This window comes from Akebia trifoliata, chromosome 15 (genome assembly GCF_017979445.1).
Source record: "Akebia trifoliata isolate Shusen 1 chromosome 15, ASM1797944v1, whole genome shotgun sequence".
In the NCBI taxonomy this organism is placed as follows: domain Eukaryota; kingdom Viridiplantae; phylum Streptophyta; class Magnoliopsida; order Ranunculales; family Lardizabalaceae; genus Akebia; species Akebia trifoliata.
The window spans coordinates 24,098,970-24,243,148 of record NC_141389.1 but is presented as its reverse complement, the minus strand read 5'-3'; the positions used below and the strand labels follow the sequence as shown (position 1 = coordinate 24,243,148).

At 34.6% G+C, this 144,179-nt stretch overlaps 12 protein-coding genes and 1 pseudogene across 29 annotated transcripts; 5 read left to right on the top strand and 8 right to left on the bottom strand.

Annotated features, from left to right (window-relative positions):
- Positions 1 to 7,253: 7,253 nt before the first annotated feature.
- Positions 7,254 to 7,694, top strand: LOC147384710 (Low temperature and salt responsive protein family). The gene is made up of 2 exons (XM_086425848.1): positions 7,254 to 7,403; positions 7,531 to 7,694. The coding sequence occupies exons 1-2, from the start codon at positions 7,323 to 7,325 to the stop codon at positions 7,612 to 7,614; spliced, it is 165 nt and encodes a 54-aa protein (XP_086281974.1). The 5' UTR covers positions 7,254 to 7,322; the 3' UTR covers positions 7,615 to 7,694.
- A 12,050-nt stretch (positions 7,695 to 19,744) lies between these two features.
- On the top strand, positions 19,745 to 25,467 carry LOC147384709 (interactor of constitutive active ROPs 2, chloroplastic-like). Of its 4 annotated transcripts, none has more exons than XM_086426076.1 (6): positions 19,745 to 19,908; positions 20,407 to 20,432; positions 21,119 to 21,205; positions 22,880 to 23,057; positions 23,471 to 25,115; positions 25,208 to 25,467. In XM_086426076.1, exons 3-5 carry the CDS (start codon positions 21,186 to 21,188, stop codon positions 25,097 to 25,099), a joined length of 1,827 nt encoding a protein of 608 aa, XP_086282202.1. In that variant the 5' UTR covers positions 19,745 to 19,908; positions 20,407 to 20,432; positions 21,119 to 21,185; the 3' UTR covers positions 25,100 to 25,115; positions 25,208 to 25,467. The 4 variants fall into 4 exon arrangements, with proteins under 4 accessions (XP_086282202.1, XP_086282203.1, XP_086282200.1 ...); XM_086426077.1 differs by having other exon boundaries at positions 20,370 to 20,432; positions 23,477 to 25,115; XM_086426074.1 differs by having other exon boundaries at positions 20,370 to 20,432.
- Positions 25,468 to 27,644: 2,177 nt separating this feature from the next.
- On the bottom strand, positions 27,645 to 28,736 carry LOC147384708 (uncharacterized). Its single transcript, XM_086424975.1, has one exon. It carries the CDS (start codon positions 28,734 to 28,736, stop codon positions 27,645 to 27,647), a length of 1,092 nt encoding a protein of 363 aa, XP_086281101.1.
- Positions 28,737 to 30,287: 1,551 nt separating this feature from the next.
- Positions 30,288 to 33,161, top strand: LOC147384707 (small ribosomal subunit protein uS12). Its single transcript, XM_086426697.1, has 4 exons — positions 30,288 to 30,443; positions 32,358 to 32,513; positions 32,592 to 32,718; positions 32,830 to 33,161. The coding sequence occupies exons 1-4, from the start codon at positions 30,439 to 30,441 to the stop codon at positions 32,968 to 32,970; spliced, it is 429 nt and encodes a 142-aa protein (XP_086282823.1). The 5' UTR covers positions 30,288 to 30,438; the 3' UTR covers positions 32,971 to 33,161.
- Positions 33,162 to 44,580: 11,419 nt separating this feature from the next.
- Positions 44,581 to 46,714, bottom strand: LOC147384706 (dof zinc finger protein DOF2.1-like). Its single transcript, XM_086426657.1, has 2 exons — positions 46,555 to 46,714; positions 44,581 to 45,670 (listed from the first exon to the last, which is right to left on the bottom strand). Exons 1-2 carry the CDS (start codon positions 46,627 to 46,629, stop codon positions 44,822 to 44,824), a joined length of 924 nt encoding a protein of 307 aa, XP_086282783.1. The 5' UTR covers positions 46,630 to 46,714; the 3' UTR covers positions 44,581 to 44,821.
- A 16,130-nt stretch (positions 46,715 to 62,844) lies between these two features.
- Positions 62,845 to 74,705, top strand: LOC147384705 (arogenate dehydratase/prephenate dehydratase 2, chloroplastic-like). 8 transcript variants are annotated; one of them, XR_015172517.1, is made up of 14 exons: positions 62,847 to 63,223; positions 63,323 to 63,390; positions 63,482 to 63,574; positions 65,521 to 65,721; positions 65,799 to 65,879; positions 66,518 to 66,613; positions 66,709 to 66,786; positions 67,296 to 67,397; positions 67,498 to 67,565; positions 67,719 to 67,800; positions 67,884 to 67,955; positions 73,693 to 73,767; positions 74,119 to 74,212; positions 74,460 to 74,705. XR_015172517.1 is itself a non-coding variant. In XM_086425221.1 (12 exons), exons 1-11 carry the CDS (start codon positions 62,983 to 62,985, stop codon positions 67,941 to 67,943), a joined length of 1,170 nt encoding a protein of 389 aa, XP_086281347.1. In that variant the 5' UTR covers positions 62,847 to 62,982; the 3' UTR covers positions 67,944 to 67,955; positions 70,195 to 71,504. The 8 variants fall into 8 exon arrangements, 5 of the variants coding, with proteins under 5 accessions (XP_086281350.1, XP_086281347.1, XP_086281348.1 ...); XR_015172516.1 differs by lacking the exon at positions 74,460 to 74,705 and having other exon boundaries at positions 74,119 to 74,455; XR_015172515.1 differs by lacking the exon at positions 73,693 to 73,767 and having other exon boundaries at positions 62,848 to 63,223.
- Positions 74,706 to 80,147: 5,442 nt separating this feature from the next.
- LOC147384704 (V-type proton ATPase subunit a1-like) lies at positions 80,148 to 95,461 on the top strand. 5 transcript variants are annotated; one of them, XM_086426846.1, is made up of 18 exons: positions 80,149 to 80,415; positions 82,423 to 82,467; positions 83,128 to 83,250; positions 83,455 to 83,562; positions 86,429 to 86,542; positions 86,686 to 86,859; positions 87,205 to 87,342; positions 87,675 to 87,782; positions 87,979 to 88,086; positions 88,238 to 88,386; positions 88,957 to 89,110; positions 89,748 to 89,908; positions 90,898 to 91,104; positions 91,411 to 91,594; positions 91,685 to 91,768; positions 93,224 to 93,417; positions 93,495 to 93,554; positions 94,757 to 95,461. In XM_086426846.1, exons 1-18 carry the CDS (start codon positions 80,275 to 80,277, stop codon positions 94,959 to 94,961), a joined length of 2,457 nt encoding a protein of 818 aa, XP_086282972.1. In that variant the 5' UTR covers positions 80,149 to 80,274; the 3' UTR covers positions 94,962 to 95,461. The 5 variants fall into 5 exon arrangements, with proteins under 5 accessions (XP_086282973.1, XP_086282972.1, XP_086282975.1 ...); XM_086426848.1 differs by having other exon boundaries at positions 80,321 to 80,415; positions 83,101 to 83,250; XM_086426847.1 differs by lacking the exon at positions 82,423 to 82,467 and having other exon boundaries at positions 80,148 to 80,415.
- A 1,851-nt stretch (positions 95,462 to 97,312) lies between these two features.
- LOC147384703 (POLLEN-EXPRESSED TRANSCRIPTION FACTOR 2) lies at positions 97,313 to 100,736 on the bottom strand. 3 transcript variants are annotated; one of them, XM_086426851.1, is made up of 3 exons: positions 100,665 to 100,736; positions 100,242 to 100,455; positions 97,313 to 99,168 (listed from the first exon to the last, which is right to left on the bottom strand). In XM_086426851.1, the coding sequence occupies exon 3, from the start codon at positions 99,058 to 99,060 to the stop codon at positions 97,420 to 97,422; it is 1,641 nt and encodes a 546-aa protein (XP_086282977.1). In that variant the 5' UTR covers positions 99,061 to 99,168; positions 100,242 to 100,455; positions 100,665 to 100,736; the 3' UTR covers positions 97,313 to 97,419. The 3 variants fall into 3 exon arrangements, with proteins under 3 accessions (XP_086282977.1, XP_086282978.1, XP_086282979.1); XM_086426852.1 differs by having other exon boundaries at positions 100,288 to 100,455; XM_086426853.1 differs by having other exon boundaries at positions 100,340 to 100,455.
- Positions 100,737 to 104,079: 3,343 nt separating this feature from the next.
- Positions 104,080 to 106,269, bottom strand: LOC147384702 (senescence-specific cysteine protease SAG39-like; annotated as a pseudogene). The gene is made up of 2 exons (XR_015172708.1): positions 105,795 to 106,269; positions 104,080 to 104,885 (listed from the first exon to the last, which is right to left on the bottom strand). The product of XR_015172708.1 is annotated as a senescence-specific cysteine protease SAG39-like (transcript).
- A 2,956-nt stretch (positions 106,270 to 109,225) lies between these two features.
- LOC147384701 (non-specific lipid-transfer protein A-like) lies at positions 109,226 to 110,356 on the bottom strand. The gene is made up of 2 exons (XM_086424759.1): positions 109,935 to 110,356; positions 109,226 to 109,409 (listed from the first exon to the last, which is right to left on the bottom strand). Exons 1-2 carry the CDS (start codon positions 110,273 to 110,275, stop codon positions 109,400 to 109,402), a joined length of 351 nt encoding a protein of 116 aa, XP_086280885.1. The 5' UTR covers positions 110,276 to 110,356; the 3' UTR covers positions 109,226 to 109,399.
- Positions 110,357 to 122,851: 12,495 nt separating this feature from the next.
- LOC147384700 (non-specific lipid-transfer protein A-like) lies at positions 122,852 to 123,988 on the bottom strand. Its single transcript, XM_086425942.1, has 2 exons — positions 123,648 to 123,988; positions 122,852 to 123,010 (listed from the first exon to the last, which is right to left on the bottom strand). The coding sequence occupies exons 1-2, from the start codon at positions 123,986 to 123,988 to the stop codon at positions 123,001 to 123,003; spliced, it is 351 nt and encodes a 116-aa protein (XP_086282068.1). The 3' UTR covers positions 122,852 to 123,000.
- A 5,124-nt stretch (positions 123,989 to 129,112) lies between these two features.
- LOC147384699 (non-specific lipid-transfer protein A-like) lies at positions 129,113 to 130,408 on the bottom strand. The gene is made up of 2 exons (XM_086425940.1): positions 129,983 to 130,408; positions 129,113 to 129,332 (listed from the first exon to the last, which is right to left on the bottom strand). The coding sequence occupies exons 1-2, from the start codon at positions 130,324 to 130,326 to the stop codon at positions 129,323 to 129,325; spliced, it is 354 nt and encodes a 117-aa protein (XP_086282066.1). The 5' UTR covers positions 130,327 to 130,408; the 3' UTR covers positions 129,113 to 129,322.
- Positions 130,409 to 136,360: 5,952 nt separating this feature from the next.
- On the bottom strand, positions 136,361 to 141,967 carry LOC147384698 (non-specific lipid-transfer protein A-like). Its single transcript, XM_086426655.1, has 2 exons — positions 141,551 to 141,967; positions 136,361 to 136,569 (listed from the first exon to the last, which is right to left on the bottom strand). The coding sequence occupies exons 1-2, from the start codon at positions 141,889 to 141,891 to the stop codon at positions 136,560 to 136,562; spliced, it is 351 nt and encodes a 116-aa protein (XP_086282781.1). The 5' UTR covers positions 141,892 to 141,967; the 3' UTR covers positions 136,361 to 136,559.
- Between the last annotated feature and the right edge of the window lie 2,212 nt (positions 141,968 to 144,179).

Below are 144,179 nucleotides of genomic sequence, written 5' to 3'. Positions count from 1 at the left end.
ATTTTTAATAGATAAATTAATGAGTTTTTTAATGCATAGATTAATAATTTATTAGGAATGGGAATCAATTTATTTTGTCATTTCTCTTTATACTATAGACTATTTAAGGAATTATTTTATTTCAAATCAATGCATGTTATATAAAATTTTTCAATTTTTTAATTTATTTCATCATTTCTCTTTCTAGTAAAGACTATTTAATGAATTGTCTCTTCTAATGATTTATTAGTTTTAAAGAGGATAATTTTTTATTTTAAAAAAATCATTAATTTATATCTTTAGCATAACAAATTATAACTAAGTTAATAATTTTGTAGATAATATATTAATTTTTTGAAAAGAATTTTTTTATTATTATAATGATTTGAAATAATTTATTTCTCATTTGATTCTTGAGAATCGAAACTGATGGGTACTTGTATTTTTTTATGGTTACAGTTCTATTTATTTTGGGATTAGAATCAAAACCGACAAAACTAAAACAGAAAAAATATAATGGTTATGATTCTAACTTAATACCTTAGGCCCCAAATTGGAACTAATCCATTAACACCCCTACTTCCAAGTAGGTTTATAGGATATTAGGAATCCATAGAATCAAATCGAACCAAATCGACATTAGTTCGATTTGATTTGGTTCTACTGGTATTTCAATTTGGTTCTAATTCTTATATAGTGGAATCGATTATGATTTGGACCCAGACCAAACCAAGTTGTGCCCCGAGGTATATCTACTATACCACATGTCATTATTGAGATTGGATCCCCTATAATTAGGGCTTTAAGACTCATGTAGAGTCCTTAACTCATAAAGTTTACAAAATGAGTTTCTCCATGGACAACACTTAACGTGAGGTTTTGAGCCTCGACTCGTGAAGCACAAGAGAAGGTAAATCAATATTAGATTCTTTACGCCCCTTTCAACTCTCTTTAAGATTCGTTTGTATTTCACTCATTTTTGTATTTTGAACCAAACAACCATGAATTAATAAGAAGTAAGTGTCCGGTGACATTCTTAGTTCAAAGTGGCACCGAACCTGTATCTATACTATAAAAAATCAAAGAGATGAAAGAGAGAGGGAATCCCAATATGGATTTTTTTTCTTAAGAAGAGTTACTTTATTTTGATTCCTTTCTAGTGTTAGATGTTTTTATCAAGTGTGATGATTTTCTAACTTACCCAGATAAGATATCTCAAAAACTCACCGACATGGCATGTGCAAAGAATCATAGTTTTTCTAATATGTGCAGTTGTGTATCCTGAGGCAAAAAAATCTACGACTCTTTACAGATGCCACGTCGATGAGTTTTTGAGTTATTTTGCCAAGTTGAGTTATAAAATCAGCATTATTTTATCTATTTGAAAGAATGTATTATACCATTGTAAGAGTAATCTAAGAAAATGGTGGTTGGGAAAGAGGAAGGATTCCTAGGGAAACTAGTGACGTAGTCTTTGGAGTCAACAAACCTCATAAAATCTCTTTTGTTACCTTCTTCTCTATATTGTATGTGTTTACGATTGATTGGTGAAGGTATATGTGGCACTTCTTGAGGAGTTCATCCGTCAAATTTTATTTCCCCGAGATGGATCACGAAGCACCCACAATACCCCAAGTTTGAGTTCTACAATTATTTGGTGAAGATTAGAGTTGATTGATTCAAATGAGTTTTTTGAAAATTTCATAAAAAATTCAAATTTTATTTTGGAAATTAAACAAATAATGATTTTGGGTTTCTAATTTATCATCTTTAACCTCCCTAAGATACGTATCTTATTCTTGAAATTTGATTGTTGAAGAAAAAAATATTTGAGAATGAAGTATACAAATTTTACATATAATAAAACACAAATGTAGGTTCTACCATTGCTACACTTATGAGATATAAACAGCTCATTCTCACCCTTGCATCTTCACCCTTTCAACTTTATTGATTTTTTTCTCCTTTCCTCCTCCTCACTTTTTTCAATAATATCCCTCCAAATTTACCTTTTTTTTTCAATTATACCCTCCCCAATTTTATTATATTTCGTCTTTTACCCCTTTAATTCATTTTATTTTATTATATTTCTTAATAATATATTTTAAATTTTATTATTTATCATCTTTTTCCCTCTTTAACATCAAAGATTTTTAATAATATCCGTCCAACTTTATTTATTTTTACTTTTACTCTCTCAACCCCAAAGAGAATGTTCGTGTCAGAGTCACGGACGAACTCTAGTTAATCTATAAATTACCAACTAATTTGTCATCAACTATTTAATTGGAGAATTTTTCAAAAGTTAGGAAAAAAATCCAAAAATTTATGTGACCATGTTGACAACCATAAGATTTGGGACATTTGTTTCATATAAAATAATAAGATAAGCACAGAAAGAAAAGAAGCTAACCACCACATACACATCACTATAGGTGGATAAACTTGTGTAAGGTCGGTTTCATGCTTTTTTTCAAAAGAGAGATCAGATGTTGACACGTATTAGGATCTTTAGAAAGCAAACAAACCCCAAAAAAAGTGGATTCTCTCTTCTCCAGGCTTTTTGTCCAACTTTCTACGTTCCATTCGAAGAACTTTTCTTCTCATAAAAAAAAAAAAAAGCCTCCAAAAGATTCTGACTACTTTTTTTATATAATTTTCTCCATGAAAATTATGAGAGGAGGAAAGTGGGTGCCACGTCTCTCTCTCTCAGAAATTTTTTTTTTTTTTAAGTGTTTCAAGAAAATAATTTATAAATCAATTATCTTTTTTATTATTTTTATAGAATATTAATGCTAGAACGACTTCAGTGAGGACATCTTGACGTGATGGCGTGCACATATTCATAAATACATTTTAAAACATATTTATGGACATGTGCGAGCCACCACATCAAGATGTCTCCCGTGTGTCTTCATTGAGGTCACTTCAGCATTAATTTTTTTTATACTTATAATTAAACATTTGTAATTTTTTTATTTTATTTAAAAAAAATTATATATCTTTTATGCAGGAATTCATTTTTCCTAAAAAAAATTCTCATCAATCAAAGAAAACTCTTAAGTTATGTTTGGATTGAGAGAAGTGGAGAGAAGAGAAGAGAGACTCAATTTCTCTCCATCACGTTTGGATTGACAAGAGAAAACTTGAGATAATTTTAGAATTTTAAAAGAGATCTAGGGGCGGAGTTGGAAATATAAAACATTTATAAGGGGTTCTCTCCATTTTTGGAGAGAAAGAAAACTCACCTTTTTTTTCTCTCATCTTCTCTCCCCACTTAACAATCCAAACAGGAGAAATAGAGAGAAACACATTTATTTTCTCTTCTCTTCTCTTCACTTCTGTCACTCCAAACACAACCTTAAAGAAAGGTTAAAAGTTGGCATGAAGTATAAGCTTATTTAATCAATAAAAAATTAAAATAAAATAAAAAATAAAGTATATGCTTCCTTCAATGTAAATGTATAATTTAATTGCATGTGGTGTATATTCGAAGAATCGGGGCTCACACCACGTGAAAATTGAAAATTTTGATAGAAAAAATTGACGGGCCAAGGCCCACGAATTTTAGAAATTGAATTTTGATGGTCTTAGGACCATCAAAATTCTTGATGTTTCCAGATATGATGGCTTAGAACTGTCGAATTTCTCCTATCCTTCATTGTTAATCTCGATTTAATTGTATATTCTATTGATTTGATCCATGTTCTTATTATTTGATATCAGAGTTTTTTATTTTTTTTAGGTGGGGTGGGGTGGGGTTATAGAAAATTTTTAAAGATAAATCTGGGATAATGTTGACAAATCGTTGAATAATTCATCAATTTAATAAGTTGGATTTTTAATTAGTGAATTTTTTGAATTTTAAAAAATAGGGAGAATTTTGTGGAGATTTACGAAAATGTGACTAACTTTTGATGGAATTACGATTTCAACTCCTTTATTCATTTTCATTAACAAAATATGCATGATAACTATATCAGAGGTTTTAAAGTGATAATTTCAAAAATAAGTCATAAACTCTGAGGTTTCAAGTGACTATCTTACAAGTTTCACTACTTTTAATGAGATCGTCACTTTACAAATCACTGAGATTGTCACTTTAAACCTACAATCTCATCACTTGAAACACCTGTGATTTCTCATGTTCACGTTTTGGAAATTAAAATGAATAGTTATCTGGAATTGTAATTTCATCAAATTTGACTCACAAAATAATAATTTCCGAATATAGGACAAAGTGAGTATCAAAGAACCCATATTTTTTAAGAGGGGTCTTTTTGTACATAAATTTAAAATTTTGATCTTTCCCGCTATTCTCCCAAACAATAAATACAAGTACAAAGTTTGTCGTTGAGCCAAGGTACACAGTACAGCACTTCATATTCCTCATAATAAGTCAATAAGTCTGACACTGTTGACACAACAATTAAAGGGCCATTTTTCTCTACTTGAAGGGTCATTTATCACAATTAATTAATATACTAATATTTAAAAATATTTTTTAAATAATAAAATATTTATTTTTTTCCTTCATAATTATCACATATAATCTAATAACTCGGTCAAATTTTGTACCTAAGTTGATGTATTTTTTATCTAACTTGAATAAGTTGAATTGGTAAGTAAATTTCATCAAATTTGGGGTCAAGTCATTATAAAATTCAATCGAATCGATTGTAATATGCAAAAATTGATTTTTTAAGTTGACTCAATTAGATTTGAAGATGACTTGGCCCAAACTTGAGTGAACTAACTTCTTGAGTAAACTTGGTCGAGTAACATAAAAAATACACTGAATTAGGTCAAAATTTTGATCAAATTATTTGATCATTAATATTTTTATAAAAAATAAATATAGAAATATTTTATTTATTAAAAATTATTTTTGAAATATTCATATATTTAATATAATTTTATTTGACTCATTTGAGTGGAGTTAAGTTTTTAAACCTAAGAGTACCTCAAATATTCATCAAAACATAGAGGGATAAGTTCTCAAACAAATAGTTTTTTTTTTTAACCTAGTTGAAAGGAGGGTTGTATTTTATCTTCAAAAAGTACTTGTTAGACTAATTTTCAACAAAATGAGTACTAAAGAGTCCGTATTTTCAAAACTTTGGCCTTTATCGTTATTGTCCCTTATTGTTTTTAAGTCGATGAAGTGGGTCCTGACCTACCAACAATCAAGACACGAAGCACTAAAGAATTTACATAATCATTGTAGAGATATTAATCGTACCGAATACAAGAATATCCAAATCTTTTTAATTTAATCTTTATACCCAAATTTAATTTTGAAATTTGAAAAATATTTTAAACATATATCCAAATTCCATTATCTTATTAGATATTTTATAATATCAATTCAAATTATATATATAATAAATACATTTAAAAAGGGCATAATAAATATATTTATATAAAAGACTAACATAACTCTATCTTTTTTTATTAAAAGACAAAATAAATAAAAATATTATTGAAAAAAGAATGTGTTGGAAAATATAAACGTCCCATGAGGTCTTAGATGTTAGCATTCCCCATAGAATTGTGATAATCTGACTACCCCATGTGGCACATTCAATCGACTCTCTTGACATGACAAGTTTGGAAACCATAGATATGTATGCCTCGAGATACAAAATTAAATTTCCCATAAAAATGTGTATCTCAAGACATACAAATCTACAGTTCTCAAACTTGTTACGTCAGGAGAGTCGATTGAGTGTGCCACGTGGGGTAGTGATTATCATGACTCTTTCCCATATATATATATATATATATATATATATATATATATATATATATATATATATATATATATATATATATATACTCGCTAGAGTGACCTTGGGATTGTACCTCATATCGCAGTTTCCTGAGGTGGAAGTATGTAAGGAACCGAAATGTTATTTCACTTGTATCTCGATGAAAAGCATTTATAGTACCTACACACTTCCAAGTCAAGAAAATGCGATATGAGGTACAATCTTGCAATCACTTCTGCATTATTCTATTTCCATACTAAAAACTGCCTAGTTTGTGGGATACGGGCTGGAGTCCTTACTTGGTACTAAAGAGGTGGTTTGCAACCTAAACCATTCCTCTTTCCGTATTAGACCTAATTCGATCGAGTCCTAATTCAAAACTAATGGGCTCAATTCAAATTAAGGATGTATATATAAGTGGTATTTTTTGAGAACTTCTATTGCCACACTAACTTTTGCTAACTCCACCTCAAAATATGTATTAATTCTTCGAGATACACAAGGAAAAAGATCTGCAATTCTGTGCATTTGCCACATCAACCGAGTGAAAAATTTTGAATCAGATTATCATTAGTAAAAAAAAATTCAATAAATGATAATTTTGTATTTACGTTTTAGAAAATAGCCATAAGAGAATCATAACATTTAAAAAGTATATAAATATTAAAATTTAAGATTCACAGAAGGTGATACTGTAAATTGGTGAAAATAAAAAGACCATAATAGAGGATTATCGATCAATATCTAAAGATCAAAAACGAAAGTGGATCTAATTGTTTAGAGCATCAATAGGGTTTGGATGGGCAAATAGGAACAATAAGATTCTTATATGAAGGGTTCCATAATTCATGGGTTTTGGTCAGTATCTCTCCGTAAGATCAAATAGTCCCCATCGTCACTAAAGCTTTCTCCGCTACAAGATTTTATCTTGAATAACGAAGAATGCACGCGATCTTGGTATGTGATTGGGCATGCGACTAACATGGTAAGGGCACATAACTGCACATCTTTTTTCTGTATATCCTGATGAAAATTATCTATGATTCTATGCCCTCAACAGACTCCGGTAGATAGGATTTTTATCAGATCTCAATATTAAGATTCAAAACCAAATTGGATCCGATCTGGATCACGTCCTTATTGAATTAGGACATAGTTGGTCCAAATCTAATCCAATGAGATATCGGATCGGATCCTATCGGAATCGAAAACACCAATCTAGATCCAAAGCTATCAGATTGAAATGGATGATCAGATTTTGGGTCTGATCCGATCCATTGACAGCCTTAACCTAAATGATCGGAAAAATATACGTGCGTGTTCCGAATGTTTGACACATATCGGCACGTGTACCGGTTCGAGCGGATCATGACTTCGGAGGTGAGAGTTAAAAATAACCGACAAAGACCAAGTGATCCCAATTACATTAAAATTAGTAAACACGTTTCACAATAAGATAACACGTGTCGGAGAGGTTACACTACGTGGCCTCCTTATGCACATCTTTTCCGTCACCATCACCGCATATTAATCTCTTTTAAGTCTCTTTCTTGTTCAAAGTTTGATTTGAAAATGGGCTCAGAAACGTTTGTAGAAGTGATATTAGCCATCCTATTACCACCCGTTGGTGTCTTTCTTCGCTATGGCTGTGGAGTAATTCTCAACTTAATTTTTTTTTTAATTTTCTTTTTATTATTATATTTTTCTTTAATTATTTTTTAAATATTCTGATAATTATTTTTATTTTAATTTTATATGATGGGTTTTAATGAAATTGCAGGTGGAGTTTTGGATTGCTTTGCTGCTGACAATACTAGGATATATTCCGGGAATTATATATGCGATTTATGTATTGGTTGGGTAATAAATGATAGTTTTTTTTTTTTTTTTTTAAGATTTAAGGATATATTTCTTATCTTGTTAAAGTAAAATAATTTGATTTAATTCTGTTCTTATTTAAATGGTTTATAATTAAAAAAAATTAAAATATTATACTAAGATGTTGGATTAGGATGTTACGATCGTTAGGTTAAGACTTGAATTTTCTGCTCCATAGACGCATAGGTTTGGGTCTTTAACATTTGGTATTAGAGTCAACCCTAGGTCTAAGGTTCGAGTCATGGGGAGACGATTACGGAGAAAAAAAGAAGAAGAAAAGGCTCTTTTGTAGTATGGGATATAGAAGAATTCATCATGGTAGACCACTGTGATTAGTCTAAGAAAAGGCGTCTAATGGAAAAAATAAAAGGGGTACTTGGTACTTAAAAAGAAGACTCGCCATAAAGTGGGTTAATAAGATCGTCGGACTTGAAGTGTGGGGGTATGTTACGATCCCTAATTTAAGACCTAACTTTTCAATCCATTGACGCCTATCTAACAAGGACCCGATTTGATGGCTCATGGGTTTAGTTTTTGATCAAGTGATGGAGCAATGACTTATTAAGAGGGGGCTTGTTAATGTGTGCCCAAGGGTACACATTAAAGTGCAATAAATACACTTTGATAATTGGATTTTATATTGGAAAGGCCCTTTAAAAATGTTTTTTTTACCTGAATACCTTTGGATTTCAATTTCAAAAGTGTAAGGGCACACGTTAACAAAACCCTAGGGTCAATGAGGGCACTTGCTCCTATAAGTATTATGAGTTATTGTGACAGATAATAACGGCGGATAAAAAAATTTACTATTATTGTCTCTACAAAATAATTTTACACACTTAGTTGCCCCCCACAAAATTTTTCACTCTTATATTACTGCCACAAATTCTTTCACACTCTTAGTTGCCCCCACAAAAAAGTTTCCACTCTTATGTTGTCCTCACAAAAAAAATTACAATCTTAGTCATCCTAATAATTTTTTCTGACTCTTACGTTGTCCTCCCATGGGAAAAATCTTGGCTCCACCTTTGCCTATTAAGGACATACGAACTAATATTATACACTTTACCTTGGTCTACTCTACAAGATTAATGAAAAATGACAAAATTTTCATCTTCTTTCCACACTAGTAATATGATATTTGATTTCTCTCATTTCTAAATTCAATCTCCTACATTGTTTCTTGAGAAAGGTTGATCTAGGTAAAAAATTTCTCACTAGATTTTGCAGATGAAGGTATCCAAATATTTTCCACCAAGATTTTTAATTTTTTTTAGCCTCCCTGAAAGTATGTACGAATTCAATCGAAGAGAAAAGAGGGATTATATAGAGGTTTAAAAATGGCAATTAGCTTATTTGTTCTTAATTTACAATAGAAGACTTAAGTCAAATGTCATCAGTTTAAGAACGTATGCTATCTCAAAATATTCACCAAAACACATACAAGCCCTTGACCTCGGTCTCTATGTAGGTATTGGGCACGTGTAAAGGTAATCTAGGTCTAATCTCTCATAAGAAAATGGCTAAAGATAACATGTAACAAGTCAAGCCTACAAGCAAGCAAGCACCCCGAGCCCATTCGGGTATTTTAGTGCCGCATGTAAGCGTGTTGGTAGGTTATCAATTACAAGAGTCGTGATGAATGCACACGGCTGACATAGCAAGGGCATAGAATCATAGATCATTTTCATTGGGATACACAAGAAAAAGACTCTTGCCACATCAGCCATGTACCCAACCGCGTATTAAGACCACGTGCATTCATCATTATACCAATTACAAATGCCACAAGGTTTGAATGATGATTTTCATTCAAAATGCATGCGACTATGACATCTTGTTTGGGCTAATGAGTACTAGCTAGGGTTTCTTCAACAACAAGGAATATTGCTAAGTTTGGATAGGGGTGAGAGCCATAGTATAATTTAAATTTTTTTACTCAATCAGTTGCACGTAAGACTTTTCGAGGGGGTGGTGCATGTGACCATGGGCATAATCTCAACCAAAGGGTGGGATACCTCAATAAGTCAAATAATAATAATAATTTAGGATTTTCATTAAAAAAAATCCCTTTGTAGTAAAAAAATTAATAATAATAATAATAATAATAATAATAATAATAAAAATGAAAAAAAAGAAGAAGAGTCATTCTAAACTAACTTTCTTCAACACTACGATGACGTGGGTAGAAAATCATAGATTTGTTTCCTCAAGACACTACCACGTCAGCGCAGTGTTATAGGAAATCGATTAAGCATTTTTCAAAAGAAAAATGTTGGACAGATTTCCTAGGGCATTGCGTTGATGTGGTGGTGTGCACAAAGCCATAGATGTTAGTACTCGACTCTCAAGGAAAAATGTATGGTTTTGTGCACATAGCCATGTCAGCAGAGTGCTAAACCCAGTGCTTTAGGAAGTCAGTTTAGAACAGCTAGCTTAGTTGGTAAAGTTCTTCAATGATGAAACTAGAGACTTGGGTTCGATCCTCGTCATCACCAAGCTACTAAACTCGTTGAAAACATGGGTCTCATGAATACTGCCATTTTTTTCAATTAGACCTAAATTTTTTGAATAATTCATTTTTGAACAAGAAGGTTGTGTTGAAATGTTTCCTAAAAAGAAATCGGTAACATAATTATATTTTTAAGCATTTTACGAGAAATTGATCGGAACAAATAACCCAATAACCCCTCATACATAGGGAATTAGTAACTGGAGCTAAGTTAGGCCAAGAGAATTCCAACCCAATCTTTATCCATGATGGAGCTTAGGATCATTCTTCCTCTAATTAGACCTGCCAAGGTTCTCATCAAGCCTAACTGGTTTTTAAAAAAAAAAAAAAAATTGATCCAACTAATTAGTTTGACCGGTTGGGTAACCAGTTAAACTGGTTTCATTTAAAATCATCTTAAACTTTGACTACCACATTAAGATCATGTTGAACAATCCAAACAGTCTATTTATTATTTCCTTATCATGTTCAAACTTGTTACGTCTTTTTCTTATGCAAATGTGTGATTCCCATGTTGGCCCTGTGAGAATACCATATGGGAGTATTTTCTTTTAACCAAACTCAACCAATTTATGAGTATGGGGTGCCGTACGTTTGAATTGGGCGTAACATATGAAAAGCTTAAAAAACAAAAACAAAAAAAGATATCCGAGGGTACACCACCCTCTTTGGGATGGAATTAGTCCCTAAGGTCGCATCCCTCAACACCACGGACCCACACCTTTTGAGATGGAATTAGTCCCTGAAGTCACATGCCCTGATCCTATGGAAGTTCTCCAATGTGCAACGAAGTAAGTCAGGAGGCTATAATGCAACCAGTTTCCATATTAAAAGGCTAATACCAAGATAAAATAATTGTATTATTTTTGTGTGATAAAATGTCAAACTTTTAGAGGAATTTTAGAATTTTTTATAACATTGTAGACAAAAATGTTATAGTTAGGCATTTTATAAAAGGTTTGAATTTTTTCTCCGATGAAATATTTATTTAAAAGGAAATTTGTATTGTTCTATAATTTTAAAGTTTCAATTTTTTTTTTTTTTGAATTGTAAAGATCTTAACAAGAGGTTTTTATTGTTCATTTATTATTTTATACATATTTGTATTATGATGTATGTATAGTAGAGAAATAATTGGTATGGGCCTCCCAAGCCCAGCCCTAAAAACGATCTAGGCCCAACACAATCTAACCTGATAACTAAACAGGCCTAGTTACAGAACCCAAACCTGTTCCATACCGGGCCAAACCAAAACCCAACGTTGACAGCCCAAACTCTATTGAGCAAAATTAGCTAGTTAATTACCTTTGATAACGCTATTACAATAAACTTGTTTGGCAATATTGTAAATATAGACAAGAAAAGACAAGTCATGCTGGATTGACTTCAAGATTGGACCTCATATCGCACATCTAGACATGAAAGTGGATAAGAACCATAGATGCTTTTTCACTTGTATCTTGAGGAAAAGCATCTATGGTTCCCATACACATTCACTTCAGGGTGTGCGATGTTAGGTCCAATCTTGAGGTCACTTCAGCATTATTCTTCCAATAAAAAACAAATTTGGGATTTTTTTTTATATTTATAAAAATGCCATTACACATCATGATAATAAAAAATAAATTAATTAATTAAAAGATGAAATAATAATTCTTTTTTAAAAAATTAAAGAAAATTAAGGATTGTGGATATTGCTAATGTCCCCATATGGGCATGAATGTTAACGCTCATCTATATTTGAGGACTCCAAAAAAAAATTGACTTATATAAAACAAGTAATCCTAACGACAAGATACATCACCTTACAAGCTGTTTTTGTGAGGATGAGTTAGGTTCATGGACTTCTACATGGTATCAGAGAGCACAGGTAACCACATGAATGTAGGAGACACGTTACACGTGAGGGAGAATGTAAGCGATAGTCCCACGTTGTCTAGGTATCATGACCTTGGACTATATATAAACTTTAGGCAATCCTCACCTTACAAGCCATTTTTGTGAGGATGAGTTAGGTTCATGGCTCCTACATGGTATCAGAGCGCACGGATAACCACAGGAATGTAGGAGACACGTTACACATGAGGGGGAGTGTGAGCGATAGTCCCACATCGTCTAGGTATCATGACCTCCTCACCTTACAAACTGGTTTTATGAGGATGAGTTAGGCCCATGGGCTACTACACATATCTATTGGACCAAGATGGGATTGATTTAGAACAGATTTAACAAGAAATCAGATCAGGTCCTTATTGGATTCCAAATCCTTAATTGATCAACAAACTTATTATAGGTACCATTTTGAAACTACGAGATACGGTGCACCCGAAAATTGAGTTATAAGTTATAACCATGTGATCCATTTACATTTATAGTACAAATTGCCCTCCTTTTTTTTTTTTTTTTTCTTTTTTTCCCAACATAACTGATCAATGTTGAACTCTCACCCTCTTTAGGTCTAAGTTTCCTCTTAGGTTTGCTCAAGAAATTGGATACCAAAAGCTCTAATAAAATTACTTAATAAGGTGTGTTAGTTAGTGTAGAAGCTACTCAAGAAGACAAAGCAATCAACAATATCACCTCTTTTTAATTTTTTTTTTAATTTTTTTTAAAATTGTTTGGTATTATTGAGTTTTTTAGTTATTTCTTTCAATCTAAGTTATTTGAGTCTTAAAATAGAAGACATAGAAGACTACCCTTGTCTCTCTTTTAAAAGAAAAGCTTGTTGCTTCTAACTTTGGCCATGGTGTGCCAACCATAATTTTAAATCTCATTGAGTCGACTCAATTTGAACTCGTGGTGACTTGCCCCCGAAACTCAATGGAATTAATCAATTTGTAAATTGAAAATGCATCGAGTCAAGTCAGAAACTCAACCGAGTTATATACAATTTTTATTTAAAATTACTAAAAATCTTTGTAATCTTTATTTTTATTTACCTAATTTGAGCCGACTTGCAAGTTTTCGAATATTGTTATTTTAATTCCCGATGTTTACCCATTGATGTAATTATTTTTTGTAAATTAACCAATTAAGTTAATTTTTTTATTTATAAATTTACTTATAGATAATATGAATATAGCTGGTGGCCCAAATGTGAAACAATCGAATTGATTGGGGTTAAAAAATTTACCCCAAAATCTCTGGTATCAGAGTACGATGGTCTTGAATTCGCAAATCAATTTATAATTATAAATCGTGATTTATCTTTGATTAGCGTTAAAATACTAAAAGATTTTCATCTTTCCTTACATCCAATCGTGTTCATCGATGTGACCCTTGATTACCAACTCTAAGATCACCAAATGTCAATTTAAGATAATATAACCCATAAAGTGGTCAAGGGTGTTGGTCATAGGGAAAAAGCTCATCTCCTTAAAAGAAGTTAAGCATATTTTCCTAAATATGAGGTCAATCATATTAAATATTCGTTAATGATATTTTGACTCGAAAATATTCACTTGGTTTGTACTTGACTGACGTGGCAAGGGCATAGAACCATTGAACATTTCCTTGCGTATCCCGAATAAAAGGATCTATGGTCCTGTGCCCTTGCCATGTTAGACGAGTACAGACCAAGTGAAAATTTTTGAGTAAAAAAATCACGACTTTTAGATATTTTTTTTATAATATCCTTCATACATTATTTATCAATATGGTCTCCAATCTTTAAGGCCCCGTTTGGGGTCGTGTCTTTTTTCCTTAAGTTAAGGAGAGCTTGTAATTCATGAGGAGAGATCATTAAGCTGTCTAATTTATAATAATGTCAAACTATTTTATTATAATTAATTATATTTTTCAGCCTATCCCCCTTTCCCTTCGTTTCTCAAAAATAGTTTTATTTTGTTAAAAAATTTAAAACATCATAATTTTTAATCAATTAGTTAGTTTGTGGTGAAAATTATTACATTAGAAAGCTTTCATTGAAATCTTATAACAATAACTGTATTTGATATTTTAATTAAATATATATATTATTGATTAATCTTCTATAACATCCTTAAAATCTTGATATTTTATAATCTATATATAATAACAAATACAAAAGCAATATAATTATTCCACCCACCCTGAAATCTCCTTTTAATAAATTTCCTATTTACTTTTCTTAAAAGTCCTTATTTTTCAAATAATATCTCTTAATTTAGAAAATCTCGTGATTCTATCAAAAAAAGCATGTAAAAACGAATCGACAAAGAGGATAAAAAATCACACACAAAACACAAGGATTTATGTAGTTCGACAGTCTATCTATGTTCACGAATCATATAAAAAATCTGATCACTATATTTTTTCAAGTTTTACAATCCTAGAGATCTCTAGTGAAAAAAATAAAAGGTATCTCTCCCAAAAATCGAATATCATTGAGAAAATTTTACATAATTACCCTTTATATAACCCTAAAAAATTTGGTCCAGGGCTCTGCCCCTTCAACTCAGTGGGTTTGGCATTTATATTGTACCCGAAATATAATACAAGACATTTACATAACAAAAATCACAAAATCCAATGGTTGGATTTTATTAGTGGGATCAAGGGCAGTTGATTGTCCCTCTACAAATTAACATTATTTGAGGTACCCATATTTTCTAACTATTTGAGATACCCTCCAGAAATTTACCTCACACTCCCCTCAATTTATTTCCCCCTACCCAATTTTTTGGGTGATTTAAAAATCCCTATAATTTGAAGAATGTTTGAGATGCCCCTGTGTTTTCAAAACATGCCCTCTATGACCCCCCCCCCTTCTAATTTTGGGTGATTTAGACACTCATCACATTTTGACTAATATTTGAGATCGCCCTATTTTTTCAAATTGATAACATGCCCCTTTTACTCCTTTTTTTTTTCCTAGAATTTTCATAAAAATTCTTTAATTTTTCTCCTATAAACTAATCACCTTTAAGAACTTCATCCTCTGTAGTACATTAATTTTAATCTATTTAACCTCGTCTTCAATCCATCATTTTGAACCTTGACTCAATCCCTTATATCATCTTTCACTTCAAAAGTCCTATCTTATTTTTTTAGATTCAAAGGTTCGAATAATCTTAGGGTTGAAAATTAGGGTAAACAATTTTTCTCAAAAGGTTAAAAAATAACTGGTTATTTTAGCTTTCAGTTGAAGAGAAGACGAGGATAATGAGATCATTTTGCTTTCATCTATGAGAGAACATTCGTTTTGATGAATATTTGGGATACACTATGTTTTTAAACGGATGACATTGCTCTTTGACTTAGGTCTTCTCAAATAACCTAATGAAAAATGACCTAAATGCCCTTTTCTTAAACTTCTAACAAAAAAAAAAAAAAAAACCCTTGAAAAATAGATAACATCTGTTAAAGAAAAAAAATTCCAATTTTTTTCTTTCTAAAATACCATACAAGGCCTTTTCTTTTGCTTGAAATTCTGAGTAAAGAGCAATATCATCATGTCCCTTTTATTTTTTAGGAAAATACAAGACATTTGAGGCTCTCCTTCAAATGAATGGCTGAGATAGGAATATTTCATAGAGAATCCCCAATGAATTATATCCCTAGGAAATAAATGTTAATCTCTGGGAAACTTATGTTCTATTCTTCCATCTCGGACTTATTTGTGATATTGGGGTTTGATTGTGATTCAAAAAGTCCTTACTTTTAGTCTAATTTTGATGTCAAACATTAAACAAAAAGGCAAAGATGAGAAAAAATAAAAATAAAAAAGGCTTCCTTGGGATTTGTTTTAAGGAATCCCTAGTTTCTTTGTTTGATAATAAGAAACTACAAATTTCCTAGCGTACTTCATAGTCTGTTTGTTTGTTTTTCAAGAAAAATTATGGAAAGGACTCTAGAGGAGGGATTTATTTCTAAATAATCCCTAAGTTTTGCGCGATAGTTTGATAGGACATTGTTACTGGCAAACTCACCTCTTTTATTTATTGTTGAATTCACCACTTTTTAAATAAAAAGTAGTGAACTCGACTATGGTAAAATCCACTCATTTTCTATTTTTGAGTTTTTTTAACTAAAAACTTGAGCTAATGAAGTGTTTAGAATATTTCTACCCAAAAGAATCATTCTTGATCGATTTTCATCTAAAAACTAAGAAAAAAAGTTAAAAAATTCTAATTTTTACATCTTCAAAATATTTGAAAAAAATTCTTGAAAATAGCTTCTTCTTCCTTCTTAAATCTTTTCTGACAGAATGGAGTCTCCAAAACTCAATTGAGATGTCAAAAATTCAATTTTTTTTATATGAAAACTATGAGTTTAAACAGTTAGGATTTTCAATCGTGAAAAATGTGAGATGAGTTCTAGGGACCCTTAAGAAAAGAAAATTTTTACTAAATAGATTATTAAAAATTCACCCAAAACTTATGGACTATTAAGAAAAAAGTCCCTTTGCAAGGTCCTCTAAGTAATTGTCCTTTTTTTTAAAAGACTTTTGGCTCAAACATTGTGGACCATGGTAGCAATGTCACACCACACTCCACTATTTCAGGTGCCATGTTACCACACATCACACTCTCTTTGAAGGAGCTATTGTGACATTAGTGGACCCTGCAATCAAAATCATTATGTGGGGTGCACTATAGTTTACATGATAGGATTATAGCATTCTCTACATGATTTGGTTTAAAGTAAGCAAATGAAATCTAAGAGGTGATTGTAGATATTTAAATTGTGCAAAATTATAAACATATTCTTGCATTCTTAAGTACATTAAAAAAAAATATATATATATATATATATATATATATATATATATATATATATATATATATATATATATATATAAATCATATATAAATGGACCCCACATGTCCAAATTCGATTCAACGAATAGGAATGAGCTTCCCATGATTTGGATTTCAAGAGGTAAAATCTATGACCCAAACATAGCTTATCACTGATCACTTTATCATCGTGTTTTTTATATCTCGAGGAGCACATGGATTCGTTGTTAACGATCATCTTAAGCAATCAGATGACTTTAAGTCCATCTAGATGTAGCATTGTGAGGATGATAATCAACATCTATGCTTTATATATATATATATATAGTTCCCAATTTATGATAATTTTATAATTTTATGAAGGGTTATTTTTTGAAGTGCCCAAATTTACAAGCAATAGGCATACTAAAAAATTGGATTTTATTATTTTAAAAATGTAATTAAAATATAAAAAATAAGTTTAAAACATAAGAATGATTTTATTTTTTTTATTGTTTTAATCGTTGAAGTTTCAAAACACATTTTAAACGAGACTTTTTAACAAATAAACAAAAATCCAAGGAGCTTTTGTTACCATGTATATTCCCCCACCCCAAAAATGTGTCTACGAGGGTGCACAAAATGTAAATAGTTGTTGTGAATACAAAATGTAAATAGTTGGTGCAAATAGAATGACCTATAAATATATTAGAACCTAGAGAGAAGGGAAATTTATTGATCGGCTCGAATCTAGATAATTCAAATTTTGATTGTGAAGTAAAACACCAATGATTTACACCAACGCTTTCCTTATTAACTTAGTAAGTTTTTAAGTCTTGCTAAGGGTTATTTTGCTTAAAAGAATTACCAGTTATCACATTGGCAATCCAACACTACAACTCTCTAGATTTCATGAAAAATTCAAATCCAAAAAAAATCTTTTGGACTTGATCCAAGGTTTTGAAAATGAACCTTCTATTGAACTTCCATCAAATTTTCAAAATTAAAATTCAATGGTAAAAAATAAATTTTTTTTAAAGATTTTTTTTTCTTCAAAAGTTCATAGAATTTTGTCCTCTACAAGTCTAAAGCATCGAATCATGGTTTTAGATGCCACAAATTGAGCCCAAGGACCCTTTGCAAGGGTGAAATTCTTACTAACTTATTAAGGCTAGTCGGACTCAATGATTTGATATTGGTATATACTTACAATAATGCCATTATAAAAACCTGCCCACGCTCATAAGAGTTTGCTCCCTTGGGTAGTGTGTTTGAAGTTGGGTGGTCTCCTGACTTATTCTATTGCATGTTGGGAAACTTTCGTGAGATCAAAGTGAGCAACAATATGGATCAATCCCACTCAAAAGGTGAATGAAATACCGTACGTTACAATAACTAATTAAAAAAAAAACCTTCATGGACAACCCTTAAACAAAAGAGACAAGAACAAATATCAAATCCTACTTTACTCATAGTAATGACTTCATTTTCCATTTTATGTGGAGAAAACTCAACATCCAAACACATCTCTTGGTTTTTTTGTAGCCTACTATGTAATTTGGTCACCGAGAACTCATGTACTCATGTAAGGGATTTCAATTTCACTCACGAATAAAGTTTTTTATATTGTTGACAATATATATAAAATAACACTTACAAAACTAGGCGGTTCGGTAAAAAACTATATTACAAAAATGGCAAATTACTAGAGTTACTTTAAAATTCACATTGATTCACACTGCTGACGTGGATGTGTGTACGGAACCATAAATGTTTTTCATATAAATACAATGAAAAACATCTATGATTCTGTACACACCTCCATGTCAACAAAATGTGAATCGATGTCAATTTTATAATCTCCCCAGCACGACTCTTACAAAATGGGTTGATCTGGTTTTTAAAACACTATTCTTTAACATGCCCCAATCCTCAAAAGAAAAAATATCTATTGGTGAATCCTTTTGAGATATAACCATTATGGTGAATCCTCATTTCGTGTGTTTGAATATGACAAAATTCCAAGTTTGGTACACTGTTTATTTTTATTCTCAAAGACATACATTCGTCATATTTATAACCTAAGAACTCGTGAATTCGTCACTTTTAATATCTATTAATTCATAGATATACAAACGAATTCATTGATTATAAAAGTGATGATTTACTCAAAATGTATGTTTTGAGAATTAAAATGAATAATATACTATTGGAATTTGAACATAAGTTGTGCATATTTTGAAAAAAACTGATACTACGTGACATTGGATTTATTGTGATTCTCACATTTCTGTCGTGGAGGTGCACACATTACCATAGATGCTTTTTACTCATATCTTGAAGAAATACATCTATGCTTATTTATGCACCCCACGTTAAAAATGTGAGAATCGTAGTAAATCCCATTGTCGTCGGGAAAAATCCCAAATCATTATTCAAGTGTAGATTGATCTGTTATAAATAAAATTGAGTCATGATAATCTGACTTAGGCACGTGGCATACTCAATCGATTTATCTGATGTAACAAGCTTGGAAATCGTAGATGTGTTCTCCTTGGGATACAAACTACACTTTTTTATGGAACCATAGTTCTATATCACGAGGACAGCACATCTACGATTCTCAAGTTGGTCACATCAGCTAAGTTGATTGAGTTGCCACGTGGTTAAGTCAGATTATCACTACTCAATAAAATTTGGTGTGACAATAAAAGCTATTATAAAAACCTGGTCTGCTCCACGTCACGCAAGCCCATTGGTTTCATATAGAGAATGAGCTGACCCTAGATTCTACAATGTAAATCTCGAGGACCATCAATGGGCTATGACATAGAATAACTGAATACTGCCCTTAATCCACTTGGACGAGAAAGTAAAAAAGGACAAAATCTTACTCTATTGTTTTCTCTCTCTCTCTCTCTCTCAACACACCTGCAAAGAGAGAGAGAACTTCGAGTGCTTCTGGAAGAAAGCTTCGCAACTCTCCGTTTCCATCAAAACCCTACGGTTTCTAGGGTTTTGCAAAACGTAGTTCAGAACTTCAGGACGAACTCCATCTCTCGATCTTCCTGTAAGAAACAAATGTAGAAACTTTTTCTCTTGATTCTCCCTTCTTTTCGAAATCTTTTCACAGGAGAGGTTTTTTCCTAGATTTTCTGGTTTGAATGCGATGAAAGCTGATGAATCTGTGCTTCAGAGGGTTTAAAATATGTTTTCTTTTTTGTTTCAAAAACCACTTATTTCTGGACTGACTTGCTTTTTGGTTGTTATGATGTTTCTTTTTTGAGTTCTTTCTGGAAAAAAAAAATCAGATTTTTTGAAAATTTCTTGTTTAGAATGATAATGCCTGATCATATTCGAGCTTGAGAGCTCGGAAATTGCAGGGTTTTTTTTTTTGAATTTTTATTTATTTATTTGATCTTAATGTGTTTTTTTTTTTTTTTGTTCTTTAAGACCGAATACTTGTTAAAGTTCGATCTGAGCTTTTACTTATGTTGAATCTATTAATTTTTAGCTGCTTTTCTGCTTCAGATCGGTGAATTTAATCCGATTTCGATCTCTTCGACAGATTACTGAAGATTGAAAGACTCAAAGGTACATTTCCTACTTCTGTTCATGGCTAAGAAATCGTTCGAGACCGAGATGACTCGCCCGTATCATCTCTGTATCGTTTACGAACGAGTGAAATTCCAACGTGAATAGCCCTTCCCATTGACTCGTCCAAGATCCGATATAACTCGTCCAGTATTTCGAAACTCGCTATAATATCGTGTCAGACGAGCTGACTCGGGAGAGTCAACTTGGTAGACGAGTTGGAATACTGACTTTGTCCTTTGTTCATGGCGCAAATGAAGGATACTTAGATTTTTAGACCAGTAAAGTACACGTCCTACAGTTCCACGACTCTTGTGGGTACGCGAAATTACGCAAATGCCCCTGTTTTTATCCAACTAACCTATGAACTAAACCAAGGGCGTTTGGGCAATTTCTTAGAGAGACCATGGTATAATTATTTTCACCTACTGATAAAGTCAAACTAACATTTTACTTTTTTATTTTTTTATTTTTTAAATAATTTTATTCAATGTAGTTTGGTGGAAGTGGTGGTAGTTCTTGTGAGTTTCTTTGAAGGGATGTTGTTTGTTTGTTTGTTTGGCTTTGTATTGATGAGAGGAGTTCAAGTCGTTATCAGTTCTTTATTTGCTCATGTATAATATACATTGCTTCCTATGTTGTCTCCCTTTCAATCTGTCCCTTTTATGAAGTCTGAATTGTTGCAGGTGTTGTGGGTCAGGGAAGGTTTGAGATATTAAAGTTTGGGTTTCTCACCTTTTATACTCACTAGAAATGCAGACACCAAAAGCAAGGTGATCTATACTTGTCCTCTATGTTCTCTAATTAGTTTTTTTTTTTTTGCTCTTGTAATGCTCTTTGGGTAATTTGCTTGATCGAATCTAAGGGGTTTTTTTTTCTTGTCTTTAAGAACATGAATAAGATCAATTGGTTCTGTGTGATTTAATATGTTCGAGCACAGAAGTTTTTGGGAATTCAGAGTGACCCAATTGTTGTGGGGCTCATCTTTGTTATATTCTTTTTCTCAATGAATTACTTTATGTACTTCGCTGAAAATTGATGACTTAAATTATTTTGTTTCATTATGATTGTCATGTCTCTATTTGCATTTTTATCTTTCTCGTTTTCAATTTTGGGTTCTGAATGTCTAGTTGGCATTATTTTGTAAGATATTAATGAACAACCCAAAGAGATTTTTAAGAGAAACTATACTTGAGAACCTAGTTGCGATGATATTCTCAATTGGAATGTCCTTTGTTGTTGCAATCTAAAAACACCGAGAGATTTGGAATTTCTTGTCTTCAGTCTTTAGGCAGTCAGATTCCATGCCTAGCAAATTGCAAGTTAAACTTGTTATGTATTGTTGACTTTTAACAGAATCTTTGTAAGCTCTGGTAGATCTTCTGGTCTGCTTACAAATTCTCAATCTACACGGAGTTTCCATGAAGATATTGAGTGTTAAAAGTGTCTCTTGGGCTTTGAAACTTGACCTTACGTATAAGTTACGTTATATCAGATGGTTTTGACACTTTTTTTTTCTTTGTACCAAAAATATATACTGGTGCTGAGGAATTTGCACAACACTATAAAGGTAGCCAAGTATATAATCTTTCTGATTCAATTAGTGAGCCATGTATTGGATGAACCCTTGTTCGAAAAGAATGCCAATTATACATTTTTTTTTCTGCCCAATAGACTGATCTAAAGTCATTCATGGTGTTTTCGACTAAACAGTTTGATATGTATCTTTTTGGCATGGATTGATGGATTGATGGGTGTTATTATGTATTGCTGTGCCATACTCATCATCGTCATCGTCAAATTCTCATTGCAAAATTTTAGTATCGGCTGAATGAATCCTATACCTTCATTCAATTTTACTCATTATTATTATTATTATTATTATTTTAATAAAAAAACCATGTATTCTATTTATTCAGTTGTGTTCATATTCGTTCTCACTACCAAAATTCACTTATTCTTTGTTATTCCGTCCTCTCTTTTAAGACTTTCTACTTGCATGTTCATATTATCTGTAGCTGTTACTGGTCTTTATTATTTATTATCAAACAATCACAATTGACTTTTCCTTAGTTTATCAGCTATTGGGGTTACCCCTACATTTTTCTGAATGTGTACATTTCTGTATTATATTTCATAGTCTCTCTCCTAATCCATCCATATTACACTCAATCTATGAACATGTCATTTCTTGATTGCCTAACATTGAGATCCATAAAAAATAATGTCTGAATTGATGCATATATTGCAGAATAGCAATATCTGGCCTTCGCCAACCTCCCTATTCTATCTTTACTTTGCCTCAAGATTACTTTTGTTGAAACTAAATAATACTGAAATTTGTTTCAAGTCCCCTTGATGGTTGAATCTGTCATTGTTGGAAGTCTTGTTAATCTGTAGGTGTATCTTTTCTATTTCTGATCTCATTTCACTGACTTTGAGAGCAGAATTGTCTCTTTGGAGGTGCCTCAAAGGACTTCACCTACGACATCCCGAAATGCTCGCCAACTCAAGATGAATGCGTCAGAATCTGATTCAGCCTCTTCACATCCAGCTGGCAGGATGCCAAAAGATAAAAGCCCAAAAGTCATCGAGCGTAGATCACCCAGAAGCCTTGCATCTGAGGTATTTTCTATAATCAATACTTCTGAACTTGTAACATGTCTGAAAGCTTGGGAATCAATCCTGAGCTGTTGAGTGTCTAATATATATTGAAGTAGAAGTCTTAGATTACAGATGAAATAATGTCCAAGAACAAAGTAATTAAAAAAGTCATTTTTATCAAAGCAGTGCCTCTGTCCTTTTTCCCCCTCTTTTGTATTTCTAGAAATATTTCAAGTAGTTGGGGTAGCATGTCATTGCCATTTTTACAGGTTTCTCGTGTTTTGTGGCCATTTTGATATCTAATGAGAGCATACTTGCCATTCAATGAGCCATGTCGATCCTTTTTTTCATTTTAAACTTTTTTTTAATGAAAGCAAGCTTTATTTCTTTAGTTCAACATTTCATCATACCATGAACTGTTCTTCTATTGGAAGCTTCAGAAGAAGCGCACAACTAAAATTTCTGAAATGGAATCCACTCTTGCCCAACTCCAAGAAGATGTGAAGAAATCGAAGGACCAGTTGGCTTCGTCTGAGTCATGGAAGAGGCGTGCGCAGCAGGAAGCTGAAGAAACCAAGAAACAACTCATAGCCATGAGTGCAAAATTCGAAGAATCTCAACGCCAGCTTTTGGAGTTGTCTACTTCAGAGGATTCTCGGCTCCAAGAGCTTCGTAAGATCTCTCAAGATCGTGATCGTGTATGGCAATCCGAGCTTGAGTCTGTTCAGAAGCAACATTCGGTTGATTCTGCTGCTTTGGTCTCTGCAATGAATGAAATTCAGAGGCTCAAGGCCCAGTTGGAAAGAGTGGCTGAGTCTGAGAATTCTGAACTTCAGAGCTTGAAATTAGAACTTGTCGAAACTCTTTCATTTGCCGAGAACCTGAAAACCCAACTCAGGGACTGTAAAGAATCTGAAGCTCAGGCCAAAGCTTTGGTTAATGAAACTCTACAACAATTGGAGATAGCCAAGAGAACGGTGGATACAGTTCGGTCTGACAGCATCAAAGCGATGGGGGCTTATAGTCCGTTGATTTCAGAGTTGGAGCAGTCAAGATTACGAGCAAACTCACTTGAGGAACTTGTGAGCAAACTTCGGGCAGATCTTGTTAATGCTGGCAACAACAGATCAGTAGATTCTTCGTATGATGTTATAGTTCAAAATAAAATTGGAGAAAATGGGGAGATCGAGGAATTGAACGAGTTAAAAGTGGATCTCGATTCGATGAAATTGGAGGTCGGACAATTAAGATCTGCATTACAAACAGCTGAGAGCCAATACCGAGACGAACATATTCGAAACACAGTGCTATTGGAACAAGCAAAGTCAGAGTCAACTTTGAAGGAATCTAAATTGGAGGCAGCATTAAAGAAAGCCAAAGCAGTTGTTGAAGAGTTGAAGGCGAACCTGATGGATAAGGAGACTGAATTGCAGAGCATTACAGAGGAAAATGAGGGGTTGTGCCGGAAGATTGAGAACCTTTCAATGCAGAGAGAGTCTGAACTTGAAATTGAACTACAGAAGTCGAAGGTCAAAATTGCGGATTTGAAGGAAAACTTGGTGGATAAAGAAACCGAATTGCAAACTATATCTGAAGAGAATGAGGTGCTGAAGTTAGAAATCAAGGATAGAGAAATTGAGAAAGCTAAAGTGAACGAAGCTGTGGCTGAGGCCGAGGCAGCGAGGGCTGCGGAGCGAGAGGCTTTGATGAGGCTTGACTATGTGAGTGAAGAGGCAGAGAAGAGTACTAAAAGGGCTGTTTGGGTGTCTGAGCAACTCGAAGCAGCACAAGCGACAAATTCAAAGATGGAATCGGAGTTAAGGAGGTTAAAGGTGCAGTCAGATCAGTGGAGGAAGGCCGCTGAAGCAGCAACCGCTGTTCTTACGGCCGAAGATAATGGAAAATTTATGGAGAGATCGGGATCAGTGGACAGCAATTACTATCCGATTACTGGGAAGATAGGTTCACCTTTTTCGGACGACATGGATGATGAGTCACCCAAGAAGAGGAACAACAACATGTTGAAGAAGATTGGAGTATTGTGGAAGAAGGGGCAGAAGTAGATGGACCACATGCAAGGTTGAACATTATTTGCTATAACTTATTTTAGCTTATATTTATTTCTTCATTGATGTTATTTTAGCTTACGATGTTGTTTCTCCTTTTGTCAGGTTTTCAAATTGGCCAAGCAGCAAAGTTTTGTGCAAATCTTTATGTAGGTAAGGTTGAAAGCTTCCCTCTGATCTCTCTATCCTTTCAAGTTCTTGTGTTTTACAATCTACTGGATGTATGCCATCTATATACTCACATATTACAGTCTTTCATTTGTATGAAACAATTGGCCTTCATTTGCCTTTCCACTACAGAGTAGCAAAGTATATTTTATACGAACTAGCGATGTTTAATCCATTATTAGATATATCTGGCTTTATTTTGGTGGTATCGAACATGTTTGGTGACTTTGGCACACGTGCCATTTTGTTGGCTATGCTTGTTGGAGGCACTGCATGAAAAATTAAATATGAACTGTAAGACAAGTAGATGAATTGGCTCCTATGATGCTCTCCAAAATGAAATTATGCTCTTATGTTACAACCTTGAGCGACACAGGTTAAGATTCCACACTATGATTGCCTAGGTGCAAAAAGCTCGAATTTACTGCGTGATATGTGCTGCCAACTGAGGGTAATTTTGTAAATGTGGGGATGCCCTTAATGCACGCGGGCTAATGTGATTGGTCAAACCCAATTTTTTTTTTACATGAAATCACTGTTGTTCTAGTGACTTTTATAAGAATTGTGATTGTGACATCGATTGTTTGTAACAGTGTTTAAGGGGGTTTTTAGGGTTTAGATGTGCTTCTAGTAGATGTGGGGCATTAGCTATCCCACTTTTTGCAAAAGCAAGAAGCTATAGGTACATCAAGACAATTTCAACCAATGATCCCTTTCGGTATTTTACTTTTATTGAAAAACTAAGAGCCCGTTTGGATACACACAGAAACGTAACTTTTTGACTTGTGAAAGTTAAAAAGTCTGTTTGGACTCATTTAAAAAAAATAAAAATACTTATTTATTAAAAAAAAAAAAAAAATTACATTCTAATTTCTAAAAGTTACTTTCTATCAAAATGGATTCTAAACATGTTTTCGACTTTGAAAAGTATTTTTAAAGTGAAACTCAAGACTACTCCCGAAATGCAAAGCAAAGCCTTAAACTATGCATCCAAAATCAATTTGGGTAATTGAGCCAATTCTTCTTGTGTAGCTCCATCTACAACCACTAAAAATTGACCTGATGTGCTATAAGAGTGTTGTTGTCTTTGAAAGATAGACTCATAGGAAAATTCAAACTTTTGTCTTCTTTGTTAATTTTTTTTTTACTGATTCCAATATTGCATGATTGCATTATTCAAGAGATTGGATTTCTCATAACAAATTTGAGATGTTTTAGTTTACTTCGATATCTTAATTAATAGCATTTGTGATCGAAAACTTATCTCAAACAAAAAGTAAAATCTATATGATTTGAATATGAACATTATATAACTTCTATTAATGAAACTTTCATACAAAATATGTTGTAAAATCAACTACAAATGAGACTTTCGGCATTTGTGAGATCTTTATTTTGGAGTCGAACCACTTCTACTTCGCTTTCTCACACTATAATACTGAAGATGTACAAAAGGCCTATTTGTAATTTAAAAGATTTAATAAAGGGTTTTTGAAGATTAAATATTAAGAGGGTATTTTTATAATTTTAAAATGGATTATTGTGATGCAATTTCTCACCCTTAATATTTTTTATTGTTTATTAGTGTAAAATAATAATAATAATAATAATAATGTTAAATTAAATTTATTCATTCTTTTCATTTTCCTATGCTCTTGTAAATAAATTCAAAACTTTTAGAATTTTTCCTATATTTTTTTCTCTTATTGTTTTTTTCAAAAAAAAAAAAAATAAAAAATAAAATAATATCATTTAGGTCCGACTGACCCAAAGCCTGCATTATGGTCGGGTTTGGAGTTAGGCTCGGGTTGGCCCAGTTACTATAATGACCCAGTCCGACCGAATGCAGCCTGATTTACACATATATCGAGTTTGTACACACAAAATGGTATCGTTGGTAATGGATCATGCACACCGAAAATGATTTATTCCTATAGCATACTTTGGATTTAGATCGAGGATTTGTGTTCCGATAAGGAACCAATTTGATAAAACCATTGGATCGATTATGAATCAACCATGTCTTTTTTTTTTTTTGGAAGGTAATGGGGGGTATTTAGCGGACCCCCAGCCGACTAAAGAAGGTTACAATCTCACATAGGATTTGCCCACGGCATCCTCATTTACAATGGAACTTAGCTGTGTTGGAAATTCAAAAGGATACAAAGTTGAACTTTGAAAGGACCTATACCACGACGCCAAAAAATCTACAGCCTTATTTGTTTCTCTATAGATAAACGAGAATCTGACCTCTTGAAAAGACCTCGAAAGCTCCTTGATAGAGTTGATCATCCTCCTTGCATACCAAGGCATAACAGCTTGACCCGAGAGAAATTGGACAGCAAGCTTAGAATCAGAGTCCACACACAGCTTGTTAACGAGAGATAGCCAACTTCAACCCTTCTTTAATAGCTCGGAGTTCATGCATTAGAACATTGTCTCCCATAATACAGCTGGCATGAGCTGCTAGAGGTGATCCTTGATCATCCCTTATAATGGCCCCTTGGCCCCCATAAAGTCCTCTAAGAGATCCATCCGTATTAAGAGCGTGCCATCCCCAAGGAGGTTTTTTCCACTGGCATCTAATATACTCCTTGTGGTAAAAAGTCACATTAATCGCCCAAGAGTCAAAAAACTGTCTAGAATAAGGCATGTCTTCAACTTTTAGCCTTAAGTAAGAGAATCTCAATCGAACATCATTAGTGATTAGTCTTTCGATCTGAGAAGCTGGCAGGTATTCATTTTGGAAAATTCTCCGGCATCTTTCTGTCCAAACATGGTAGATGAAAGCACAAAAGCTGCTTCTTTTGACCTCAGTGGCCGGTTCATTACCCTTCCAATTTCTTGTGATCCACTCGATTTCGGATTCCCATGAGGAAAGCGCTCTCGTAGTAAGGGATCTTTTGAGAACATTGATCCATATCTGTTTGGTGAAGGGACATGAGCAGAAAAGATGGTCTCTATTTTCTTCATTTGGGCGACAAAACACACAACAAGCCTGATTAAGCTTACCTCTCATGACTAACCAATCTTGGGTTTTAAGGCTGCCACTAAAGCATATCCAGGATATAAACCGATGCTTAGGGACCACTTTGTTGCTCCACACAATCTTGGCCCAGTCCTTGTTGGTAGCTTCCTGACAAAGAAAAGAATAAGCCGAAGAGGTGGTGAAAATCCCAGTGGAATCAGCAGTCCACACTACCCTATCTTCTTCGGTCTCCACTCTCTCCATCTGAGCAATCTCCTGCCAAACTGAGTTTAGAGCCTCTACTCCTGATCGGGGCATCACCCAATCTCCATTCCTAATAAGAGCTCTCACCTTAGTCTTTGCATTAATCCTTGAGTCATTAGTTAGCTCTATTGGGAAGTTGTCGAACAAGATCCCATTCGAAGTCCATAGGTCATGCCATAGATTTGTGTTAGCCCCATTTCCTATAACATATTTGAAGGCATTTAGCATCTCCATCCTAGTTTTAAGAAGTTTTCTCCATACCCAAGAAGCTCCTGCAGTTGGTGTGGAAGTCCATAAGTACTTCCCTTTAAGCTTGTTTGCATGCACCAATTGCGCCCATAGGTTCTCTTTGTCTGCCGCTAGGGTCCATAGATGCCTTGAGGTCGCAGCTCTATTCCAAGTTTCCTTGAATCAACCATGTCTTGTTGTGATGATAAGGGCTCAATCCGATAAAATGTGAGAAAATTTGTAAGTTATATATGTGTATAAAGTTTATTTAGATTTGAATATCAAATCATATTTAATCCAATTCTTATTGGGTTTATTTCAGGTTCAATGCATTCCAATCCATATTGGACCGATCCCAGATCGAACCGATCCATTAACAGTTCTACTGCTTTATTACAGTTGCAAAATATTTGCAAATGTGCAAGGTTTTTTAGTGCAAAATTTTGCACTACTTCATTTTTTTTTTAGTTGTGAAACTTTTCGAAGTTTTACGGGAATTTTTAATCCCACAAAATTATGCAAAAACCAAAGAGGATTTTCTAATTAATGATGAAAACAAGGGCTGAAGTTATGTAAATCAAAAGTATTCCAAACGAAATGATGATCCAACTAAGGGTGCAACTTGGTTTGATTCAAATTGAAAACCGAACCAAATTAATAGCTTTGGACTGATTTGATTCGTTTCGATTTCGAACAAGTTGTGATTTGGTTCTAGGTTAAGAAAATGTAGAACTAATCAATTTGATTCAAGTCTTGGTTCAAGGCTTGTATAGAACTAAATCAAATAAAGTACTGAAGTCTTATAAAATAAATATATATTAATTTATTATAGATAGGACATAGATTAATGACTTATTATATAAAATATTTCATGTTTATTATTGTGGTTTCTATAAAATATTGTAAATCGATGTAGGTTGGATATCGATTTATCCCTAAACCGAACCAAACTGCAACCCAAATCCAACACCCCAATCTTTTTTCCGTGTGCCATGTTTCACATGGAATTAAACGATAAAAATAAGGGCTAAAGTTATGTCAATCAAAACTATTCTGAACGTAATGATGATCCAACGAGGGGTGCAACTTGATTCGATTCAAACTGAAAATCGAACCAAACTAATTGCTTTGGAATAAGTTACGATTTGATTTTGAGTTAAGAAAATGTAGAACTAATCAATTCGGTTCGATTTCTCAGTTCAAGGTCTGTGAAAAATCAAACCAAACCAAGAATCGAACCCTTATATAATAAATAAATAATATTTAGAATCTACTGGAGTGACCTCAAACTGGAACTTATATTGCACTTCTTGACATGAAAGTAGATAGGAACCATAGATGCTTTTCATCGAGATACAAGTGAAAAAGCATCTATGGTTCCTTTACACTTTCATGTCAAGAAGCGCGATATGAGGTTCGAGTCTGAAGTCACTTTAGCATTATTTTATTATTTATTATAATTGAATCAAATTGCAACCAACACCCATCAACCCAATCCTTTTTCCGTGCGACACGTTTCATATGGAATTATATCAATTATTTAAGGGTAGTATCGGTAATTTAAATTAAAAGAGCAGCAGCTTATAATAATATATAAGAACAGTTAGAATTAGGGTTTTATCTTTTTTGCGGTTTAGGGTTGTTCTTCGTCTTCCCAACATTCCAACACTGTTGTTGCTGTCGAGGAGTTTCTCTTCTTACAGTCATCATGGGGTGAGAAAATTTTCTGTCTCTTTGATTCTCTCTGATCTTTCTTTCTAATATCTCAATTATATCTCCATTTTATTTCATTTTTTTTCGATTGAACTATAGGATTTTAGTACTTGAGATTTGGTGCTTTTTGCGAATTTCATTGTTAGATTCAAATCTAGGGTTTTGAACACATGGAATTTTTTATATTTTTTTTTTGTAAATCTTTAGATTCAAATTTAGGGTTCTTGAAAACAGTTTGTGTGTGTGTGTGAAGGATTGCTTTTCGTTTAAGAGTAAAAGAGTTGTCGGATTATCGAATCATGGGTGCGCAAAGTAGTACTGTATACTTGTTTAAGTTTTTCTGATTTTGATAGTTAAAAGTGTAGAAATAATTGGAAAGATTGCTTATTTCACCATCTATTCAATTCTTCTTGATTTGGATCCTCTATACAAGATAACTTTGATGTTGGGAAATTTTTATTCTAAAAATGGATTATTTGGAGATGATGAGATTGTTGATTTCTAGAGATTTCAGTAATTTAAGACAGGAAAAAGGAACACAAGGGGATCTAATAACTGATAAAGAATGAAGCTATATATATATAATCCTTTTGATATAAAGAAACCTAATTTAAGGAACAATCCTAAGCAGAAACAAACTCTAGATAAAGAAACCTAATTTAGTCTAATCACATAAAAAATCTATCCTACTCTTCTTGAAATTTGATATGGTGTATCACTATACAACTTATGACAATGCATCACTATATAACACCCTTATACTCTCTCTCTCTCTCAAACTCCTGGCAATCATCAATGATAAATGTGAATGATAGAATCTAAATTCTTTTAATCAGTTGTCTCTATTTCTTAAGATATGAACTTGATTTTGCCAAATTTATTTTATAGAAAGATGAATAGTTGCAAATTATTGTTTTCTTGGGAGAAGTGATAACTGATGTGCCTAGGTGTGTAGAAGAGGATGAGGAAATCCCACTAACTTTGACGTGCCTTTGTTGGTCCATGATCCTTGTAGTTCAAAGTCTGATGGATTTTAATCCGAAAATGTAGTGGCCTCTTTGGGTGAAGATGAGCTTAATCATTTAGGATTCGAAGACTCAAAATAATGATTTTGATCACTATGGATTCAAAGGGTCTTTGGGCTATATACGAGACCCATAAGCAATGAATTTTTTTTTTGGTTTTCTTACACATGCATAGTTAGATAAGGAATGTTTTAGAAAAAGGTCAAACACAGGAGAGTCAATGGTGATTAGTATTATCAATGGAAAGAAAATGACTAAAAAATCCTAATTTTGCATCTTCAAGCAATGGTGGATTGGAGGGCATTGGGATAATTGGCAAAGCATGATCTACCATGATGGAAATCAATATTGATGGTGGTGTGTTTAGTGGGGCTTTGACATGGTGATGATTGCAATGCTAAATTGTGTGGATTGTTGGGGAACTAAATGGTTGATTTAGTATTGTTGATGGGAAGTTAATTGTTGCATAGGTAGTGTTCATATGATCTTTTAGATGGACTAATGCACTCAATTTACATTGAATTCTAGTAAGATTTTTATAGAAAATAAAGAGCAATCTAATGCTCTAGTAGGAACTAACCCATTGAAGCTATTGGCATGGTAGTTAAGGGTTTCTTTGACGGGTTTTAGTGTCTTCTACACTTAGAAATATGAAAAAGGATTCTGGTCTTTTTCAACTCTGGAATTGCATGCCGGAAGTTGAAGTTTTATCCACTCCATAACTTTTTAAGTGAATCTTACTTGCTTCCTAATATGGATTTTCTTTGCCAAAATTGTTTGAATTCAACTTAGAATGGGCATATACGCCTCCTTTCCTTGTTTAATTATTTCTGCTACTGGTGTTGTTTTTCATTACGTGTAGATGACCAAAGTTGTAATTGTTATGCAGGAAGACACGTGGAATGGGAGCTGGTCGAAAGCTCAAGTCCCACCGTAGAAGGCAAAGGTGGGCTGACAAATCATACAAAAAGTCCCACCTTGGCAACGAGTGGAAGAAGCCATTTGCTGGTTCTTCTCATGCAAAAGGCATTGTTCTCGAGAAGATGTGAGGCTGATATTACTTTTATGTTTCTTTTTTCCTTCTTTTTGACATTGAAACCTAACAACGAACTACTTTCCACAGAGGGATTGAGGCTAAGCAGCCTAACTCTGCTATTCGGAAATGTGCTAGAGTTCAGTTGATTAAGAATGGGAAGAAGATTGCTGCTTTTGTACCCAATGATGGTTGCTTAAACTACATAGAAGAAAATGTAAGTGTTGTACAAAAATTTCAGCGTTTGTGAGTAATGAACACATGCCCTTTTTTCTTTTTGTTTTTTAAAAAAAGAACATTTTATGGATATTTTTTTTCTTTTTTGCAGGATGAGGTGTTGATTGCAGGGTTCGGACGTAAAGGGCATGCCGTTGGAGATATTCCTGGAGTCAGGTTCAAGGTTGTGAAGGTTTCGGGTGTGTCTCTCTTGGCTCTCTTTAAAGAGAAGAAGGAGAAGCCAAGATCTTAAATTTTGTGGCAAGGTTGCCCTCCCCTGCTCCTCCTTTCCTTAATGTCTTTTTAGATGCTTTATTTGAGGATTCTTGCAGACCTACAGCAAAGACTGAATTTTGTGAACTAGTTTAAAATTTGAAATTATTATATTGAACCTTGGGTTTATTATTATTTTCTATGCAAAAACAAGGCTACTATTTCCTCTTATCCAAATATTAGATTCTGTTTTAACTGTTAAAAAGGGATTGTTTTTTTCTCCCTTTTATAATTTAAGAATCAATTATGAAATTTATGATGTGGTCATTGGCTTGCCCCTCAAGACAAAGGACTTATCTAAGATTTGTAGACATCTGTTTGAATGTTCATACCTCTGTGCCTTCTATGGAACTTTGCTTTGAACTTTCTTTCTTACATTGTTTACTTAGAAATTACGATTAGCATGAATGCGCTTCCACACAGCATTTCTCACCAGTAGATGATACTTGTTGAAATATTAAAGAAGAGTAACAATGACAAACACCAATACCAACTGCTTTAACTTAAGACCCATCAAGGGAAGACTTTGCATTGTAATCTCAATGGGTAAGTGCTCGTGTATCAAAGGCTTATTAGAGACGTGTTGATAATTTCTAATATATGTTTTCACCATTTTAAGATCAGGGTGGAATAGGGTGGATTAGGTATCTGGAAATTCTCTGCATGTCTTCCTAAACCATCAACTTGGTTCTTGAAACAGATTGAATTTTGCTTTAATGATGCGAAACGCAAACTATACAGGATTTTCGCCGAATTTATATGTTGGGTTTACTTCCTAATTATAATCAAATCATAACTTGCTTTCCTAGACCTCTGATGTGTATCTTTGGTGGGAGTGATCTTGAATATTCCCTGTATAAGGGCCTGCCAGCTCCTAGAGTTCTGTACCTATTTTTTTCTTGAGAGTATCTTGGACACTATTCACCTCTGCACTCAACAGAACCCAAACCTCCTCTCTCGGTATTAGTTTTAGTGCCATTTCTTCTGTTGGTGATAACTTTGTGTTGGCATAGCGATTGCACACCAAGTAGCACTGATGCATTGTCCCTCTACATGAATGTGGGGATGAAGCCCCCACCCCTGCATGAACCGGCTCAAATTTTTTTTTCAAGCTCTAGTTTTTCTCAATTTCATGACTTTTGCCCTAGTGACAATTGTGTCTTTGTACTAACTATAAATTCAAGCCAATTCGTTTTAGGGTTTTTTTATTTATATGGGACAATTTAGTCACCTTTCCCTCTATTTGCTAACAAATGGAAATGCCTAAAACATGTGGAATAAAAAAAATTGGTGCCAAAAATAACACCAGCACAATGTGGTTACAAGGATTTTCTCTTGAAAAATCGAGAGGATTCAAAACACTAAGAGAAGGATACTCTTGGATTGAATGTCTTCACCAAATCAAAAAGTGGATTCTAATCTACAAGAAAAAGAACTTCTTTCCTGGAATAAGATTGCAGACAACTTTTAAAACTTGACCTTTTGGGATGCTAGAAGATGCCTTGAATTTGTGAATTAACTATACAAATCCAGTAACACTATTTTAAAATTGCAATTGAATCAGTAGGAATCAAGCTTGAAACAACTCCAAAATGGGATTGATTTTCCAACTTTTCATATATGTGTATGTTATTGTGTTTAATGTAGAAAACCCAAGAGAAAAAAAAATCCTTTTCTTTTGCAACCAAATACTACCACATAAACATCGTTCTGGATCCCGATCTTTTCGATATAGGTGGGACTCACATCGTGAGGAGTGATACCCAACATTTTTATGCTGGATTTTTCTTTTTCTTTTTTTCCGGGTAAAGTGACCAAATGAGATTGAGAGCTTTAACCTTAGTTTTCAAGGAAATATTAAAAGGATATCATCATCATCATCATCCGTGGATGTAGGCAATCTTGCTGTTTCATGTAAATTTTGTGTCATGTTCTCTATCTTTTTTTTTTTTTTGTTTTGCTTAAATTTTGTAAATGAAACACTGCATAACATGTTGAGAATCAAGCCCTCGTGACAGCATCGAAGGCCCGAGGATTTAAAGCTTCTAGAAGCATCTATATGTGGTGAATGAGAAAGTGACCCTAAAGAAGCTTTGTTGGCAAATTGACTTGGGGATATCGTCCTCAGACTTCACATTTGACATATAGTGAATGGGGACTTGATTGAGGAGTTGAGTCATTTCATGCATGAGAACTTCTCTAACACCATGGATTCTCCACTCTACATCACTAATAATAGCTGAAACTTTAGAATTCAGGCCAACTTTTAGCTCCTTTAAAAATTATAAATTCAGAATCCCCTATAGGGTGACAATGATCATCTCAAAGCTTAGTAGATCTACCATTACCAATCAAGTGGGTGGTGTTTATCAATCACAAAGATGGGGTGACACATCGGCATATGATTTTATTTTATTTTTAAGTTCACGCCTACACCTTACCTTCTTCTATTAGCCAGCGTACAACACTAAGGATAGATTCGAAAGAGGAACTGGTCAATTCTACTTAGAAGCCAGTGGAGTCAAGTTCCGAAGGCTCCAAAAGGCTCGTGTAGTAGACTCCACTTGCCTGGCCTTCCACCCGAACGTTTCTACTAGCCACCTAGCCATTCGATCCTTAAAAGTGTCCATCGGCTACTTCCAATGTTGTGGTTCCCTACCCGGTGGATCAAAGCTTTCCGATGCTCCTTCAATCCCTTCCATCCGTGCCTTCCGTGAACCGCCTCTATTCCAATAACTTTCAATGTCGGTCGGCGGATAGGTTCCCATTGACTGAGTGCGGGGTAGGATTCAATCCCATTCCGGCAACCTTCCACCCCTAAAAGCCAGCTTCATCTTTTATCCCCGCGAAACAAGAAGTTTATCTTCTCTCGAGATCGGGCAGCACATATGTTGTTGAATTTCCACAAGTGAACTTCTGTCAAGTTAATCTATAAAATGCCAAATAACATTAACTCAATAATCATGAAACACATGACATGGGGTACTTGATCTTTTGAGAAATTTGTTCATCGACTCTTTACTTAAAGAGCTCTTAATCCTTCCCCATCCCCAGGATACAACAACCATATTACTTGCCAATCCACTCAAACAAATTTATCGTTATCTTGTTATAATATGTTTTTAACATCTTGGCCTATTCATAAAATCACTTCTGAAAATAGTGCCCCATGCATCACTATATTCTAGGTATAGATCTTACGTCCATTGTATTATGAGAAAATTTGACCACGAATTTTAGAAATCGAATTCGATGTCCCATCCTCCATTAATTGGATGGTTTCGGCCTGTCGAAAAAAAAAAATAAAATAAAATAAAATTCAACAATAAGAAATTTGACATCTTGATCTGTCGATTTTTATGAAATTTGAGGCCTTGCGCCACCGAATATAACATTTTTTAATGTTTTGTTGAATTTTGACTTGGTTCTATGCATTTTCAAGCTAACTTGTTTGGGAATTTGGAGACACCTATTCAATATGAATACAAAGAAAATAAACATTAGAAAAGAGAACCCCAAAATTTACATGGCTCGACAACGATGCGTGTGTCTACAAATGGATTCCACTTTCTTCACTAAGAAAACCAAATTAGAGTACAATACAAAAACAAATATTCTAGTTTCAATCCCAAATCCAAGTCTTGAAACACTTGTACATACCTCTACATGTCTGTCTCAAATCGCTGAAGAAGAAAATCCTAATCTCTATAAAACATCCAATAACATTAGTATGTATAGGGTTCCAACAAAAGAAACTTATCCTAGCTGTGGATTTAGATCCCATCTAACGGACTGGGATAAGAGACACAAATAAACAATAAACAAAAAAACAACTTGACCGATTCAACGAGTTGACCCGTTTAAGTTACGAAATTCTTTTGGCGAGTTGATTCCATATGAAGGTCGAATCAACTCAAAATCCAAACAAGTTGAGTCAACTCGGTGAATTTTTAAAATTATTCCAATAAATACACTTGGGAGCTGAGATGGGTAAGATATATGCTTATAATCCGTATAGAATCTACCTAAAATCAGGAGGCAATCATGACAAGAGAATATGTTGGAAACACCAAACACAGTCACTCAAATCCAAATGCCTTACAATTCAGATTTATCAGACTTCAACAAGACAACACCCTCGATATGTCACTCTCAGAAACTCTTTCCTTAAATAGAAAAATACAATTCACTGAACTCAGCACATTCCTTACTTTGGTTACAAAACAAATCTGAAAATGTCATGAGTCTGTCAATCAAATTAAGGAGAAAAAACAAAAGACTAAGAGAAATGATAAAATAAGACACCACAGATTATTTATTTCAACTCTCAAGGTAAAAAATTGAGATTTTGAATTTTATTTTGGATAATGCTAAAGTAACATTAAAATGTATATCGATTGTACATTCCGATGTGGTAGTGCACACGTAACCATATATGCTTTTCATCGAGCATTTATGGTTATGCCTGCACCACCACATCAGAATGCCAGAATCGATGTATATTTCGATGTTATTCCTCGACGACTCTTCAAGGGTGGAGCTAGGATTTTGCCCATGTGGGAGCAAATTGAGATTTTGAATTTTATTTTAGGATGATGCTGAAGTAACATTAAAATGTACATTGATTGTACATTTCGATGAAAAGTATATATGATCATGTGTGCACCACCACATCAGAATGCCAGAATCGATGTCTAGTTTGATGTTATTCCAGCACGACTCTTCAAGGGCGGAGATAGGATTTTACCCATGTGGGGGCAATCAAGAGAAGAAATTTTTTTGTGGGGACAACTAAGAGTGAAAAAAATAGTTGTGGGGGCAAGTAGGATTGTAAAAAAAATAATAATTGTGGAAGCAATAGTGTCAGATTTTTTTTATCCGCCGGTAAAATCTGTTGCAATATCTCACTAATTCATAGACTTTGAAAATTCTTGTGGGGGCAAGTGCCCTCACAACTCCCACTCTAAATCCACCCCCCTGCGACTCTTTATTTTAATATTGAAAAATATTTAATGCATCTAATTTAGGATTTTTCTTTAAATGCCCTTAAATATTTTGACAATAAACTCAATTAGCAAAGGCAAATGTGCAAAGGACTTTTCTAGCACATTGAGGCTCTCCGTAAAAAAAAAAAACATGGTTAAAATAAGAGTAAAAACACAGATTTTCTAGAGATTAGTACTTGCCTTCTAAGGCTTAGAGCAACTTTTTCAAGGGATACATTTTCTTAAGAATACCTAACATATTAACTATTTATCCGATGGAGAATCTCAACCATTGGTTGAGGTCCCTATCTATCTATCTATATATATATATATAGATAGATAGATAGATAGATAGATAGATAGAGAGAGAGAGAGAGAGAGAGAGAGAGAGAGAGAGAGAGAGAGAGAGAGAGAGAGAGAGAGCCAATAATGTAGCCGATGTTTTTTATCCTATATGGGCTTTGAAGTTTTGGAATGTGCTGGTCTTTTGTGAGGACGATCTCTAAGGTGAGAAGATTATCCTCGCAAAAAAATCAGCCCATTCCGAAATCTCTAGCCCCATCAATAATGATTTACAAATTAATGATAAAAGGTGACGGTCCACGATTCTTCAACTTGTAAATTGGGTTAGAAGTTTCAAAGTGAACTGATATTTTGTGAGGATGAGTCCTCTTTAGAGAGATCATCATTATAAAAAATCAGTCAAATTCCAAAACTTCTAGCCCATATAGGACAAATCACTATGTTATTGGGTCTTGAACCCGACCACATTGGTCTATTTTATCTTACAAAAGAATTTTAATTGACGAGGAACGACAAATCACTTTGAAGATGTTATCATCCACGATGAAGCATGGTGTCTCATGCTTTAAAGAGGTCAATATTTATTAAAATTTTAAATTGTCAAATATTTGTTTTAAAACTGCTTGATGTTTATTACTGGCTTCAATGAAAAGAAGCGATTTGACTTCCATCTTCATTGTCAAGCAATGAATTCATAGTTTTACAAAAGCAATAGATTCATTACTTCATAAAATCAAGGGATACATTGCTTTCAAAAATAGAACATTCACTGCTTTATTTATTTTAAAATACGATGAAATTATTATTATATTTTGTTATTAGGAGTGATTTTACTATTTTATTTATTTATTTTTTTGATTGGTAACTATCAAAGAAAAAAAAATTTATTTTATGTTTGAGAATGATTACAACCCTTCATTATAAAAATGGGGGTTCTGCAATCGAAAACCTAAAAAATTCAAATTTTCCCTAAAATTAAGATTGGGACCTCCAAGTAGGTTTTTGATGAATAATACCCACCACAGTCTTAATTTAGGATATTTAACCCAAAAATCTATAAAAGATAAGGTACTCTCATCCAAGTCCTGAGTTTGTAAATTGTTATGATTGTTTCTAAAGAATATATGCATCAGATGCTTGGCAATGGGGCTGAGTAGTGGCACCTCACCTAGTACCAATTGCACTCCAACCTAATTTTTTTTTCTATTAAAAAAAACTCATTCTAACCCTACTTGTTACACACCACAAACAAATTTTAGACCAGTACTGAAAATAAAGAATCAATCATTAGCAAGAGCTCCTGAAAATTTTACCCCAAACTACCAGTGACATGAGCTCCTACATATATTTACCGTACTTGTAGATCATGAAACTTTGAAAACTAAATTTAGAGTATAGACACCCCAATTTGTCTGGATCGAGCCGAAAAGCTCTTGAAGTCCAACAAGAGAAGCCCCATTTAAGAATTTTCAATTTAACCAAATGGGGTCCATTTCAGTGAAGCCCAACTCTCCCAAAAGCATTTTTCAGAGCTTAAAGCAGGCTAGGCCATGGGGTACCCGTGGCCTAAAGAAATTTTCCTTGTGGCCATGAATCACCCATGGCCCTGGCTATTTTTCATTTGGACCTTGGGTAGGTCATCATCACAGCTAAATTTGCATATCAGAACACCTACCCAAGGCTCATTCAGTTCAGGTTGTTAGTGCACATGAGTACCTAAGATTTGTTTAGGGAAAAGACTCCCTAATCCCTCTCTTAATGACCTATTCCTCAAGAAAATTCCACTATTTCCCTTCTATGCCCTTGCATTTAACCCCTGATAATTTTCTTACATAGATTTTTTAGTTTTTCTCCCCTCTATTATAATCTTGACTCCTAATCAAGTTTTGGTCCCCACATAAATTAAATTATCCTCCTAACCCCATCCTGTTAAGATTCAATTAAGGTGATTTACTCTTGTGCACATCAACCTTGCCAGTTATTCAAGAGGTCATCATGCAATTCATTTTAAATTGACTATATTATAGGAACTATGACCCTTTTGCCCATCCCTTAGAACTCTCTAGAATCCCTAGGCTTTTTACACTTCTATCCTTAAGTTGTTATAATCCTAACTATGAGTAATGGCATAAAAGTGTAAAATAACAACCCCAAATTACATGCCATTAAAACTAGTTCTCTAGAGGTTGACCCAAAGTCAAGGAGCTTGGACAACTTTATTTCTCTTCTAGAATTCTTTAAAACCTTCCTACCCCTTGATAATCATGATTACTAAGACTCATAGAGAAGTAAATGGTTATCAAGGACAAAATGTTGGAGGACAATTGAAGTCATTTTTTGAGAATATTGGGAACTTAAAGAAATTGGACAAGTATATCCCGAAGAGTCTCCTTAGAGCCTATAAATAAAAGACTCGTCCAAGGAAAAATGGAGGAGAGGTCTAGCATACTCAAACTATCATCTTTGCTTCCTAAAACTTTTCCAAGTCCCAAAATTTTGTCAAAGTGAACTCTCATACCTTTTTGAAGCTTTTAAGCAAGAAAAACAAAGACAAGGGGAAGACTATGGTGGGGAGAAACATAATTATCTATTTTGCTACTTTTACACCCCATATCCCCCTTCTATCTCCCATATATCTTAATTTTTAATTCATTTAAATTTATATTAATATAATTTATAATTTTAAGGAAGGTGTTTGGCTCCTTGTCTCACCCACCAAAGTGGTGGTTACCAAAACATAGCCAAAATGAAGCTGAAAACTGATTTATTTTTAGAGATTTTTGAGAAGTTAGAGGATACGGGAGAAGTTAAAAGTCAAATTAACATCAGAGTGGTGCAAGGATCTATAGACCCTACCTAAATGGGTCTACAAATTTAAAGCCCCTAAGAAGAAGTTGAAGAGTTTGTTTCAGACCAAGATTTTGGGGATAACTTTGTCATTAAAACTATTATTACTCACAACACCAAACGAAGCAACCCATATATGGTTGGAAAGGTCTCTGAGTATATTTTCCAATGCCTCAAACGGTGCGTCATTTGGAAAGAAGAAGTTATAGGCAAAATATTCAAGGGTGTCTGAGCTAGCAGCAAAAATGAAATTTTAGAAGTTTAAATTCTTTTTGACTTTTGGTCCAACACATTTTCTTAGGCTTCTGACTTGGGTGGTTGTAGTTGTTTAGAGTTTAATTAAGTACCTTTCAAGGCCCTAAGTATCCTCTTTCTTGGATGTTAAGTTATAAATATAGTTAGTGAAATATTTAAACTCTTAAATTGTAAAAATAGGGGAGTTTTTGGAGAGAATTTAAAACAAGTTCAGCACTTTGTTTCAAAGAAGAAAGAGTTCTTCTTTGTGTCTTGCTCTTATCCCTTGGTGGATTTACAATGGATGGCGAGCTAAATTAATTCAAGTTACTCACTTGTATTTCCTTTTTATTTCTCTACTTTCCGATATCACAAATGGACTATAGTTCAGCTTGTAAAATCGCAAGAAGGGATCAAGGAGCAAGCTAAAAATGAAAAGTTGTACTTGTTGAATTTTTTGTGGGCTCAAGACTTGAGTGCAATTCCACTTAGATTTCACTCTTTTGAGTCTTTAAGCACTTCCATATATTCATGTACTCATTTAGAAGTTGTTTTCTATTGGTTTAGTCCTTAGGACATATTCACAAATGGTTACACCCTTGGTGGGACTTAACACCTTATGCATAAAGATGTGTCCCCATGAAACTATTTATGGTTGGCTTAGAGAATTAGATGTAGATTTAGGAAGACTTTGACTCTTAGCCCTTTTGAAATATAAAGAAAGATGGTGTGTGTTCATTGTGAATGAATCAATTGCCCCCAAAGGAACTATAGAAGGAAATATCACTTCATAAGAGGGATTATTCTCTTCCTTCTTAACCATGAGAAGAAAAGAAGGCTAACTAAGAAATATAAATGTATTAGAAATTTAAAAGAAATTGAAATAATAATTAATTGAAATTAAATATTCACTTGGAGCTTATTATGGACTTATAGGGGGGAGATTGCCTCATATGGAGAGATTACTTTTTACCACCTAAGCCACAAAACAAGGAAATTCTTGTCTCTCAGTCGAACCTCCTTACCCATGACCTCTAATAGTTGGATCAGTTGTGAGTCACTATAAACTAAAAAATCAATTTTTAAAACTCATTTTCATGGTGTCCATTCACACCTAAACTCTATGAATGGTGGCAACTCCTAAATCCAAGTAGATTGATGTTTAAAATCCTTTTAATCCTCATAAACTCATATCTACGAAGAGTTTATGAAGCTCTGGCACCATGGTTCCTCTCTGATTTTCAAGAAGAAGAAGAAGAAAAGCAATGCAAATGTTTATTCTTAGAGTGCAATTATAACAATGGAGTGTATGTGATTTATTCCAACTGATGGGTTGTAGTTGGTACTAGGTGACGTGCAACTAGTGGGTCCCCCCTTGATAATTTTGATTCAGACTTGCTCTGTTTGGAAAAACTGTATGTAAAGTTGCTGATGCTGAATTAAGTTACTGAAGCTGAGAGAAAGTTGTTGTTGCTGTTGCTGAAGCAACTTGTTGAATTGAATATATTGTTTGGTAACATGCTGTTTAATTGTGCTGTTAAGATGCTGAACTGTTTGTTAACCTGTTATCTAAAAATTATTGGATGAAATTAAAAATAATATTAAAAAAAATTTATTTATCTGATATAAGTATTAATATGTTAACAATAAGTATTTTATTTTACTTTCTCTAATATGTGCCAACTTGTAGGTGCCTTTCTCACATTTCTAGCTTTCTTTTTTAATAGATAATGTGATTAAAATTTAATTAAGCTCGCACCTTTACCATCGGAGGACCGCAATGGTGGATCAACAATGCGTCTAAAATTATCTCAAAGATCCAAGAAGCTCTGCCTAACAACCAATGCACTTTGTTTCGACTCTTCAAACTCCGTTATAATCCCCATCTGTAATCCCTCCCCCAAAACCGCATTTAAATCATCCTCATTGCACCACCACAAAATCTATATATATATATATATATATATATATATATATTCAAGAAAAATAACATAAGAAAAAATTTAAAAATAATGGAACCGAATATTTAATAAGATAAGATATACACAAAGATTTTTTTTTATTATTTAAAAAAAAGACTGATTTTTGTGAAAATCTCATTTCAGCTTAATATTCATCTACCATTTTCAGAATTCAAACATTTTACATAAGTGGGAGAAATTTTGATGTGTATAAAGTGTAATTTTTTGGAATAAAAAATAAAAAACAATATATTTTTTTTCTAATAAGGTAAAATTTAAAGTTAAATACGTAATGGGAATTTCACCTAAAAACCAATAATACAAAATAAAAAAAGAAAAATAGAGAATTTAATAAGACAGAGAGATAGAGAGAGATAACACAAAATTAAAAAGAAAAATAGGGAATTTAATAAGAGAGAGAGAGTTGAAATGAATGTTAAGTGCAGGTATCTCTTTTGGTGAGTCGAGAGACAGATTGGGTGGTGGTGAAGAGAGGTCGACCATTGGTCCGAGATCAAGAGATTTGTTGTTAATTTCTCTGGCAAGACTACAAATGTGAGATTCTTCATCAAGGAGATCAGAGTCTGTGCTGGGTTCATCTGCGGTTGGGGTTTCTTCGGTTTGGGAAGAAGAAGCAGACTGAGATTTTGATTTGGGTTTCGATTATATTTTGAACTTTCTAATCTATTTTTTGTGGAACCATGGATTTTGCGGAGGCTCGTTGAAGCGTGGGTAGTTGAGAGATTCGGCTGAATTTTTATAAACGAATCAGCAACTAAAAATACTTGTTAACGATGCCAAACATTGAAATTCCAAAAAAAAGGAACGTGTTCAGTGAATTTAGCCTTCCAACGGCTTTCCCAAACACAGCCTAAATTGATTCTTATTAGTAGCTTTGACCTAAAAATAAATCCTATCAACTAACATTATTTTAATTTGTTTCTTTTGTTGGAAAACTTAGCTAGCTGGGTTAACTAATTGCCATCCAAAAATTAAGGGACATTTAATGGATAAACCATGTGTTAAGAAGTTTTTCATTTTAACATAAAAGGAAATGGCTGTCCTGACTTCTGACTACTGTAGTTGGAGTTAGCTAGAGTTTTTCAAAAAAGAAAAACTCACTCAAATCCAAGTGCCTGCTTACTGCGAATGTAGTACTACTTAGAGGGTAATCAGACTCCAAAACTCTTCAAGTGGCACTCTCTTACTCTTTCCTAAAATAGAATAGAAAGATATGATCCATCAACCTCTAATCATTCCTTGGTCAGAAAACAAATCTAAAAATTTCATTAGTTTATCAAATAATAGGAGGGAAAGAAAACAAACAAAAGAGGTAAGAAAGAGAACTCAAATCATTTATTACACAACTCTCAAGCCATGGACTCGAGATTGAGTGCTCTCTCTCTCTCTCTCTCTCTCTCTCTCTCTCAATATGGAGACTACATCAAAGCATCAAGATCTAAATCAGAGGACTATTAATTTCATCAAAGCATCAAGAGATCTAAATCAGAGGGCTGTTAACAAGTCCATGCCAAGAAGACCCAAGTCCATTCCAGCATTCTCTACCTGAATCAACACCACCCATACTGCCTTCTCCACCATACTGCCATGGAAAATTCCAAAACATCCTATTCTCTCCATCTTTGCCATTGTTATTAAACTCTTGCTTTGGTGGTATTGCTGTTGCTGTTGCTGTTGTTGTAGCTGCACCTCTCATTTCCTCATAAGGCAATACCACCTCTTCACCACCACTACTTTCCACCTCTCCCATGTTTTGATTCCCAAAACCATAAGTGAAATTATGAAAACCACTTGGGACATCAAGAAAACCACTCCTAAGTGAATTAAGAAAACCAGGAGTAGTGCTAGTAGTGGTCCTATTAGGGTTTCCAAAAATATCACAATGGGTGTTATTAAAGTTTCCCAAAATGGGGGTATCATGATCATGAAACCCTAATTGCCTAGTGGGTTGTTTGGGGAGTCCACCAAATGAAAGGCTGAGATCATTTGAATCATAATTTAAGGGTGAGAAGAGAGGGAATGGGTTGGAGTTGTTGGAGGGATGTTGTTGGTCTTGGGTTCTTTTTGATGATGAGGATCTTTTGTTCTTTCTACACCCTCCACCCACTGGTACATTTCTTAGGGACCCACCTTTGGTCCAATACCTCCTACATGCCTTACAGAAGTACCTTGGCTGTGTTAGGCTGTAGTTGTTGTAGTAACAGAACTTAGTGTTTGTGGAATCACATCTTGGACACCTTAGAGATTGTTCTGGTTGTGGTCTTGGTCTCGTCTCTTGCTGTGATTTTGGGCAAGCTAGCACATCTTCTAGTGAGTGGGTGTTCATGGCCTGGAAAAATCATAAAGGAAACAAAAGGAAATATGTTAAATCAATGGACTTGAGAGTGGAATTTCATGAAAAAAATATTTAATGGGTAATTGGGAATTTAGTGAGGGGGAGAATGAATTTGTTAAAGCATGTTAAGGTTCCATTCTCTATTTTCTCAATTACGCATAAAAATACTATAAGTAAAATAAAAGGAAAAAAAAAAAAAACATGGGAAACTATGTGGGGTAGAGGAGCAGAAGACTCATGAATTATTGGGGTTTTCAAGAGGGGATTGAAGGGTTTGGGATGATGTTCAAGATTGCACTGGAGGATAACTTTACAAATGGCTTCTATTGAGAACCCTAATCTTTGTACAGTTGAAAATTTTCTCATTTTCTTCTTCTTTTTTCTTTTCTTTTTTTCTTAGTGAGAATCAAAGGGAAGCTTGATTTTATGTTTGTAAAACCAGCTGAAAAGGGAAAAGAGGGTGAAAAAAGAAGAAAAAGAAAAGAAAATTAAAGGAATAGTTCATTATAGTTGAGAAGATTTGAAATTTGACATTGTTTACAAATGATGAACATTTTCTTTCCTTTTTTCTCCTCTTTTTCAGTTTTCATCTTTAGATCAAGGTTTATAGAAACTTTTGTTGATTTGTGACTCAAAAAAATAAACCAAGCCCACAAACACTAAAACCCACCTCATAAAAAACACAAGTGAGAGGGAAAAACAATCAAATATCAAGTTGTTTTTTTAACATTTGATGCCCCAAATCAACTAACAAACTGAATTTTATTAGTGTCTTAGATATTAAGTGAACATAAAGATATAAATTGATGAAATTAAAGTACAAATAAAACAAGAAAAAATATATATTTTGTGCTGTAGAGAGAGCTAGCTCTTCTCACCTGGTGTTGTCCATTTGAAGGATCCATCCATGCAAGACAAAGGTTGGGAAAGATGGTAGAAGGAGAAACAGTCATGCAAAGGAAGGAGAGAATGTGTCCTATAAATAAATAAAGCTAAGGAAAGAGAGAGAGAGAGAGAGAGAGAGAGATATTACTTTCCGTACGAGATGATCGATCCTTGAAATGAAAAATTCGAGTTGATCTGCAAGTATTCAAGAAGGGAGAGTGGCCCCATTTTGTGTGGATGCAACCCAGATGTGTAGAGCCCACCACCCGACATTAAATTAATCGTCAATAACTCGTTGGAGAATTGTTACTGTCAATCATGAAACCAAACAGATGATTGGACGAAACATTTATCGAATTTGTCTGATTCTGGTTGAATTTGGTTGGATCGATTTATATTTACTAAATAAAAATAAAAATTATGTATATTTCTTTTTAATTTACCTTCGTATATATACTTTTTTAATTGAAAGATAATATTCACATAAAACATTATTATAAAATCTAATTGGACTGTTTGATGCGATTTTAAACGTTACTTCATGATTTGTTTGGAATTAATTTTCAAAAAACTTGGCTGAACCACTCGAGATTAGTGGTTTCTTATTTTTTATTTTATTTGATTTGCTTGTTTGCTATACAAACAAGAGTTAATAGTCAGAGTACCGATGGGTTCAATGAGTTTTGAACTTAGGTTGTCGTGGGAACAACACTCCCTCACTTTACCAAACATAGCTAAGTAGGCACCTTCTTTATCTAAATATAAATAACATAGTTATCCGTGATCAATTTAAAATAAGATTTTATATTTGTGGCAATAAAGGAAGCAACTACTTGCACATCATGTAAAATCGATTACACCCCCATCTCTTAAAAAATTCCCCCTTGCACTGCAAAAAAAAAAAAAAAAAATTACAACTCATTGCACTCTCTCTCTCCCTCCAATTAAGGTGAAGAAGAACAAGAAGTTGGAGTGCTTGGGAATTATTACTTGCAAATCATTGGTGCCTCATGCACCCCAACAAAAATATGTATTTTTTTGAGATTAGGGTTCGATGTTTATACTCGTGATCTACATGTTATTGCTCTATTAATAAATTCAAGGAAAATCAATTAATTTTTAAATATTAAACTATTTGTAAAAATTGTTTGAACGATTTAGGGGGGCTTGATTCTAGTGAGTCAACTTAGGCTGGATAAGTATCAATTTGATCAATAAAACCAATTTTTCAAGCAGTTGTATATCCTATTAATAGAAAAAACTTTAAGCCAACATTTTTTAGTCTCTCACCCTGACTAATACTTTTAGGCATGATTGTGAAGGGAAAATCAGCTATACTCGAAATATCCCATGTAGGAAGTAATGATCGGTTACAGAGGATTCTTTGTCCCCCTCTCCCAAGCAGCATACTCAGAAACGATAATTAGGGTTAAAGCCTCACTACATTAATTAGGCTAGCCGGACTCATATTAAAAATTGCCTAGGTTTTGTTAACATGCATCATAAGGGCACATGTTAAAGTGTAGTGCATTAAATATACCTTGAAAATTCATTTTTCTATTGAAAATGGCCTTAAAAAAATTTCTTACGAAAAATGCCTTTAAATGCTTATTTCCCATGTGTATTTAATGCACCCAACATTTATTTTATGACCTGTGACTTAACATACCATTGTTAAATTTAAGAGTTGTGATTTTATGACACACCCTTGACACACACCCCCGACATGACATGAGTTAGAATCATAGATTTTTTTTTTCCTAACTACACAAATGTACATCCTCATAAATATGTGCAATTGTGTATCCTGACAAAAACAAAAAACCTATGATTCTATCATATGCCACATCACGATGTGTGTGTCACAGGCGTGTTAGAAAATCATTACCCTAAATTTAATCACAAAGTACACTTAAAAAACACATTCTATATGATGTGAGCATAACACTTAACTAACACGACCACACTCCCAAATCCCATGCTCTTACTAACATGAGATTTCACACGTGTACTGCATGCGTGGTAGTAAACGATTCATATATGAAATTTCAAAGCAACTCAATTAAGTAATATAAGATTCAGATCCAACGGCTAGGAAAAAATTTTCGTTTTTTTAGTTGTATTTGTCTGCTTATGACGGCTTAGAATCTGGCAATGGTTGTTTTTCTCGAGGTAGAAGAATTAATGAACAAGCAATCATTGATTCCACTCAAATATCCAATTTTAAAATTCTATAGAAATCTGAGTGCACCCCATGTGATGGACCACATTAACTCAAAGGCCCACTGCAGCTATCATTGGATCAGTCAAACTTATTGACTGGTCAAAGAAGACCTCTTCGTGAGAAAAAGCTAAAGTAGTAGCAATCATGTGGCCGACATATATTGTATCCGTGAAGAAAGGAATCTTGCGTTCCCAACATATATGTGTACCAAAGTAAGCATTGGATACTCTAAGTACTACAATACTTAAAATATTACAGTTACATTATTTCATGGACTTTAAATAAACATATATATAGTCCCAAAATTCTTCAAGTTTTTCAAAAATTAGGTAAATTTTTTTTAATTAAGGGTCGGCTAATTATATTAGCAAATTGACAAATTAACCAATAATTCCTCAATTAATTGTGAAACGTAGTAACATTTTTGCACTTCATCTTCAAATTTTTTTTTTTTTTTTCAACATTCAATCCTCAAGAAGACCATTAGGACTGTTAGAAAGGTTGAAGCCGATAGATTAAAAATCCCAAAAATATGTTATGCACGATCTCTGGAATGTTTTTGATTTTTTTAAGATTTTTTTTAATTCATCTGAATTAACCCAAAATAAACCTCCACTAAATAATTACCGCATCCAAACTTTGCTACTATGCAAGTACGTGTTTGGATTAGATTCGAAAGTTCTTCTTAGTTCTGCCCCCTAAATTATTAATTTGTATACTAACTTTCAACTTTCGGTTTATGTTTGAAGCTCATTCTTTGATATGGTCTTAAGGGTGCTCCAAGTTCTCAACTATTACGAGAAACTATTTTTATTGTGTAAATTTTTTTTTTTTACCATTTCTCGGAATTGGTTCCCAAACACATAACATTTCTTTTAAGTTATCTTTAGCTTTTCTTCAAAGCAAAATCTCATAATTGATCCAAACAAGATTCTTCGTTGGTTAATAAGATGTCAAATGGTCCTATTTCTTGCGTTAGGATTTGCCTAAAAGTAAGGTTGTCAATTTATCCCAATAACCTAGATCGCCCAAAAAATGGTTCTAAGGCATTAATCTTGATTTTCATTGAATTAAATCTGAATTGTGATAGGCCTAAGAATGCCAACTGTGACCTGATCCGATCTAATATGTGTATATATATAATAAAATGTATCATTTACAATAAAAACAAAATCAAACATATGAAAAAATAGAAGGTCCACTTTTATCTTTAATCATTTTTCGATTAAGATGGAACTTGATCCCATATTTTGATGAAAAGTAGTATCAAACGACTTTAAAAAAAATTTGAAAGGTACATGATTTTATGTTTTTATAAAATCCAAAAATCATCCAAACCCAATTTAAGTCTTTTAGAAGATCATGCTTGAGCTTAGCCAAATTAGGCTTGATGGAGTTCTGACCGGTATAAAACATAATAACAAAAAAAATCCATTTTATTTTTAAAAAGTCGTTTACGCATTTTGTACCTCTGACAATTAAAATAATAAAAAAAGAGAAGTTTTTTCAAAAAATAAAACAAAATAAGAAAAAGATGAATTTTAGGCTTTACGATTAATTTCTATGTTCATATGGTTGTTTGTGATTTAGTTTATGTTGTTTAATATGAGATTTTATAATAATATCTTGATGTTATGATTTTTCATTTTTTTTTTTTTTCCAGTATGTTATTTTTCTCAAAAGTTACATTGATGTGTTGGTTAGACTTGTTTTCATTATAGAATCTATCAATAAAACACAACAATGGGACCTACTTATGTGGAAAAAACATCACATCCAACCATAGTGACTCCACTTTACTGCTTTCCTCTTCTTCTTCAACCTTATTGTTTTTACTCTCCTCCTCCCCCACTCCCTCTTTCCTTTTCAATAATACCCAACTAACTTTATTATATTTTGTCCTTTATCCCTATTATCTCAAAGATTTTTCCTCTTTTACCACCTTACCTTAAAAGTGGGAGTCTGCGCTGTAGGCACGGGTGAACTCTAGTGGATAACCAGAGGCAAATTTACAATGGAGGCACTTGCCCCCATAAGAATTTTCAAATCTATTAAAAAATAATGAACTATCATGACAGATAACAACAATGAATAAAGAAATATGTTACTATTATTCCTACAAAAAAAAAAAAAAATTCACTCTTAATTACCCTTACGTGAGCAAAGTACTAATTCCGCTCATGTGGATAATTATGTGTGGAAATATGTTACCATGTACCGATAGTCAATAATATACTTCTTTATTAAAAACACATATTGAAAATATAGACTAAATGTCTAATATATTTATAAATTTTTTTTTTTAATTTGTATATTTACCATTTTTTCCTATATACCCTTTTATTCAGAGCTTTCTTAGGCACTTTTTAACCCATATTCCAACTTGGTGAGTATGATTAACAACAAAGAAAATTTTCCTTCTCGAATCTACAAAGAGAGACGAGGAGATGTCGCGAGGTGAAGCTAAAAAACTTGGGGGCGGCCTAGTGATTTGTCGGTGTACGGTGGAGCCCACACTAGATGCATGATGTTGGAATGTATACGTGTCATTCTATTAGAATGAGAGCGCGAATATTTCGGTAGAAGAGAAAAGACTACAAAAGTGATTAAGGCTGGCTGTGGGACCCATATCTTACTCTCTTCTGAAGTAAGGGATAATCCGTTTCATCCGCCGTAAATAGTGGATGATAATTTGACACGTGGGTTATAGTACGCCGTCACTAGAGACACGTGTTAGAAAGTGATTGGATTTATCTATTAAGGCGTTCGTATCCGTTATGAAACACGAAAGGAAGAATCCAAATTCCTGTTTGGTAACGTACGAGGTGTCCAGCTGAGAGTGCTGCGCAGATTGTTATATATTATTCTCTCATTAGAGGGCTTGGTATGTGTTCATCGTATCCTCGAGATTGGTGACACATGTAGCTTGAAGAATATTAATGGTCCAGATAGACGTGTAGATATTTGTTGTTAACAAATTATAGCGCTAAACTCTTACATGAACAAATAATTTTTTTGCTTCTTAATGTACGCTTTGGTGAATTACCGTTTATTTAACAGCTTATTAATAAGAATCGTGATAATCTAACTATCCCACGTGGTAAACTCAATAGATTATCCTAACGTGACAAATTCGAGAATTGTAGATCTACGCTCCTCAAAATACACGATTATATTTCCTCATAAAAAGTGTATCTCGAGGGAATCGTATATCTTGAGGAGTGCATATCTACAATTTTAAACTTGTCACGTCAAATATTTGATTGAGTTTGTTACGTGGGGTAGTCAGATTATCATGACTCTATTAACAACTCTTGTTAACATGTACCATTAAGGTACATGTTAGAATGCATGAATTACACCTTGGGAACAATGGGAACAAACAAACAAATTTTTTGAGAACAATTTCGGTACGAAAATCAGTTCTCAAGGTGTAGTTAATGTACTTTAATGTGTGTCTTTAAGGTACACATTAACAAAATCCGTTATTAACATCATCATTTTTTAATGAGTATCTACTTTAGATGTGTTAACCAACCATCTACTCCAACATATTGATCTATTGGAGAGGGGGAGAAGAGAACCATGAATATAAGAGCGTTACATGGCTTAATTGGGGTATGACACATCAAAAGTGAAAGAAATTATATACTCAAAACTCTCCTTCACCCTTAGGGGTGGATAGAATTGAACCCGTGATTCGTACGAATCTAGCGCTTTGACACCAAATGTTAAGATCCAAACCAATATTCTAAAAATTAACTAGACATTAATGGAGTGGAAAGTTGAAGTCTTAACAAAAGGTTCGTAAGACACCCCCATGCTTTAAAGCTAATGTCCCCATTGGCCCACTTTATGGTGAGCCCCCTCAGTCCCTTGGCCTTATTTCTAATTACTATACCCATATTGTTTTTTTCTATAAGTCGCCCCTTCCCAAACTATTCACGATGGCTTACTATGGTGCCCCCTCCCCTCCCCCTCCCTTTTCGAAACCCCTTCCATATCCCATACTATAGAGAAGCCCTTTTTCTTCCATAATCACCCCCTCTATGACTTGAATCGTAGACAAAGAGTTGACTCTCATACTAAATCTTGTCCACCAACTATTCCAAAAGATCGATCTATTGGTAGGGGGTGGGGGTGGGGCTATGAATATAAGAGGGTCACATGGCTTAACTAGAGTTTGATACACCTGACAATGGAGAAAAATATTCACTTTACAAGATGGACTGATGTTATTATGGCTTTAGACTAATATTATCATTTTAGTAACTTCTAAAAGAAGTTACGATCAACTGACTCCCAATAATGATAGGCTTGGTCTTTGGAAATAGTAGAATGAAGGAACAAGATTCATTGAACTCATCCAAAACCTTTGGGATAAGATTTTGTTATTATTAATATTATTATATTTGGAGGTAAATCAAATGTGATGCTTTTTAATATATCACGTCTATAGAAAATAAGACATATTTAAAGGTAAATGATTTGATTGAAGGCTAATAATGCAAAAAAAAAAAAGTCAAGTTATCAAGTTGGGACTGAGCAAATGAAGGATCAAAGGAAGTTGGCCCCTTCAAATTTGTGTGTGATTTACATGACCCTCATACTTTCATGATTATTTAATATGTTGATGAATGGCCCTTTCACCTTCCTCCCACCTCCTTCCCCTCAATCTTTTGGGTAATGAGGAAATCATTCTACCTTCGGTGAATGTTTAAGATAGTCATTTTCTACGATGATGAAGTTGTGAATAAGTTCGTGAAGAACGAACGAATGACGAAAAGCAACAAGCACATTGAGATCAAGTATTTGCTTGTATGTGAGAATGTTAGAGAAGGAATCATTGAGATCCCTCGTCTGGATACTAGTTTGATGGTCGTAGATCCTCTCACAAAAGGTCTTTTTCCTAAAGTTTTTAAGTAGCACATGAGTCGCATGGGTGTAATTGAGTCTTTGGACTATGTAGTATAATTGGGTGTCACCCCATTGTCTTAATTGATGTTTTGATTATTTTTATAGTTTTTCGTTAGCAATAAAATTAATACAGTACTCTTATTGTTATATATTAGATATCTATTCATCTGTGCATATGTTACAAGTTTAAAACTGGCCTGGGAATACGGTTTAGTATTCATGAGGTATGCTTGGATTAGATGTGTATAGGCAACACATTTATGAGCCTTCATTCTGATAAGAGGGTAATAGTTTTTCACAAGGCAGTTTGCCGTTATATATCAATATGACATACTATAAATATGAAGCAAGACGTATATGGGAATGCACAAATTGATTACATAAGGTATGTGTGTTATCCTTATATTACTCTATCAAAATCACATAAAGTTAAACATCCGACACCATTAATAATACTGACTTCGAGACCATGGAATTGTCTTCGTGTCACTAGGAGAATATCATGTACATTCATGATCCACAATTAGTGTCATTTATGGGATTGGGTGAAAGTTAAAATTAACCTTAAATATTTTAAGCAATGGCTTTTCAAAGCAAAGAGTAGTCACTCAATCTTAAAGATTTCAACCCATGTGTGTCGTTTTCTAAAACTTGCAAGTATATGTGTGAACCAAGTGGGAGATTATTGGAATATTTTCAAAATTAATAAGTTTTTACTAATATTTTATTTTAAACATGCAATTTCTAAATTAACGACATTATTGTCTTTTGAACTTATTTTGGTTCGATAAATACTGTTGTTCGTAATGGGTTAATTAATTGCTTAACTTATTAACTAAGGTTAAAAATGGAAACCGTCATGCAATCTAATGGTTTCCAATTTGGAATGTGGGTCGTGGTTTCCCCATAATGCAACAGTAATGATCTATACATTCCCCCACTTTATAATGGGCATAAGTATAGGGAATAAAGAAATCCTATAAATAGGTAGTCGTCCCCCTCCCATAGGTAGTGTGGTGAATTTTCATCAATTTGACTATCTAATAGGGATTTGGGTAGAGCTATCTGTACGACTTTGCCTTTGTGATTGTTGTAGATTGGTGTTAGAGGCATCAAGAAGATTACCTCATTGATTGTCGTATTATTATTCATGATTCAACGGTATGTAGATTTAGTTTCGTGAATCACATTAATTTAATTGTTAATTTGATTGGAACATAACGCGTAGATCCTAACAAAGTGGATTGGAAAATCCATCATACGTATTCCTCTATTAAATTGATGAATATATGTTATCAAACTAATGACATGCCTCCTTTAACCTTTTTTTTCTAGACTAACAAAAAACACCTAAATACCCTCAAAATCTAGTCATCTTAAAGCTCTTCAACCTCTATGAAATTAATTTTAATCTATTAATTTTATCTTAATTCCGTCAATTTGAACATTGCCTTAATCCTTGTAGAACCCCTCATCATCTTTTACTTCAAAAATCTCATCTTGTTCTTTAGTTTTGAAAGTTAGAGTGATTAGTCTGAAAGGTGAAAACTACGGTAAATTTTTTTTTTTTTTTTACCCAAGACATTGAAGATGACTTGTTTTGTGAACAAAAATCAATGGATTTTGGTTTTAGGTTGAAGATGAGTGTAATTTTGTCATTTTGCATTAATCTATTAGATAAGGCTGAGGTCAAGGAGACATATAGGCATTTTGGTGAATTTTTGAGATACCCAATATTTTTAAAGTGATGTCATTACCCCTTTGAGTTGGGTCTTCTCTCATAGACTAACCAAAAATACTTGAATTTTCTCCCCAAAACATGCCATCTTCAATCTCCTCAACCTTATCATTAACTATAATTCCCCCCTTTGCCAAAAAAAATCTTAGCTCCGCCCTGTCATCAAGCCTATATATTTGAAACGTATCGTGAAACAATAATAGACTATTAAAATCTAGAATCCACCAGAAAATAACTCTTAAAGAGAAATTTTATTAAATTGAAGATCGTCTTTGCATTGTAATTACAAGTCCTTTTATAGAAAAGAACTTCTAATCCTAGTAAAACACGAAATTTGCACAGACTTTTGATGAACTTTTGATGATCCAAACGTTCCATAAATTCTTCAGTAACTTGCCCTACATCAATTTGTGTGTTTGTGTGTGTGTGTGTGTGTTAGATTGAAAATAAAAAATAAGTTTAAATCGGTTATTCCCACACTTTATGCTAGTAAACTCACTAAATTTTACAATCAAATGGATACTTGAGAGATTTTATACAGTAAAATTCAAATAGCAAAGTGATCTTGACCCTCCAAATTATTTTGTACTTCCATATTCTCTTGATTATTAAACTTATTTTGACTTAATTTATGACAGATTAATTGAGGTGGCAAAAATTTTATGCGATTGCATCTCTGGGCATGGAGGTGGGCCGAATTTTACCTCTATGTGGGCCACTTTGCAATTTTGGATGAATTAATACACCAAAAATCAGCCCAATTGGTGATACACGGTGTGGTCTTGGAGTCCACCCACAACTCTACTCAAAAAGACTAAAATGAAATTAAAAACGCTCTTGAATCCAATGGTCACAAATTGCCAATCAAACTGATCTTTTGCATGTAGATCTTCAAAATGGAAGGCTAAAAATCATGGATCAATGGATTCTATTGATGTCATATTTTAGTTCATATTCAAATATAAACAAAACCCTTGTTCACAAGGCCCATGGTTTGGTCCAATATCTTGGGCTTTAAGTGAGAAATTGGCCCAATAAAAAAGATTGCTAAGTACCCAAATTGGGTTTGAGAATGTTAGAAAAAAGAGCAGTGAAGCTGAGGCATGTATTAATCACTGTTTGTATGATTGGTGAGAAAATTCATGGAATAATCAAATTTCCAGGAAATTTTAGAGAGTTACTATTGCCACACTAACTTTTACTAATGCCACACAAATTCCTATATCCAGTTGGTGTGGCATTAGCAAAAAAATTGGTGTGGCAATAGCAACCCTCAAATCTTATTTGTCCAAGTTTGTTTTGCCATGTCGTGAGAAATTGTTTTGTCATAAAATTTTTGATTCGTTCGTGATGGCAGGAAAATCATTTATATTCACCCGGGAAAGGGATCTTCGAGTATGAGACTGTCAATTCGACTACGCCCAATCATGATCAATTTTTAATCTGAATCTAATTGTTCATTTTCAGTCAAACGTTGATGAATGATTTGTTGTGAAAATTGATTCATCAACAAACATTTTTCCACACGGATTTTCTCAACAAACAACATTTGATGTACAAGTACAATACATCTTGGTATGAGAGTGTGTCCTCAACGTTAATGATAGTTATAGGACCCTGTCGAATCATAAAATCAGACCTGAAATCTTCATCAATTTTGATATGATGATTAAGGGTCTAGATCTAGCATTTGGAGTCAATCTGATTATTTAACTGATCAGTTTTGGATTGACCACGTCATGAAATCGAGAGTTGATCCGATCCAATAAGTATTGGATTAGTTTTTAATTTTTTTGGACATAAAATGTTTGACGTCCTCTCCTAAAAATAAATTTTTTAGGAGTGCAACTTGGGCCAGTTCAAACTGAGAATCAAACCAAATCAATAGTTTTGGGGAGGTTTGGAACAAGTTGCGATTCTATTCTGGGTTAAAAAAAATAAAAACTGATCAATTTGGTTTGGTTTCCAATTCAAGACTTGTATGGAATCAGACCGAGAATTGAACCTCTGTATAATATATATATATATATGTTAATGTATTTTTTTTAAGAATCGGTTAATGATTTTTTTATGAAAAAATTAGTGACTTGTCATATGAATTACGAAATTTCATTTATTTTTCATTAAAAATATATTGCTTCCAAGCAATTTTATAGGATATTAGCGACCTAGAATGGAACAAAACCAAACCGATCTTAGTTCAGTTGGTTCAGTTCTAATGGCAATTCGGTTCGATTCTAATTCTAATATAATGGAACCGACTTATTTTGGTTCGGTTTCAATTTGGCCAAGAATCATCCTAAACCAAACCAAGTTGCACGGCTAGTTTAATATTGATTAAAACAATGACCACGATAATTAAATGTCAATATATGTAACAACCAATTATTAGAAACATAATTTAATATAGAAAGAATGGTCTGTATTTGGATTTGTAGAACAAAAATCTGTCTATCAGGTTGGTGGGTCGAAAAGTATCTAAGCTTTTTGTGTCAGAAAATAGTAAATTTTATTTTTATAATACATGTGTTTATCAAGATCATTCGTGCCAAGAATTCACATCACACTAGTGGTTTGTCTGATGATAAGCCTTATCTTAATCCATTATTTGACTAAATTAAATTAAATAAAATTGATCTTTTCGAGCACTTTAGGGTCCCAACAATTGTTAATAATGAATAAATTAGTTTATGAATCATTGATCGTAATCTATTCCAACGATTTATGATAATGAGTGAAGAATGACATATTCATAATTTCAAAGATCTAGATATGATGTTTTTTTTTAGACATGGTATCCCTCATTGGTAAAGAAGGATCAGGACCCAGTCCATCAAGCAGTCCATAGAACAGGCCCAATCTAGGTTTCCCTGCCATACCTGACAAGACTAATCCATGATCACATGCACCGACCCACACAACACATGTGACAGTTTATTTAAAAAATAGTCTTTAGTTTGGAACTCGCAACCTAGAGAAGCAAACTCTAATTGTTGGTTGTATCACTGAGATTTAGATATGACTTAATTGATATATTCCATCGATTTTATGACAACGATTGAATAATACAATAACATGCTCATTTGATCCAACTATTCGTTTTGATGCACTTTGGATAATCGTGAATATCTATCCAATGATGAGCCTGTTGCCTAAAAATAATACAATTACGATATTGACACTTTAAAAATCAACAAAAAAAAATGAATTCATCACCAAAAATACATATATAATAATAGTAAAATGGATAATTTGATAATATATATATATACTCTTATTGAGATTGGAGTTGGATCAGAGGTTTCGTTGTTATGCTATTGTTAATAGACAAATCTTAATGCAATACCCAAATGCATACATATTAATAGCAAAACAAACATTTGAATAAAAAGTATACTTTAATCAAGTTTGAAGTTAAATTATAACATTACTTTTGATCTAAGTGTCCATTTGCTACTTTTATATATGCATTTCGAGTATTCCCTGAATACCTATCTAGTAGCGAGCCGGTTGCTTTAGTTGTTATGAGCCCCGTCACTAGATATATCTTCACCAAATATCCAAAATATAAAATTGGGCTATGATTAAGGTTGGAGTTTGGATCAAAAGATAGCTTTTGATCTAAATGTTTGTTTCATTTATATATATATATATATATATATATGAATTTCAAGTTTTTCATGAAAATCTACCTTGTAGCAAGTTCATGGCTTTACAAATTAAAAATCGACAAGTTTGTTCCTTTACAAATCAACAAAATGACAAGCTTGTTATGAATTCGTTCAAAATGAATTGTCTTTCAGAGAGTCATTCACCTTAGATAGATATTGAAAAATCAAGTAAGAGTCAGTAAAACTCAAAACAGTAGAAGTAAAATGTAATAAAGGAAAAAAAAATGTATTTTATGTCTCTTTGTTTTTATGACGAGAGTGTCCGAACTTACGTCCAACTAGGGGGAGCAAAAGAGTTGGCACGTGCAACGCCTGTGCACCCTTGTGGGTGGTCTCAAGGGAATACTGCTCATATTGGGTATCGAACTCACAACCTATAGACTCTTGTCGCTTATTAGATTCGAAATTGCCATTGAGCCACCCCCTTGGGGTTATTTTAAGTCATAACGTATGACGCTATTTTGATTATTTAAAAAAATAATAATAATTAAGATGGATGATGGTGAGGAGATATTAACAAAGAAAAAAAAGTTTAGAGACTGAATTATTAAATTACCACTCAAAAGTTAGTGAGTATAACTAAATGGTTGTGATCTCGACGATAGTGAGGGACCACTAAGAAATAAAAACTTTACTAAATGGACTATGAATCAAGTTACTACCCAAAACTTAAGGACTTATTTAGAAAGAAATCCATCCATGAAGGTCCTTCAAGTTATTTTTTCTAATATATATATATATATATATATATGGGAAATGTTGAGCACCAAACATTTTGGCAAAACATATTTCAAAACATGGGTTAGAAGTTTTGGAATTGGCTGATTTTTGGTGAGGATGATCTCATCATCCTCACCAAAAATCAGCTAATTCCAAAACTTCTAACCCCATCAAAAAAGATTTACAAAAAATGAACGGTCCACGATTTTTCAACTTGTAAACATGGGGCTAGAAGTTTTGGAATGGGCTGATTTTTGGTGATGATGATCTCCTCACCGTAGAGATCATCCTCATAAAAAATCAGCCCATTCCAAAACTTCTAACCCATGTAGGATAAAAATGGTTGGCCAAAATGTTTGGTGCTGAACGGGACCCTATATATATATATATATATATATATATATATATATGGGGGGCGTTCAATGGCAAACTTTTTGGCAAAACATTTTTCAAAACATGGGTTAGAGGTTTTGGAATGGGCTGATTTTTGGTGAGGATGATCTCTACGGTGAGGAGATCATTATCACCAAAAATCAGCTCATTCCAAAACTTCTAACCCCATCAAAAACAGTTTACAAAAAATGGACGGTCCACAAGTTTTCAACTTGTAAAGATGGGTTAGAAGTTTTGGAATGGGCTGATTTTTAGTGAGGATGATCTCCTCACCGTAGAAATCATCCTTACTAAAAATCAGCCCATTCCAAAACTTCTAACTCATGTTTTGAAAAATGTTTTGCCAAAAAGTTTGCTAAAAAGTTTGCCATTGAACACTACCCTATATATATATATATATATGGGTCCCGTTCCCCACCCTAAACTTTATCCTACATTTTAACAAACATGTTTTGTCCTACATGGGTTAGAAGTTTTGGAATGGGTTGATTTTTTGTGAGGATGATCTCTATGGTGAGGAGATCCTCCTCACCAAAAATCAACTTATTTCAAAACTTCTAATCCCATAAAAAATGGTTTACAAAAAATGGACGGTCCACAATTTTTCAACTTGTAAACAGGGGGCTAAAAATTTCGGAATGGACTGATTTTTGGTGAGGATGATCTTCTAATCATAGAGTCCTCACCACAGCCCATTCCAAAACTTCTAACTCATGTAAGACAAAACATGTTTGTTAAAATGTAGGGTAAAGCTTATGGTGTTAAACATTTCCTTATATATATATATGGGTAGCGTTCAAGGGCAAACTTTTTGGCAAAACATTTTTCAAAACATGGGTTAGAGGTTTTGGAATGGGCTGATTTTTGGTGAGGATGATGATCTCTACGGTGAGTAGATCATCATCACCAAAAATCAGCCCATTCCAAAACTTCTAACCCATGTTTACCAGTTGAAAAATCGTGGATCGTCAATCTTTTGTAAACTGTTTTTGATGGGGTAAGAAGTTTTGGAATGGGCTGATTTTTGGTGATGATGATCTACTCACCGTAGAGATCATCCTCACCAAAAATCAGCCCATTCCAAAACCTCTAACTCATGTTTTGAAAAATGTTTTGCCAAAAAGTTTGCTAAAAAGTTGGCCATTGAACGGCCCCCCCCTATATATATATATATATATCAGTGGACCAGGCCATGCTGAGAATAACCCATCCCAAGGGTTGAAATTTTATTTTAGCTCAGACCATCATTTTGGGCTCAAGATCAAACAACCTAGTCCTTTTTTTAGTCAGATCGGGTCGGATTAGGACCCGATAAAAGCTTACTTTCTAATAAAATTGTACAAAATACATGTTATCTGTTGGAAAAACATGTCTAAAATCGACCCCAAAAAATATCCAAATCGAATCGAACTTGGCTTAGTTTGGTTTTGTTACAGTTTCAATGACCTAGAATCAGCCCAAACTCGTAACCAACCTAGTAAAAATATTTATAAATGCCTTATATAATTTTCATGTTACTGTATTTTTTATAAATTTTTCAGTGCAGTAAGATTTATATATTTATAAATTTGAATTTTAGTTTGATTTAAACATTAAATTTTAAAGTCAAACCAGCCTATACAAGTCAAATTTTAAATTAAAATATTTTAAATTTTAAATTTAAATATATGCCTATACCCGTAAAATACCCAAAAAATAAAGTTTGGGTGGGTTACATGTATACACTTTTTTACCTTACCTGTACTTGAAAAATAATGGATCGGTTTTGATTTCATGAATACCCAACTCATACCCGAAAAATCGGATAGGTTTTGATTCTGGGCACCTGAATGTACACCCCTACTTTCAAATGAAATGCTCTAAACAATAGAATATTTTGGCTATGAATCAAATGGAACGGATTAATAAGACCCGTTTATTCGACTCGAGATCTATGGCACAAGACTTGCAGGGTGTAGGGCTGGTAATGATCCAACATATACTTTAACTTAACCCTTGGTTACTCTTAAAAAATGATCCAAAATATACTTAATATCCAAATTGGTCCAAATCGATCTGAAAAACATAAAAAAATGAATTTCGAATCAGATTTAGAGTGAAATTTTAGATCCGATATAATTTCAAATTAGATTTGGATGTACCTCAATTTGCCTTTAAAAAATATTTGATTCAAACATATTTTAATATTTTTAATTTCATATAAATACATATAGATAAAATATTTTAATATTTTTTATTTTTCTCCATATTTATAGTTGAAAAGGAGATTTTTTTTAAAATTTTATATATTTTTTTAAAATTTTAAAATTTAAAATTTTTGAACAATAATAATTTAAAAATAGGACATGTGTTCGAATCGGATCGAATTGGGTTAACATACGCATTAATCGGATGGAGAGTACGTTTAAAAAAAAATTCGGATCGGTATTGGAGTGGTACGGATCCGTTGCCAGCCCTTCCTTGGGTGCTGTGTAGCGGTTACAAACAAATCGTTTGGTTTCAATCCAACGGCTGATGTTGTTTTACAACTGACGGTAACAATTGCAAGGCATATTTTGACACGTGGCAGGAAATCTCTGTAAAACAGAAGAGAAGAAGTCTGTAACTCATTTCCTCCCGAATATTTTCAGGCTCTTTGACCACGTATTACCATTTCTCTGTAACAGTTTCGAACTTTTTTTTTAAAAACCCAAACCCTCGTAATCTCCGTCTACATCTCTGCTCTTCTCTTCTCTTCAGCACCGAAGCTTGGACATCAATGGCGGCTATCTTGTCTCGAGCTTTGATAACTCCTCTATCTGATCAATGCCTCTCGAAAATCTCATCTTCAGATCAAACTAGTAGAAAAATCTTCAAAATTCCTCCTAAAACCCCTCAGAAATGGCGTCAAAATGTCTCTTTAGTGGTTTCGATACAAGGAGATAATAACCTAGGAGACAAGAATAAGAAGAAATCACAAGCTGCGGAGTTGCAGAGGATATTTGAAGATTCACTCCCTAGTAAGAAAAAACAAGCATTCTGTTTCGAATTTGTAGTTTTTGTGTCAAATTGGATGGATTTTAATTTGTAGTTTTTGTTTTTTTGATTGTTTGTTTCAGAACCTTTGTCTATAACTGATTTGTCGAGTACGGCTGGTCATGGATCTAATATTCGTGTTGCCTACCAGGTTTGGGGTTATTTTGTACAGTGAGATTGCTATTGAATTTGATTTTTTTTTCGTTTTTGCGTACTTTTTCGAATGATTCTTGGGTTTTCAGGGAGTTCCTGGTGCTTATAGTGAATCCGCAGCTGCGAAGGCTTATCCGAATTGTGAAGCGGTTCCTTGTGAACAATTTGATGCTGCATTTGATGTAAATGTTCTTTTCTTGGCTTATATAGAGTTTCTTTGTTTTCTCGGACTGCCATTTTCACTCAAAAAAATGTGTTTTTGAAGGCAAAATGGTGATCAGAATGGGCCTTTTTGCTTGTTAAAAATGAGTAATTCTTAGAATGTTACTCGCAATTCCATTTCATCTCCCTTACACTTGCAAGATAACTAATTTTAATGTTTTTACAATATGCATTTTTAAGTGTTGTAAAGCAATTCGGTTTTTAGCAGCATTCATTTACTTTGCAGAATTCTTGTGGAATAGGATATTAGTTGAATTTAGAATCATTTTCCATTTTTTAATTGTACTCAACTTGGAAAATGAAATTTAACATTTTATGAGGCAATAAGTGTAGCTATTTGGTGAGATTTAAAGCTTGGCAACACCTATATCTAGTTTGAGGCTGTAGTGGTTAGTGTTTTTTTTTTTTGCAATCGGATTAGTGGTTATTGGTTAGTAATTAGTGGGTGAAGACGGGTTTTGAACCTAGGTTGTGGTATCAACGCTCACAGATCTTATCAACTTAGTAAGATGATACCTTTGAAATATGGAGAAAACAATTTTACTTGGTTCATTATCAAATGTCGTGAGGAAATTTAAGTGTAACGAGTCGCTCAGAAAAGCATGATTAAAGGGGGTGAATGGGACTTGGTTTGGGACATAATGCCGTGGAGAGTTTGATTTTGTGTCTTATTATTGCAAGTTGGATCCTCTGCAGTCAAAGGTTTTTGTGGCTTCTTAAGTAGAAAGGTCCAAATCCTCAAGATAAAGTACCATGTGGAAAGGAACAAGAGCAAGCTTGCTTCCTGAAATCGTTCTCCATTTTCATTTTAAAAACCACCTTTTTTTTTGTGAGTCTATGACCTAATTTGTCCCTCTTGTGGCCGCTAGGGGCAGAACCAGGGTTTTGTCTCCATAGGGGAAACTAAGACCCTTTTAAGTTTTAAAAATTCTTGTGGGGGCAATAGCGATGGATTTTTTATCTGCCTCCATCATCAGTCGCAGTAGCACATAGATCCTTGTAACTTTTAAAAATTCTTGTGCGGGCTAGTGCCCCCACTGTAAATCGACCCCTTTGTGACCGCTAAATTGGAATCAATCTAGAAGAATTTCTTAGGCAATGAAGTTAAGTTTATATGTTTATCATTTTAGTGGTATGGGCTAAATTGGAATCAATCTAGAAGAATTTCTTAGGCAATGAAGCTAAGTTTATATGTTTATCATTTTAGTGGTATGGGTGAATGTCTACTTTGCCCAGCACCGTCTCAAAATTCTCCCAAAATTTAGGAAAATTTCTATGAATAAGAGGTTACCCAATGATTCTCGTTGTTAATCGGCGAATCATTGATTTGGTTTTTTTCCTGACCAATTGAATCAGTGCTAACTTCTGCCTCCCTATCTCCATCTCTTTATTTTGAAGGTCCCTTTCTCCATCTCTCAAAACCCTAACTTTGTAATGCAGCTAGTTTATTACATCGAACCATCATTTTTATAATCCTTGAATTTTTTATGAATATTTTTTTCTGAATCTTTCCCAAGTTAGTTCAAATTGGGCCCCATCGAATAATTGCCTAATTTAAACTTGGTTACAATTTCTACAAAATTGTAGGCGGTCATGATTATATTTCTTGGAATTATCAATCTGGTGCTTTTAGGAAACTGATGCCTCAAAGCTGTGACCAAATATTTATAGGTTGACACATCTACAAGCTTCATAATTGGAAATGAATGTTTATTTGCATTCCTTGACAGTTATTTTTATAGACTATGCAATGAGATGAATTTTTCTAGCCATATTTCTGTTCATTGAGTTTCTATCTTGGCTGAAAACATCTTTCCAAGTATCAGTTGCATGCATGAAAGAACTAGTTTTTCAGTCCTCTTTCCATAAACTATAGACATAATCCTTTTGTATTTCTTCCCTGCAGGCTGTTGAACGGTGGCTTGTTGACAGGGCAGTTTTACCAATTGAGAATTCTCTAGGGGGGAGCATCCATCGGAATTATGACCTCTTACTTCGGCACAGTTTGCATATTGTTGGGGAAGTGAGACTTTCTATACGGCATTGCTTACTGGCCAATCACGGTGTTAAACTAGAAGACGTGAAAAGGGTTCTTAGCCATCCACAGGTAGGTTTGCACTTTAAACTTTTTTTTTTTTTCAGATAATGGCATGATATGTATGAATGACATCAGAGATATCTTAGGCTCTTGATCAGTGTGAGAACACTTTAACAAAGTTGGGAGTGGTTAGAGAAGCTGTTGATGATACTGCCGGTGCTGCACAGGTTTGTGTGAATTTGATTTTTTTTCCAGCCAGCGTCAATGCTTGAATGAGTTTGAAGGAGACAAATTACAGTTTTCTTTTACTTTTTATAGCTATTCAACGTGCATCATCCATCTTCTTAAAATTTCCATGTGTCAGAATCTTTCAAACACTCACTTTTGAAACAAATGGTAATTTATTTTATTTTTTTCTACATTCTTTTGCTCAAATTGAAGTATCTGAAAAAATTCTTTTAAATTATTTTATAGAGTTTGGAATCTCTCTTAAAAATTCGCTTAACATGTACATAATTTATTTTTATGTACATGTTACATAGTTTAAGAGAAACCTGATAAAATACTAGAAATCCTCAAGTTAGAATGAGAGGATCTGTGCTCCTTGCCTCGGTGATACACGTGGGCACATCCAAGGTGGTAGCTGAGTTACCATTTAATGGTTTACCAAGGTGGACTCTTGGGCTGGTCGCTCATAATGGCCGGGATAAAACATGATGAATGGACCTGATAAATGCTTACAGATGTTCATCTGTTATGGTGATTTTTCTTGCCCAAGAGACCTCCTTGGGGAGGCAGGATATGAAAACTAAGTACAGTGTCTGTTCTTTATCACTCCCTTCTTAAAAGTTATGATTTTATGTAGTTTGTTGCTGTCAACAAACTTCAAGACGTAGGAGCGGTTGCTAGTGCAGGTGCTGCAGGGCTCTATGGGTTGAATATTCTTGTTCGAGATATTCAGGTTTGTCCCTAATAGTTCTTGGTGTAAGTGATTTACTCAGTTGCTCGTAGTATTCGTGAGTGTGTTGAGTCATTCTTCTATGATCCCTTGTGCAGGATGATTCTGATAATATTACTCGATTTTTAATGCTGGCGAGAGAGCCCATTATCCCAGGCACTGGTAGGCCATTCAAGGTACACCCTTTGTAGACATTACAACCAAAATTCTTGAACTACTTTCTTATGGGTAGGACTGTCACTGGATTGGATCCTGATCGGATTGGGGTTGATTTGTTACCAATCCAATAAGGATCAGATTGGACCCTGTCAGGTCAGATTTTATCGTATCTCAATATTAAGATCTGGATTCGATCCATTAACAAATGGGATCGGGACAAACCCGATTCTATATACCAATCAAAATAAAATTTATATATCTCAACAATATATAATATAATTTATATACTTTCTAACATATTATTGGATCTGGATATGGTTGATCCAGATCCGATCCAATACGATATCTGATCGAAACCTTATCGGATCGGATCTTTGTCTGAATCCAAAAAAATTGATCCAGACCTGATGCTATCGGATTGGAACGAATCGGATTTACTTATGGGATATGATGTTTCCTTGAATTTTCTTCCCCAGTCTGACCTATTTATCATGAACTGAATTTTGCTCTAATGCATTTTGTTAAGTGTCACTGGCAGACAAGTATAGTTTTCTCTTTAGAGGAAGGACCCGGTGTGCTTTTCAAGGCACTCGCTGTTTTTGCAATGAGGCAAATCAACCTTACTAAGGTACTCCCTTTTGTCGCTGAACTTTCTGTCTCTTCTCACTTTACATGTGTGTAGTCTAAAATGTGATTTTAAATTGATCTTATTCTTGTCTTCTTACCAGATCGAAAGTCGTCCCAGCCGAAAACAGCCCTTGCGTAGATCCGATATCCGCATTAATGGAGATCTAAAGTACTTACTGAGGAACCTCTCAATTTTTAGTTTTTTCTTAGTAAATTGACACACAACTATCTACACAGATCTGAATAAATTGAGTACAAATTCTTTACCAAAAGTTCTGTCGGACAATTCACAGCTTTGAAAATTTCTATCCTGACTATGCAGGTACTTTGACTATCTTTTCTACGTAGATTTTGAAGCATCAATGGCCGATCCAAACGCACAAAATGCCCTTAGGCATCTAAATGTATGTTTCTTCTAATTGTGTACATGATTTAGGGGAAAGGATTTAACTTATTGCGGTTAAAAAATGGTTTCCTTCCTGAGCAGGAATTCGCTACATTCCTCAGAGTGCTAGGAAGCTATCCTATGGACAACACTCTGACATGAATGTCAAGCCAGGTAAGAATTAGCAAAAACTGGACAATAGTGTTGGTTTGACATCAGATAGACTTTTCATTTCTGTAAAATTTGACAGAAGGAAGCTAACTTATCCATCCTATTACAGAAATCTGTGCTTATATTTGGCTGCATACATCCTAACGTTTTTCTGTTATGTGGACTTTTTTCATGTTATGATGCAACTTGATAGACAAAAATGATATTTCACATTGCTTGAGTATCTATGAGTATGGTATATTGATAAAAAATATATTATATATGTTGTCATGGTATCAATGATTGTACCGACCTGGATGCTAATTTGATAGAATGTTTGTTGAGCACACATATGTGGCTGTTAGGTGAAATAGTAAATTTACTTTATGCGGATAAAGGTTGTGTGGATGGAGAGTCGAATATTCAACTAATAGGAGTGCTTACATGGTTGTAAGCAAACCAGAAGATACTCACTCGGTCATACCATGAAGGGGAAGTGGAGTGAACGGGCCTTGTTTCTGCCTTTCAGGTATAAGGAGAAGAGTTCATTCAAGGCAAACAAGGTTTTGTGGATCGGGAGTTGGTCCGAGGATTTCGTGGAATTCATTGTTTTCGTGCAATGTCTCCCCATATGTTACCAAATTTTCTTTTTTCTATTGGTATTAGGGTAGAGAGGGAGAAGAGTGTTTAAGTAATGTTCCTTTAGGACCCGTAACACTCCTTGTTGAGGTCGATGTGGTTCGTAGTGACCCATTGAAAGTGTCATTAATGGTCTAATGAATGTGAGTCACATACCACCTATGTCCCTCTACTCTTTTATTCAACAAGACGCCACCAATCATATGATTCTCTTTCAACCCAGCTTGTGTGACATTGGCATGTAATGCCATATGTATAACTGTGGGTGACAGTTTCTAATCTTCGGATGGTCTCGTATTGTCAACAGGCTTAGGAGGAGAGCTTGAAGTGCTCTGTTTGTGGCCTCTTACCAAATCGAAGGGGACTTCCCGTTCGCATGGAAGCAATGCCCAGCCTACTGTTAAGTGTCATAGTCACTTGTAAATCATCGTCACCCAGTCAGGGTTCAGGAATGAGTTGGCAAGGGGAAATTCCGAAAAATCAGAAAGAGGGGGGTGGGCTTAGGTTAGGGTTGTGTAATTATTCGTACTAAGTTGTGTTATCATATTATATCATCAAATCTCATAGTAAACTACAATAATAAATCACCAAATCTCATATTAATATCATTCATACATACACAAAAAGTAACCACAGGTCCACAATACATTCAAGGTTTATATTGTTCAAAATATATAAAGATAGCAATTACGAATCCCAAGTTAGAATTCATCAACTGGCCAAAAACCATCAAATTCCATGTCATCCTCAATTGCATTCTCATTCCCTGATGTGTCATCAGTAAAATGGTCACTAATAATGTCATCTCCTCTAACTAGTGTTCAAACGGGAAAGCTGAAATTTTATCTTTGTTGATATACCCCATATTATTTTTTAATAATACCCAAATGCCTTGCTCATTTTCTGATATAATCGTGAATTTCACGGTTTAATCATGAAGTTGTAAAAATTGTGACATATTGAAAAAATCCCAATTAAATCATGATTATATCGGTGAAGGAAAAAGTCATAACTTAAAAGCAACTTTTTCAATAAATCGTAGAATTTGGTGACTAAGCTGGTGACGGTGTCCCTCCTTTAGGCATTTTTTACGACAAGAACTCTATTCAAAATCCTTGGCCATAAAGACACCCTTGGGCAGTAGGCCGAGCTACAATGATGGTCCCCTCATTTGCTTGCTTGCTCATGATAACAGCGCATCTTGTGGACTTGTCTTGATGATGATGGTGTCCATGTGACAACGGCATCCTCATGGGTTGGCTGAAGTGATAACGACATTCACATAAGCTACAATGTAACAACACCCTAAGACATCGAAGTTGCACATGATGACATCCTTTGGTGTCCAACATGTTTGACAACTTCCTTGGGCAATATGTAAGTGTTGTGGTACTTAGGTGCACTCTTAGGCATTAAACATCACGTCATTCGTGACAACACTCTTAGGCAATAGAAATGCACGACATGAGGTAGCATAGGGTAAATAGGTAATAAGCCCTAAGTACCACCTATCATGGATTTCTTTTTCCAACTTGTCTATGCAAATCTACGATGGAAAGATGCATTGAATCAATTTGTGGTTCAATAGCTCTCTAATTCCAAATTCTGGGTGTTTCTTTTGTAGATTTATTTTATTATGGATTGGATGATGCTAGGCTTGTGTCTGCAAGCTCTTGTAACTTGACCCATGGGGTTCTACTAGCTGAGGGGCAAATTCTTTGAAGTCATTTGGATAGCTTGGCTACCGTAGGTGGTTTGTAGGGAACTTTCGTAAGAAAAATGATTTCCAGGGATGTTCTTGTAGATACAAATCTTTAACCATAGAAGAATTGTGGAAAAGTAATTGTCAAGCATCTCACTATGCATAGGGAACTCTATCCCTTAAAACATAGATTGAAAAAAAAACTTTAATCATATAGATTGAAAGTTAGTAAATGAAGATCACATAAGGAGTTTAGAAATATCTGGAAACTCTAATCATATGGGGATAGGACATTTAATTTGTTATAGTATTAAGGTAACAAAAAGGGGAAAAACTTTGGTTGGGAAATGCTTTAGGCACATTTGGTATTACAACGGAACTTTGAATTGCATGAGAAAAATTAGATAGTGTTGGTTAACTCAACTGTAAAACTTAAGTCATGTGAGTAGAGGAAAAGTATTATGTTACTTATTTGTAAAAGGAAGAGAGATTTTTAAAATTGTAATCTCATGGGATAAAATTTATGAGCCACATAATGAAATTATGAGAGAGAGTGGTGAAGAAAAAATGATTTATGTCAAAGAAGTCCAATAATCACATATCAATTCATTTAACCTGGACAACTTTGACGATTGTTCGAGTAACCATCACATGTAATGGTCCCTTGCAACAATCTGATTGAACAACTCCTCTCCCTCGCACAATTCCATAACGAGATGGATGGCATTGCCATCCTTGTATTCGACTTTCAAGATCATGATATTTGGGTGTTTGGGCAAATGCTTTATGATCTCTACCTCTCTCCTTACTATCCACAACATTTCTCAGCTTCTTTAAGATTGATTTAGAAGCCAAAGGCTCCCTTAAAAATTTATTGGTAAAGGGATACATAATTCTAAATTCTTATCTCCTAATCTGACCTCAATGTCGTGATCCGTAAGATCTTTCAAAATACATTGCTTTATCACTTGATTTTATGATTCATAATATAATTGATCGAGAAAGTGTTCTGTTTCTTCTTCCCATTTTTCTTCTTAAATGACTATTAGTGTAACACAACAATTTCCTATGAATCAGAGCTTCAAAGTTTATACTATTACTTTTACACTTTGCAAAGCAACTTTAAGGCCTTTGGTTCAAGTATTACTTACCCATAACAAATGATTTCTAGTATTATATTCCAATTGTTTAGTATTTTAGTTTCCTCCAACATCTCATTATTTATTTAAAATTTTGTTATTACTAGGCAGTATGGATTCTTAGTAAAGGAGCAGATTCTATGTCGTCTAGAAAAAAGATGGGACACATAGATTGTAAATGAAATTGTCATGAATTTTTTTAATAAAAAATGAAGTATGTGTGGTTCTCATAAATAAGGTGTTGGAAATGAAAAACATGTGATCTTTTAAAGAAAATGAACTTATGATGGGGCTTGTTGAGAGATACATGTTAAATAATAATGCAAAATACAAATAAAAAACAGTACATTCCACTGTTTCGTACTTTAGCTTCCTCCAACATCAAATTATTTATTGAAACCTTTGTTTTTACTAGATTCATTGAGTATGGATTTTTAGTAAAGGAACAAATTATATAATGCCTAGAAAAAAGATGGAACTCATGAATTGTAAATAAAATTGTCTATTTTTTTTTTTATGAAAAAGGAAGTATTGTGTGGTTCTCATAAATAAAGTGTTAGAAATGGAATACATGTGATTTTTTTCAAGAAAATGTAATTGTGATGGCCGTTGCAAATTCATCTTAACACATTGAATAAAAATGCAAAATACATGAAAAAAACATACATTACATATAGGGCCATTATTCATTTCGTATAACAATTTCTTGGCCACTCATTAATTGTTCCAAGATTTATTATTTTTTATTGTTTTAATAATTTTTTAATTTTAATTAAAATCAATTTTAGAAATTAAGTACCCTAATTTTTTTAAATATAATTTAGCACTTTCTGATTATTTTTTTGTTTTTTGCATTTACAAAATTTGACGACGCTTTTCTAGGGTACCAAGTAGGGTCAATAATTAGATCACTCCAGCAATGAGCTAAAATAGAATCACCTCAATGCAAACTATTACTAGTATTATTATTTTGGTTAATAATTGTAGGTGATGACGGGTTATGAACCCAGTCGTGGTATCAAAACTCAGAGACTTTAACCTACTTAGCAAACTGTCACTGTGCAAACTATTTGATAAGGAATAATGACATCATACACCTATTATTATTCGTTATACCCATTTCTAGTTGTGATGGTTTAGGCATTGTATTAAGTTTCGACATATTTCCACAAAATATATTGAAATATTTCCATTTCTGCAAGTTCCGACACAAAATTTAACCGACAGTTTTTTTTTTGTATATATTTTGGTGGAAATAACTATTCATTTCACGAACTATTTCGATGAATAGTGAATTTCGACCAAAATTATCAAATTTCAGGTATAAAAATGCAGTATTTCGGTGGAAATATTTGGATGAATAGTAAATTCTGACTTAAATATATATATATATATATATATATATATATTATTTTGAAAAAAACTTATAATTGCTTTTATAAAGAACTTGTATGTTAAACATAGTATTTTTTAATAAAAAATTGCATATAACATTCATCCATTAGTATAAATGAATTATGATTACTTGGTTATATATTTCATCTTATTTTAATGTACTCTTAAGTATATTAGTACGTTTATATAAGCACGCATACAATCAACCATGTTTCAATTAGTTGGATACATTAGAAATTTATTCATACTTATTCAAAAAATAAAATAAATATAATAACACTTGAATGCAATACTTAGTAGATTCTTTATTTTAATGTCTTACATATTAAGTTGTATGTAGTTAATGCAACATTATTATTCCTATTTCCGTTGTCAAGCCTCCTTTCAATAGTCAATACATGTGCGTATGCATAGCAAAATGTTGTTGATATTCAATTCCTCACTCCATATGGTAGTTCATTGTATATTGATGACTTGATGTGCGTGTTTTAATGCCTATTTTATCATTTCTTACCAAGTTAATGAAAATTTCATCAATATTTATTTCATTTCCAAAAATTGTATTCATTTTCACACTTATCGAAATATTGTCACGGAATATTTCCATTTCCAGACTAACAGAAACAAACATCGAAATCGAAATTCAATGGGAGTGGATCCTCTGTAGCGCTGTTAAGAGTGCCATGTCAACCACAAACTTAAACTACACCGTTAAAAAGTGTTTGAAAATTGCAGGTTCATAGACCGTCCATTGTCATTGTCATGGATCATGTTATAAATGACTTTTAAAAAAAAATCATATCTGATCCAAACCATAAGTACAAGAGATCTGAATTGTTACTTTTTTATTTTATTTTATTTTAAAGTGATGTTTTGTGGGCTGTAGAAGAAGAGCTACAGGGCGCTACAGGAAAATGGCACTACAAAGGATACATTCCCAAATTTAATACCTTGGGTTTAGGTGATATAATGACTTACTGCTGGGCCTAGCTATTGCACCTTGCCTCCCAATTATATATTTAAATATTCTCCAATATCACTTTTTTCTCTTCTATTTTTTTTTTAAAGTAAATGTCCAACGTTACTTTCCGTAGCACATTGTGAATTTATAATGTACATGAATAGGTTCTGTCTGAATAGCTTCTGGTTTGGTATTTTTGGAAAAAAATTTCAAAGCATTTGTATCTGAAATGCAGAATCGAAACCTTTGAACTGAAATTCAGAGCAAAATTTTTTTTTTTGGGCAATTTCCTTTCAACCAAAACCTTTTGAGTTGTGATCTTACATTCTTATATTTTCATTGCCAATACAGAGGATATAGCAGAGTGTTTCGTGGTGCAATGCAGTGGAGAGAGCTCATCCTACACGATGTCGCTTGATTCCATTATCAAATTTTGAGATATCAGGTTAAATCCAGTCCAGTTTCCATGTAAAAGCTCATCTTTGGCATGAATGTTGGTGCATAGGGAATTGTGCTTCTATATGTCCAACCATTGATGCATCTTCAAAGTACCATTTTGCAATTTTTGCAGTTGTAACTGTAATATTTGAATTGCAATATGGATTCTTTGTAATGCAGCAGCTCTGCATATATAAAGGTTTTGCATATCTCTATCTTAATATCAAAATGTCTGTGCATGTTTACTTGATCAGTGTCTGGAAAGAGGACAGCCCATACAATCTGTCTTCGAATTGTTAGCGATCATTGAGATTTGCAAACCATCTCTGTTTTCTATATGTATAATACTATATACGAAGTCGTATAATGAGGTTTAATGTAATGAATTTAACATATCTTAGATTAGTCAGGTAAGATATATTCTTAGGTGGGAAGTATTATAATAAGGCATATTATGATACCTAATCATTATAGATTTATCATAATAGTAGCTTATTATTCTGGGAAGGATTTGAACATAGTGTTGAAGTCCAAGTAAGTGAGTGTGTTTTTGGGTTGGTCCAAGGTAATTTGAGTTGGGCTTGTAACTTATGTAAGTGACGTACTTGTGGTGCTTCTAAAATGATGTAATTTTGTTTTCTTTTGTAAGAAGTCTTAAGTCTTTTCTAGTGGAGAGAGTATAGAAACCAAGAAAACTCAAGAGGTGAGATTGAAAGGTTTGGAAAGATTGAGTTCTAGAAGAAGGTGAAGTTAAGTGATAGAGGTGATTCCTTGTATTGATTTGCCCCATTTTTTTTTATATAGTGAAATCGAGTTCCAACGCTCACACCTCCATGGACGTAGTCTTCGACTAAACCACATAAAATATCTTCTTGTGGGTATGTGTTTTTACTATTTCTTTGTTTAGTTATTTATCTTCTTTGCATTTGCTATTATTAGTTGGATTTGTTCTTTATTGCCATTATCAAACAAGGTCTTGGAAGGTATGACATATAAGGTGTTTGGTGAAATAACCCAAAAGGTATTTGATCAAATTACTAACCGAGTTTCACAAAGGTGTTTGCATACACAACACATTGACAGTCATCAAGTCATCCATATTTCAATTTATTCCTCCAAGAGGTAGAGAAAAATGTTTTGCCGACTTTCTTTCATATCTTTATATGGTCACATAGAATTCGTTGCAAAGTGAATATGAATTCCTTGGTAAAATGAATTTCATTGATTGATACCACCTGGAGTGAGTTGGGTTTTAGTTATGAGGGTTGGGAGTCATCATAAGACAATAATTTTAGGAAGGAAAAGTACCATGGGAAAATCATTTTCCTCTCACGGTCAAAAATCAATTTAGGCATGAAAGGGAAACATGTAATCGTACACCTGAATAATCGTTTTTAGGGGAAATTACTTAAGGATCCTGGTGGAGGGATTTTTTTTCTAAGTAGTCCCTAAGTCTTGGGTGGTTTCTTAATAGTCCATTTAGGAAACTTTCTTCTTAACATTCCTAGGACCTCACTTCCTTCATTTCTCACGATTGAATGTCCTAACTGTTTGATTTCATTGTTTTGATCAATTTTTTTTTTTTTTTTTTTAAAAGATTTTTGGCATTTCAAATAAGTTTCAGAGACTCCGTTCCATCGGAAAGGATTTAAGAAGGAAGAAGAAGTTATTTTCAAATGTTTTTTCAAACATTTTGAAGATGTACGTAAAAAATTAAGATTTTTTCACTTTTTTTTTCTTAGTTTTTGGATTGGAAAAAATCGATTAAGAATGGCTTTTTTGGGTTGAATCTAAACAAATCGTTCTCTCAAGTTTTTTGTTGATTTTTCTATATATTTTAGTATAAAAAAAAAACCTAAAAATTGAAAATGGGTGGGTTTTACCAATGTTGAGTTCCCCACTTTTTTTTTTTTTTTTTTTTTTTTTAAATTTAAAAAATTGGTGAACTTGACACTAAATAAAAAAGATCAAGTTTGACAATAAATAAAAAGTGATGTACTCGATTGTAAATAAAAAATTGGTGAATTCACCAATAATAAGGGATCATTAAGAAATAAAAAATTTATTAAATGTCCTATCAAATTACCCCCTAAAACTTAGGAACTATTTAGAAATAAATCCCTCCAAGTAATTTTCCCATTAAAGAAACCATGGCATATTGGCAGATTGAAGGGGAGTGGGTTGCCCCAACACTTCCATAGACCAGTGGTGGTCCATGATGTTTTCACTACTTTTCTTTCCCCACCAACTCTCCCACTTTCACAATCTTTTGTATAAAAATAGAGAGATTTTATTACTACACCTACTTTTGCTAAAAGCACCCCAATTCATATCAAATCACCAAAGAATTAACTCACATCTTGGGGTGCTCTTAGTAAAATTTGTTGTGGCTATAGAATCTCTCTAAAAATATACTTGTTACGTTTAATATTATCACTACATCACATTGATTGAATTAATGATGGATGATTGAAAATGTGGGATCATGCTTACTAGTGTCTCTAATATGCAAGGATCATGTATCAGAGTGAGAGTCTATGTTGGCCAGCCTTCCATGGCATGTCGAATGACAATTCATGGAATATAATGGGAGTGGATCCTTTGTGGTACTTTTATGCCTAGTTCCTTATAGCACTCTTTACCATACCATTTTGAAAAAAAATCTCACATCTCAGTCTTATAAGAACCATAACTTAAGACTTTGAAAATGAATGGTGGGTTCTTTCTGTGGTAAATTGATGGATGAAAATGAAGTTTTGAATGAATATGTGCATAAAACTCAAAAGGATAATTATAGTGCTCACTTGGTTATAAAGGTCATCCGATACACTAAAAATTGTGTTTTGTATGTATTGAAAACATAAATGTAATGATAGATTCTAGGGGTCCACATTGAATTGGGTCAAACCGAACCAAGGCATTTTGGATTAATTTGGTTTGAGTTTTTAACTCTTCGGTTTGGTTCTAATTTACAATTTTGAAAAACCTATTGATTTGGTTCCATTGAGAAAATCCTAGAACTGAAAATCGAACAAAATTTGTTATATATATATATATAGGAGAATGCTAACGTCTAAGACCTCATGGGGACAGTAGTATTGTCAAACATTTTTTTTTTCAATAATACCCCTCCTAATTTAGTCTTTTAGTAAAAAAAAAATGACATGTTAGTCTTTTACATGATAAATATGTTTATTATGCCAGTAATAAGTGAATTGATTATGTTGGCATTGATTACAAAAGTATTTATTTAAAAAAATATTTAATTCAAAATACTTAAATGCCTATAACATTTATTATGTTAACAAGCATTTGTAGTTTAAAAGACCAATACACCTTTGTTTTTTTACTAAAAGATAACGAGATGGAGTATTTTGGACAAAAAAAAAGTGTAGAACAATACTAACGTCCCCATGAGGTTTTGAATGTTAGCATTCCCATATATATACATTAGAGTTTGCCTGTGCCTACAACATGGATGATTTAAACACATGTTTTAGATCATGGCACATACATTATCTAGAGTCAATTGCATTCCTTTTGTGACTATTTAATACTATCTATTACTAATCCACACATTGACAAGCGCACAAAAAGATTCCTTACAATATAATCTAACCAAACTTAGAAGAGGAAAGGTAAGATAAGTATCATAAATAACCATTTCACTCGCATTCGTGGGTGACCCCTGACCATGGTCTTGTCCAAGGACTAGTCACGTGCAACGACCGCACATCACACGCACCAAGTAAGTAAGGGTGTGCTTTTGCAGGTGACCCCTGAGGATCATACTAGGTATCAAACTCACAACCTATGGGCATTAATCACTTATCAATTCAAAATTGCCGTTCAGCCAACTCTCGGAGTTGCATTTTGTACAATTCTTAGAACATAGTCAATTTGATTGGATAATATTAACTGTTGATGTGTTAGTTGGATGGAAAAAACTTTGTAGCAGCCATCCCTCTTCAAATTTTTTGTAGAACCATCTGCTTTGAATTACGTATGGCATCTCCAAGATATCCCAAATATTAATAGAATACTAAGGACGTAAAATAAATATAAAAAGTCTCGTGTAATGTTACTAAGAGGGTTCCACCAAAATTTTGAGATGGCTTGGCCGCTTAAAAGTCGGACGCCACGTGGCTTGTAATGAAGAGGGTTCCTTCAAATTTTGAAGCAAAGTTGGACTCTATTTAGATTAGGTAATGTGTTAAAGTAATGGCAGCATTGATTGTGGATTTCAATTTAAATGATGCACACAAGATTTAATTTATTATTGAACTTTTATAAGCTCCGACGTCATTGGTGTCCTAATGAGATAGTGATACGTGACATAGATAGAGAAATTCAAATAATCACGTAAGACGCATTAGGTAATGACTCATGATCCAATACCAGGCCATCAGCCAGAAGTTAGGTCTAGACGTCGGAGGAGAACTCCGAGACCTTAGGGAGATAGTTGAAGGTGGGTCCATCGGAGAGACACTTGAAGGCAGTGTTCCATGCATTAATTAATGTTTATGTGACACATTTTAGTTGGAGTTTAAGTGACCTTGGGTTCTTAACTAAGCTGTTTATGCATCCCAATGTGTTTATTCTCCAACCAAAGCGTGGTACGTAGACACCATTCCAATGTATAGGAGTGAGCATACGTATTGTATCGTGACTCATAACATGGTTTAAGATATTGTATCGATTGAATGTTTTAATTAATGAAAAAATTGATACGGCATCTCCAACCAGAGTGTGGCATGTGGGCACCATTCCAATGTATAGGAACAAGCGTAGTGTATTGGCTTATACATTCAATACAAACTTGAGACATTCCTGAAACATTCAATGTTTTGCATCGGTTTAGACCAATAGCAATACGTATTGACCTAATAATGGTGTGTTTGGATTCTCCCCACTTAAAAATATTTTTACCTAATTTTCTACTTTCTACGAATATAACTCTTTAGTAGATATTAAAGTGATGAATGTTCTAAATTGACTTTCTTACACACTGCACTGACGTGGCAGTGTGTATTGAAAGGAAAAAAAATCTACGAAAATGCTTGAATGCCTACTCCGTTGGACATTGGGTTCAACAATGAGCAGACTCGGTAGTGCATAGAGAACTGTTGATTTTTTAACTTGTATCTTGAAAAAATAAATCCACGAAAATACTTGAATGCCTACTCTGTTGGACATTGTCCAACAGTGAGCAGACTTGATAGTGCATAGAGAATTATTGATTTTCTAACTTGTATCTCGAGGAAATAAATCTATAATGATCTACACACTATCAAGTCATATCAATGTTGAATCCAGTGTCCAATGTAGGTATTGTAGCACAGACTTAAAACTCTATGATTCTCTACATGCTTCCACATCAACATGAGTCGGGTGACACAAAAGAGGACACAGAAGTGACACAATGACGTGGTGGCCCGCACATAACCGTAGATGCTTTTTACTCGTATCTTGTAAAAAAGCATCTATTATGTGCGCGCCACCGCATCATTTGTGTCACCCTTGTGTCTTCAATTGTGTCATTCCAGCATTAGTTGTGGAAAAATGGTTTGTGTATGGAAACATTTGAAAGAATGGGAGATGATCAAACCATATATCACTTAAATGCAATGTGGCATTACCAGATGACCCTTGATATTATTCACGTGGAAGACCAGTCTGATTGGCGATTTGTAACCATTGGATTCCATCATTTTCAATTATAATTCTAAACCTAACTTATTCACAATGACCAATCAGATTATTTTTCGTGTATATAAGACTACAAAACAGTGGACCATACCTAAATGTCTAAAGTTTCCATGTGGGTGACAAAGAAGACCGGGAATCGAGTAGTTATCTAACCACCAAGAGTACTGGATCCGGCACTCGCACTTGCTTTGAAAGCTGAAAGGGACCTGGAATTTTCCTACTTCATTGGCAGTTGCAATTCTCACGTCTCAAAGCAAGAACTCAAAACCAAGGCACCATCATTGGGACAGAGAGAGAGAGAGAGAGATTCAGATCTGAAGAATTTCTAGGGCATAAAAGTCCTCTCCTGGTTCATAGAAAATGGAGTTTTTCGACAATTTGCCTAACATGGATTTCATGCGGTCGGAGAGTATGATCTTCGTTCAGCTCATAATCCCTGTTGAATCTGCTCGCAGAGCCGTTGCGTACCTCGGGGAAATCGGTCTTCTCCAATTCAAAGACGTAATAATCTAACTAGATCTGTTTAGACTTTATTTCCATCTGATATAAATTTGTTCTTCTTCAATCCCTTTATTCATTTATTTTAAACGTAGATGTGTGTTTCAATCCTAATTTGTGAGATTAAATTCCAGTTCTTTTGGATCATTTGACAATAGGAGTTCGTGGTTGTTCACATTTAAGCTAATTTATTTGTTTATGTTAGACAATTTACTTTCTTTGTAGCACAATTTCGTTTTCTCGAATAAAATTTGATCATGAAAGATCATTTCTTTAGTAGATCTAGTTCTGGATCTTAGTGTTAAAGAACTGAATTGGTGGTGGTTACGACTTGTTTGAGGTAGTATGGAGATTTTTCCGAAAAATATGAAGAAGAAGGCTTGATATGCATTTAAAGGTAATTCATTAAATTCATGAAGAATGATTTGAGAACGAGTCATAACTCGCCAGCACTGAGTTACTACCAAAAATTTTCACCAATTGAAAAAACAAAGGCCTTAATGATATGGAGGTTACCAAGAGCGTGGACTCGGAACCATTGTGGGCTGGCGACCCTTACCAAGACTTCATTTTGTCTTTGTTCTATTCTTCCAATTGAATGTCTGAATTGACATCCATGCCTCACTCTACACCTTCACATGTATACAACTTTCTCTTGAAGAGTCTGGTTTGACACATTGCAAAACAACTTTGGGGTCATGGGTTCAAGTCCAGCTTACCCATTGAAAAAAAAAAAAAAAAATTTCTCTTGAAGAGTGATATGCTACACATTTTAAATAAAATGTCTAGCCATAGTAGTATGCATTTAATTATGTGGTAGATGTTTCCAACAATATGCATTGCTACATTAAAATGAAGTTTAGATGCAGAGAATTCAATGAATATAAACTATAAGTGTAGCTTATGGATAGAATATGAGATTCCCTTTGACAGACCAAATATGAAGCAATTCCCTTGTATTGGTTTGGTCATCTCGACGAATCCCACCCTTTTCTTCTAATAAAATCTTTTACTAATAAAAAGAGATGATATATAAGGAATCATTGAATGATTTTTTGTCAAGAAGATACATATCATTATACCAAAACTCACATGTGGGCCCATGGTCCAGATCCGATCTTGGTCTGGCGTGCGTGGATGTGTTTGTGGTTTTGATGGTCCTTGCTTTATTTTATCTTTACCCAAGGCTTAGGACTAAAGGAATTTAAAAGTTTCAATGCTTATCAAAAAAAATTTAGAAGTCACAAGACCATTCTTGTCTTGTTCTACATGGGACTAAACATTTATAACAAAAGAACAAAAGGCAAAATAGATGCAACGAAGCCTTTTTGGAGCTTTGATTTTTCAATCACCGAAGGTGATTTCTTGATCAATAAAATGCATGGATCTCATGTCCATACTTCATAGTATTGGACCAGCCTTTAAGATGTAAGATGTGGGACCTTGAACATACTCAAAAGTGGCCCCAACAGGCCCTCCTCATCACAACAAAACAGAAAAATAGATCATGAAAAAACATGATTAAAAAAGTGATTTGCGGGGATCTAACCTGCCACCTGGAAATAAAAAATATTAGATTGGGTTGCAGTTATTGCCTGAATTATATATATATATTTTTGATGTAAGATGTAACAGGGGTTTCATTGTTTGCCGGGACTAGCATATTGCATAAGGCATGCATACATTTATTCATTGAACATAATTATGGGACCTAATTTATATAGAGAGCTTCTATTGCAACACTAACTTTTACTAACACCACCCCAAGATGTGTGCTAATTCTTTGGTGATTTACATATGAATTGGGATGGCATTAGAAAAAGTTGGTGTGGCAATATAATCTCTCTCCATTTATTTACCTTTTATGCTGCTTGAACTACTAAACTAAGTTTTGTATGCATGTTCTCAGACTTGTACGCTTAACTGGAGTTGATTTAATCAAACGTCTTCAACTTCTTATTTTTTATTTTTGCGAAGTAACTTCTTATTTTATTATTTTTTACTTGGCAGTTAAATTGTGATAAAAGCCCTTTTCAGCGAACATTTGTCAATCAGGTATGACTGTTTTAAAAATTGGAAGTTTTTCATGAAAAGTATCCTTTTTACGTAATTAATGGTCACATTGTAACTCAGTTCATGCAACTTCAAATGTAGTTGCATCAGCAAAGTAAATTTCAGATATATGGGTTCAATTTAAAGTTTAAACTGTAAGCTAACCCTTGTGGTGCTGACCCTTTGCCATTCCTATTTCTGGACACTTTTTTCTTTTGTTTGTTTTTGTTCATTACTCTGACTGGGGTTTTAACATTAGGATATCATCTATGATGATACACAGATACACACACAAACAATAGTAGAGTTCTATGTCTTCCATTCGTCTGGGTTGATGCAGACAATGTTCAATGTGCCTTTTGTTGGTGGTTAATGTCAGGGATACCTTCTTGGACTTGTGGTTTTTCACATTACTAGTTAACATTATGACTTACATTTTATACTGTTAACAGAATCAGTCATAACAACCTGTTTAGACGTTGCTCCTTTCACTTGAATATGCGGTTCGAGTTTTATGATTGTTCAATGTTGTTAGATGACTAGGATAATATATTGGTATTCATGTCATTGATTTGCTTTTCTTGAGTTTTCTTCAAAAAAATTCTAAGATTACTCATCCAGTTATATCGTTATTAGAATTCATGTTCGGGAGCTATTCCATAGGTGAAACGATGTGGAGAGATGTCACGGAAGCTAAGATTTTTCAGAGATCAAATCAATAAGGCTGGTCTGGTATCTTCTGCTCGTCCCGGCATGCAACCTGATATTGAATTAGAGGAACTAGAGGTGTATATCTCTACTAATTAATCTTCTTCTACTAAAAAGTTACTCTGTTTTTTGTGATATGTCTTTATGGTTTGTACTTTTATTTTTTGGGTGCACATAACATATTCTCACACTCTTATTAGGAAATAGTAAGAACGTTAAATTAACAACAGCTTGGTTACGAAATCTAACTGTGTTATTAATTCTAGATCCTTTTGGTATCAGATACAACTTGTTGAACATGAAAGAGAACTTCTTGAAATGAACACAAATAGTGAGAAACTTCGGCAAACTTACATTGAGCTCCTGGAATTCAAGCTTGTACTGCAGAAGGTATTTTTCTGTTACACAGTTATATACTTACATCTTATCACTGGCCATTTTCATGCTATAGAGTTCTGCTATATATTCTACCATATAATTCGTACATGTTGAGATCAACGGTGTAGAGAAAACTTTCCACAACTCATTGGAAAAAAAAAATTAGCATATGAGATTATTTTATTAGTGGTGATGTACAGACTTAAAGCCTTCAAAGAAAAGTTGTTAACTCAAGTGATTGCATTAAAGCCATGCCTATTGGAACTATCCTTTATCCATAACCAGCATCGTACATGGGTGTGGTGTTGCATGTGATAAGGTCTCTCTCTCTCTCTCTCAAAACACTCACACATGCACGTGTGCATAAGGTCACAGGCATGTGTGCTGGTGTCCAACCAGGGTATAAAGTGTCTAACACCAAGCCGGTGGAAAGCCTAAAATGCTGACATTATTGTAGACATGTATTGTATTATAATATTTTAGTTATATTTAATTTAGAAGCATTTCTTAGTAAAATAAGGAAACAAATATATAAAATGTGAAGGAAAATATTTCTATACCCCATAACCTAATAGGAGCAGATTTCTAATATCTAACTGCAGTTGTATTTAACAACTTAAAACTGGTATGTGGATGATGAATTATACCGTCCCTCTTTCAGAAATCGTAGTTTATAGAAAGTCGCTATTAAAATAAAGGGTACTAGCTTATGTGTTTGGATGTGCGTCTGAGTGTGTAGTTTCAGAAAAATCCATGCTCTAATTAAAGTTCAATGTGAAAAAAAAAAATGATTCATGTTGCTGACCTTTATACTTTGGATAAGTTGTGGATGATGGTAATGAAATCGTAATAATTTTATTCTATGGATTTACCCTTTGCCTTAATTGTGTATCCAACTTTTTTTTAGATTCTTCTATTATTTTGCTCCACTTGCTTTTCTACAGATCTGTCCATTTCTGATTTTGTCTTTCTTAATCTTGCCACTCTTTCATCTCAACATCTTGAGAGGGTGTATCAGTGAGGACGGTTTTTAAACTACGCGATGCTCAGTGAAGATTTGGTCATTGCCGACCAAACTAGGCTTTTTTCTTTGTATATGTTTCTCGATTGTCAAACACTCTACCTTAAAAAGCCTAGCTGTATTTTTGAATGCTTTAGGTGTGATAAATATGCTTGTCAAAAGGCAATATAGCAATATTGAAGCATATCTCCACCACAATATGCTAATACTAGGGGCAACATTGTTCAGTGTAGATTATCAACAAAATAATTAACAAAATATTTAAACTTTAACAAGTAAGGATCGAACTGCAGAGACAACGTTAATCCGGTATTCTTTTTACTTCAAATCCAACTCAAGTTGACGTAACCAATTAAAAATGAATTGCGAGAATAAACTATCTAAAGAAAATACGAAATGCAAAGATTTAAATTACTATGAAAACGTTTAGATCAGTCTGATCTACCATCACAAGTTCTATTAATGATTTTATGGTTCTCTATTTATCTCGATCCACTAAACAAAGCTAACGTTTGTGGATCGAAAAATTTAACAGTTATATTAGAAAGGAAATTCAAATTATGTGATTAATGTATTAAGTCAAGATTATAGGATAAATATTAAGTGTTCTCTGTGAAGCATGGTTTATCTTGAACTTATCAAAGAATAAACCATCAAAACTGAGGAACAATTAATATGAAATCCGATAATATTTACTTAAGATTATCATAATAAAACAATTAGGCATTATTATGAGAACAGTAAAGAGATTAATAAAAACTTGCTCAGGTTTTCTCTACCGATACAGAGAGTTTAGCTGATAGTCATCGCAAGAACAATAAAGCAAAAAAAAAAAAAAGGACATGAAAGAGAGAGAGTAGAGATGAGAGAAAGGTAAATCTTCTTTATTGCTTCTTGAAGTCTGAAATCGACAGAGTTTTTTCGATTACAACTTCTTCTTCTAAAGAAAAGCTAGAAGGAAAAACATGAAATAAACCTACTAAAACTCTAGAGACCAGATTAGGGTTTCGGAAACTTTTCGTAGTTACAAAAATTCAAAAACCCTAATTCAATATGAATGAATTTCAGCCACCAGTCTTCAATTCAAACTTCGAGGGCTTCATTCATTGTCTTGACCGCGCCGCCCTAGTCAACTTGGGCCCACTAGACTTGGGTCTTGGTTAGTTGACTTCTCACGGGTCCTTGATCGCAATGACTTCTTCGAATTTTTAGAATTGTTCCCGGAAATTTACAACATTTTCCTGTTACACGAAAATAACAATAATTAGTTTCAATATACATTATTTAATGAAAATTAATGATAAATATGGACTAACAATGCATTATGTCTAATGAGGGGTTTTGGTGTCGAATTTATCCATAAAGTTCATGCAATAAGGGCTCTAGAAACCACTTTCTAGACCCTGATCAAACATCTCTCTCTCTCTCTCTCTCAACATCTATAGATAACAGAACTGAGATTTGGAAATGGTAGCTTTAGAACATCCGAGGGCCATCAATATCAATTAACCTTGTCTCTTTGGTTGTCCTTTTGTTACATAACTTGACTGGAGGTAAATATGCTCCACTTGATTTTGTATCATCCGCTATAATTTTTTTGTAAGCCGAGATATTAATATTTCTATTTTTGGATAGATGCTGATATATTAATTTTTGTGCATATTCCATATCAAAGCAAGCCATCTATGAATATTTCACTCAAATTTTAAAATGTACCAATCCATTCATCCTTCCCTTTATTGATGATGTTTATCAAAAAAATTGATGATGTTTATAATTCTAGCTAATACTGTTCCTCTTGTGTAATCGTTCCTTATGACTTTTTGGGTATTTGTTCATATTTTTTATTTATTCCAGGCATGTGGCTTCCTTGTTTCAACTAAGAGCCGTGCAGTTGTGGAAGAGAGGGAATTAAATGAAAATGCCTTTTTGAGGGAGGACCATATGGAGAGAGCATCGCTGCTTGAACTGGTATCTTTTTCTTACTGCACTGGAATCATATTTGTATGAAATCTATCATTATTTTTTTATGGACTTAAGTGGTATATATATGTTATCAAAATGGCATAATATATCATTATCATTCAATTTACTAAAACATTTCCATTTTTCAGGAAATGGGACCAAGACCATCAAACCAAGCTGGCTTGAGATTTATTAGTGGGATTATTTGTAAATCCAAAGTTCTCAGATTTGAGAGAATGTTATTCCGTGCTACAAGAGGCAATATGTTTTTTAAGCAGGCACCAGCTGATGAACATGTCATGGATCCTATATCGATTGAAATGGTCTGTTTCTTTCCATTTTATCACTTTTTCTGAATATTTATTATCTGAAAATTTTGGAGGCTGTACCACTTCCTAGCAAAGTAGTGGTTTTTTCAGTAGTTGCAGGTATTTTTGTAAAAAAAATAATTTTGAGGGTAGTTTTGGTATGAAGATCAATTGCCAAGGTGTATTTAATGCACTTTAATGTGTGCCCTTAGAGTATTTTGAATACGCATGGAACTTGGAACATATTTGATCAAATTTCTAGAAGTTGTACCATTTTTATGCAGATTGTTCATTTTTTTGTGGCAGCTCAAATTATCAATTGTTTCTTAATTGTAACCAATTCCTTTGGTTTTCCATCAGGTTGAGAAAACAGTCTTTGTAGTCTTCTTTTCAGGGGAGCAGGCAAAAACAAAAATACTGAAAATTTGTGAGGCATTCAGTGCAAATTGCTACCCTGTCCCTGAAGATATTACCAAACAAAGGCAAATAACTGGAGAGGTAGGCATGCTTTCCCTTAAGGAGGAAAATTATTCTCTTCCTATGTTTCAAAGAATCCATTTTTCCCCAAGAGATTCTCTTTTTGTTTCTTGAATGAAGGTGTTTAATTAGTTTCAGATTCTGTTTAGATGTTTTAATGTAATTTCTGCTCTAATATATAATTTTTTCTCAATAAACAATTGTATCTGGAAGTTTAAAGCCTTAAACAAATTCTTGTAAATTCTTCATAGCAGGCCATAAGATGGGCAATTATTTGCAACTTCAGATTGATTATGTATCTAGTATCTACTTCTGCATAGATTGTGTTAATAAGTCTTACATTTTTCTTGCAGGTTATATCGCGTCTCTCTGAACTGGAAACCACTTTGGATGCTGGGATTCGTCACCGAAATAAAGCCCTTTCAGAAATCGGATTCCACTTACGGAAGTGGACAATTATGGTGAGTAATCTGTAGCTATCACATCATGTTGTTTAATTATATGCCAGTGCCCATAAGGCATTGAAACCCATGAACAATCAACAAAACCAATTATATTGGAAATGAGAATCGGTCACATGGTATTCATCAATGAATGGATTTTGCATCTTTAATTTGATATTGAATGTTTTCATTCTAATTTACAGTCTTTTTCTAGGTAAGAAAGGAGAAAGCTATATATGATACATTGAATATGCTCAATTTTGATGTTACGAAAAAATGCCTTGTTGGAGAGGGCTGGTGCCCGATATTTTCCAAACCTCAGGTAACTTACTTGTGATTAACTTATTGATGAATAAATTCTTTTTCTATGGACAAATAAGTTAAAAAAGGAATCCAATATTTTTGTAATACTTATCTGAAGCTTTTGTAGATTCACATAAGCTTAATATGCTTAATTTCTTGTGACGCAACAGATTCAGGAGACATTGCAACGTGCAACAATCGATAGCAATTCACAAGTGGGGACAATATTTCATGTGATGGATGCTGTGGAATCACCACCCACATATTTTAAAACCAACTGCTTCACTAATGCATTTCAGGAAATTGTTGATGCATATGGGTATGTCATCAGATTTAGACCACACAACTGTTGCTTATAATATTTGTATCTACATGCATCCTGGAATGGAAGATTGTTTGCAAAATGGAGCAGCGTCCTTCTTAACGATAGCTTATGGTTCACAAAGGCAGAAAGCTTTAAATGCAATGACTATCAAGTTGATGTTATATACAATGTATGGAACTCAGTGCTGGGGTAGGGGTGTCAATGGGTACCCATTTAACAGGAACTGAACCGGAACCGAAAACCTCGTAGATATTATGGAACCGAATCGATAAGAACCAGAACCATTAGGTTCTATCTGATGGGTACCCTTAGATACCGTGATTTTTCTTGGTTCCGGTTTCACTTTTTTTAGAACGGAACAGGAGCCTGAACCAAAAAAATATAGTGGTTATGGTTTTAATTACCTTAGGAACTGAAGCGAAACCGACCCATTGACACCCTAGTACTGGGTGATAGAACTTATGAAACTTATGGGAAAGCTACTTTTCTTTTGAGCCCTCCTTTTCCTTGCATTTTGGATCAACATGACTGTTCAAATATTGATACCGCAATCTTGATTTGCAGTGTTGCTAGATACCAAGAAGCGAATCCAGCAGTATATACTGTTATTACATTTCCATTTCTTTTTGCCGTGATGTTTGGGGACTGGGGTCATGGGATATGTTTGTTGTTAGGAGCAGTAATCCTAATCGCCCGCGAGAGCAAACTTGGTGCTCAGGTATTCTTTATTGTCAAATTCTTATGCTACAGTGTCTGAAAAGTGTATTATTCAAAGAAAATATTCCTGTTTAGCAATCCAAATTATGTTTATTTATCTTGTTAATGTAGAATAAAACTTGTTTATAGTGTCCTGGATTAGTTAGTTTTCTGCTAGCTGTCTAAGCTACAAGTCTTATAGATTATTATGTCTTGTTTGCTGTATCAATATTTAAACTATTGTATACAACAGTCTTGTAGAATATACAACAGTTTTCCTGAAGCAGTATTGAGGTTCAAATAAATATTTAAATTAACTGGACAAAAGTAATACTGCAATGTCACTGTGCGTTTTACCTGTACATGCACAATCTAGCATGAGATAGTGATGATGAATTGGCTTGCTGCTGTCAGCAAGACTTTTGCTTGAACTGCAAATTTCTTTACATTTTCATATTTTTACGGATATTCAATATTCAGAAATTGAAAGCATTAATCAGTGTTCTTGTGTTTACCATCTAAGCAATGTGAAATATTTTGTTAATAGTTATGTTACACTTTTAGGAAACTGGAAAACATCCGTAAGCACACCAAAATAGTGAGATTTATAGTTTCTATTTGATTCATAATGTGCAATTCACATGTTCCTTTTCTTTCAGAAACTTGGCAGCTTTATGGAGATGGCATTTGGCGGGCGATATGTAATCCTTTTAATGGCACTGTTTTCTATCTACTGTGGTTTGATTTACAATGAATTCTTCTCTGTACCTTATCATATATTTGGTGAGCCTGCTTACAGATGCCGGGATACTACCTGCAGGTATTCTTATATATTTCTTATGTCTTTTAGATACAGACTCTAGAACATCAAAGTATCTTGCTCTCAATGTGCGCATTTTAACAAAATGATGTGATGCTTGCTGTCTATATTTTTAACCTAGTGCCGTTATGAATATTTAAGTGAAAATGTGATTTTACTAGGAATCATGTTCTACATCAATTAGGTCTATTTTTAATCCTATAATATATTGGCTGTATTTGGGTCTAGCAGTGAGATGGTGTTGAAAACTTGAAATATGTCTTATTTTGCTACAATGCCTACTACTAGTGTACAGGCTCAGTGGAGATATAAGAGTCAACCTATCTTTCGTATAGTTTGAGATATCATCTGTTTTACTATTTGGGCTTTTTCTGAAATTGACTACGGAGGATGCTGATCAGCCATGTATTTATTGTGTATATTTTTTGTAAAACCCTACATCAGGCTTGAGACCAAAATCATCATTGCCTAGTAGTAGTATCTTAGGTTCACAACCTTCTCTTGTGGATTACCTAGTCTCATTTTATTATTGATCTTCAAAATTTCTCGTCTGACCTTCAATTTCCTGGTCAAATCTAAATTGGATTAGCTGTTTAATTTTTGCTGTATGCACATATACTTTCAATCCTGTTGTTTTGTAGGTTTAATCTCTTGGTTTGTTTGAATTCTTTCATCTACTGAATCTATAATCAGTTTTTAATACATTGACTGCTAATAGGCATAATATCAATTGCTCATGGTTTTCTTTCTATACTTTTGCTGTGTTTATGTTATTACACTTATAATTTCAACCCTATTGTTTACTGGGCTGACCATTATGTACTCCCACTTAATGCTTCCTTGTTCACCTGTTTGTATCAAATGCTGATGCATTTTGAATCTGTTGAGCTCATTCAATTCTTTTCCGCAATTTCTAGGATTACATCATCACAGTTTTTGAGCATAGGCTTATTCTACTGTTTGACATTGTATAATTAATTCATATGCAGTGATTCACATACAACTGGCCTGATCAAATACCGTGGGCCGTACCCTTTTGGTGTGGATCCTAGCTGGCGTGGGAGTCGTTCAGAGTTACCTTTCCTTAACTCCCTCAAAATGAAGATGTCTATTTTGTTAGGTGTTACTCAGATGAATTTAGGTATCCTATTAAGTTACTTCAATGCAAGGTTCTTTGGCAGCTCATTGGATGTAAGGTGTGTTCTCTACCCTCCCTCACCCCTCCCACTTCTTTCATTAATTTCTCTGTCACCATCCTAAAGGGCATTAAAGGAGGGGCGTTGAGGCTCTCCATCAACATGACCATGAAATTTGAGAAAAAACATAGATTTCCTCGAGATTAGTTCCAATCTTTTTGGGATTAGTACATCTTTTCCTAGGGATACATATTTCTGGGAATCCCTACCATCCCAAAGGTCATGTTGATGGAGAGCCTCAACCTGTTGATGAGGCTAGCATTTTCCTTAAAGGAGAGCTTATCTATTTTGCCTTTTTGTTTGTAGGTATCAGTTTATACCACAGATCATATTTCTTAACAGCCTTTTTGGCTATCTTGCGCTCCTCATTGTCATCAAGTGGTGCACAGGGTCTCAAGCTGACCTCTATCATGTGATGATTTACATGTTCCTGAGTCCCACTGAGGATCTCGGTGAAAATCAGTTGTTCTGGGGGCAGAAACCTCTACAGGCATGACAATCATACCCTTCATGTTTCAACTATTTTATATATTTTTTTCTAGTATTCTTAAGTTTAATTCATGTGAGATCCTTCTTGCAGATCCTGTTGTTGCTCTTGGCTATTGTTGCAGTTCCTTGGATGCTCTTTCCAAAACCTTTCATTTTGAGGAAACTCCATTCAGAGGTAAATAGGATGTCAACTTATTCGATGCATCTTGGACCTCTTTGAGGTTATGTTCAAAAGAAGTCAATACTGCTTTTTCTGAATCTAGCTTGGCCTCAAAGAAAATTGAAATTTTGCATTTTTTCTTAATTCTTCATTTAGTTTATAGAATTTTGTGTACTTTTTTGTAGCATGTTTTTCCTACTAATAAGCTAGATTTTATCTTAAGCTACATGTCTGGACTTGTTCAATATCATGTTTGAAAAAGTCAATGCTTGCTACTCTGACCCTAAATTGACGGTCTAAAATTTAAAATGTTCTTCATGTTTACTCTTCCTTATCCACCTTTTTTTTCCTACTCTTTTTTCTTAGTGTTTCGTTTAGTGAATGTGATTTTTTAGTACTTCGAAAATGAGTCAATCTTTCTACTGATATATTCCTTTTCAATCCCTGTTAGTGGTCTATTTATTTGATTTTCTTGAAAGTTTAATTTTTGTATATTTTAGTGTATATATATACACTTTTTGATAGGTTATTTGAAGATATATTTTGTTTGTGTCCAAGCCCTATGATCATATATGAATCTAATAAATATTTAAAAAGGAATGAATGGGGTAAAATATTTAAGGTGTTAAAAGGTTGTGTTCTCTGAAGATTTTTTGGGGTGGTGGGAGTGGGTTGTAGCATTGTCCCGGAGTAGTGCTTGTTGTTGTTGAGGTTGGTCATCTCAAACTCCTTTATTAATGAAATTTTACTTACCAAAAAAAGAAAAGAACAGAAAAAATGGAATGGAATGGAGTAGTAGTTGTTATTGAAGCTTTTAATATCAATATATTTCATATCTAAGAGATAGGGCTTGGATTCATAGCTCAGATGGTTTGACACATTGCAAAACAACTTCGAGGTCGTGGGTTCAAGTCCAGCTTACTCATCAAGAACAAAATAAATAAATCTAAAGAGATGATTGTGGAAATGCCGGTGACATACTAAAGTTCATCTCATAATTGTTGATAGTTAAATTTTTTTGTTTGATCTTATATAGTTTACTGTTACTTTGAAATGTTTTGTTCACGAATAAAGAATGAAATGAAATTTAAGTAGAAAGAAAATAATAATAAATACTTAGATTATGATTTTCTTGCCAAATGGTATTCCATTTTTCTCTCTCTTTCATAGTTTTTATTAATTATTTTAAACTTTCCAAAATTTATAATTTGGGATTTGGTTTTGTGTTCCAATCTTACAATGTCAAGATGTGATTGATTTTAAGATGGTATATTGTATTTTAGAAATTCCGGCTTCACACCCATTTTAGAAAATTTTGTTTGCACATTTTTATTTTTCTGTTATTTTCTGTTGTGTCTGGTATTATAGCCATCCTTTCAGAACTAATATGAATGAGAGGAAAATGGCTCGAAGAGCTTGGAAGGTTATGAACCAGTTGCTGATTTTACTTTTGGTATTTTTTTTTTATAGAGATTCCAAGGTCGTACATATAGCATCCTTGGCACCTCTGAGATGGATCTTGATATGGAACCCGTCTCTGCAAAACAAGATCACGAGGAGTTCAATTTTAGTGAGATCTTTGTGCATCAAATGATACATTCAATAGAATTTGTTCTAGGTGCTGTTTCAAATACCGCATCATACCTTCGGCTATGGGCTTTAAGGTACAGCTATGTTTTACCTCTCATTTGATCTGTTTAAATTCTTATAGTTTAGCTCATAACTTCTGTCGTTATAACAGCTTGGCTCACTCGGAGTTGTCAACCGTTTTTTATGAGAAAGTTCTACTACTTGCTTGGGGGTGAGTTCTAAATCATAACTCTATTCTACTGCATTTTCTTCACTATGCTTCTTTAATATAATTTATTTTTAAGTGAGACCTAAATTGTAACGAACTTCACTGATAGCCGAATGATACGAAACTTTTATTTTCCCCTAAAATTTGCTTACTAAGGTACTAAACTTTGACTTGGACTAAAATTCATTAAGTTAAAAAGTTCAATATTAATATTAGAAAGGTCAAGGCGACATGGAGAAGTTCTGTAAAAATTCTTCAATTTCAGAGATATTTCGAGAATTATTACCAAATGTCGGGAATATAAGCTTAATATAATGTGGAATAATAAAACAAGCATGATGACAACACCCATAAGTCGTTACATCACAGAAAACAATCAATTGGAGTAACACGTTCAAGATGAATAGTATTTCACTCATACTGATGAAAGTATCTGAGAAACCAAGTATGCAAGAGGAAAAATTTACGAGTTATAGTTAAACATGACATATTTAAGTAAACAAATTCAATAATATCATTGATTTTTCATGGCGAAATTGACCTATGGCCCTAAATATGCTTGTATAGGGTGAACAAAAAAAAATGAAGAAATAGGGGATTTCCTCATATTTAGTTTTTTGACCCTAAAAAAAAAAAATCTGAGATAACAAGTAAATCTTGTGTACATCATAGATGTGCTGCATTTGTATTACTAATGTAGTGTTAGTGCATGAAAGAAGTGTGAAATTACAAAGAAATGAAATAAAATGGTCAGCTGCTTACAATAACATCTTTACTGGTCGAAATATTTTCATGTACAGGAGGATAATGCTGAAGTAACATTGTGGGGGACACCATGGGGGACATTTATGACGTGGAATTGTGTAGGAACCATAGATGCTTTTCATCGAGATTTCACTCGTATCTTGATGAAATCATATATGGTTCCTACACAATTCCACATCAGAAATGTCCCTGACAATGTTACTCCAGCATGACTCTTTCCAGGATGATCAAAACAGACATTAAAATCGCAATTAGGTATTTTAAATACACCAAAAGGTGTCCTAAACTTTGAAAATTTCATATAAGTTAATTAAGTTAAAAATTTGTGAAGCAGTACTTTAATCTAGGCGAACAATCATGGCCTTGTTACACACTTTCCGACATTGTGAGTATAATTTGATCCGTACATATGATAATAATGGTGATTACGATGGGAACAGGTTTGACAACATTGCCATAAGATTGGTGGGGCTTGTGGTTTTCGCTTTTGCCACTGCTTTCATATTACTCATGATGGAGACCCTCAGTGCCTTCCTTCACGCCTTGCGTCTCCATTGGGTGGAATTTCAAAACAAGTTCTACCACGGTGATGGCTACAAGTTCAGACCCTTCTCCTTTGCTTCCTTAGCTGATGAGGAAGACTGATCCACTTATATTCCCTTCAGACACACCCTATTGTTTCTTATTAACCCAAACCAAATGTATGAAAAAAGCCAGAAACTGGGGATAGGTTTTGGTGGGTTGATTAGAAGAAGCCCATTTGAATTGCAGAGGATGATTCCCTTTTGCAGTGCCAGTTTACAGCTTTACTTGGCTTAAAATGCAAAATTTCAGCAACAAATTGTTTGGGGAAGCAAATCAATCAACAGTTTAGCTTATGTAACCGATCAGAAAAAAAAAAGTGTAGTATGTAAATTTATATTCAAAGTCATTATTCGATCACACTTGTATAAAGAGGAGTAATGGATTCCCTATACACCATTTACCTTCTCCTGTGTTAGTTACTCAATTCCTTGTCATCGATTGAGAACATAGGGCAACAAATCTGTAAGATTCATTGAAGCTTTTAAAGTTCTACTGCATTTTGACATTCTGCTGGACTTATTTTCAGGAAAGTAAATTGTACGTCGTGGTGTTATAATGGATCGATGGGATTGTAACTATTATCATTTCCATTTTTCACTCGCATCACATATGCATTATGCATTCTCTTTACAATATGTTAAACATTGGAGAAAAACATTACAAAGTGAAGACTTTCAATCTTTCTCCTGATTGAAACATTGAATCAAAGTGAAATTTTAAATCTTGGTTATATGTGTGTCAGTGTGTGTAAGCATGGGTAATCCAAGTAATGCGTAGAGATTGATCAATGGATGGCATGGTTTGGTGCCACATTATATAGGTTTTGTGCCCATTGATCACAAATGTTTGGACAAATTCTTATTGATCCACACTCCAAAAATCAGCTTGATTGGTAAATGGTAACTCATAGATCACTTGGGGCAAAGAATAGAGGCTTTAGATGGTTCAGTTTTGGTGGACAATACATCCTTGAGAGACATGTCAAACTAAAAAATTAATGGAACAATACATCCTTGAGAGACATGTCAGACTAAAAAATTGACGGAAGATACATGCAGAGGACTTGAAATCCAACTGATTGAAGGTTCAAGACCAGTTGGATTGAAGGTTCAAGACCCCTAGTTGTGAACCTCAAGTCTGTCCATTTAATTTCTTAATATTTTTAGTATCAGATTTTGATCATTTTGTCTGCCTCGACATTTTCTTTCACTAGTGTGGGTGGCAGCAATGTCTTATCCAAGCTATACATGTTCTGAATAAGCACTCATCTACATACAGGAACACAAAGAATTTAGAAGAAAGACTTGTATTCTCTCAAGTGAGAATATCACAAATGAGGACATCTACACATTTATAGATTTGGGAGACGAAACTGGCGGTTTAAATTGAATCACATGACAATGATCTAATTATAGTGGAATTTTCTAGAAATCTATAAAACTCTATTATTTTAGAATCATTCGAGGATTTATCTACAACTTTTTCACGACATTTTTTGTTAAACCTTCATGAATCCGTTATTGTTCTTTCATTCCAAGTAATCCCCTCGAAATATCAAGTAATGGAGGGGGTGTGTTCTCTTCTTCCTTTTTTTTTCATAAAACAAAAAAAAAGAAGTTACGGGTGCAAGATTTAAAGGGCAGGTAGGAACATTTTGGCCAAGCAACATGAAGAGGAGCTTTGTGCATTAGTGGAAGGTTTGCACCATGTATGTCATAATAAAATTCAGATTGGATCTGATTCCTCCTTTGTTTTAAGAGATATAACTGAAGGCAAGGTACCTTAGAAACTAGAAAGTTGTTGTACGAAGGTAAAAGACTTATTTAAAGATATCACTTAGACCTGCAATCATGTTTACAGAGAAAAAAATAGGTTAGTGGATGATCTTGTGAAGATAGCATCCTCAAGACTTACTCCGATTACACGACAAGACCATGACAATGGGGACTAAATTGATATGTAATAATGACAGAAGGAGAAGCTTTGGGTAGCTCCGACTTGATATGTTCATATATTATAAATATATTACACATGGTATGTTTTTTTTTTTTTTTTTTTTTTCCAATTATGTCTGTCCATCTCAAACATTCACAGATTATCTCAGATGGATGAAGAAAATCAGGTTATGGTTGGAAATCCCACTAAAGATCAAATGCAAGTGAAGAAGCTAAGATATGCTTGTGTGTCAAGTTTTTTCAGTCAGAGTTGTTGGTTCGTTCTAATGTAACTAGTCTTTGAGAAACACTAGATATTTGAGGAATCAAATGTTTTTTACTAACTAATTGTGGGTAAGAAGAATCAATATAACAAAGAGATGGGAACTCAGAAAAAAGAAATATACACAACCATTTATGAAAGACAAACCCTGTAAATTGAAAAATGGAGTCATTCATCTTGAGCTCATGTTAATATATATCAAAATTTGTATCATAAATGATAATGAATTAAAATAAGTACAAAAACCGATCATATTCTTTTTTTATGGGATCGATAAAACATAGAAACATTGCTATTCTTTTTACCGTGAAATTTTATAAGGTATCTGCTGAAACATCTCAGAAATACTCCCAGAGTTGAAGACATGTAGGTCGAGCAAAGTATTATAATGGCCCTGCTCTATTTCCTCCTCTTCGACCTCATGAAGAAGGAGGATTTCAATTATAAAATCTTCCCAATCAATCTTACATCCTTTCTCATCTTGCAACATTTGTTTTCTAGATTTCAAGCGCTCCAAAAAACAACTCTTCCTTCCGTCGCTTAATACATCGCTTGGAGGTTGCAAAATGTCATCAATTCGAAGCTTGGCAGCATTTATCTTCTCTCTTCTTCTTTTACATGCCAATACACCGGCAACAAAAGATGGAGGCAACCCATTAAAACCTACATTCTTCTCCAATATTTGTTCGAATGATAGTTTTTTGCTCAAATCCGATTTTCCCGTCCACCACTCCTTATAATCTTGAAAACTACCTTTCTTACTCTTTCTTTTATGTTCAACTCCAATCTCAATCATGGACTTATCAAAAGCATTTCCATTCGAGAATTTTGTATAAATCATGGACAAGCCCTCTAATGATATCTTAAGCTTGTCCAATAATATTTGCTTTGTATCGTCAACCTCAAAATACTGAGAATCATTTTTTGCATTGCAATCATAGATAGCAAAATCAGCTTCTTTTCTAATACACCCACTAACCATTTCTTCCAAATCTAATCCAACCATCTCTCCACGCTTCCTCTTCTCCCCAACCTTCGACCTTGACTTCATCTCCATATATTGGAGAACAAAAGGTGCATTCTTTACTATGTTCTTCACCGTAACATTCTTTCCCCAAGGCAAAGCTTGAGCGACTTTAACAAGAGTCTCTAGAAGTTCTTTGTATCGCTTTCTACATGTAGGAACCCCACAATGTACTTCCTTTGCTATATCTTCAATTCTAACTTCAACTTTATTCAACTCCGCTACGAACACCAAAACAGCCACAACCATTGGAATAGGTTGTCGCCCAGTTGTCAAAAACCACTTCACTGCACATTGCAAAAGAAACCTTCCTTGTTTAAGGATCTTATCTCTCTTCTCACTCGAAACCTCACCAAAACTAGAACAAGTTCGAATAACCCGATCAAATGAAGATACGATATCGAATTCAGGTAAATTCAAATTAAGGAAATCAACAACACGGGCTATCATTCGCCCGAGTTCATGAAGATCACAACCAATAACTGATGAAGCCTCCACCATTGCAAAGGGCATATTGTTCTTTCTCATTACAACGTAAGAACAAGCACCAATTAGGATCGTAAACCATTCACCGAGACCGAATTCTCCATTAGTGATCTCCTCAATCATCTGCTTCACCTCGTTAGATCTTGCAGATGAAAACCCTTGCTTAGAACAGATTTCTTCGATTTTCTTCTTGGCTTTGTAGATTTTGTTCTCTTTGTAATTGAAGTCCCCATTGATTTGGTTGAAGAATGAAGGAGCAGACGAGCCGATTCGAACATAGGTGCCTTGATGATCGTTGATTCCGCCAAAATGGGCTTGAAAGTTGTCGAATTCTTGTTCTACTCCGCACGATTCGCAAACCCAATTTCCTGTAAATTCATCTCGAATGACTCGCTTCTTCTTGCAACTCTTGCAGGAGCGAGAGCCCTCCATTAAGGTCTGAACCAAAACCTTAGATTAGGGTTTGTTTATGCTCTGTTTGGCTGGAACCGATTTTTTTACATGCCTTTACTTTAAGATGGGAAAATTACTTAATAGACCCTGCGGTGGTAGGGCATAAAATAATGTGTCAGACCATGGACAGAAAGTAAACTTGAAAATAAACTAGAGAAATAGAAAATTAATTTCAATCCAAAATCATTTATATATATCATGTTAGCATCCCAAATTATTCTATTTTGCATAATCTGGTGAACTTTCCATTAGATCAACAAGTCTATAAAAGGAGACCCTCCCCAACAATACTTGAAAATAAACTGGAGTAATAGAAAGGTAATATCTATCCAAATCCATTTATGTATCATGTTAATTTCCCAAATTATTCTATTTTTCATAATGGAATATATATATGGTCCATTGGATCAATAAGACTATAAAAGGAGACCCTCCCCAACCTCATTTGGATTGAAAACAAAAATCTATGCAGATTTTACCTCCAGCAACGGTATGATTTGAAATCAGAATTCTATCTAAGACAACTGCTCAAATGAAAAAAGCCAACTTGGATGAATAATTGGTAACCAAAAAATGATCAAGAGATTGGTAAAACAATTTTATTGTAAAACTTATTAAAAAAAAAGTTATTGTGAAAACTCCATCACGAAATCAGGCTTGCAAGATGTTCAACCTCCCAATCCTTGAAATTCCGCCAAATTTTGAAATCCCACGATAAATTTGAATCCTGCTTTTTAATCATAGATTTGCATTAAAATTCAACCAAATAAATCACAGTCACAACAACTTTTTTCTATATAGACATACTGACATCCCCATAAAGGGTACCCTACCAAAATTAGTCAAACAATGAAAATATGCATCTCTAGATAAATTCAAACAAATAAAACACAAAGTCACAACATCTTTTTTTTTTTGTTCTCTAACATCAACTGAATCAAATACAATGACATTCCCATGAAAGGTACCCTGGCCTACAAAATTAGTCAAACAATGAAAATATGCATCTTTGTCAAACAATGTAAATTGTTCTTGATATTTGTCTTGCAAAATATAAAATAAAATAAAATAATTTTCAATAATTGTAACAAGTGTTCAACCATGTATGTAATGTAATTGAGAATGAAAGATTAGATTAGATTAGATTAGAATAGACATACTAGCAAGAGAATTATAGAAGTCACGGCCGAGGAAATTGAAACCAACACTAATTCCAGTGGTAGCCAAAGTATGAGTAAACACAGCTGCAAGACGTAACCTAGCTTCGGTTTTATATTCTTCTGAGAACCAATATGGAGCTGCAACTTTCCAGAATCTTCTAAATAGAGTTGGTAGATCTGGAACTTTTCTTTTCTCATCAGAATCTTCCTGTCCCTGATCATCATCAAATTCAAATTCAAACAGAGAGGATTACTCACTCATTATCACAAATAATAAACCCCAAATCAAACCAATCCAAATCAAGAGAGAGAGATGAACTGGAAGAATCAGAATCATCACCTTTGGATTTGGATTTGGATTTGGAAGTAAAGGTTGGTTTGAAAGAAAACCAGAAGAATGAGAGAGAGAGAGAGAGAGGATACCTCAGGTCGTCGCCTACTCGAGTTCGCCTCCTCCGTTCCACATTTCTAGGGTATCTTCTTCTTTCGTTCCACATCTCAAGAGTTTCCGAAATAAGATTAAACATGTTCGATTACTTGGGGTGTAAGTAGTAATAATTGGCCTGTCAATATTATCTATTTTTAAATATTTTGACAATAATGACAAACTACTTGAAATGTAAAACTTCTTCCTCTTCTCCTCTCTCCTCTCTCCTCGTTTCTCCATTTTTTTTCCCTCCACTTCTCTTCTCTTCTCTTCTCTTCTCTCCCCACTTAACAATCTAAATATGAGAAATAGAGAGAAAATTATATATTTTAAGTAATTTTACATCATTTTTAATCATTGATTAAGGGTCAATATATTTGAAAACTCTATACATCCCTCCACATAAAAGTAATTATATTTTACTGTTGTACATATGCTAAGGTGATTGGCATGTGCGGCCTACCAAAGGAAAAACAAAATCAAGGATCCACATACCTCTACCAATCTTATATAGTAAAATATTCATATATAATAAATTGTGAAATTGTAGTTCGAGAGAGCAAATTTGCCAACTTATGCAAATGGATATAATACCGACCTCCATACCCTTGGATATTATTTAAATTCGCAACCTCATTTTATTGTGTCCTAATTTCCACTTTCGTTTTATGCCTAAGAGATGTGTTTTTTTTTTTTTTTCTATATATAATTGTAAGTATTTTATTTTGATATCCATATTATTAAATTGAATTGTGATAATCGGACTATCCCATGTGGCACACTCAATCGACTCTCTTGAACGTGACAAATTCGGAATCATAAATTTGTACGTCTCAAGATACAAAGATGCATTTTCCCATAAAAATATGTATCTTGAGGTGTAAAGATCTACGATTTTCGAACTTGTCACGTGGGATAGTCAGATTATCATGACCCTATTAAATTCGAGAAAGAAATCAATTTCACCAAGAAAATTTTGATTGTCATGCAATTATGTCTAATTAAACTTCAATAATTATAATTAAACAATCAGCTTTGACTTTAAGGCTGTTTTGTGCTTCATTTAAGAAAAGTTAAGGTCTAAGGATAAGTCTAAAATTAGTGGCTTAGCTCGAAAATTTAAGTTGGAGATATCAATCTTGAGGGAGCGGATCCTCTATCATATGCTTTCCCTGTAGTTCCAATAGTGGCATTTGACGGTTGAGGGAGTGCCATGTCACACACCACAAAAATTCCCTTTGTTTACAAATTGGAGGTCATGAATTGTCTATTTTTAAGACTTTCATCAGATTAAAGTATGTCTTTTTTATTTTCATTTAAAAAAAAATATGATTGCACAATGATTCATTCAATACTAAAGGGTTAGATTTTGTTTTCAAGATGCCAATCTCTACTACTTAAATCTCTACTTAAAGGGAGTGGATCTGCCCCCCAATCTTGAAAGGGAGTGGATCTTTTGTCGTACTTCTTTCTTGGAGTACCTTATGGTACCATGGTTTTTAAACTCGTCCGAGATCGAGACTTATCGTCCGAGTTAACTCGGTACCAGAGCTAAACTAGACCAACTCACAAAATAATTTTTTGACCGAGTTTTATGTCTCACGTTATATTTTTTAAGTTATCTCACGAGACATCTCAAATGTATCGAAAAACTCGTCTGAGACGACTCGGTATCGGAGCTGAACGAGACGAGACGCAATACCGAGTTTAAAAACCATATATGGTACTCCTTCACCTAGGGAGAAGGCATGCACAAAATGAAGATCTGACCCATCATCCATGTAGTGATCATGGTTTGAAAAAAAAAAAATATATATATATATATATATATATATATATATATATATATATATATATAGGGTCACGTTCCTAAGACTCATATTGAGACTCACATTGCGACACACCGTTTTGTCTTATATGGGCAAAAATGTTTGGAATGAGCTGATTTTTGTGAGGATGATCTCTGTGATGAGGGGATCATCCTGGCAAAAAATCATCCCATTCCAAAACTTCTAACCCCATCAAAATTGATTTACAAAAATTGGACGGTCTAGAAGTTTCATAATGAGCTGATTTTGGCAAGGATGATCTCCTCACCATAGAGATCATCCTCACAAAAAATCAGCCCATTCCAAATATTTTTGCACATATAAGACAAAACGGTGTGTCGCAATGTGAGTCCCAATATGAGTCTTAGGAACGCTGTTCATATATATATAGAGGGTCCCGTTCAGCACCCTAAGCTTTACCACACATTTTAACAAACGTGTTTTGTCCTACATGGGTTAGAAGTTTTAGAATGGGCTGATTTTTGGTGAGGATGATCTCTATGGTGAGGAGATCATCCTCACCAAAAATCAGCTCATTCCAAAACTTCTAACCCCCTCAAAAATGGTTTACAAAAAATGGACGGTCCACGATTTTTCAACGTGTAAACATGGGGCTAAACATTTCCGAATGGGCTGATTTTTGGGGAGGATGATCTTCTAATCATAGAGATCATCCTCACCAAAAATCAGCCCATTCCAAAACTTCTAACCCATGTAGGACAAAAAACGTTTGTTAAAGTGTGTGGTAAAGCTTAGGGTGTGAACATTTCCCACATATATATATGTTTACACGTTGAAAAATCGTGGACCGTCCATTTTTTGTAAACCATTTTTGAGGGGGTTAGAAGTTTTGGAATGAGCTGATTTTTGGTGAGGATGATCTCCTCACCATAGAGATCATCCTCACCAAAAATCAGCCCATTCCAAAACTTCTAACCCATGTAGGACAAAACACGTTTGTTAAAATGTGTGGTAAAGCTTAGGGTGCTGAACGGGACCCTATATATATATATGTATATAAAGTGGGCGGATCAGGGACATATGTGAAAAACAATGGTTCTTCAAAATATGGGTTAGAAGTTTAAGATTAAACTGATTTTTTTTGTGAGGATGGTCTACATGATGAGAAGATCATTCTCACAAAAAATCATCAGATCAATCTAAAACTTCTAAATCCATGAAAAGTGGTTTAAAAATTATTAGTAAAAAATTGACGATCCACATTCTACAACACTTTTGATGGGATTAGAAGTTTCAGATTGGACTGATTTTTTTAAAGATAATCTTCTCATCATAGAAATCATTCTCACAAAAATCAGTTCAATCCGAAATTTCTAACCCATATTTTGAAAATTTGTTATTATTACATTGTATTTACATGTGTCCGTCCCCAAATTAAAAATCAATTTTTATGTCTAATAGGTTAAATTTCAACTTCCAACGTTTTAACGTAAGGATTTTGGTATTTGTATGACGTGGCACATTTTCAATCCTTCAAACCAAACTACAGGGTACTGCAGGAAAGAAGTACAACGTAAGGATCTGCTCCCCTCTTGCAAAGTTAAAAAAAAATAAAAATAAATATAGAAATAAACCCTTTCTTGCATAAATTTTATACAAATTAAAGATAACACCACATACAATGGCACACCAGCATAAATTCAGTCTTCTTGGATAACATTTATAGTCATCCATGACAGATACACATACAATAATTATTCACATAAACTAAGAGGCTAAAAGGTAGGATATATTGAACTTTAAAGATTAAAAGCACCACTTATTTCTTTTATTTTGATGCAGTAGGGTAAGAGGCTTCCATGGCAATACCACATAACCCTTCTTTGGCTTTAACATCTCTTTGCATCCTTATGTATCCTTTCTCGCCCCATCCGGTGCCCCACGAGTTCTTTACCAACCAATACTTAGTCCCATCTTTGCTTGTCCCATAACCAACTGCAGTTACACCATGGTCTAAGTATGTGCCACACTTTCCCTTAAAAACACCACTTGAATAGAATTGGAAGTTGAATCCACCAGCGTCGATAGCTACGGAGACGGGTCGGTTGGCTACGACCATCAATAGAGCCTTCTCATTATTGGCTGGAACATCTCTATAACCATTGATAGTAGCTGCATGAAAGGTTGCCTTCTTGGTGTTGCAAGTGCTGTCCACACCTTTGTAAGGGTAATTAGCTTCGGTCGCAAGGCCTTTGTTTTTTTGGATGAATTGGAAGGCATCATCCATGAAACCACCCTCACAGCCTTGATCCACGCCTTTGGTGTCACAATCGACTAGTTCTTGTTCTGCTAAAGAGATCAACTTACCTGTTGTGAGCTGAGTAATCCCTTCCATAGCTGCCACTGCTGAGAAGGCCCAACAACATCCTAAAATTTTCATAACAAATTAGAGAGACGTAAAACAAGGGAGCAACTTTTTTATAGGGAGCTGCTATTGGCACCCCAACTTTATTTATCACACCCTAATTAAAGATTAAAGTTTAAAACACACTGCTCAAAAATTACAAAGGTTTGACTCAAATTATAATTTTAACATTACAAAACATTATAACAATTTAAGTAGTTGTTTACAATTATGATTAGGCTTGTATAAAATCCTAAACCCAAAAATAGAAATCTAGAGAGAGAGAGAGCTTCTATTGGTTCCCCAACTTCAATTATTCTCAACTATTCACTTATTTTTAATTGGGGTGTAAGAAGTAAAAGTTGGGGAGCCAATAACAGCTCTCCTTTTATATCATGGGGGGAATTTCTAATTAGGAAACACATCATCATCATAATAGTCTTATCCCGAAAATTAGGGTTGATTGAACTAATCCTATTCTTCATTTCAATTCCGTCTAAAACTGTCTTTTATTTACTACATGATCGATGCTCGTTGTCTTCTAGGAGCAAAATTCAATTTAATTTTATTAATACTTAGTTCATGCATATATAAGAGGAAATCCAGCACGATAAACTAAGGAAAAGTCAATTGAAATAATTTAATCATGTGTGAGCCGGATAAATTTGGCAGAGCCGTCTAACGGGCTTGGCTCCCAAGCCCAACCTTAACCTTAATCATGAATCTAAGTCAAAGATTCCAAACGGGTGAGAAAAAGAATAAAAAAGGATGTGGACTAGTAGAAACAGATATACACACACTATAATTAATAGAAAACAAAATTTACTATAAACAAAATTGAATAGATATGTATAGTCAACCCCCAATTTTTGGGATAATGATTTGATGATGGTGATGGTGTAACACCTTTTATGAATGAAATAATTTCTTACCACATTCGCCTTGATCCTTCACAGGTGTTACCGCACCTTTCTTCCTCCAATCCATACTAGATGGCACCACAGTCACATTTTCATACTCGAACGATGATGCTACAAAAGACTTTGCCACAGATGAATACTTTTGTATCCATTACGAGCGGCTTTGAACTCTTCATTAGTTTGGTCTGCAAACTCATTGACACTTAGTTTATATGGTTGGCCTCCGACATTATTAAAAGATTCTATACGTTTAACATTATCATTGAATATATTAAAACGCATTTCCTTCTCCACTTCATCCTTGTACACACGTCCATGTAGAGCCATCCATTGCTCATGCCTCTCCAGCAGCGATGCCTGATGGAGAGTACGAGACACGACTTCACAAGGCCAAAGCACGAAAATGATTAGAAACAAATAACAAAAACATTGGCTTGGCCACGTACAACCCATGGTACCAATATCTAAATGAATTAAGATTGGTTGTTGTGTGGGGAGTGATGTTTGTGATGGATGGGTTTAAATAGACATATTTGCTTGAAAATTTGTGGTTGTGAGAGATTCAATTATTTTGTTATTGTGATGAGAAGTGATTGATGGATACTTTGGTGTTCAACGTACACGGGAAAATGCAGTGATTTTGACTAGATGGGCGGCCCCAAGTGCTAGGAGCATAGTACTTAAACTTAGTGAGTTGGGCCAAGGAAAGGGTCTCTTTCCATTTTAGATTCTATAACAAGTTAATTAAACTGGAATAAAGACAAGCAGCCTGATAGTGCGACACGTCAGCGAGCATGTTGTACACGGACTGTTATGCTGATGAGTTGTGTTTTGGACGACCCTTGACACGTATTACAACAACTAAAGACTGGATTGGGTTAACGTTGTTGTTTCTAGATGGATTGTCACATTGGCGATCCAATGCCACAATCACAACCCACTAGATTTTATGGTATATATCAGATTTTTTTTTTATAAAAATTGGATTTGATCCAAGGTTTTGAAAAAGGATCCAAACAGAACTCCCATTTTTTTAAAATTTAAAAAATAGACCGTGAAAAATAATTTTTTTAAAGTACTTAAAATTTTGGGATCTACCTTCTTATGTCATCAGATCATGTTTTTGGATGCCACATGTAGATGTGGCGATGGAGTTTTCCTTTTTATATTAAGGAAAATGTTTTTCTTTACTAAATATATAATTATGACCATAGTTTTAAAACAAGAAAACTCGGATGAGTAGCGTCATCATGTTGATAGCTTGTGAGTATAGAAAGAGTCAAATAAATTGTATTAAATTTATAAGCACTTATCAACTAAGGAGTGGGGCAAAACCTCACTACGTGCACAGCATGCATACTACATCACATGTCACGATTTCAAGCTGCTTGTGTAATAAGCAACCTTATCTAATTAGAGAAGTCTAATATCAAGCTTGACTCTATTTTGAATTATGAGATTTATGTTGAATGTGATAAAATAAATAAATCAAGAAATAAATCAAAAAACACCAAGATGTACATGGTTCAACAATAATGCCTATGTCCATAGATTGATCCAATCTTTTTGGTTAAAAAAATTAAAGAAGAATAATATAAGAAAAAAACACCTAAAGTTTTAATCTTCAATCCAAGCCTTGAAACCTTTGTACATCCTTCTCCCTTTCTCTTTCAAATCCTAGAAAAAGAAAATCCTTTGTGATTTTTACAACCCCAAAAATCTTTATTCATTAAATCGTGAGTTACTAAAATGTGTATATCCCCATTAATAAAAAACTTCAAAATAGAAAAAAAAAAAAAAAAAAAAAAAAACCACTCAAAAGAAGATATTACGTACTTCTAATAATCCTAATAAGGAAACAGAATATAAGACAATAGCATAACAGACTTGAAGTCGAATCTTAACCAAACTCAATAGTTTGCAATTAGATTTAAAACTTTTTTACTGGCACTTGAGTTCAGTCATCCTCATCCAAGTCCAAATCAGTAGACTTTCCCGTGCACGTTGAAGAGAAGTATCAAACTCTCTCTCCATCACAAGTCACTACAATAACAACATGATTGAATCTTCCAGAGTCACAGATTCTCAACCAATTTTGTATTATATACATAAATTTAACACCATCTGAGCTTGAAGTGTGTCTATTTTTTATTTTATTTTTTTCACTTTTTCTTTATCTTTTGTTTTCTTGTTTTTGGTTATTTGTTTGGGTGCTAAGCAAGCAAATGGTTAAATAAAACAATGTGATTTACAGACATTCATCGATAAACCCTAATGATACAAATTTTGTACTCCAAAATAAAGAAAATCCCAACATAGACTTAAATCAAGACTAACAACTGTGAATGATATATAACATAAAACTGATCAAATTGCATGCCTCAAACACTACTAGATCTATCGTCGAAACACAAAACTAACAATCTAAGATAATATTGTTATACTCCAGGACATAGAAATTAACTCATCTTTCTCGATTTGGATTTAGTGTGGATTGACGGTCCCATGTAGCTAGGGCCAAGATTTTTTCTTCCAAGATCTATCTTTCTTAGACCTTGTTTGAAGTCCGTGTTCGATATCTCATTCATCTATCTCTTCGATTCCTCTACCAATTCCTAATTTTTCACTTGATTCAAAGTCTGTACTTGGGATTAAGAATTAATATGCTCATCGACAAGGTGAATTATAGGACCGTCTCTTTCGAATTTGCTAGAGGCATGATTTTTTATATATTGCAGCAATGCTTGAAAAGAATTTGGGTCAATTTAATTCAATTGTGTGAGCGATAGTCTCACAACACCGGGTTATCATGACCTTGGGCTATATATAAACTTGGGGCAATCCACACTTTATAAGCCGGTTTTGTGAGGATGAGTTAGACCCATGGGCTTCTATATGGTATCAAAGCGGGTAACCCCAGGCATGTAGGAGACACGTTATATGTGAGGGGGAGTATGAGTGATAGTGGGTATCATGACCTTGGCCTATATATAAACCCAAGGCAATCTTTCCTTATAAGCCGGTTTTGTGAGGATGAGTTAGGCCCATGGGCTTAGAGATTGAACAAGATCATGGGCTACACATAGACCAGACCTATATTATATCCTACCCATGATTAATAGAACCTCGAGAAGCCTTTGAATTCCAATTAAAATCAACAAGTATAGATCACCTTGTAAACCTGGTCCCATGGCACATCTTGGTCTTGGATATTCAGCCCATTTGATCATTTAAAGTTTGTCCAACTCAATAAATGTGATTCTAATTTTAAGGATCTATAGGTCATACGGGCCTGCTAGGACACAACTATTATTCATCTTTTGCTGTATCCTGAACAAGATTTGGGCTTCCATTCAACATGTGGATCAGGCCCAACTTAACAGGGCCCATTAAGGGTTCTCAAAAAGACGAAAATTAAAAAGAGAGAAAAACATCAACCAACATTAGAGAATTTTCTTTCATAATTTTTATTAAGTTTAGCAACTAAGCCAAAACGATTCAACAGACCTGCAACCTGTTACATAAGAATTGCATCAAGAAGAACCCTTTTATTTATCTAAACTAAACATTAGTACTACAAAAGCATTCTCCTCCCCTTCGATCCTAAAGCCTCCACCTTATGGTACCCTGCACAAGAGATCAAAATAAAATAAAACAACAAAATCAAATTATTAAATTTTTTTTTTTTTCAAAAGAAGGTAATTTTCAAACTGATGATATATCTACCTTGATCCTGGTATTCTGAGAGTAACTAACAGAAATTGACTGAAATAACCTTAGCTTTGACCTCTTGCCAAAAAACTTGACTTTTTTCTTTAAAAAAATCAATCTTCAACTTTTATGGTAGGAACTTTGATATATTAAACGCTTTGATTATTTTTTTCCCACCAAGAAAACTTAATAACTTTCTTTTCTCCCAAAGATCCACTATCTTCTACCCTTGATTTTTTTTTGCCAAATGCTCAAATTGTAAAAGTTTTATTATATTTTTCTCCTCATAGATTAATTTTGTACTCTGGTAGATTGGTTATTAGAAAAAATCAATAGGATTTTTTTAGAAGAGGTTGAGTTCAAATCGCCCCTAAGTGGCGCGGATAATACCTTAGTTTCGAAAAAAAGAAGAAGAAGAAGAAGGACTATAGTGGGACTCACGTGTCGCAGTTGATGTTCTTGGAGATGGGGAAGGAGAGTGGAGTGCCACACTTGGTAGGAAGAGCACTAACTGCATCATCCTTTATGTTCTGGTACTTAGCCGCGGCTGTCTTCACACAATTGCAAGCTTGGCGCCTATCTGCTGTAGTTGCCACCATCCCTTTGAGTTGCTTCACTCCAGCACAACATCCCACAAGCGGCTGAGGCGCCGCTCCTGTCAAGTACGAGATACACTGCACCAAACACCTATCGACATCGACACAGTTCACTGCTTGGGATGGTTCGACCATCAGTTGAACCATGGCCAGCACAACCAACACACAGATGATCACCTTCTTCATCTTTGCTTCTATATGGAACGTGTGTGTATCTGTGTATATGTGTTCTATGTTTCTGTGTGTGTTTGATAGGGGAGTGTTTAGGGGTATATATAGTGGTGAAGGTGAATAATTGAGTACATTTCATGCAGATGGGGTTTAGTTTTAGTAGCCGTTACAAGCTTTTGGACTCTTCTTTAGCTCAAATCAGCTCTTAGTTTCTCAAAATAGTAAAGATGACTATGTGGGTTGTTTAGAAGTTCAGCTTTTAAGCTTTTGCAGTTAAGCTAGTTTGGCCACTAGAAGGGTGAGTGACATTTTCCTTCCATTATTAGAAGAATACAAGGTGAGAAAGGTAATTAAGGGTCTCCCAACAATCCCTTCGAAAATATTTTTTCTCATTGAAAAGGAAAAAATCTTAGTGTAATTCTCTCAAACGTCGATTGTCAAAAAATTCAGTATTTGTTTCTGAAAAATTTGCCAAATAGGGTAGTCTCCAACTAATCGATTCATTTTCATAAAAATCCACTGAATAGGGTAGTTGCCGATTAATAAGTTATACGCTAATTAATTGGCGAATCATTGAGTTTCTTCTTCTTCTTCTTTCTTCTTCTTTCAGGATTTTTTTATTTTTATTTTAAAATAAAAAGTAGTGCTTTTTTCCCTTAAAAATCCATTGTCTTCAACCTCTAGGGTAAAATCTTATATTCCTCAAGTTTTTCACAAAACTTTCCTAGATCCATCCAAAATAAACCAAATTGGCCCCAATCAAATAATTTTTAAATCCAAACTTATTACTATGATGACGCCCCCAAACTACTATGAACAATGGCCTTATAGACCATTTGTTTTCACTGTGGGAGGATGCAAAACGTTTTGGACATCGCTGCCTCAGTATGTTTGTGCATTCCTGCTTGATATTGTACGCTAATGACAGTCGACCTTTTTTCTGCCAATTTTCTATGCTCTTTGGTGGTGGTGGAACCCCTCAGGGCCAAACGTTGGCTAAACAACATTCTTCATCTACAACAATGACTTTCTATTCAATGGAAGCAAACAAAACCTTAATCTAATTAGATAATTTTATGATTTGTGACTCATCAAGTTGCCTCAACTCCATGGACAAGTTGAGTCAATTTTTGGAGTTTTCTCCGCACAAGACCATATAAAAAGTCAAATGAGTTTGATGAGAAGACAAGTAGTTTTAATTAGTTTGACTATTAGAGGTTAATTCCTAAGCTTTATACATATTTGTTATTATAGTATAAAATTAACGTAGAAACATTTAAACTAAGAAGAATACCATTTCATTAGGAGTGTTAAGAGTATTGGTCATGATGCATTGTAATAAGATACACCAAATCATTATCTATGTGAATTAAGATAAGAATCTACGAAAATTAGGACAAAAATAGATATATAGAATAATGACATTTGGTCGATTCCCTTGATTAGATTATAAGGTTTGTATAGAGAACTCAAGATGCACGGTGATAAATTGTAATGTGATATACCAAAGCATTATTTATGTGAATTGGGATAAGAATAAATGAGAATTAGGATAAGAATAAATCGAATTAGATTAGATTTATTTAAGATTAATATGTGTTCTTTATATAAATCCTAATAGGATTATTCTTATATTCTACTTAAGGAAATCAATTGAATATCATTATTCTACATGGTATCAGAATGTAGTGATTCGGTCTCAAGAGTCCATGTAGGATAAAATTCTTTATTCAAGAGTCCTTTATTTTTAGGATTAATTTAAAATTGCTCATGCAAGAGTCTTTTTTTTTTCTTTACAATTCTTTATTTAATTAGGATGTTGGTCTTCTAAGTCAATTAGGTGTCTAGTAGATATGTGTGAAAGTTAGGGATCTAAACCTCTTCTACTTGGGCTTGGGAGTCATCACCATTCAAAGAGTTTAAGATGTGAATAGACATCATAAAAATATTTTTCTTAAATCATTTTTTCAAGAAGTTGGTGGCTCAAATCTGATCTTAACCTAGAGGTTCGAGTAAAGAGGTTCGGTTGTAAGACGAGGAAGATGTTTGGTACCTTATCTAATTTAAGAGTCCATGTAGGATAAAAAATTTTTATTTAAGAGTCATTTTATTTTTTAGGATTAATTTAAAATTGTTGATGCAAGAGTCCTTTTTTTTTCCTTTACAATTCCTTATTTTATTTGATTAGGATGTTGGTTTTCTTAGTCAACTAGAAGTCTAGTAGATATGTATGAAAGTTTAAGGATCTAAACCTATTCTACTTGGGTTTGGGAGCCATCACCATTCAAAGAGTTTAAGATGTGAATAGACATCATAATTTTTTTTTTAAATCATTTTTTTAAAGAGTTGGTGGCTCAAATCTGATCTTAACCTAGAGGTTTGGGTAAGGAGGTTTGGTTGCAAGACAAGAAAAATGTTAAGCACCTCATCTTACCCACCAAGTTGGTGGTTACTATGGTATTGGGTAAAAATAAAAAAATTAGGTCTGTTTTTTAAGTTTTTGAGTTAGAATGCTAATAAGGATGAATGGATACAGGAATGTATATGCATGGTACCGTAATGTGTGTGGGTGTGCATATAGTGATATAAATGAAATGTTATACTTGTATTTTTTTATTTTTTATTTTTTGTTTTGAGTTTGAGTATAAATCTAGCAAGATTTCACTCTTTAATGACTCAAGCATTTTAATGGAATAAAAGTGTGCTCAAAATGATCTTATTCTTTATTGGTGAAGTTTTAAGAATATTTCCATTAGTTGGAGAGAATCTTTGGAACTTTTACTTTACATGATGCATGAGTGAGTGTGAGCAAGGGTGGATGCATGTTAATGTTCCCTAAGGAACTTATTATGGACTTAGAAGGGGAGATTATTGAGTTTAATCTCACATCGAAAACAAATTGCCTTATCTCACTCCTTATAAGATCTTGGGCTTCCCCACTCATTGCTAATTGATTTTGAGTTGGATCCCAAAACTTATCAATGTATTAGAGCGGGCCTTTCTATCATCCACGTCACCCAGTTCATATCTCCAAGTGCTTTGGCTCAATTTGGCCCACAAAGGTGGGGGCGTGTTAAGTTTAGTCCCACATCAAACACAAATTTCCTTGCCTCACTCCTTATAAGATCTTGGGCTTCTCCACTCATTGCCAAGTGATTTTGAGTTGGACTCCCAAATTTATCAAATTACCTCACATGGAGGGATTACGCTATATTACACCTTTGTCAATCGATGTGTTTATAGTACATGATGCATGCATGTGTTCCAAGAAGAACTTATTATGGACTTAGAAGGGGAGAGTAACTCACATCAAGGGATTACTTTTTACCACCCTTGCCATTTGAGACGGATTTCACGCTATATACTTGCAATAGAAATAATATTTAAAGTTAGAACTATCAACAAATACTTATCAATTCGGATATAGTTGTACTCGAATTCGAATTTGAAAATTTTATTTAATATCTGAATTCAAATCCAAATCTGATGGTTATCCCCAAAACACTATTCAAATTCAAATTCGGTTATCTTATCAAATATCCGAAATATCCAATTTGAATTCGAATAACCTGTGAAGTGAAAAAAATATCGATTTTTCCTAAATCCAAATGATTTTTCACAATCAAAATTAAAAAAAAAAAAATCCCCATCTTCATTTGTATCAAAACCAAACACACACAAAAAATCCCTTGTGTTCATCCTGTATCAAAATCAAATAACCCTCATATTCATCCTTGTATCAAGAAACCCTTACACCTTCTCAAATCCATTCATATTCATCCCTTCTATTATGTCAAATCCATCTTTTTTAAGACGCAAACCAATACTCCAAAAATACCTAGGCATTAATGGACTGAAAAGTTTAAGTCTTAACCTAAGGATCGTAACATACCCCCATGCTTCAAAGTCTACGCCTTTGTTGCCTACTTTATGGCGAGCTCCCCCAACCCCTTGGCCTTTTTTCCAAATACGAGGTACCCCTTTATCTTTTTTTCATAAGTCGCCCTTTCCCAGACTAACCACGGTGGCCTACTATGGCAGATTCCTTCCATATCTCATACTATGGTGAGCCCCCACCCACCCACCCACCCATGACTCAAACCCTAGACGTGGGTTGACTTTGATACCAAATCTTAAGACCCAAACTAATGCTCCAAAAATACCTAGGCGCCAATGGAGCGGAAAGTTTAACTCTTAACCTAAGGATCGTAACAATCTTCAACCCATTCATTATCAAAATCAGAACGAGGAGGGGAGTGGGTTATAAAGGGGGTGTGGGAGAGGATAGGACGGAGATTTCTATAGGAAGATAGAGAGATGAGACTTACCTGCAAATGAAATGATCGATCGCCACACGTCGTTGCTGGAGAAGATGACTGAGATAACATATTTCTTCACACCACCAATCTTAGATGAAGTATGAAGGAGATATATTGAGGAAGAAAAAATTTCTAAGCTTATATATATATATTCGAATAGATAAAAATACTTGACCGAATCTGATATAAAAATTTTTAGAATTCGAATTAGGTTCAGATTTTCGATTATCCATTGATACCCCTATTTAAAGTAAAGTAATGAAGACATCAAAAAAATAAGTAAATGTTTACTAAGGAACTTATTATTGACTTTGTAGACATCCCAATTTATCTGGATCGAGCCTTAAAGCTCTCAAAATCCCGTTAAGAAAAGCCCGATTTAAGTTTTCAAATTGGATCGAATGGGGCCCACTAAAATGGAGTCCAACCCAATGTAGAGTTGAATCGATTATGAATGTAGTTGATCGATTATCTAAAATGGCCCATTTCGTGGCTTATTAAAAATCAAGGCTTCAAGTCATGTTGCGTATATATACTTTAAGAAGATTGTCCAACAAACTTTATGGGAAAAACTAAGGATGAGTCTATAGTTCTCTAGTATGTATCACTCATAGATAGATGGACGAACGAAGGTGACTAATCAAGACTTAGGCAATATTTTAGAAGCCTTGTTGGTGACCGTATGAAAATATGGGACCTTGCAGTATCTCAAGCCAAATTTACTTACAATAGTTTGATTAATAAATCTACAAGCAAATACCTTTTTGAGATTATATATGGTCAATACCGAATAATGTACTTGATATGGTTGCCACTACTGGCAACAAAATGGGTAAGAGGAGATGCAAATACCCTTATCACTAGCATCAAGGAGCTCCATAATGAAGTTCGAAAAAGGTTAAAATAGAAAAATATGGAATATAAGACAACTGCTAACTTCCATTGAAGACACAAGAGTTCTAAGAAGGTGATTTGTTCATTATTTTTGTGCGTAAAAAGAGGTTTCCAATGGAGACGTACAAAATGTTGAAATACAAGAAGATTGAGTTGTCCACAATTCCTCAAAAATTTATGATTATGCTTATCATATTGAATTGCTTAAAGAATTCAACATTTCACCAATATTCAACGTCTTAGATTTGTGCACTTATCATGGTGAAGGTGATGAGGTAGAATATTATCAATGCACAAACTCGTGGAGGGTCAAGGTTTCTCCAATCGAAGAAAAATTATGTGATTTAAAAGTCCATGTAGGATAAAAATTCTTTATTTAAGGGTCCTTTTGCTTTTAGAATTTAAAATTGTTGATGCAAGAATATTTTTTACTTCATAATTATTTTATTTTATTTAATTAAAGTGTTGGTCTTCTTAGTCAATTAGGAGTCTAATTTTATCTATACAAGGACCATGCGTTGGTCATCGTAGCAGAGTTTTATTTTTAAGAAATAGAGAAGAATTGTTGTATTTTATTTAAGGAAAGACAAAGTCCTTTTAGAACTTGTTTGGTCGTGATCTACTAACATGTGCCATCTTTCTTCCTCATCGTCTCTATAATCTATCATCTTATCCACTGCTCTTTGTAGCTGCTATTGATTGTAAATTTTGGAATTGCATCACATAATCTCTCTTGAGAGACTAATCTTGCTAATCCATCTTCTGTGATCGACAATGTTGTCACCCAAAGGACAATCCATTCTTTTTTTTTTTTTTTTTTTTTGTAATTTGGGTATTTCATCAAATAATTTATATGCACCATAGTACATATCACCACCGATCCAACACTATCCCTCACCCTTAGAAGAAATTTACTTTATTGAATAAAATTTATACATTAGTTCCTAATGAATTAACCCAAAAACCAATGCAACAACAAAAGCCATGGTGTAGCATTTTCATAAAAGAAAGTGAGGAAGATTGCCAAAATGTTTTTGCAATCCAGAAAATATGGATCGTCAGATTAACTATATATGATAAGATCGAGCAAACAAACTGTAGATAGATTTGGGTCGATCGCCAAATCCTTAGATTTAAACGTGCCAAGAAGAAAGACACCTAATCTATCTATATATAGTCGCCTTCAATGCAACACTTAGGTTTATCTACTCTACAGAGAAGGCTTCACTATCTGCAACATAACTTTGCTATTGATTTTCGTATAGATTGTGTTTCTGCTTTTTTATCAAAAACGATTGGTGTTCCCATTGAAAAAAATGAAGCTTTTGATGCAAAATTTGTTACATGCATAGGAATGAGCCGGATACAGGAACAACATAGTCGATTCAGTCCAACCCATGTTTGATCCATTTTATTTTAATTATTGTTAGTTTCTGTCCATATAGTTAGTGTTCCATTTTATTTCAGTTATTATTAGTTTATGTCCATGTAGTTAGTGTTCTGTCTATGTTCTTTTCAGTTAGTCCAGGTGTCAATGTATGCTAAAGCCTTGTGCTTAGTAGTAGGGAAGGTGGGTAGTTAGAGAAGATGGAAAATAAGTAATCTATTTAAAAACCTTATTTGGATATGGAGAAATGGTCATCTTGATTCCAGAAAATCTTGTTTAGGGAGGTTGGTTACCCTTGGAGTAACCTGTAAATTCAGAATAGTTAAAAAAAAGAAGTCTTCTAGCATTGGTATCAGAGAGGAAGATCATATTATGACCAAAAGAAGAAGGAATTCTAAGCTTGATGAGGTAATTACATTGTTGAAGGAATCTACTGAAGTCCATGGGAAAATATTGCAAGAATTGGTACAACAGATGACAGCTCTAAACTCGAAGATGGAGAATCCTTCTAATGGCTAGGGTAAGGAGGCAGGAGAAAGTTTGAATGGAAGATCTATCGATCGTAATCATGGGGTGCCTTTCGGGGAATTTGATCACACCATTCAAACTCGAACATCACGATTAGATTTTTCATGGTTCAATGGAACTGACCCTACAGGTTGGTTGTATACAGCAGAACAATTCTATATTCATCAACAGGCCCCTACTTCTCAAATGTTACTCATGGCTTCCTTCCATATGGAAGGAAAGGCTCTTCAATGGTTCACATGGATGGAAAGGTCAAGAGTAGTTCCTAATTGGGAAGATTTTGCAAACATTTTATTAAAAAAGTTCGGTCCATCCCACTATGAGGATCCCATAGCATTATTATCAAAGCTGCGTCAAATCACTTCAGTTGAGCACTATCAAACTCAGTTTGAGGAGTTAGCAAACAAAACTGAAGGTCTTAATGAATCCTTCATGGTGAGTTGTTCTGTGGGAGGGCTGAAGGAAGAAATTCATTTGAATGTTTAAATGTTAAAACCCACAACACTCACTGATGCCATCGGACTAGCTTGCATGCAAGAAGAAAAAGTCGTGATTTGTAGACAACATGTTTGACCGGACAATGCTAAAACCATTCCAACTAGTACCTATGGAACTAATAATTTTCAGTCACCACCCATTAAAAGGCTGGCACTAATTGAAATCAAGGAGAGGTGAAAAAAAGGACTATGCTACAATTGTGATGAAATTTTTTTTCCTATCATAAATGCAAGGTGCAAAAGCTTTTTCTCATGGAAGGTAATTGGTCCGAAGAAATTTCTAAAGAGGTGGAAGCTGTTGATGATGAAGATGATGCAGGACGTGAAGATTGGGTTGTTCCACATAAGATCTCCTTCCATGCCATCGTAGGAACCTCAACTCCACATACTATGAGGGTCAAAGGTCGAGTGGGGAAAGTTCCCATCATGGTGCTTGTAGATTTAGGAAGCACTCATAACTTGTTGGATCCCATCGTTGCTCGTAAGGCGAATCTAATGGTAATTAAAACTGGTCAGTTTGAGGTGTTAGTAGTAAACGGTGATTGGGTACCCTGTCAAGGTTGTTGTTTCAACGTGAACTTGGTCCTACAAGGAGTCAAAATTTCAATAGACTTCTATCTGTTGAGATTAGGAGGATGCGATGTAGTTCTGGGGGCACAATAGCTACAAAAGTTAGGCCCAATCATTTGGGACTTCGCCCAACTCATGATGGAATTTAAATGGGGGAAGAACACGTGCAAATTCAAGGACGAAACCTCAAAAGAATTAGAATTTATGAGTAAAAAAGATGTTGAGAAAGTCAGTTCAGCAAGGAATTGCAACTTGTTATTACAGATATACAGTGCTACCGGAATCTTCACCACCGAACCAACACATCCACAAATCCAAACGATCTTGACAGAATTTTAAGATGTTTTTGTTGAACCAAGAAGCTTACCACCTTCACGTCAACACGATCATCGAATTCCCTTGCTGCCAGGAACACAATCGATTAGTGTGAAACCTTATAGGCATCCACACTATCTAAAAAATAAAATTGAAAGCCTAGTCCAAGACTTGTTGACAAATGGAGTGGTGCACCCAAGTCAAAGCCCCTTCTCATCATCGGTCTTGTTAATTCGAAAGAAAGATGGTACGTGAAGACTTTGTATGGATTATAAAGCTTTAAACTGGAAAATCATTAAGGATAAATTTCCAATTCTTGTCATTGATGAGCTTTTGGACGAGTTGCAAGGCGTGTAAGTCTTCTCCAAGCTTGACCTTCGCTCGGATTATCACCAAATAAGGGTGCAGCCATAGGACATACACAAGAATGCCTTTCAAACTCATAAGGGACACTACGAATTTCTCGTAATTCCTTTCAGATTAACCAACGTGCCATCTACTTTTCAAAGCCTCGTGAATGAAGTGTTTCGTAACTATTTGTGGAGGTTTGTCCTAATTTTCTTTGATGACATTCTGGTTTATCGTAAATATTGGCATGATCACTTAAGCCACCTCTACACAGTCTTAACTATTCTTCGTACAAACAAGTTGTTTGCCAAAGAAAGTAAGTGTAGGTTTGGGTGTTCCTCAATCGAATATCTTGGTCATGTGATCTTCGAGCAAGGAGTAGTAGTTGATCCCAGCAAAATCGTTTGCATGCTCGATTGGCCACTTCCTAAATCACTTAAATCTTTGCGCGGATTCTTGAGGCTTACTGGATATTATTGTAAATTTGTGAAGGACTATGGTAAGATTGCACGACCACTTACTAATATGTTGAAGAAGAATTCATTTACTTGGACGCCTGAATCGATAGAAACTTTTGAAAAGTTAAAACAAGCCATGAGCAATCCACCAGTCATTTCCTTGCTAAACTTCAATCAGCAATTTACTATTGAATGTGATGTTTCTGAATCAAGTATTAGCGTTGTACTAATACAAGGAGAAAGACCCATCGTTTTTCTAGGTCAAACATTAAGATGAGAATCTCTTTTCCTCTCTATGTATGAGAAGGAATTGTTGGCATTAGTATTAGCAGTTCGAAAATGGAGACCCTACTTATTTGGTCAGAGATTAATTGTCAAAATTGACCAGCAAAGTCTGAAATTCCTCTTGGAACAACAAGTGGGAACCCCTACACAGCAACACTGGATGTTAAAATTATTAGGGTATGATTTTCTAGTGGAATACCGAAGTGGTAAACTCAACACTATAGTTGATGCTCTATCTTGAAAAGAGGAAGAAGGTGAACTGATGGCTATCTCAAAACCAGTTGTCACATGGCTAGATGAGCTGAAAGTGGAACACAAAAATAATAATGCAATTCAAGATAAGTTTCGTCAATTGCGACAAGGGACTTTAGATCCTACAAGGTTCATCGAACACGAAGGACGATTTTATCTCAGTTCAAATTCATCATTGAAGGACAAGGTGCTACAACAATTTCACTACAACCCCATAGGAGGCCATTCCGAGTTTCACAAAACCTATCATCGAGTGAAAATTGATTTTTATTGAGATGGCATGAGCGGGGATGTGTGCAACCACATACGAGAATGTGAAAGTTTTCAACGTCACAAGACTGAGAATGTCTCTCCTGTCGGTCTACTTCAGCTACTTCCTATTCCTTTGCGTATTTGGACTGAGATCTTAATGGATTTCATAGAAGAGCTGCCTCATTCTCACGGGAGAGATACCCTCATGGTGGTGGTGGATCGTCTCTCCAAATATGCCCACTTCATTCCACTATCACATCCCTATACAGCAGCAATGGTGGCGAGGATTTTCATTGACCACGTTTTTAAACTTCACGGAATGCCTACTTCAATAGTCAGTGATCGAAACTTCACATTTACTAGCAATTTTTGGATCGAGTTTTTCAAATTACAAGGTACTACTCTCAGCTTAAGTTCAGCATACCATCCTCAAACAGATAACCAAACAAAAATTGTTAATAAATGTCTCGAGCAATACTTAAGATGTTTTGTAGCAGTCAAGCTAAGGACTGGTTTAATTGGATGGTTTTAGCTTAATTTTGGTACAATACCAATACCCATTCATCAACAGGCCTCACTCCTTATGAAGCGGTATATGGAGTTCTTCCCCCTCGTTTATTATCCTATGTTAAGGGAACCACCAAGGTGGAAGTTGTGGAACAAGTGTTAAAAAGCAGAGATTGTATTAGTCAAATCCTAAAGAAAAATTTGCAAGAGGCTCAATGACGGATGAAACAAATGGCTGACCAACATCGCACCAAACGTTATTTTGAAGTGGGTAATTGGGTCTTTTTGCATCTCCAACCGTATCGACAACAAACAATGGCCATAAGGAAGACTCTCAAATTATCTCCAAAATACTTTGGCCCTTTTCAGATTCTTAAAAAATTGGACTAGTGGCATATCGTTTGCAGTTACCTGAAGATGTTAAAATCCACCCAATATTCCATGTCTCGTGCTTGAAGAAAAAGGTGGGGAACAACGTCCAGGTACATACAACTCTACCAACAACAGATAATAAAGGTGTCCTCAAGCCTAAATCCCAACAAATTTTGGATCGTCGGATTGTCAGAAGAGGTCACCGTGCTATAACAGAGGTGCTGATCCAATGGGATGATTTAGATGCTAACGATGCCACTTGGGAGCCTTACCACAAGTTACAAACTCAATTTCCTGAACTCAACCTCAAGGACAAGCTTGGTGTTAAGGGGGAGGGAATGTTACGTGCATAGGAATGAGTTGGATGCAGGAACAACATAGTCGATTCAATCCAACCCATGTTTGATCCATTTTATTTCAGTTTTTGTCCACGTTCTATCCATGTAATTAGTGTTCCATTTTATTTTAGTTATTGTTAGTTGTTGTCCATGTAGGTAATGTTTTGTCCATGTTCTTTTCAGTTAGTCCAGGTGTTAATGTATGCTAGAGCCTTGGTGGTAGGGATGGTGGGGTAGTTAGAGAAGATGGAAAAGAAGTAATGTATTTAAAAACCTTATTTGGATATGAAGAAAGGATCATATTGATTCCAAAAAATCTTGCTTAAGGAGGTTGGTTATCCTCGAAGTAACCTGCAAATTCAGAATAGCTAAAAAGAAGAAGTCTTCTAACAAAATCTAGGGTAACTAAAACTCAAATTGAGGAGGAAACCATTTAAGGGTTGGTGAGATGGCCAAGACCATGCCTTAGGAAGAGAAAATCTTGACTTTGAATTCCCTCTTAGAGGCTACTCGAAGGGGACTACGCGTGCCTTGAGAATTAGTCGAGTGCTCTAAGGGGCTTGGATACCTCTGTTCGGATAAAATAAAAAAAAAAAAAAAAAGAGAATACAGATGGGATAAGAAGTGAGGAGGGAGAAAGAAAGATACACAAGGTGAAAAAATCTTATATTTGACGGTCCAAGGCTGTCGAATTTCGTAAAATTTGACAGACCAAGGCATCAAAATTTTCATTGTCAAATTTTACTTTTTGACGGATCAAAATCATCAAATTAATGGAGGATGGGAGAAATTTGATGACTCTAAACTGTCGAATTGAGGAACATAGAAAATTTCAATGGCCATAGGCTGTCAAAATTCGGTTTCTAAAATTTGTGGGCTTTGGTCGGTCGAATTTTCTTGTCAAATTTTTAAGTTTTCACATAGTAATAGACTGACTTGGGCTTAAGATTGACCTGTGGCCCAATCTAGGGTAACTAAACTTCGGGTCATCGTCTTTACGATCACACGTCCCAACTCAATTAAAGCAATACAAATTTTAATTTTTAAGGACCTAGTGGGCATTTTGGTTTGCCAGGCTACTTTTGTAGTTCATCTTTTGCCTGGACAATATTAATTGGTTTGCAACTCACAAGCTCATTAGGCCCAATTTATCATAGTCCAGTACAATCTTGGCCCATTAAGGTTTCTTAAAGACATAAAAAAAATCAAAATATCAACCAACGAATGCTCACATCAGAGAATTTTCTTTCATAATTGATATAATATTTGGCAACTAGGCCAAAACGGTTAAGATAGACTGCAACTGTTACATAAGAATTGCATCAAGAAGAACCCTTTTTATTTTTCTCAACTAAACACTCGAAGTGCAAAAGCATTTCTCCAACCATTATTTCCCCTCCGACCCCAAGGCCTCCAGCTTATGGGACCCTGCACAAGAGAAAGATACCAGATAATACAACTAAAAATAAATTAAATTAAAAAAAAAAATTTCCAAAGAAGGTAATTTTCAAACTGATGACGTACCCACCTTGACAAAGGTATTCTATGAGTGACTAAGAAAAGACTGAAATGCCCTTGTCTCTGATCTCTTGATAAAAGACAAAAACCATCCTTTTCAAACGTACGACAGAAATTTTGATATATGTGTCTCTTTGATATTTTTCCCTCAAAAAAAAAAAAAAAAAACTTACTTCTTTTTTTCGGTCTTCTACCCTTGCCTTGATTTTTTTTTTTTTTTTTTGTGCCAAATACTCAAATTGTGAAAGTTCTATTATTTTCTTCTAATTGATTTATTTTCTACTCTAGACTATGGGTTTGTTGGAAAAATCAATAGGATTTTTTTATAAGTTGAAGAAGAGGATAATTCGACATATATACCAAGGAGGGTATGAGTTTGAATCACTCCTTAAGGGCCACCCTCAAGGATCTATCCTAGAAATTACTCAGTCGATATGTGGGAGAGGACCACATGTGCCCGAGGATTAATTTGATACTCTAAGTTGTCCTGATACCTCAGTATCAAAAAAAAGAAGACGAAGAAGAAGAAGAGTATAGAGGGACTCACGTGTCGCAGTTGATGTCCTTGGAGATGGGGAAGGAGAGTGGAGTGCCACATTTGGTAGGGAGTGCACTAACTGCGTCATCCTTTATGTTCAGGTACTTAGCCGCCGCTGTCTTCACACAATTGCAAGCTTGACGCCTATCCACTGTGGTGGCCACCATCCCTTTGAGTTGCTTCACTCCATCACAACATCCCGCAGCCGGCTGAGGCACAGCGCCTGTCAAGTAAGAGATGCACTGCACCAAAGACTTATCGACATCAACACAGTTCACGGCCTGGGAAGGTTCGACCATCAGTTGAACCATGGCTAGCACCACCAACACACAGATGATCACCTTCTTCATCTTTGCTTCTATAGAACGTGTGTGTATCTGTGTAATTGTTTTATGTTTTTTCTACTTGTATTTTATATGGGAGTGTTTAGGGGTATATATAGTGGTGATGGTGAATAATTCAAAATATGTACATTTCATGCAAAAATGAGGTTTAGTTTTAGTCGCCGTTACAAGCTTTTGGACTCTTCCTTAGCTTAAATCAGTTCTTAGTTTCTAAAAATAGTAAAGATGATATGTAGGTTGTTTAGAAGTTCAGCTCTTAAGCCTTTGCAGTTGGGCTAGTTCGACCACTTGAAGGGTTGGTGACATTCATTCCAATAATATTATTAGAAGAATGCAAGAAAGGTGAGAAACTGAGAACGGTAATCAAGGGTCTATACGATTGTTGAAGTGAGAGAATGAGATTTACAGATGTTTATATGATTGTAGATTTTAATAGGAATATCATTTTCTCTCACAAAATAATTTTTGGAGAAAATATTCTCCCAACAACCCTTTGGAAAATGTTTTCTCATTAAAAGAGAAAAATCCTTGTGTTATTCTCTCATGACATCAATTGTCAAAGATTCAGAATTATTTTTCCAAAAAGTTTGGATTTTTTTTTCCAAATAAGGTAGTCACCAATAAGTCGATTTATTTTCATAAAAGTATGCTGAATAGGGTAGTCGCTGATTAATTGGTTATTCGTTAATTAATTGGAAAATCATCGAGTTTCTGCTTCTTCTTCTTCTCCTTCTTTGATGATTTTTATCTTTATGGGACATTGATATTTTCCTAAAAATCCATCATATTCGACCTTTGATTCTTCTTTTTCTTCTTCTAAAACCTTATTAAGTATTCTTTTATTTTTATTTTTAAATAAAAAAATGATTTTTTTCCAACAAAATCTTTTGCATTCAACTTCTAGAGTAATATATTCCTCAATTTTTTCGGAAACTTTCCTAGTTATATCAAAATTAAACCAAACTAGTCCCCAATCAAACAATTTTTAATCCAAATTTGTTTTTATCAGTAAGTTGGGGCTATGAAGGGCCCCGCCCTTTGTATTGCATGGAGGCCAAAGCCGGAGAAAAATACAAGAATGGTCCTCTATTAATAATAAGGACAAATCGAAAGAAAAACTATCTTGATCAAAATAAAACGTTAAGGTCTTACATTGAGACCCTCTTTTAGCTAGCCAATCGACAACTTTATTTGTTATTTGCCAAACATTTCCGAAAGAGACTGAGTGAAACTCATGGGAAACTTCTTTGATCACTCTCAATATAGAGATATGCCTCCACGATCCTTCCCAAACCCCATTTAAGCATTGGACAACATACAACGAATCTGCATTAACCACAACTCTATCATACCCACGGCTTCTAGCACCCTCAAACCTTGGAGATTGCCTCAACTCAATAGAAGGCACATCTTTGAAGTTTGAAACACCCATACCAACAAAACATGGTTTCCCTTGGTGATCACAACCAATAAAACATGACCTCCTCCGTCGTTTGATAAGGAACCATCAGAATTTAGCTAAACGACACCCTCTGGTGGCAGAAGCCACCTAACAATCTCCTGCTCCTTCAATTTTAGAATAGCTGCTCCCATCTCGCCAAAATCTCTTTTTCTCGACTAGTAGAGACATCCATACCCACGAATCTGAATTGAACCTCATTAAATACTATTCTGAAAATAGATTTTGTTGTCAAACAAGTTCCTTCCGACGTTCTTCTATTTCTTTCATACCACAGATGATAAACCAAAGCATAAAAGGCGACAAAGTATATGCCGATAGCTATCTCGAATTGATTCCAACAAAGCTACTTCATCTGTATTTGAACCCATTTCTTGTCTAGCTATGCCAAATCAATCAAGGATTTTTTTTCCCAAAGCTGGAAGCTATACTTACAAGCAAAAAAAATACATGATTGTGATCCTCGCACATCTTATAGCACAAGACACGCTGAGAAACGAGTTGAAACCTTTCTTCCTTAAATCCTCAGCCATTAGAATACTTTTCCTCATAGCCATCCAAGAGATAAATGAATGCCTAGGGACTTGGTGTTGAGGAAAATCTAGAGTACTTGACTCTAAAAGTACAAATATTGGATATAAACAAGTAAACAATTTACTTGTACTATACCCTCAATAAAAATATCACTCACAAGTTGAAGAAGAAATAATACTCTATTAAGAAAAACACACTTTTACAAACACTCACACTTTTTACAACCTCTCAAGACCTCTTACTCACAACTTATTTCTCACAACTTGTTTCTTACTACTTGATACAAAATGAGAGGACTCACCCCTATTTATACTAGTGACACCTCCTTAACTAATGGCTAGGATTGTGCCAACACATTTTTAATCTAGTGGTTACAATTTTGTCATCTAGAACTTTCTAAAAATATCTATTAGTCTAAAGTTTTCTACCAAAATATCTACAATTCTAGAATCTTCTATTTTTCTCTTATCTAAAAACATCTAGAGTTTTCTCTAAGAAGGTTCTAGAAATTGGGTTTTAAATAGCCATTGGCCTTGGGCAATAAATGTGGGCTTTTCTCAATTTGGGCTGGTGTTGAATTTTAACACGTGGTATTTATTCCAGATTATTCTAGCCCAAGACACCTTGATCCCTTCACATCTAATTGTGTCCCAAGTTGCGCTATATGAGAACGTATCATTAGACATTAAAGTCCAAACAATTTGATCCTTTTCATTCATCCAGGGAGGAGGATGAGCCTTCACTTTTTCATTGATTTCCGCCAACCAATATTCTCTTTAGATAGGCCACACCAGCCACTAGCTAGTGCTTGCAAAATCAACAACTTTAGCATTTAAGTCACTGTTCATTTGATATGTGAAGCGCCTATCAAATCGATCAATCACCAAACAACCTTCTAACCATGGATCTTTCCAAAAATCTGTAGAATTCCCATCACCAATGATAAATCTGATGAATTTCGTAGCCCCAATTCTAAGTCAAATAATTCCTCTCCAAGCCCAAGAGGAATCATTAGGAGGATGGCATCTCCATACATCTCCGTTTCTGATACATCGACCTCTAACCCACTTGCTCCATATAGTCTTATTCTGAACTACTATCCAAAACAATTTCATGAGACCAATGACATTCCAATCGTTTATTCTCCTTATTCCAAGCCCCCTTTCCTTGAATGGGCGACAAACTCTTTTCCAACCAACAAAATGAAAAGATGAAGTCAAGGACAGACCTCCAAAGGAAACAACTCAGAATGGATTCTATTTTCAAAATGACCCCTTTGGGCATTGAGAAACAAGAAGACCAACAGATTAGAAATGAAGAAATGACAGATTTGATTAGTTTTATCCTTCCTGCAAATAAGAGAAAATTTGCTTTCCAACCTTCAACTCTTTTTTGAGTTTTTTTCAATTAAAGGATAATACATAGACATGGTCAAGCAATACGAAAAAAGAGGAAGTCCCAAATACCGGATTGGAAGAAACCCTTCTTCAAAAGAAAGAGTATTTAAGATGGAGTTTTTATTAGACAAAAAGCGCTAAAATAACTCTAGAATTAGCCAAGGAGAGAGAGTCGTAATCTATCTATGTATGATCACCTTCAATGCAACATTTGTTTTGTCACTCTTAAGAGAAAGCTTGACTAGTTGCAATTTTGCTATTGATTTTCGTATAGATTGTGTATCTGCTTTTGTATAAAAGAAATGGCTACTACTCCCACTGAAAGAAAGAAGCTTTTAATGCAAAATCTAGGGAAACTAAAGATCAAATAGATGAAGGGGAAACCATTTAAGGGTTTGAGAGATGGCCAAGACCAATCCTCAGGAACTAGAGGTCTTGAATTCGAATCCCCCCACAGGGATTTATCCCAAAAATTACTTGGTGCGTGTGGTGGGAGCTGAGGGGATTGCACATGCCTTGAGAATTACTTTGGTGCTCTACAAGACCCAGGTACGTTGGTTTCCAACAAAACAAATATATATGGAGGGCATAAGAAATGAGGAGGGAGAAAGAAATACAGGTTGACTTGGGCTTAAGATTGACTTCTGGTCATAGGGCAACTAAAATTTACCTCATAGTCCATCTTCGCCTTGACTATTTGATTTTTTTACTATAAATATAGCAGGGTTGCCCCACATTTTGTGATGGGACTAACCTTTACGATCTCACATCCCAATCCTATAGAAGTTTCCTAACGTACAGTAGAGTAGGTCAGTTGGCCCCCAAAGTTCAAACACATGACCAGAGGGAGCAAAGCCATGTAAAGCCTATCGGGCTAATTTTATTAATCATTTTATCAGCTGGACAAGATTTCAACCTATTCTAATATGTCGGCTAGGCACAATTTATCTAAGCCCAGTCCCATCCTAGCTCCGTAAAGGTTCTTAAAATTAAACAATAAGAAGAACAAAAGAAAGAAAAAATCCTTAAAAATATCTTCTCTCTTAAAGCCTCATTCGGGAACGAGATGTGATCAACAAAAGTGCTTTTGTTGAATGCATTTTCCTTTTTTTCGATTTAAAAGAGAGATTAGATTGTGTTCGAATGACAATTACCTTGAACATGGACATTGACAATAGTTGGAGAACCAATAATAAAGGACGATGGACAGTGAGCCATGGAGTTTAGAGGGATAGGAAGAGAGGAGTAGCACTACATGAAAAAAAGGGGGGTAAATTCGATGCCAAGATCTGTCCAATTTGACTAAATCCAAGCAAATTTAACGGATTTTGACGTTGAATTTACCAATATTTAACATAGTGAAGATGGTGGATGCCCACGAAAACAAATGAAAGAATACCCTAGCATTAGAAGAAGAAATGATTGGAGAGCATTTTCACCATTTTATTAAAAAAAATGTGTGATCTCTTCTTTGACAATGAAAAGTAGTTCTAGTTTGTTTGATACAACATGGCTCTAAGCCGCTTTTGGCTTATTGACTTCATACTTTTGTGGAAAGTGCTTCTCAAATTTTACCAAACATTAGTTTTGCCTTCTTTTTTTTTCACAAGTTGAACCCTTCAACATTAATTTTACCTAAAACCACTTTTAAAAGCAAGAAAGCACGAGAAGCACCTTCCAATTATACATTTCCAAATGCTACCTAAACACGTAACCATAGCTCACGAGACTTGAGAGAAGTATCTTTTGAAATTTTTGTATCGTAATAATTAAGAGAAGACGATTAAGGCAGATCACGACCTGTTACATAGGAATTGCGTCCATAAGAACACTTTATTTTTCTCAATAAAACACAAAATTACAAAACTTCTCTAGGGACGATTGAGGTAGCAACAATAGATGACTGGATGCTCCTCTTTTTATTTCCTTCCCCACCTTAAACCCTTCAGCTTATGGGACCCTGCACAAGAGAAAAGAAACATATAAATCAATAAAACAAAATTAGTTTTTCTTTTTTTAAGTAGCTTTGACATTCCTGTATGGACTTTGGGGAATATTTGAGATACCCCAGTGTGTTCAAATTGATGGCATGTCCGTTGACTGTGGTCTTCTATGAGAGACTAAGAGAAAATACTATGCCTTCTATCTCTTGCCATAATCCCTTGATTTTTTTTAAAATAAAAAATAAAAGAAAAATCCAACTAACATAAAAACTTTGATAAATTTGACCTCTCTTTCTCTCTCTTCAAAGAAGAAGATGAAGTTCACTCTCCATAATTTTTTTTAAGAGTTGTGATAATATGACGCCCCCATCACAGAACCGTAGATCATTTGTCTCGGGATATGCAGAATCATAAATCTTTTTTCTTGTGTATCCCAAGGAAAATGATCTACGATTTTGTGATGGGGCATTTGTCAGAGGAGAGCTTCATATTATCACAGTTCTTTTTTTAATGAAAGAAGAAGGTGTGTTACTTATTTTTCTTTTGGAGTGTAATCATACCAACGGGTGTAAGAGATTTTTTTAAGTGATGAGGTGCAATCAATTTTGGGTGGTGTGCAAGTAGTCACTCTATAAAAATGAGAAGAAAAATAAATAATGTGGCTTACGTGTCACAGTTGATGTCCTTGGAGATGGGGAAGGAGAGAGGAGTGCCACATTTGTTAGGGAGTGCAGTAACTGCATCATCCTTTATGTTCTGGTACTTAGCCGCCGCTGTCTTCACACAATTGCAAGCTTGGCGCCTATCCGCTGTGGTTGCCACCATCCCTTTGAGTTGCTTCACTCCATCACAACATCCCCCAGCCGGCTGAGGCACAGCGCCTGTCAAGTAAGAGATGCACTGCACCAAAGACTTATCGACATCGACACAATTCACAGCCTGGGAAGGTTTGACCATCAGTTGAACCATGGCTAGCACCACCAACACACAGATGATCACCTTCTTCATCATAATTTGCTTCTATGGAACAAAATCTGTGTATGTGTTTTATATGTGTTTTTCTACTTGTGTTTTATATGGGAGTGTTTAGGGGTATATATATAGTGGTGAAGGTGAATAATTGAGTATATTTCAGGCAGATGGGGTTTAGTTTTAGTGGCCGTTACAAGCTTTTGGACTCTTCTTTAGCTTAAAACAGCTCTTAGTTTCTCAAAATAGTAAAGATGATATGTGGGTTGTTTAGAAGTTCAGCTTTTAAGCCTTTGCAGTTGGGCGGGTTTGGCCACTAGAAGGGTGAGTGACATTTTCTTTCCATTATTAGAAGAATACAAGGTGATGAGAAAGGTAATAAAGGTTCTGTATGATTGCTTGAGAAAATTTGTTGCATTTAGTCCCACATGATACAAATTGACTTGTCTCTCTCGTTATAAGATCCTGGGCCGCTCCACTCATTGCCAATTGGTTTTTAGTTGGTTTGCCAAATTTATAAAAATTGGTGGGAAAATTGTTGTCCTAACTCCTGATAGAATGAGATTTACAGTATGATTGTACATTTTCGTAAGAAAATCATTTTCCTTACAAATGTTTTTTTGAAGAAGATTTCTCCCAACCACCCCTTGTGGAAGATGTTTTTTCTCGTTAAAAAGGAGATCCTTGTGTTATTCTCTCACGATGTTAACTGTCAAAAAACTCAGAATTTTTTTCAAAAAATGTGGAAAATTTTGCCAAGTAGGGTAGTTACCAATGGATCGACTTATTTTCATTAAAATCCACCGAATAGGATAATCACCGATTAATTGGTTATTCTCTAATTAATTGGCAAATCATGGAGTTTCTTCTTTAAGGTTTATCTTTTTATCTTTTTTGGGACTTTGATATTTATCTAAAACCCCATCGTGTTCGTCCTTGATTCTTTTTCTTCCAACATCTTATTAAACATTCTTTTATTTTTTTTATTTTTAAAATAAAAATATTTCTTTTTTCCATGAAAATCCATTGTCTTCAACCTGTAGAGTAAAATCCTATATTCCTCAATTTTTTCCAAAATTTCCCAGACCTATCCAAATTAAACCAAACAGGTACCCGATCAAATAATTTTTGAATCCAAACTTGTTATACCATGACGACACCCCCAAAGTTAGGGCTGGAACTCAAGATGGTTGGACTGGGTTGGGGATCAACCCACGCCCAAGCCTTACTTGATAAACACCAACCCATGCCCAACCCGACGTCGGGCATGAAATGCTCACCCCGAACCAAACCCAACCCAACTCGAGTTGGTCGGGTTGGTTGGATTAATTCATTCCTCATTACTTCTAGGTAATATAGTATTGAAAGGGTTTATATAAAGATAAGTGGCATGTAAAAGAACTTAAAATTTACAATTATTTGTCCTTAAGATGTGTTTCAAAATTTTATAAACATAAAATAATAATTAAGCAAATTTAATGAAGAGAGAAGCGGAATAAGAAGATTAACTAAAATAATCATTTTTATTGTTATTAGCAATTTTCAACAAAAGAAAAACATTCAAAATTTTAATATAGTCATTGGACAACAATATGATACTTAAACAAAATCATTAATAACGAAGTAATTACTTATTTAATGAAAATAATAATCACATGTTATTTTTTACATATAGATAAACAAAAGCATACATATTGAAATAATTTTAAATTATAACTATATAAAGTTCGAGTTTGGGCAATCCGATTGGCGGCTACCTATGCCTAAATCCATCCAGATTTTAGTCTAGCATTTTTTTTTGTTGCTCAAACTCGAGGCCGAACTCAAGCTAACTATGCCCAGACCTAACCCAAGATTGGATTCAAACCAGAGAAAACAAATTGTACATAGATTTGGGTCAATGCCAAATCCTTAGACTCAAGCATGCCAAGGAGAGAGAGCCCTAATCTATCTATATATGGTCACCTTCAATGCAGCACTTGTTTTGTCTACCCTTCAGAGAAGGTTTCATTGATTGCATCTTTGCTATTGATTTTCGTATAGATTGTGCATTTGCTTATGTATCAAAAGATGACTATTGCTCCCATTGAAAGAATGAAGCTTTTGATGCAAAATTTAGGAAAACTAAAAATCAAATAGAGGGAGGGGATAAGAGATGAGGATAGAGAACGATAGGTCGGCATGGGTTTAAGAGTGACATGTGGCCCAATCTAGGACAACTAAAACTTGGCTCATGGTACATATTCGCCTTGGATATTCAGCCTACTTGATTATAAAATAACTCACAATAATACCTAGAGTGAGGGTGAATAGGTATTCTAATTAATCAAGTTTAATTTAATAATTAATCAAATAATAGCAACAATAAACAACCAGATTTACACAAACAACATTCAATTGATAAGTTTAAAGAGATACAAACCACACAAGAGGCACAAATTTATAGTGGTTTAGTGTCGTTAGTCCCTACTCCACTCTCGAAAAGCTCAAAATCTTGATGAGCTGATGCCTTTTATTCAATGAATTTTGGATTCCAACCACTTACATGGAAAAACGAGCATACCACCCAAAAACTCTGCTAGAGACTTTTACTCAGGCCGTCCGAATGATTTCTCAACTAGAAATCTTTAATAAAGAACATTCAATATAACAAACTTTCTCTCTTTCTCTTACTCAGAATATTACTAGGAGAACGATCAGAGAAGAAAAAAAGAAGATGTGAAAAAAGTTTCTCAGATCTATAGAAATTTTACTCTTTTCTTTTTTACTTGATGAGAAGCTCTGACAGGTCTCTCCTATTTATAGAAAAGAATAAGAGATAGGTTTAGAAGAGAAACCCTAACTGATTAAAATAAAATCTGGAGGGTTCAACAAATTTGACGAAACAGAAAGATCAGATAAATCTCAAAAGACATGGTCGTTTGAAACAGAATATGAAAAAGTCATGAGACAGTTTCTTATCGTTCAGTTAACTGAACGAGAGTGGGTCGACCGACTGATCAAAACTCGAGAGCTATGAGACTTTCGGGTTTAGTTTCCCGAGTGAATATAAAATGAGGTCATCAAGTTTCGGGTTAAGTTGATCGATTAGACTCGATCGCCCGAATGAACATAAGAGGTTATCAAGTTTTGGGTTGGTTGATCGATTAGACTCAATCATTTGAATGAGCAAAAAGAGAGGTTATCAAGTTTTGGGTTTGATCGACTGATCAAGTTTGGTCGCTTGAGAAAAGAAAAGAAGTAAGGGGCTAAACCACGAGTTTGGTCGACCAATCATAGGTCAGTCGACCGACCGAGGACACTCACACACTAACCTAAATTTTTTCAATCCAAATTTTGATGAGAGTTGAACTTGGTCTTGACTTTCATTCTTCTTAAACTTGATTATCTTCTTCACTCTTCTTGAAACCTCCTTCGCACTTGATCTTCAAAAGAATTTAACTTTTCTTGAAACCTCCTTAGAGCTAACTTTGATGAAATATATTCAAGTTAAGTATATACAATCTTATACATTGATTGTTTACAAAATCTTGCAAGAAAATCAATTTACATGGATGAAAACAAAAATGAGTCTATAGATTATATGAATTTTTTATCTTCAAACTTGTTACAAAATGACTTAATAATGTTTGAGATGTTTAAGTCCACATGGATTGTTGTGCTCGCGAAATAACAACACACATATCTAGAATTCATGGCCTGGATCAATTTTTTTTTCAAATAAAATAAGCTTGATCCATTATTTTGAAAAGGGATCATGGCCACTCAAATTTCTAATTCAATAATGAAAATTTACTTTTATTTTTCTAAAATTTTGTGATCTACACCCTCATGGCATCTAATCATGTTTTTTTAAATTGAAGATGCCTAATTTTGGGAAGAAATCCAAAATACTTATTTAATATTTCACTTTTGAGCCTGATTGGTCTGACTCTCTAGTTGGACCAGTTTGGACCGACCCGATCAATTATCGGTCCATTTTTTAAAGCATTGGTTCTTAAGTTTAAACAACTAAAAGAATGGAAAGAAAAAAAAAATACTTAAATACATCTTCTGGTCTTAAGTTTTCATTTGGGAACGAGGTGCGTTCAATGAAAATACTTTAGTTGAATGCATTTTCGATATAAAAAGTTTGTAAAAATGTTCAATGGTAATCATGTTCAACAATTTTTTTCGGATTTAAAAGTGTGATGAACCATTTCATTCAAAAAATAGCTTTTGTAATTGGTTGTGTTCGAATGACCATAATGCCAATTACCTTGAACATGGATGTCAATAATAGTTGGAGAAGGAATAATAAAGGACAGTGGATAGTGAGCAATGGGGTTTTAGAGGGACACGATGTTGTTAAGGAATAATAAAGGATATTGTGAACCCGAAGGGTTGGCTCAATGGCAATTTCGGACCGATAAGCAGTTAATGTCCGTAGGTCGTGAGTTTGATACCCATTATGAGCATTAATTCCTCAGGGGACACCCAAGTGAGGGTGCACCCTCACTTACCTAATACGTGTGATATGCGAGCATTGCACGTGCCCCGTGACTATTCCTTGGACAAGACCATGGTCTATGGACTAGGAAAAGCCTATATACGGGCTTGGTCCTCTGTCTATAGGGATATCCAGTTATTAAAAAAAAAGGATATAGCAAGCGATGGGAATTTAGAAGGATGAGAAGAGAGGAGAAGATGGTGGATGGCCGTGAAAAAATGAAAGAAAAACCCTTGCATTTGGGGAAGAAATGATTGGAGAGCATTTTCACAATTTCATTGGAAAAAAATATGAAATCAAATACGTGTCTCTCATTTGATGATGAAAAGCACTTTTGGTTATTAGAGCAACTCCAACCGAGAGCTTTAAAAGTTGCATTCAAATTGGAATCTTCTTCAATATGAAGGCTCCAAGCCACTTTTCTACTCCAATGAGTTCCACCTTCAAATCATTATTCATTACTCTAAAACACTATTCAAACACATTCTAAAAAACAAATGTAAAATAAAAAGAGTGTTGCTATTGACTTTCCAACTTTTACTTATTGTACCCCAATCAAAAGAAGAAAAAATATTAGAGAAATGCTATTGGCAACCCAACTTTAACTTATTGCACCCCAATTTCTTAAATCATTTATCACGCCCCAATTAAAAGTTAATACACTATCTTAGCATTACAAAGGTTTGTCTCAAATTATAATCTCAAGATTACAAAACATTATAACACTTGTTCAAACAAATTTTATAGTTGTTTAATAAGATATATACATTAATTACCTTAATTTATTTTCTTAAGCAAGAAAATCTTGCAAAATTAGTGGTTCACAATCAAACATAATTTGTGAAAAAATTTCATCGAGCTTGATTGATTAACTGATTTGGTTTGATTTTTAAAATATTAAATGAAAAGACTTTAAAGTTTGTAAGGGTCAAAAATGGCATCTAAATCATATTACATGAAAAGAGGAGGTTAAAATTGACATTTTTTTAAAAATGAGACACAATAAGGTTTATTGCAAAAGGTGAATAGTGATAGAGGCGGAGCTTCTAATCTTTTCTCTCCTCTTCAAATATGAAGCAATGAATAGTGATTTAAAGGACTTCCTTCGAAATAATGGACGGTTGTAAGTTGAAGTTTTGAAGGACACTTACAAGAAGTTGAAAGTGGATCTAATTAAGCCACTACCGGCTTTTGCTCATTTTTGACTTCTTACTTTTGTGAAAATGATTCTCAAATTTGTACCAAACTAACTAGAAATTCTTCACTCAGTCAATACTTGGCTGATATGTCATGGACAAGGAATCATAGATCTGTTTTCTCAGGATACACATTTACAAAACCCCATAAAAGATGTGCAGTTGTGTATTCCGAGGAAACATATCTATGATTCCATGTCCTTGCCGCATCAGCTGAGTGAAGACTTTCCAGTAAGAAAATCATTATTCATATTTATTTTTTTAACAATTTGGCAAATGCAACATTAATTTTACCTAAAACCACTTTTAAAAACCAAAGCACAGAAGCACTTTCCAGATACATTTTTAGTAACGCTACCTAAACACCTCACCAAAGCTCACACGAGAGAAGTATCTTTTGAAATTTTTGTTTCTTAATAATTAAGGGAAGACAGTTGAGACAGATCTCAACCTCTTACATAGGAATTGCATTGAGAAGAACACTTTATGTTTTAAAATTACAAAACTTCTATTGGGATAGTTGAGGTAGCAATAGTAGATGTCTTAGATGCTCCCCTCTTTACTTCCTCTTCTGCCTAAAACCCTCCAGCTTATGGGACACTGCATCACAAGATAAAAGAAACAGACAAATTACAAACAAAATAAAAAGGATTTGAGTTTTTTTTTTAAATGGTAATTTTGACATTAGCCTATGGGTTTTGGGTATTATTTAAGAGACCCCGGATTTTTAAACTGATGATATATCCCTTGATTGCGATCATTCATTGAGAGACTAAAAGAAAATGGGGAAAATATCCTTGCCTTTCAACCACTTGCAAAAATTTCTTTGTTCTATGTGAACACTTTGATTTGTTAGAAAATCTTTATTTTTTTCCGCAAAAAGTCCTACTCTTACCCTTCATTTTTTAAATCAAAGTTCTCTTATAATACACCTTTCACTACGTGAAAATTGGAAAATTCGAAAAAAAAAATTGACAGGCCAATGCCCATGAATTTTAGAAACTGAATTTTGACGGTCTAGGACCGTTGAAATTCTAGATATTCTCAAATTTGACGGTTTAGAGCTATCGAATTTCTCTCATCCTTCATTAATTTGATAGTTTCGGCCTGTCAAAAAAAAAAATTAACAATGAAAAATTCGACGCCAATTCAACCCCTTTATCCATCTAATTTTATGAAATTTGACAGCCCAAGTGTAACGACCAAATCATCTATCACCTAGAGTTAGGTGTAAGCTCGCCCCGAAGCTACCCGGGAGCACCCATGTAATACTATGTAAGGCTCGTTATGAAGCCATGTCAACCCCGTACCAGGGCATATCTATTAGCTTAGGGTACATGTCAGCCCCGTGCCAGGGCATCCTTGTTAGCTTAGTGGCATTTTCGTAATAAGGGAGTATGACCGACCTCCACTTTTGATGTTTCCTTCTGAAAACCTGAGAAAGGAAAGATATCTACCTTGTAGGAAGGGTGTCAGTGCTATCCCAATCCCCGGCCTACACCCACGTTGTTGAAGCCCTTGAAGCCCAGCTCTGTGGAAGTCCCGCGTGTCATAGGATCATCATTTGCTTGTAACGCATCTATTGCTTTTGTAACGCGTTACACTGTGTAATTCAATATTATATCAACAAAGTTACCTCCAGACTTTGCCTCGTGTTACCTCGTTTACTTGTTTGCTAGTTACGTGTGTGTGGTGTACGATCATTTTACAGGTTTGCAAGTGGATTTGACCCCCTTGCGTCGCGCGACCACGCTTCGAAAGAATAGGGCCGTGACAGTTGGTATCAGAGCTATAGTTGTTTGAGTACAGTTGGTATTCCCCCTAGCTATTTTCCCGAGATTCCATTTAGTTCACGCGAACGATGGCAAGAGGAACCACTAGTACCGCGGACCAACCCGCTCCAAACACACCACCACCACGTACAAACAAGGAACGCATTGAGGTATTGGAGGAAAATATAGGTATGCTATCCGATATTGTTGATGGTATTGCGCATTTAGATGGTCGCCAGAGCACGCTGGAGGAAAGATCCGAGACATTCAGAGCTAGAGTGACAGCCCTCGAAGAAGATACCCAAGACAACCTAGCCGTCTTACAGGAACAGATTACAGAGCTCACTACAAAAGTAGGTCTCCTGGTCCGCGTCGTCGGTAACGAACAGCCTACCAATAGTGAAGCTTTTCCCTCGCGCTTGCGAGTACCCGAGCCACATACCTTCGATGGTGTTCGCGATGCAAAAGAGCTTGAGAATTTCCTATTCGACATGGAGCAGTACTTCCGTGCAGCTCGTTCGGATTCCAAAGAGGTAAAAGTAACAACTGCTTCTATGTATCTTGCAGGTGACGCCAAACTATGGTGGTGGACAAAGTACACCGAGATGGAAAGTGGCTAATGTTCCATCGATACATGGGAGGACCTCAAGAAAGAATTGAAGCACCAGTTCTTACCAGAGAACGTGGAGTTCATTGCCCGCAAAAAGTTGAGGCAACTCCAACATACAGGTACAGTTCACGAGTACGTCAAGCAGTTTTCCGCCTTGATGCTTGATATCCGTAACATGTCAGAGAAAGACAAACTGTTCTCGTTCCAAGAAGGACTCAAGCCTTGGGTTCAGACAGAACTCCAACGGCAACGTGTGGAAGATCTCGCGTCTACAATTGTAGCAGCCGAGCGGTTGACTGATTATACTCCCGCGGGAGGGAGCCAACAGTATGTAAATCCTTAGTCGAAGGGTTACTACCAGCAACCTGAGTACACAAAGAAGTCTTCGAATGGCAAGAATGGAGGGCATAGAAAGAGTTCTAGTCCGAGATCCTCACAGAACTCCTCTCCTTCACAGAGCAGAAGTACCTCGCCAGTCAAGCGTCGTCACAAGCATGGATGTGTTTTGTGTGGTGGGCCTCACAAGACATTTAAGTGCCAACAGCGAGCCAAATTGACTGCACTATTAACTTCCCAGAGTGACCCTAGTCACGAAAGTACAAGTGGGCGAGATCACGAAGATTCTCCTCAAATGGGAGCCTTGCATCTTTTGAATGCAATGAAGCAGACATCTGAGACTCAGAATAGCCAGAAATGGAAGGGTCTTATGTATGTCGATATTGAAGTTGGTGGGAAGACCACCCAGGCAATAGTTGATACAAGATCAACGCACAGCTTCATTACCCCTGCAGAGGCGAAATGTCTCAATATCCGACTGGATAAGGGTTCAAGCCGAATGAAAGTTGTAAACTCTCAAGCCACTCCTATCCAAGGTTCGGCCAAGTCAGTGTCTGTCAAGATAGGTACATGGAAGGGTAAGCTTGATTTACTCGCAGTTCCGCTCGATGAGTTTAGAGTTGTCATTGGGATGGATTTTATGCGACAGAACAGGGTTGTACCAATGCCATTCGCCAACACCTTGGGCATGCTAGGCGAATGTCCCAGCTTTGTTCCCGTCTCCACTAGCAAGGAAGAGGGAAAATTGATTTCAGCCGTTCAGTTGAAAAAAGGGAAGCAACCGTACATTGCTTCCTTGAGAGTTGAAGCAGAAGAAAAGGACCATAGTTCAACTCCCACACAAGTTACACAGGTTTTAGCAGAAGTTGATGACGTGACAGCGAATTTGCTTCCGAAGACACTACAGCCACGTAGGTCGAATGATCATCAGAATAAATTGCTACCTGTTGCCACACCTCTTATAGAGAGGCCTTACAGGATGAATCTTCCAAGACTAGTTGAGTTGAGCAAGCAACATAAGTATGGGTCTTCACGACGTTGTATCGATTATCGAGCATCAAAGAAGATCACCATCAAGAACAACTATCCGATCCAGCAGAGTACCGACTTGTTTGATAAGCTTGGACAGCCAAGTATTTTTCAAAGTTAGGTCAGAGATCAGGTTACTGTAAGATTCAAGTTGTAGAAGAAGCCCCTCAGCTATTTAGTCAGAGTGTCAGCAAGAATTGGGATGTACCTCAGAGTGTTGTCAGTGTCAGAGATTCAAGAGTCACAGGAAAGTTATGGGACAGACCGTGCAGACTACTTAGATTCCAGCTTGATTTTTCGAACAGTGTACATCGTCAATCAGTTTGGCCAACGGAGAGATTCAGTTCTGCGTTGGAGTATGTTAGGCATCTTGCCAATGCCGATCATGAGAATTGGGCGAATTTGTTCAATTCCACTACTCAGAAGAACTCTTTCTCCAACAAGAGTACTTTTGAACTTATATCAGGCCAACAGTGTTTAACTTCTCACACTATTGTTTCAGGCTACAGGAGACATAGTCCAAGGACGTACAGGTTTGCTAAACTCTAGTTACCATACAGGTTACACAGCATCTACTCTGTCATCCATGCAAGAAGTCTCAAGCCGTACCATGCAGATCTAGGAGATCCTGCACGCAGCATTCCAACACGTACCACTTCTCATTCAGCTTTTCAGCCAAAGCGTGTTGTCGACAAAGTTCTCGAAGACGTCATTTCAGGAGCAGTTCCATCCAGCAACAGCAGCAGCAGCACGTGGAGTACTTCGTCACACAGGACATGCCAGAATTTGAAGCTACATAGGAGAGTACAGAGAACCTACAACCTTTCAAGCAGTCGATTGAAGAGTTTGCCAGCTCAATGCGACGAGGACGTCTGCAGAATAGGTGGGGGAGACTGTAACGACCAAATCATCTGTCACCTAGAGTTAGGTGTAAGCTCGCCTCGGAGCTACCCGGGAGCACCCATGTAATACTATGTAAGGCTTGTTATGAAGCCATGTCAGCCCCGTACCAGGGCATATCTGTTAGCTTAGGGTACATATCAGCCCCGTACCAGGGCATCCTTGTTAGCTTAATGGCATTTTCTTAATAAGGGAGTATGACCGGCTTCCACTTTTGATGTTTCCTTCTGGAAACTTGGGAAAGGAAAGATATCTACCTTGTAGGAAGGGTGTTAGTGCTATCCCAATCCCCGGCCTACACCCACGTTGTTGAAGCCCTTGAAGCCCAGCTCCGTGGAAGTCCCACGTGTCATAGGATCATCATTTGCTTGTAACGCATCTATTGCTTTTGTAACGCGTTACACCGTGTAATTCAATATTATATCAACAAAGTTGCTTCCGGGCTTTGTCTCGTGTTGCCTCGTTTACTTGTTTGCTAGCTACGTGTGTGTGGTGTACGATTATTTTACAGGCTTGCAAGTGGATTTGACCCCCTTGCGCCGTGCGACCTCACTTCGAAAGAATAGGGCCGTGACACCAAGGCCGTCAAATTTGGGCTTTTTCACATTGTGTTTAAAGTTGCATTGCAATATATCAATTATCAACCAACTAACCTATGCTTCTAAGCCCGATTTATTTTGTAGTCCTTAATTCTTAATTGAAATCTCAATTGACTATTGAAGAACTCGCCTCATTCAACATAGCTTGTTAGAAAAAATCAAACATTTTTTGGAAAAATTAATATTATAGATAAGCAACTAAGCATATTTGGGCCAATTTTGTTAATCCGAGTAAAGGGGCAATATCATCAATTTAAAAAGAGGGCTGTGTCAAAATAATTATTCGAAAAAGATTAAGAAGAACAGTAACAAAAGAAAAATGTAATAGAGCTCACGTGTCACAGTTGATGTCCTTGAAGATGGGGAAGGAGAGTGGAGTGCCACATTTGGTAGGGAGTGCACTAACTGCATCATCCTTTATGTTCTGGTACTTAGCCGCCGCTGTCTTCACACAATTGCAAGCTTGGCGCCTATCCGCTGTGGTTGCCACCATCCCTTTGAGTTTCTTCACTCCATCACAACATCCCTCAGCTGGCTGAGGCACAGTGCCTGTCAAGTAAGAGATGCACTGCACCAAAGACTTATCGACATCGACAGAGTTCACGGCTTGGGATGGTTCGACCATCAGTTGAACCATGGCTAGCACCACCAACACACAGATGATCACCTTCTTCATCTTTGCTTATATGGAACAATGTCTGCGTATCTGTGTATGTGTTTTGCGTTTCTCTCCTTGTGTTTGATATGGCATGTTTAGGGGTATATATATAGTGGCGAAGGTGAGTAATTCAAAATATGTACATTTCATGCAAATGGGGTTTAGTTGTTGTAGCCGTTACAAGCTTTTGGACTCTTCTTTAGCTCAAATCAGCTCTTGGTTTCTCAAAATAGTAAAGATGATGTGTGGGTTGTTTAGAAATTCAGCTTTTAAGCCTTTGCAGTTGGGCTAGTTTGGCCACTAGAAGAGTGAGTGACATTTTCCTTCCATTATTAGAAGAATACAAGGTGATGAGAAAGGTAATTAAGGGTCTTTATGATTTCTTGAGTTAATTGATGGGAAAATGCATATGGTTGTCCCGATCACGAGAGAATAAGCAGTTTCAAAGGAATATCATTTTCCCTCACTCGACAATTTTTGGAGAAAATAGTCTCCCAACCACACCCTTGGAAAATGTTTTTTCATTAAAAAGGAAAAAAATTCTAGAGTTTTCTCTCACGTTGTCGTCGATGGTCAAACTTTGAGCATTTTTTTTCCAAAAATTTGGAAATATTTGCCAAATAGAGTAGTCGTGGATTAATTGATTTATTTTCATAAAATATCCGCCCACTGGGGTATAATGGCTGATTAATTTGTTATTCGCTAATTAATTGGCAAATCGTCGAGTTTCTTATTCTTCTTCTTTATGGATTTTTTTTTTTTTTTTTTTTTTTGAACTTTGACATTTTCCTAAAAACCCATCTATTCGACCTTAATTCTTCTTCTTCAAAAATCTAATTAAAAATAATTTTATTTTTTTGTTTTTAAAATAAAAATATTTTTTTTTTCATAAAAATCCATTGGCTTCAACCTCTGATATCTTATATTCTCATTTTTTCCAAAAACTTTCCTACATCCATCCAAATTAAACCAAAACTGGTCCCCATTCAAATAATTTTTTTAATCCAAACTTAACTTTTTTAATCCAAACTTTTTGCCGCAATGACGCTCCCAAAGTACTAGGAACAATGGTCTTAGAGCCCGTTGTTTTCACCATGGGAGGATTCCAAATGTTTGAACGTTTTGTGCATTCACGCTCGATGTTTACGCTAATGGTGATCAACCTTTTTGCTACCAATTTTCTATGCTTTCTGGTGGTGGTCGAACCCCTCAGAGCTGGACACTGGCAAAACAATAATATCCATCCACAACAATGTTTTTCTACTAGATGGAACCAAACGAAGCCTTAACCTAATTAGAAAATTTTATGATTTGCTACTTGTGATCAAGTTGCCTCAACTCGGGGGACACAAGTTGAGTCAATTTTTTCAAGTTTTTTCCACATAAGATTATATTAAAAGTTAAATGAGTTTGATGAGAAGATAAGAAATGGTCTTAATAAATTAGTTCAAGTTTAGAGGTTAATTCCTAAGGTTGTACATATTAGTTATTGTAGTCCAAATTAACATAGAAACATTTAAACTAAGAATAACACAAAATTTCATTAAGAGTGTTACAAGTGTTAATCGTGATGCATTGTAACAAGATGTATTAAGATACATAAAATTAATATTTTCTTAAGTTGAAGATGCCTGATTTTGGAAAGAAATCTGAAATACTTATTTAATACTTCACTTTTGGGCCCGACAGATCTAACTCATCGATCAAACCATTTTGGATTGACCGGGTCAGTTAAAAATTTTGATTATTAAAATTAAACAATAAAAAGAACAAAAAAAAAAAAAAAAAAGAACTTAAAACTATCTTCCTATCTTCCTATCTTATAAGGCCTCATTTGGGAATGAGGTGTACTGTTCAATGAAAGTTCTCTAGCTGAATGCATTTCAATAGAAAAATAATCGTAGAAATGTTCATTGGTAAACATGTTCAAGAAGAGTTTTTCAGATTTAAAAGTGAGATTGATTATTTCATTAAAAATATAGCGTTTGTACTAGATTGTGTTCGAATGATCATAATGCCAATTTGAACATGGACAGTGAGCGACGGGGTTTTAGAGGGATAGGCGGACGCATATAAAGAAATGAAGGAAAAACCTAGCATTTGGGGAAGACATGATTGGAAAGCATTTTCACGATTTAATAAGAAAAAATGAGGTCAAATGTGTCTCTTGTTTAACAATGAAAAACACTTTAAGCTATTACAAGAAATTGAAAACAGGTCTAGCTAAATCGCTTTTGGCTTGTGTTAATTTTGACTTCTTGCTTTTGTGGAAGGTGCTTCTCAAATTTTTACCAAACATTAAATTT

Coding starts and splice junctions, on each gene's coding strand:
- LOC147384709 (XM_086426076.1), top strand. CDS start 21,186: ATGCAGACACCAAAAGCAAG. Junction 21,206..22,879: donor ATGCAGACACCAAAAGCAAG/GTGATCTATACT, acceptor CTTTGAGAGCAG/AATTGTCTCTTTGGAGGTGC. Junction 23,058..23,470: donor CCAGAAGCCTTGCATCTGAG/GTATTTTCTATA, acceptor TTCTATTGGAAG/CTTCAGAAGAAGCGCACAAC.
- LOC147384706 (XM_086426657.1), bottom strand. CDS start 46,629: ATGACTGTTTCTCCTTCTACCATCTTTCCCAACCTTTGTCTTGCATGG. Junction 45,671..46,554: donor CTTCAAATGGACAACACCAG/GTGAGAAGAGCT, acceptor TGATTTTTCCAG/GCCATGAACACCCACTCACT.
- LOC147384703 (XM_086426851.1), bottom strand. CDS start 99,060: ATGGAGGGCTCTCGCTCCTGCAAGAGTTGCAAGAAGAAGCGAGTCATT.
- LOC147384707 (XM_086426697.1), top strand. Junction 32,514..32,591: donor GGCATTGTTCTCGAGAAGAT/GTGAGGCTGATA, acceptor TACTTTCCACAG/AGGGATTGAGGCTAAGCAGC. Junction 32,719..32,829: donor TAAACTACATAGAAGAAAAT/GTAAGTGTTGTA, acceptor TCTTTTTTGCAG/GATGAGGTGTTGATTGCAGG.
- LOC147384705 (XM_086425220.1), top strand. CDS start 62,983: ATGGCGGCTATCTTGTCTCGAGCTTTGATAACTCCTCTATCTGATCAA. Junction 67,398..67,497: donor GGCAAATCAACCTTACTAAG/GTACTCCCTTTT, acceptor TCTTCTTACCAG/ATCGAAAGTCGTCCCAGCCG. Junction 67,566..67,718: donor CGCATTAATGGAGATCTAAA/GTACTTACTGAG, acceptor CTGACTATGCAG/GTACTTTGACTATCTTTTCT.
- LOC147384699 (XM_086425940.1), bottom strand. CDS start 130,326: ATGATGAAGAAGGTGATCATCTGTGTGTTGGTGGTGCTAGCCATGGTT.
- LOC147384704 (XM_086426846.1), top strand. CDS start 80,275: ATGGAGTTTTTCGACAATTTGCCTAACATGGATTTCATGCGGTCGGAG. Junction 87,783..87,978: donor TACGGAAGTGGACAATTATG/GTGAGTAATCTG, acceptor GTCTTTTTCTAG/GTAAGAAAGGAGAAAGCTAT. Junction 88,387..88,956: donor GAAATTGTTGATGCATATGG/GTATGTCATCAG, acceptor CTTGATTTGCAG/TGTTGCTAGATACCAAGAAG.
- LOC147384700 (XM_086425942.1), bottom strand. CDS start 123,988: ATGAAGAAGGTGATCATCTGTGTGTTGGTGGTGCTAGCCATGGTTCAA.
- LOC147384698 (XM_086426655.1), bottom strand. CDS start 141,891: ATGAAGAAGGTGATCATCTGTGTGTTGGTGGTGCTAGCCATGGTTCAA.
- LOC147384710 (XM_086425848.1), top strand. CDS start 7,323: ATGGGCTCAGAAACGTTTGTAGAAGTGATATTAGCCATCCTATTACCA. Junction 7,404..7,530: donor TTCTTCGCTATGGCTGTGGA/GTAATTCTCAAC, acceptor ATGAAATTGCAG/GTGGAGTTTTGGATTGCTTT.
- LOC147384701 (XM_086424759.1), bottom strand. CDS start 110,275: ATGAAGAAGGTGATCATCTGTGTGTTGGTTGTGCTGGCCATGGTTCAA.
- LOC147384708 (XM_086424975.1), bottom strand. CDS start 28,736: ATGGAGATGCTAAATGCCTTCAAATATGTTATAGGAAATGGGGCTAAC.